This window comes from Haemaphysalis longicornis, unplaced genomic scaffold (assembly GCF_048455015.1).
Source record: "Haemaphysalis longicornis isolate Haplotype H1 unplaced genomic scaffold, Haemaphysalis longicornis Haplotype H1 scaffold_8, whole genome shotgun sequence".
NCBI classification, from domain to species: domain Eukaryota; kingdom Metazoa; phylum Arthropoda; class Arachnida; order Ixodida; family Ixodidae; genus Haemaphysalis; species Haemaphysalis longicornis.
The window spans coordinates 168,522,710-168,666,888 of record NW_027526445.1 but is presented as its reverse complement, the minus strand read 5'-3'; the positions used below and the strand labels follow the sequence as shown (position 1 = coordinate 168,666,888).

At 49.0% G+C, this 144,179-nt stretch overlaps 1 protein-coding gene and 1 pseudogene across 2 annotated transcripts; both read left to right on the top strand.

Moving 5' to 3' along the window:
- The first annotated feature begins 50,608 nt into the window (after nt 1-50,608).
- On the top strand, nt 50,609-54,744 carry LOC144149870 (uncharacterized). The gene is made up of 4 exons (XM_077681583.1): nt 50,609-50,821; nt 51,692-51,883; nt 52,534-52,938; nt 54,497-54,744. The coding sequence occupies exons 1-4, from the start codon at nt 50,666-50,668 to the stop codon at nt 54,692-54,694; spliced, it is 951 nt and encodes a 316-aa protein (XP_077537709.1). The 5' UTR covers nt 50,609-50,665; the 3' UTR covers nt 54,695-54,744.
- Nucleotides 54,745-64,408: 9,664 nt separating this feature from the next.
- LOC144148570 (uncharacterized) lies at nt 64,409-136,700 on the top strand (annotated as a pseudogene). Its single transcript, XR_013318009.1, has 20 exons — nt 64,409-64,427; nt 71,986-72,562; nt 74,175-74,364; nt 81,717-81,754; nt 85,370-85,516; nt 91,788-91,904; nt 99,340-99,418; nt 101,294-101,375; nt 101,870-101,965; nt 116,320-116,392; nt 117,083-117,241; nt 120,030-120,097; nt 121,005-121,087; nt 121,989-122,095; nt 122,713-122,804; nt 125,957-126,051; nt 127,977-128,089; nt 129,323-129,421; nt 135,102-135,275; nt 136,593-136,700. The product of XR_013318009.1 is annotated as an uncharacterized LOC144148570 (transcript).
- Nucleotides 136,701-144,179: the final 7,479 nt, after the last annotated feature.

The following is a 144,179-nucleotide window of genomic DNA, read 5'->3' as shown; positions in this document are numbered from 1 at the left end:
TTGCAATTCTTGCAGGCCTTGAGGCAGTAAATACTCATATTTCAGACACATGCTTATCGATGTGACAACAGCTTAGCTTAATGCCATTATTTTAAAGCCAAGAAAGTTTAGTGTTCTCACTTATTCTGTGGTCCGCCAATACGCCCTGCAGGAAAGCCAACTTTCTATGGCAATGATGATGAATGATCAGGAGTGAAGTGAAAAAAAATACGTTCCCCGAGGCTGAGACAGAACCTGGTTCCCGCGCGTTGTTCGAAGCGAACGCGAAGCATCAGGTAGCGATTCGCGCCGTACACCCAAAACCCAAACGTTAGGCCTACGGTGTGCATACCCGAGGGAGAGGTTAACTGGTTTATTCCTCGGAGAGGTTGAAAGCGAATATACTACCGGCTACTCCATTCCACAGAATAAAAGATGATAGACCAGGTTAAACCAATCACAAGTTGTTGAGTTCTACGTGGTGTCCATGAAATGTCCTCCCTGGTTTGTATTCACGGATTCACTTTTTTAAACGAAACTGAAAGCATGATTCCTGGATTCACGGTGAAAGGCATATTATGCCGGTTAATACTTTCAGGCGATGCCTGCAGAGTTAAATAGCGAATTCAACACACGGACAACCTTATTTTGAAGACCAGCGTGACGCAATGAACCTAGTGGAGATTTTAGACACACCGTGCGACGGTTATCTACTGGCAGTTTGATGCGCAGTTCACGGCTTTGCCGGGAGTATAATGGGAAATCTAAGAACAAAAGGTAAACATCTTCTTCAGGCTTTCCGCATGCGCAGGATGGTGAGTTGACACACATAATTTTGAAAAGGACAAATTTGTGTTTGCAAAGCCCAATCGCATACGATGGATTAAGGTTTCCACATTTCGGGGCAGCTCCACATAGAATAGAACCTGTTCGCGTAATTTATGCATCAGGTCGTGGGTGACAAGCGTGTTTCGTGAATATTCTGAAGAGGTGACGAGTTACTTTTCTCAGCCGCAGTACCTCAATAGGAGCTCCAGTGCTTCTGCCGTCGTAAGGGGACTTGACGTTTCCTGGGGAACCACCAAGCACAATCGGAGACTTCTCGCTAATAATGGGGTGAGTTCCCTTCTCTCCGGAAGGTGAACAATCCGTAATACCTCGAATAGGGTATCCGATATGTGATCTCAAATGAGGACCGTGCTGCTTCACGACAACACCCGTGGATGTCTCCCAATGGCCTCCCGCTAGGTAGCGCAGAACGGGAATGATGTTCCTCTTGGTCTCTAGAACTTGCAGATGGTGTGACCAGGAGAATCTTCGATCTAATATTACGCCGTGGAAACGATGGCTTGTCGCAAGCGCCAAAGGTCTACCATCAAGGCATATATTCAATCCCGTCTACTGTTTTAGAGTAAACGGAAGTACTCCTCACTTTTCTGATGATAAATTCATTCCTTGTCGTGCGAGCACCTTGGAGACTTCATGGAAACCGCTTTGCAATGCGGCTTGAATTACTTTCAGTGACGATCCCGATGTCCAGAGGCATATGTCGTCCGCGTAAATAGAATATTGAATGAAAAATGGGAGGCAGTCGGTAACTGCGCCATTAGTGCACTGAAAAGGGTGGAGCTAAGAACATTACCTTGAGGAACTTCGTGGGTAATAACATGTTCCGACATTTTGGCATTGCCCATTGTGACACAAAGTCGCCTGCCATCAAGAAAGTTGGATATAGAGCGGAGCGTCCTCCCACTTTTTCCTAACAGTGCCAATTCTTTAAAAACGTGAATGTGTCTAGCCGTATCATAGGCACGCATTGCATCTATAGGAATATGGCTATCTCAATGTAACCTTTGACTTTTCCTGCTCAGCAAATGTCACGAAGATTATGACGCTGTCCATGGTACCGCGACCTATGCGGATGCCCGATATGTTTCCTGGTAAAACATTTTGACTTTCCAACCAATACATAAAGCGTTCATTTGTTATTTTCTCTGTGACTTTTGATATGTTTGTTAGGCTGAGTGGTCTGAATGATTCAAATACAATCGGACTTTTCCCTGGTTTCAGAACACCCACTAATTTTGCAAGTTTTCATGATATTGCCACCCGTTCACTCACCAAAACTCGGTTGTAGGTTTTAGACAGCAGGCTCGTAATGCTTCGACCAAGATTACAAAATGTCGAATACGGTACTCTGTCTGGTCCTGGTGCAGTTCATTGACGAATGCTTGTCGGAGGAGCTGACAACTCCACCCATGTGAAATCTTTAAGTCAGGGGAGTCTGAATTCATGGCTTCTTGTATTGGGGTGCGTACGGAGGCAAGTGATTGTTTGTACAGCTCCGTGCTGGCAGCTGGACTAGCCCGTGTTAATATTGTACAAACAGCTTCTACGATCGAGATTTCAGCCACGTTACGTTATACCGCTAAAGAGTGAAGTGGAGGCAACTAGGTGAGAGGTGAACGAAAAGCACGGGCAACATTCTACACTTTGGGCACTGAGTTAGACGGGGACAATGACTGCCAATAATATTTCAACCTAATAAAATACACCTCTTGAAGTTGCTTTTGCACCTTACCGAGAATACGCTTCGCTTCGTTGTAATGCTCAATCTGTCGAGATCTACGATATTTTTATTGAGCTCGTCTCCTAATGGCACGCAGACGTTCGTATTCTCCGTTTATGCCTCGGTACTTTGGTGGCACGGGTATATCCGGGGTCGCTCGTTCTATGTGCTGTTTGAGGCTAGATGTGCACTCGTCCTCATCGCAAGGCTTCTCGAGGTGTTCGGTGTTCCACTGTCTGAAGGTAGCCCAGTTCACCATACGTCTAGAGCTGTGCACGGGCTCCGGCTTACCCAAAAGCCCGGGCCCGGCCCGGACCGCGGCTCTGGCTCGGGCCACCCGACTTACTTTTCACACGGGCCCGGTCCGGACTCAGTCCGAAATGTACATGCTTCGGACGGGCCGGGCCGTCCTGACGGCCCGGGCTGGCCCGGCACAGTGAACCAATACTTAGGTTTTCTATGATATCACAGAAACTACATGTCGCTGACGCGGTGAAATCACGGGTCAGGTTTCTTTTTACATTCCACGGGACTTATCGTTAGGCCCTGAGGCACATGTGGTCGTATGGCAAGCCGGTAAGTGTGAGAGATCTCCAACGGCATGTCTTGGGATGAACTGAGCAACACATGGGGCTCAGCGACACCACCTAGGGAAGTAAAACGAATGACACTTCAGCGTGACTAGTTTCCACCTCTAAGTTCGGGCGAAAACAAATTTTCAAGATGGAACACTTTGAACTGCAAACACTGCTAGAGAAACCTGCGTCTCCATCTGTTTTCTGTAGCAGTGCCCTATTCAGAGTTGCGTATCCTTCTCTGAGCCAACAAAAGTGAAGCTGTGAAAGACTGAGGTCACAATTCAACTTTAGTTTTGCTCTTTGTTTCGGCGGGAAAACATCGTGGCGAGCGTAGCTGGTGGTAGGAGATGCCCTGTGCCCTGGGGTGTCCGGGCTGGCAGACGTAGAAGAAACGAAAAGCGGAACAGGGGAGTAGGGCGGTTTAAATGCGCCAACAGCCGCCTGAACAGTGACACTTAATATGATTGACACTTTATAGATAAGCGATATGAGTCGGTATAGAACGTAGTGAAGCGGCAACGAAAAAATGTGCATAAATGCACGCGTGTACTTTGCGTCTCGATAAAAATAAGGATCGGAGTCCGACAGCCCTATATACTCTTGATAAAAGGAAGCTTATACGGACGAAACAACAGAGCAAGTACACACCTTGTTTAAAGAAACACGAACTGGCTGGTCACCTGGTATACAGGTTCCATTTCTGGATACCAAACGCACGAATAAGGTTCAAATCCCCAAGGTGCCATTCTATTTTTAACTGCTTGTTTTAATTCATTCATGGCACATTATGAAATTCTACACAAAATGCCGGGTGGTTTTGTTCCCTTTAGGTGAGCTCCAGCTCTTTTTTTTTTATTTATCAGTGGTTCGGGCCATTTCGGTTTCGGCTACGTTTCTTGAATATTTTTAAATATTACCATTAATTTGTCCGTGGTTGGGGGTTTTTGGTTCATCTTTTTTCAAGTTTGGGCGGTTCGGTCATTTTTAGGTCGGTTTCAATTCTTCCGTAAGTAGCTGAGCGAAGGCCAGCTGCGGTAGGGATATGTGCATAATTGTTATGTGTAAGTGCGGTTGTTTTGCCCGTTTAATGTTGGTTTTGCCTGTTATCATTTCCCTAGCGATGCATTTTACCGCCTTTAGATAGTTTTCGCTTCCAAACGTGCCCCGATCAGGCGCGGGCCCCTACAGCATTTCGGTTGGAAACACGCAGCCGGGCCGGTCCGGGCCCGGGCTATAAGGTTAAGGTCTCGGGCCGGGCCGGGCTGGCCCGTTGGCCTTCTTCGTCGGGTCGGGCCGGGCCTACTGCGATAAGCACCGGGCCCGGGCTGGGCTCAGTCCCAAATTTTGGACCCGTGCACAGCTCTATATCCGTCCTCTGCCACGGGGTGGCCTACACCCTAGAGCCTCATGGTGGACGGGAATAGGGTTATGGTCACTACCCCTGGTGTCCATGTCTATGCTCCAGTCCGACAAGAAGCCAGGTCGCACCAACTAAATGAAGTGTCCAGCGCACTGGAATAACAATGGCAATGGAGAAACGTCGATCAGCCGTCGTTTAGCGCTGTGTAATCGTAGAGGTGTAATAGTCTGGCTATCTGTCGGTCGTCCTTGGTTGTCTGTGGTGGTGCTGGTCCATAACTCAATGTGCGCGTCCCACTGTTCGACATAAATCGCTAAGATTATACCAAAGTAGTGGAATGTGCGCTTCAATGTACACACTCACTATTTCAACGGTTCTCCCAAAGACCACCTTGCACGGCACAAATTCTGGAGCATCAGTAGACGAAGATGGAACGACCACTTATGGAATATTTTCCCGAACTCACAAAAATGCCCGACTTGGCGAAACACCTCGGACTGATGTGTACACGACATAATTTGCTAGACGAAAGTTTTGTTTAGTGCGTGCTTCTGATATGCACAATACAGAGCAGTTATATTGCGCTTTAAATTTACAGAAATCTCCCGTTTTGCCTCGGCAGCCATTACAATTCCACTGAAATATTACAGACCGTCTATACCAATTGTCCACGAGGCGGAACTTCTTGGCCGCCATGGATCATGACTTGCCCCATTTCTAGTACTGCATTTACTTCAAGAACATTGTTCGCCTGGGGAAGAGCATGTAGGATCACTTTAAGGACCATGAAGAACATCCGTAAAAGAAGGTGAGTGAAGTCACTTGGTGGAGTTTCGCGTCTTTGGGTTTAAGCCGGGGCAGTACGTTGCACAGTTTGGGAAGGCCTGACGTTCTCCAGAGTGATTACCTCATTCGTGGTGGTGGCGTCGAGAGGAAGATGAGGGGGATATGGAGAGAGCCCGTTTCTGGGAATTTTCCTCCTGCGACCATTGATGATGTTCTGCCCCTTGAGTATTGAAGAATAGAGCTCTCAGCGGTTATGATGGTCGAGTACTCTTTCTGGTGCGTTGTCTTCAAAACCCACTGGTAGTTTGGAAGAGGACTTTGCTGTGTCTTGGTTGCCGTTACGGACTTTCTCCCTCTGGAGGTATCACGCCCATTTGCTTCGTGGACAGCTCGAGAACGAGGCTGGGTGTAGTCCACCGGAGTTTGCGCAATCGGTTGCCGTTTTGTTTAGCGCCCTTTGGACGCTTGAGTTGCGGTGGGTATTATAGAAAAGTGGCGCGTGCCTTCAGAGTAGAACATACTAGCACTGTGGGATTGGCCATCCAAGGAATCCGTCACGAGAAAGCCGCGTTCATCCATCGTCGTCGTTATACGAAAGGGTGCATGATTTTGGAGAGTACTGGGTAGGATAACTATCATGAAGACGGGCGCCCTGGCTATAGATGTTGGTCTACAACCACCGCAAGAGCCACTTTTTGTGCTCTCAGAAGCGAAATTTTGCTCGCAAGGCAATTATCACCAACATTCTAACGTAGGCGCTCTTATCTTCGGGAGCCAACCGACGCTGACGTGCGCATAAACCTCGAATAAGCGCGTAAACATCTCTCCAGACCCTGTCGTTTGCGAGAACGAGTTACAATTAATCCAAGGTTGTTTTTTTACCCTTTACGCGAGCTTAAAAACTAAGATCCTGATTTGTATTAACGAAAAAGTGCAGGATGGTTTTCGCACCGTTGAAACAAAGGTGTTTGTGTTAGTTTCCTGGAGATGAGGTAAAGTTAATATTGGGGAGCGAAGGTTTTGCGTTCGAAAGATCTGGCAAAAAAAGAATCATTAGACAGACAGACAGACAGACAGACAGACAGACAGACAGACAGACAGACAGACAGACAGACAGACAGACAGACAGAAGAACAGAAATATCACGTTAAGCTTAAATAGGGGAGCTACAGACGAATATTCGACCCGATAGGCGTAGCTGCAAGATTATGCGGAGATATTTTGACGGCATGGGCATCACGTCCAGAATTTTTTATTATACTGTAGCACTATTTCGATTGCATAACAGTGTTATCTGAAAGTGATTACATTTTAGCTCGATAATATTCTACATAGTTTACTGCTATGACGTCACGTAGATGTTGAGATGAAAATAGTTTATTATTTCTGTTATAATACGCTATTACTGCTACGCCATGCCATCGTGCAACTACGATGCTGCAGTAACACAAGTGCATAGCCCGTATAAATATGAATGTCAATATTTTATAGAGCACTATTGCATTAGGGCTATCGCTTTAGGACATCAACACTGTGCGTTCTGCACCGGCGTACCAACGGGGTACAAACACCTTACTTCATTGCACTGTTCCTCCTCTCGTAATGCCCGTCCATCGTTGGGAGATGGTTTCGTTCACATAATACTTATGCTCACCGAGACTCGCGGTTTCAGCGCGTGCCTTCCTGGTTGCCATAGCGACAGCACCGGACACGCTCCTGCTCTGCGACAGGGTCACAGCCTGCACTACCAAGGAACGTGCCATCGACATCACTGCTGTAAAAAGGAATACGGCGGTTTGCAGACGACGCGGAGCGGTCAGCTTTAAGAATGACCGCCGAATCCAAGAGTTTATTCCCGCAACTGGTCGCTGAGTACTACACTAGAACGAAAGCGGAAGGGCGTGATTTTCTCGATGCGTTGATGAATAATACTTGAATGGGGAGCCTGCCAGAACACCCCTTTTTTATCCCAACGGGGACGCAGCAGGGCCGGGAGTTCCGTGAGTAAAGACGGGGAATAGCGCCCAACCGGACACGGGGTCCGACTTGAGTAGAAGTAAACAGCGGCGGCACAAACAGGCCCCAACTCGCAGGCCTCGCGGTGGATGCGCTCTGTATTCGTATGCAGCGATGGTCACTGGGTGGGGGACCGGCCTGGGATTGAGAGGCTCCGGAACAGACGTACGTCGATATTTTTCACTTTTTCTGTCCCCATATATTTTTTATCTCGTTTGCAGCCCCTTTTCATGCCCCCCAAAATAAACTGAGTGGCTGTCCCTCAACTAGACCCTGTCCCTTTAGACGCGGGAAAGAAAAACAAAAGCTCGCTGGTGCAGGAATAGGCCCCACAGTATAACGGAACACGCACCAAGCTTCTCGCTTTGAATAGGCGCTTCAGGGTTCGTCGGCGGGAAGTTTTGTTGCTTTAATCCCTGCTGCAGCTTTCCCACCTGACGCGGCTTCAGCGCTTTCGTGAGTTAACCCGGATTTTTTCCTTTGATCACGTTGCAAACTTTGTTCCCGTTTTTTCATGCGTCAAAGGAAAGGTTAGGGACAGAAAAAGGGGGAAGAATGCGCGTTCAAGAAGCATAATTCAAACCCTTAATCGCTACATTTCAGGGGTCCTGCTCGGTCGCGCAGTCTTTTTTTCTTCCTCTAGCAGGAACAATGCACGTGTCCGCAAGCGTGTCATTCCTACGAATAGTCCTAACCTGTGGGAAGACTAATGGAGATCGAAAGGACTTCCCCTATCCCTTCACAACTCAGTGTGAGGGTGTCTGCTATGCACGAGGGCTGCGAAGGAGAGAAGCGGGAAAGACAGGTTCTTTGCTATTATAAATGTATGCCGGAGTTATGAACACTGAAAATTCGAAAGGAAGACCAATGATGTTATCGTTCGATCTATTTTTCAAATAATGTATTTGCATAGTCTATCCTCATTTCATTCGTGCAGATACAAGCGTTACGGCCCATTATGGGACTAAAATTCCGATGGAACTAAAATTCCGATCTTGGCGTAAGCTTTGTTGAAAAGCAATGGCATTATATTGATATTTATTTCCCTAGATTACGGGGCATACAATTGCAGTAAGTACCTATGGTAACATGTAAGTGTGACCTTTCGATGGAATAAATGTACATAAAGATAACCCCAGGTGATGCTTTGATATCCCCTTTGAAATAATCTTCGTCCAATCCTAAAAACATCCCATTTACAAGTAGATACAGTAGCCAACCCGGAATTTCAAAGAGCCGCAAGCCACATTCTATAGCTATGCTAATACAATGCCTGCGGGAGTAATCTGTGGAGAGGCGCTGTCATACGCTTATTACAAAACATGCATCCCTCCGTATCACGATGACGACGGTTTAACGCGAAGCTTTCTGGTGACGGATTCTTTGGTTGTCGACTAAGATCTCTAAACAGTTTCGACCATGTAGAAATGGAGCAATCCCGTAGAGCAATCGGGCTTCATAACGCGAGCGACCCAGGTTAGACTCCGGCCACGCGAAGCGTTTTATTTTTTAATTTACTTCCCCCACGATGATTATTCACCATCGTCAGAGAAAGTTGGCTTTCGTCCAGGGCGTTTTCGCGTTAAGGACGTATTAGCGAGAACAGTAAATCCTCGCATTAAAAGAATGCACCAATTCCTCTTCATTTCGCTATTGAAATCTTCTGTCGCATGCATGGTGGTTTTAGTCGGCTATAATCAGACCAACCTTTTTCAGCTGCAACGAACAAACAAACGAACAAACAAAAACCAATAACACAAGAACGCACGCAAACGCCTCCCAAAAGCACACAAGCACTGAAATAAGCAAAGCCTTTTGTCCAAATTGATTTCGCAGCAGTAATGGCGGGGATATAGTCTCTCGTCACGGGACGCGAGGCATGTAAGAAAACCTGCCACACCTGCCTGTCCGCTTATCGTTCTCTATTGGCACGGCTAACACAAGCCGGCAGGCGACACCGCCTCATTTGAAATAGCCTCGCACGACTTGGTTCAGTAACGCTTTATCACTGGAAGCGCACAGCCTATAATATCGAGGAAAATTAATGATTCTTGCAATTTGTTCACTTACGCCTGAATTTCTTTCTCCGCTTAAAAGTTTTGGTTATGTTGTGGCAGCCTATTCTCCGCTGGCGTATCACTTGACAGCGCTAACCACATGGCAGAGATAAATCGTTCGGCGTTTGGATGTGGAGTGGGGAGTCAGGCATGCTTCCATGGTGGTATCGGCCCAATCATGGCGTCACCCTGTCGTCACCTGCGCGCTGAGGCGGATTGAACATAGCACACTGTTCATTAGATGCAAATGGGTGCCCTGCCGCATTCGTCCCTCGATATTGCGTGGCTGCGTCCTCGCCTCGTCCAAGCTGTCTGGGATCTGCGTAAGACACTTCAATGTCACCTACGTTCGGCGAAATATCACGGCACGAAATCAGAGCACTGGCGTACTGCAATATCGGCACTGATATTAGTGCTGGGTCCCAGGCTTCAATGAGGCACATAAAGTAGCAGTGGCTCATTTTATTATTTCGCTACCCATCACAGAGACGGAGAGGACTTTATTTGATGTCCGAGATGGGTTCTGAAGGGTAGACAACTTGGACGGTCTCCCTCCCTCAGCCGTCAGCCAGTATTCCTTGGATCCTCGCGGCAGCTTCGGCCATCCCGACTGCTGTGAGTTGTGCCTCCGGTGGGGAGCTGAGCGGAACAGTCTCCCATTTTTCTGCAGTCTTCATTTTGTATCTTTCCGGTGTATCTAGATCGAATTTGCTTTTATAGGCGGTCGAATTTTTTTTGGAGGTCGTGGCAAGACCTGCTCATGGGTCGTAGGTTGGTTCTGCTGTTGCACGAAGTGCAGATGTTATAGTAAACGACTGGATAGCAGCGGTTGAGGGAAACAGGGCTTGGAGAAGTGCTCGTCTCCAACCGTCACCACGTGACTACCTCTTTCCTGCAAAGGGGCATATTTGCATCTGGATAACCTGTAGTGAATTTTTATATCCCTGTATGTGGCTAGCCTGTGTCTTTTTGAGAACTATAATGTGTGCCGGTTCTTTGCTTTCCTGTGAAATTCGATGTGGGGATGGTGGTGGTTGTGGTTAAGTATCGCGGACGTCGAATCACTTATGATTGTGTTTGCTCGGACGGGTGGAAATTATAGCAAGGGCTATGCCCTTTTCCTCGCCCTGAGTGGGAGCTTTGGCAGGCGTGAATGCTGACGCCATTGTGGCCCCGTCATTACTGACGACTGCAATTGCCATAGCGTTGAGACAAGAACCGCCGTCGTAGTAGTCGGCAGCGTCAACGTAGACAATCTCCCGTGATTCTCAATGGTTTCGGAAACGTTTGTCAAGGGCTCGTGCTTTAGCTTGTCTTCTTTCCACATTTAGATCTAAGTGAATATTTCAGGTAGTGGCGGGTTGCGAATGTATTCTAGCTAATCGTGTGGGAGGTCAACTTGATTTAGGAGGGAACTTTCACTTCGGATTCCTAGTGACTGTAGAATGTGTCTTCCCGTTTTGCTTTTACATAGGCGTTCCAGTTAGGCTGTTTATTGCGCTTCAATCAGTTCTTCGATGGAGTTATTGATGCCTAGTTCTTCACAGTATTTATTTTTCAACTCGAAATACAAAGGTGCCTATTAACAACTGTATTACCTTACCACCATACCACAATGTATACATAGAGAGACTCGCGACGTTTAATGGGGCTGTAATCTGTAATACACTCCCACATAGTGCAAATAGTGGCCAAAACTGTGTACAATGCCTAAATAACTTCTTCCATGAATTCTGAAACGGTTTGTATGTTTGTATCCCTTGTTTGTATGACTGTTTCTTGTTTATTCTATATTTTTCCGCAAAGAATGCTTTTATAGCAGGTGTTTACGCTGTCTGGTACACTAAGTGTGATGCTCTTATGTTCGGTTTTGTATTGGACCCTAAACTAGACATGCCATGAGTCCAAATAGTATAGGGTGTATACAACGAATGAAATAAAAAAGATGTTACAACGGGTACTGCAGCACCAATATGTCCCTGCTTGCAAAGACAGCGAGACGGAAGGAGGGAAAGAGGGAGGTAGGGGAGAGAGATAATCAAATTAAATCTGAAGCTTCTGCAGAAAAAATGTATAAGCAAAGCTCGATTTTCTGCCGAAATATTTCATGAAATATATGCTTGGGGCAGTGAAGCTGCATAAAATGTAACATCACAGATTAGCCCGCATTTCTGCACTAAGATGGGTCTCAAGTGTAATTTTCCAACACCGCATATGCCGCCGTAAAAGACAGTTTTGGGGGGAGGAGTCATTTACACGTTTTACAAGGCCGGACAACCAAACGAAGAGGAAACACTGCGATAATTACAGAAGACACGCTACTGCTGATTCGCCACAGCAACCGCACGAAATATGAACGAGTATGCAAGAATAACTTATTTCTTTTCTTTTGTCAACACTTTCGTAACGGGGGACGGCATGTACTGCCAATAATGTTCATAAAAAGATGAAAAACAGAAATAGATAATTGGTACCATCAGTGTTTCTTTAATTAATATAGAAGTGGGCTTCATTTTTGCGATAGCATATGCAAAACTGTTTAAAACAACGTTTCAACAAAAAAAACGCAGAAAAAGATCTCGCGCTCAAACTTGCGGCGGCACCCTGAGCCCGACAGTAACAAAAGGTGCCAACAGATGGCGGACGAGCAGTGTGAACGCTGAAAAATCGAATTGAATTGAGAAAACTTCTATTAAACTTTTTATGAGAGAAGTGTGAGAGAAACGGAAGAGGGCGGAGAGAGTAAGGAGGAGAGCATTACGTGACAGGGGGGCCGACGACCGTCGTCTTTCGACAAAATGCGCAGTGAAGTCAGCAGAGATGCGGGCATTTCTTTCTCACTGTATGTCTATAGATGTAGACATGGGTAGCGACCCCGGACGTAACCTCCTTCTTCCAAAGAAGTCCCCCCCTCCTTCAGCAAAATCAAAGTCCTCCACGACGAGGACGCTAGCGCTTACCCCTTGTACCTAGAACGACACTATTAGGCTGTTTCGCCACCCTTAGTATTTTTTTCAACGTTCCCCGTTGGTCTCCCCAAGGTTTTCCTTTATGTCGTCCGCTGCTGCCCGCCCACTTCATAACGCCGCATCTTCCGAGACGGCATGGGGGCAAGAGTTATCTCGTATTCATCATCATCATCAGCAGCAGCAGCAGCAGATTAAGCCTGTCTACACTCACTTCAGGGCATATGCCTCTCCTATATATGCCCTATTATCCCGATCTTGTGCTAAGTCCGACCAATTTATCTTCGCAAATTTGGTGATCTCATCTGTACACCTAACTTTGTGCCGCCCCCTGCCACGCTGGCCTTCTCTAGGGATCCACTCTGTTACCCTTAATGACCAAGAGCCTTCGCATTACATGCCCAGCCCACACCCAGTTTTTTATAAAATACTACTAATATGTCATTACCACGCATTTGTTCCCTGATCCGCTCCGCTCTCTTTTTTCCGTTAATGTTACATCTATCACTTTCCGTTCCATTGCTCGCTGAGTCATCCTCAATTTAAGGTGAACCCTTTCAGTGAGCCTCCAAGTTTCTGCCCCGTTGGTGAGTAGCGGTAGCATGCAGCTGTCATACACTTTCTTTTTCGGGGACATTGGTAGGCTTCCATTCAATATCTGAGAATGCCTGCCGAGTGCACTCTACCCAGTTCTCATCCTTCTCATTATCTCGGCCTTATGGTTGGGTTCTGGGGTCACAACTTGGCCTAACTAGGTATATTCGCTTACCACTTCCACTGCCTCACCACCTATCGCAAACGGCTGTGCTGTCCCGAGGTTAGTGATCATTACTTTGGTTTTCTGCATATTAATTTTCAGGCCCACGGTTCTATAGTTTTTCCAGTGCGGAAAGCATGCTTTACAATTCGTCCCCCGAGTTACTTAGCAAGGCAACGTAATCAGCAAATCCTAGGTTACTAAGGTATTCTCCATTAACCCTTGCGCCCACCTGTTCCTAATGGAATGATCTGAATACCTCCTGCAAACATGCTGTGAATGACATTAGAGAGATCGTGTCTCCTTGTCTGACACCATTCCTTTTAGGTATTTTACTGCTCTCTTTGTGGAGGAAGATGGTAGCTGTGGACCCATGGTTGATATCCTCTAGTATTCTTACGTAATGCTCGTCTACCCCATGGTTCCGCAATACCTAAATGACAGCTGAGGTTTGATCCGAGTCAAATGCTTTCTCAAAATCTATGAAGGCGATATATAGGGGTTCAGTGTACTCTGCGCACTTCTCTATTACCTAGTTGATCGTGTGAATATGGTCCACTGTTGAATAGCCTTTACGAAACCCTGCTTGCTCATTAGGTTGACAGAAATGTAAGGTGGCAGAAATTCTGTTAGCGCTTACCTTGCTAAGTACCGTGTAGACGACTGGCAGTACGCTGATCGGCCTATAATTTTTCAATCCTTCATGTTACCTTTCGTATGAATTAGGATGATATTCGCATTCTTCCACGATTCCGGTTTCTTTGCAGCACTTCAAACTTGGGGCTCGTCTTGCTGAAGGCACACATTGTCTCTCGCTAGAGGACCTGTTTATATATGCTGACATCAGGAGATGACCGGGGTACTGTTTTTTTTTGTTGGTGTTTCGAGAAATGTACACACATTATTTCAGAAAATAGGGTAAATAGTTGCACTCGACAACGTGACCATGCCCTTCATCCTTCATAGGGGCAGGATAACAGCGGGCTGCAAACAAAAAATAACACAATACATTCAGACAACTTGTGGCTGGAAATCAAAATTTTTGACCCAGACATACGATGTATTCTAGAGTGCAATAAATAGGGCCTCCATCAGAGCACTTCAATCACGTCACCTAAGAGTGGTAATTCGACCGGTATATTCAGGTGCACCTATTCGAGGGCTAGTATGAAAATGAGTGCCATTGACAATTTGAGTCTAAAGCTATGAATGGGTTCAATTTGAGGTGTTTAATTTTTCTTATCACTGTTTTGTTTTCATTGGTGGTAGAGTGTCGTGAAGTTTTGTCTTCTTCCACGCACAAACTTCTCACGCATTACGCAGGCCACGCAACACAACGACCAAATACTCCCCCTCGTAGCTAGCAAGAATTACAAAACCCCGACCTTGACGCCCCGTACACTCTCACTGAACTCACCTTCGACATCGGCAACCTCACTCGTAACACCACTCCAGGCAGAGACCGAACGCACAACAAGCTACTCCGTAAGCTCAACCCCGAATGCACCACCGCACTACTTGACTATTTTAATCATCGCTGGACAACTAACAATCTGTCCCCTCGATGGAAACATGCCTAAATCCCATTCATTCCTAAGCCCGAGACGACAATCGTCGTAGAAAATGGTCCCATATCTTTAACATCGTGTGTGGGAACGTTACATGAACGCCTAGTTATTAATTGGATCACAGGGTACCTCAAAGAACTCGGCTTACTATCCCATACCATGAATGGCTTTCGCGCACACCTATTGTCGTAAGACGTCCTGTTGCAGCTAAAACATGAAGTCATTACACCACTGAGCTAACAAGCCAAACCCGGTATCCTAGCCCTGAACATTAAAGGAGCCTTACTCGGAGGGGCTATGCACGAAGGTCTACAATAACTAACTGCGGCACACGTATGCACAATTACGTACAAAATGTTCCTACATATGGCAAAGTCAACCTCAAACTTGGCCCATCCGATCTATCTTCTTTCGTGCCCGACCGCGTGGTACACCACACGGGTCAGTTATTTCCCCACTCCTCTTTACTTTTGCCACACTACAACTTCCGCCACTCTTACCATTAGCTCCACACATACAACACGCTCTATTTTACAAAATATCTCACTATTTGGGCCACGGGTGGTTCAATTGGCACACAACTGGACGCCCCCGTAGAAGCTATTGAAACCTTCTACAACTAGTTCGCAGTTCGTGGCCTCAATTGTGTACCAGAGAAATCTACCCTTCTTGTCCTACAAAAACACACGCAAGGCCATAAACGACAACCGTACCAGACCAACAATTAAGCCTACATGACACTCCCATTCTCACCATCCCTGCAATTCTTGTTCTGGGACTTACTATTCACTCAGACGGCGCAGGAACTTCTACTATTCATAACTTAGAAGGAACGCTATTGCAGATCCCACACCTCATCAAACGCATCGCTTACTGTCGACAAGAAGTGAAAGAAAACGACCTCGTGCACCTCATTCAAGACCTACTGATTATCCTCATCACATACGGAACTTCCTATTTGGCTACCACAAATAGTGAAATACAAAAACACGGCATAATTGTCCGCCAAGCGTATAAATTAACACTAAGGCTACCCCCAGAAACTTTCAGTGGGAAATTACTACAGAAGGGAATTCATAATGATTGGGACGAACTTCGAGAGGCCCATCATGTCAACCAGATCGAACGGCTCAAGCTATTCCACACAGGGTGTACCCTTCTCCGTCACCTCGGCTACCAACTTCCTACCACCCCCCGCCACCCTGCCAAGGCACCCCCTGGAACTACGGAATTGCACCCCCGTCGCCCCAATGCCCAAGTATGTGCACCCCGTTCATAACGAGGATCCCGCACAAGCACGCATCAGAATGCTTTGCAAGATGCTTCGAGTCAAGCCCCGACACATCCCCTATGTTCACACCACCAAATATGACGCTAAAACAGCCTTCGCAATTCCAGCAGTACACCACCGAAGAATTGAATTCACCTCCGCAACAGTAATCCGCCATGATTACACAACTGCAAAAGAAATCGCAATAGGCCTCGCAGCCACTACGTCTTAAACCCTTATCCCTATAGCCACAAATTCGCAAACTGCCAGTTGCCATTACGCCGCCGGTCACATTGCTCCCTTCGCCCCTCCGAATCCTACAGTCACGCATCTCTAAACCCCCTTACCATTACATTTTCTGGACTTCATGGCATGAGTGTCTGGAGGTCAATGAGACAGCTCATGCTGGCGATCCGACACTCCAGCGTCACCGTCGGAAGAGTACCATACTGTGCCTCAAAAATAAAAAGATATCCTCGACCACAACCGCCTCAAACGCGGCATCTTACCCCCGCCCCTCGACAAGTTGACTACGGAAGAAGCCACCACCCACCACCTCCTGCAAACGAAAACATACCCCTACGGCACCCTCCTCCACGCCATACACCCCACTTCCAACTCCGCCACCTGCAAGTACTGTCCCCAACGTTGCACATTCTGTCACATGATCTGGGCATGCTCCCACACAGCATTTTTCCCCTATCCCCTATCCCAGCCATGAGCAGTGGGTAGGCATGCTAGCCAGCCCGGACCCCGGCGATCAGTTTCGGCTGGTTGAAAAGGCCGACACGCAGCGAGCTTCCAAGGAAGTCTGGACTTTGAAGACCCTTCATTGCCATTACTCAGTCCTTCTTTTCCTTCTAGTTTCACAGAAATGAGCAGTCGCTACACGAATTCCCACTTATTTCTCGTAAACATTTAGCTGCAGGCGTACTACTTCCAATGTTTGTGTTATAAAGCAAGAGTAATAATTATTAAAAATGATGCAATACTGCATGATCGATTAAAATTTATCGCACGCCAATAAAGGCCTAGCGGCTGTTCTTGGCGCGTAAAAAATTAAGACTCATTATTATTAGTTTTATCAGAACTAAAACCATATTATTACACTATTTTTGTGAAAGACAACTCTGTCATCATGATCATCATCATAATTCCAACAGCAAAGACCATTCCAAGACACTTCCATTTTTTTCTGGCATGCCCTAAAATCCGCCCCTGTGAACCTGAACGCTTGCGTGCTAACAAACACTTAAGGCCAAAAAATGCTTCCATACATGCCAACGGCATAGCCTCGACCCAGAACAGAAAACAGAAGCTCAGAAAGTTGCGGAAATAAGAGCGGTGAAACTTCATTTTGTTCTTGCGTAGCATGCACTGCAACGTTTGAGGTTAGGTTCATTTACAGTTAGATTGCGAACCGCGGCTGTCTTAGCACATCTACTCTCCAATCTCTCCAAGCGACAGTCCCAGGCAAATCACTCGAAGTACGTCCAAACTACGCTGCCCGGTCAACCGACACAGCATTCGGGTCACTGGCGAGAAGAAACGCAAAAAGAAGGCACATTTATTTCTTCGGAAGGCGCTTCCCAAGCTCTTCGCGTCTGGCTAAGCTGGCGCTGATATCTAGGCGCTCTTCAAGAGCGCACGCTCAAGTGGGCTCGGTATTTTTAACACGAAAGTTTTTTTTTGCCCGGGTACACCAAGATCTCACTGATGTCATATGCGTCATGGATATGACGTCATAAGGAAAAGTGCCATTGACGCTGCGGCGCCCAGATTCGAGCCCATGCCCTCTCGAGCCCTAGCGCCGCAACGGGAGGTAAGTGGCGCTCTGCCGACTGCGCTATATGAGCAGAGACGTTAGCAGCTCAACGAACGCGCCTTATGTCCTTCCCTATGAATCATTCAGATTGTGCTGTCGTCTAGGAGAGGCGAAGAGAAGTGGTGCATCGTGATGCCAACGAGCGCCGACAGATGGCGTCTCGATGCCAGCACCTTCCTGTACGGGGGACGCGCATGAATTGAGGCACCCTCCACGCTGGCGTTGTTCCCATGACCGTTGTGTTTCAAGATACTGTTTCAGTGCATGCAATATTTGGTTTTGTTGTCATGGAATCAACCGGTTATTTTTTTTTCTTGCGTGTCGGCGTGACTTCGTCTGGCGGGATCAGGCTCGCGAACACTTCGCACATGAGGGAGATTCCTTTAACATTCAAGTGCTCCTTTGAAGGCACGTTTCACTTCCGTGTTTTACCGATTTATGTAAAAGAGGGATCCACCACAATTTTTTTGATAAAGCCACTGCGCGAAGGTCGTTCCGGGCGCCTCACTCTGGAGGAGTGTTTTAAACTAAAGCTTAACTACTTTCGTCCACCGATTTTGTGGAGGATGCGCAAGGTGACCTTTTGACCGGAGGCACACCCCGACGGCGCATCGCGTGATTCGCCGGGCCCGCTGTCGGCGCTCCGCACAAGGTCCCGTTTTAGGTGCTCTTGCGAATTAAGCGGCGGCGGCTGCTATGGGAGCGGCCGCTCAGCTGATCGGCAGCCGTCCAAAACTGCCGCCTTACGCATGCGCCCCTTGGTCGTCTCGGGGGTATTGGACACATCTTGCGCCGCGTTCGCGGTGAAACAGGAACGATGCTTTTGCCGAGAATGAAAGCGAGGCCGGCAATGAGCGTTTCACCGGATCGAAAGACGTTAAGCCGCGGTCGGCAATACAGCTGCATGAAAAGTTATCCAAGCGAAACCAAGATTCATTCAACCAGACTAAGCCAAGCTTTTCCATTGCATATCCAAGGTTAGCTGAGGTAAGCCGAAACCATCTTTGGGGGTATTTTTCTGCTAACGCCAATGGACCAAGCTCAAGATTAATAACTCGGCTGTTAACAACGCCGCACGCCATAGCTCACACCGGCTATTTCATCGAACAGAGGCACTGCACTCGAGCCGCGTCGCTGGATGAAGTGGGCTAAGTTTTGTTACGGCACCGGAGTATGAAGATTACTCTGGGAAGAACATGTTCGCTTCAAGGTATCATTGTCAAAGGCCTGTCCCAACATGTTGCATTGGTTGGAAGGATATCCCGTTTTCTGATGGAGGCGGAAAGCAAAAACGCCCGTGTGGATTTCTGGGCATGTTAAAGATGCCCAGGTGGTCAAAATTAATCCGGAGCCCTCGACTACGGCGCGCCTCATCACCTGTGTTGCGTCGGCGCGTTAAACACTACAGACAATATTTCAGGGTATCCCGCAAAAAAAGGAGTCAGCCTGATCGGAAGAGTGCGGGGGGAAATGCGGGGAAAATGGCCTGTGGTAGTTTAAATATCCCGCATATTTCTTGATTTCTTAACAGCGGTTCATCTCATAGTGCAAAGACCCGCCGCGGTGGCTCAGTGGCTAAGGCGTTGTGCTGCTGAGCACGAGGTCGCGGGTTCGATTCCCGGCCGCGGCGGCCGCTTTTCTGGTGGAGGCGAAAAGCAAAAACGCCCGTGTGTACGAGATTTCGGCTCACGTTAAAGATCCCCAGGTGGTCAAAATTAATCCGGAGCCCTCCACTACGGCGCGCCTCATCGCCTGCGTTGCGTCGGCGCGTTAAACCCTACAATCAATCAATCAATCAATCTCATAGTGCAAAGACACGTATGAGAACAGAACATTAAAAACGTTTACGGATAAAAAAACTCATCGTCGAAAGGTCGGCGCACAGCGCATGCGCTTGAGTGTCCCGTGGGTAGGTGCCTTGTCTGGCGAAACTATAAATTCATGACATAGGCAATTCCAAAGGCAGTTGCACGCGGTTCTGCCAATCTTAAAAAGAAGTGATAAGACTTGAAACCTTCCCTATATTGATGGAATTTTAAATAATTTTCGACCGCTTCCGCTGAAGATGGAAGGGCTCCTGGCTGTTCGCTGTGTCGGCGTGCACTCGTAAAATTGTCCTGGGTAAAAAATAAAATGAAGTTTCCGAATGGTGTTAATGAAACCACGACCTTAAGAGTTCCACCAGATGGAAGAATCTTACCCTTACACATTAACGCAATATTTTTTTTTCATTGTTCGTTTTCAATTTTGTATCAATACTCCAGTGATGATTTTTCGGCGCGCTTGTGGTGTCCAGTCGCCAAAACTGTTAACAACAACACACAGAGGTGTCTGCCTACGCACACAGTGGAAGCTCACGATGGCGACAGCCGCATCTTTGGCGCCTGCTTATTGCCACTCACGTCTGCCGTACTCCGCTCGGGTGCTTCAGCGCATGCGCATAGCCTGGCTTAGCAGCCCGAGCGCTATCGCAAGCTGCCGCACTGTGCATACGCTGGCCCATCGTTCTTTGTTGCTGTTAACAGTTTTGGCGACTGTACACTGTACGATAAACCAATAAATAAAAAAACCGGCGGTTGTAACTCCTAACGGTAACTGCTTCTATACAGGTTAGACCCAACCTTGTAGAGAAAGAGGCCGCTCAGAGATAGCAACTGCTGGCAGAAGAACTGCGTGACATTCCTTCTTAACATATAACGTGTCAAGGGCATATTTATGATTGACCCAATTTGTGAGGGGGAGGGACGAACCACCTGAACCAAATTTCACCGTTGATTCCCCATTTCAAATGAACTGGGAACACTGGGAACACATATTGCGATGACATTCATAAATACACAAAGTAACCCGGCTCCTGAACCCGGTCTTGATTTCGGAAGGGAGGGTGGTGCGGCAGAACTCTCGCTCGAACGTTTCCTCAACGCACCCTCGTATGGAGGAACATTGGCGTGTCGTGCCACGACTCATGATTACAGAGCAAAGAGTCAATCTCCCACCTTTACACGTCAGTGAGGAACGGGCCATCCCGCCGCTGGTATGGAGGAGGGAGTTATTAATTGCTCTGACTATGCGCCGTCATTCATACGAATTAATGTTTCCTGGTAGCCACCCACACGTTATACGTCACGTCCAGAGACACCCACCTCCCGAACCCCTTGAGAACTGAGTTCATGAACGAGGTTCGGGAACAAATTATTTGGATCTCTTGAGTGAAAGCGCGTAAGGAATTATGGTGTCGGCCGTGAGCCTCTCGTGGCTGCGCTCATCTTCACTGGTGAATCCCCCTAAGTGGGTATGCGTAATTCGTCTGGGGGCCCATTGCCGTTGCACCTTATGTATGTATGTATAAATCTTTATTAAGAAAAGGGGTGGCCAGTGGCCTAAGAAGGGGGGGGCGGGATGTTTGGAAGGAGGTGAAGGGCTCCTGTACGCCTTAAATTCTTCGGGCTACGCCTGACTCTTTGGTGAACTCCCAAAGGGAAAGCAATCTCTCCTTGGCATGACTAGGATTCATGGGCGTAGTCCGCTCTTCGTATACGATGGCACCTGTTGGGCGTGTCTGGCTCGGAGTTCACGGATGCCCCCAGAGTTCCACAGGAGGTGTCGAATGTCCTGCTTGACTGTGGAGTCCTTGCAGTACGGGCAGGGGTACGGTGAGTCGATGAGAGCGGCGGAGCCGTTGCATCTGTCTGGATTACTACGTGCCCGCCCCTTTAACGCAGGAGCGCCGCTTGTGCAGCACATCCTCGGTAAAGGCGGCCCCTCTTCGGGCCTTGTATGTCAGAACTTGAGCCCCTCTGGGTAAGCCCTTTAGATGAGGGTGCTCATTTTGGGGAGTCATGTCTCTCAGGTTTGTCTTCCTTCGTTTTCTCTCTTGTTCGATGAGGCTGGCCGGGTCGACGTCAATCAGTGGTAGCACCGGGTGTTCGGAAAGCGAGTGTAGCGTACAGGTTTGCGCGCTCGCCATCGCGTGAGCAACCACGTTTCAGAGGCTGCCCGCGTGTCCCGGCACCCAGTCGATGCATACCTGGATGCTGTAGTTGTCTTTTAGTGCTCTGCACTCCTTCTTGATAAGGTGGCACACTGAACTATGGATGTTTGGTCCTTGAAGCCGTTTGATGGCTTCTGTGTTGTCGCACATTACGGTGATTTTTTGTCGGGCCGTCCACAGTGAGCGTGCCGCCTCGGTGCGTACCACGAGTGTCGCCATCCAACAGGCATGGAGTTCTAGTTGTGTGCTTGTAGGCTCGTGATATTTGCTCTGTGTGACCCATATGGTGTGACCACTGCAGGGGTGGCCTCCCGTGTCTCCTCATTCCAAGCGGCATCTGTGTACACAGTAGCTGCCTGAAGCTCGGGGTCGTTGGTGTTGCGTGCACGAGCCTCCCGTTCCTTCGTGTGGCGCTCCTTGTTGCGTCTCCGTGGCAGTGGTTTTGGGGAGTAACGAGCGTGTCCTCCCACGGTAGTGTCATAAGCGGTAGTGGGGGTAGCTCGGGACGGACCCATTCATCAGGAAGGCGCATGATACGCCTGCCAGCATTCGTTAAGGTTCGCCTCGAGGCATTGCTGTCTCTTCTCGCAGCGAGCGTGGCCGCCACGGAAAGCAGTCTGGCGTACCTATGTTGGTCCTCAACTTTTGCGTGACGTGGGAGGCCGGTGAACACCCGAAGGGAGTTTCGGTGCAGGACCTCTAGCTTGAGCATTTGTGCCTTGGTTGGGTCAATGGCCATGGTTTCGTAGCACGCTTTAGCTGTGAGGACCGTGATGATGAGCGTGGGCAGTACTTCGGTGCAAGCACCGCCGAAGCGGCTTCCAATCCTCTGTACTACGTGTAGTATCGACTTCCACGACTTTCGGAGTTGCGATAGCCATTCGTTGGGAGTGCCATTCTCGTGGAAGGGAATGCCCAGTATTCGAGTCCAGCCATCTGACAGTCGCGATATCGCATTTCCATTCAGGGTAAGGTGGACCTGGGCACGCTCAGCTTCTGAGCCCCGAATGACCAGACACTGCGTCTGGTTGGAGACACTTGCATGCCCGTTGGTCTGAGGTACTCTGAGAGTGTGTCGAGGCCTGTTTGAACAGCAGTCACGGCGGCTTCGGTGGTGGTACACTGCTGTGGAATGGCCCAGATGGTGACATCATCGGCGTAGGCAGTCGAGCCGAGACCCGGTATCTTCCTAAGTGCCCGGGCGGTCTTAGCCATCGCAATGTTGAAGAGGGTAGGCGATATAATGGCTCCTTGAGGTACTCCAACTGTGGCAGTATGAAATACCTTGGGTGAGGTGACACCTGTTGTTGAAGGCGCAAACTCGAAGGTTCGACGTCTCAAGAAAGCTCGTACGAAGTTCTGAATACGGGGACTCGCACCTGTCTCAGCCAGAGCCTCAAGCAGGTAGTCGTGTCTGACCGTATCGAAAGCTTTCTGAGGATCGACAGCCACCAAAAGCCCGGGAACCTGGCGGAGCCACCCGTGTCTATGCTTAAAAGCTGCCTTTATCAGCTGTATGCTGTCATAGGTGCACAGTCCCTTGCGAAACCCAGTCTGTCCAGGGTCGAAGAAATCTGGTTTCACGTATTCCAAATGGTGGTTGAGTCTACTAAGCGCCATTCTTTCCAGCCGTTTGCACGGAGTAGACGTGAGTGAGATGGGTCGCAAGTTGCCTAGTCTGTCAGTAGGCTTCCCTGTTTTTGGAATAGCGTGCACTACAGAGTGGCGCCAATTGTCAGGCATCAGGCAGCTTGTCCGGACCATGTTCAGCTCTTCCAGCAATTTTTCTTTTTGTCATTGGTCCAGGTTGCGAAGCATCGCCCAGGTGATTCCGTCCTTGCCTGGCGCACTTCTTGCATTAACTTACTCGAGCGCCGCTGCGAACTCTGCAGGGGTAAACAGCGAGTCTGGGCCTACCTCGGAAGCAACGGGCATTGGGTCATATATAGAATCTTCGCCCTCTTCGCTGCCGTACGTGGCTTCGGGAAACAAGATGGTTGCCAGGTTCTGTTCAGACGTCGCCGGGTCTATATGGAGTTTCAGGCGAAGGTTGGGACCTGTGTTCTTGGCTTTGGACTTGCCGCACATAGTACGAAATGTTTGCCACAGTCGACGTGCACCCGTCTTTTCACCGACAGTGGTCTTGACACCTATCACGAGCCAGGTGTTAGGCGTAGCGCCTAGCTTCGCCTGTTTTGCGTCTTAAACGGATAAGGTCTTTGTGTCTCTTTCCATTCCGAATAAAAAATTTTGGTAGACGTTACCGTGCTGCCCAAAGGTTGGCAAGGTGCTTATCTGGGGCAAGAAGCTCTGTGTCGATATCCAAGGTGCGTGTGGCAAGGGCTACTGCCTTCTGTAGTACCTCAGTGACAGACCGGTTGTCTTCGAATTGACTAAGCAGAATACTGACCTTGTCCCAGTCCACACTTCTCGTCCTTCTCGGCAAGTCGTGCTTTCGACCATTTGGGGTTAGTTCAATCCAGATTGGATAGTGGTCGGAGCCTAGATGGTCAGGGTTTGTCCTCCACTCTCTCACCAGCGAGCGGCTAGACGTCCATGCGAGGTCTGGGGTAGTAAGCGCTGCCCTCAAAAATTGTTCCCACGTGACGTCGACTAGGGACACCCGCGCCTCAACGGGCAGCGCACACTCCCCCTGGTGTCATCGGTGCGCACTGGAGGGAGTTACGCGCGACCGAAGAAAGACACCGCGGTACCCACCCCTCCCCATTCTAGCCACCTTAGCAGCGCCAAAACAGGCCCAACACCTTCGATAAAGCAGACGACAAAGCCGACGAAACGATAGTCCCGCCGACGAGCCCGCCGGGGTAAGCACGGGGAACCCTGGGTAATAGCGCCCTATCGCCACTCTGTCTTCACTGTGCTCCGTGAGTGAAAACCGCCAGCCGCCTCCCCAGCGCGTTGGGAGTTTGCTGTCCCGCACGCCACGAAAGAAACGTTGGCAGGTAGGGGTAGAAAGCTTTGCTTTAAAAGTATAGTAAATTCATGGAAAATGGCGAAACCTGTAAAGCCCCGCATTTCCACAATATTGCAGATTTCGCGTAAGTTCCACCTGTTCGTTATAAATACCGTAAATTGAGATAATTAGATAATTGGTCGAACGATATTTTTAAAAATTAGAAAAACAAGAATATTATAAAATAATTACGGAAACTGGTCAATAGTGTAACGCCCTGCATTTCCACCATAATGTAGATTTCAGGAAAGTTCCAAATCCAATCGATATAATAACGTAAATGGAGATAACTGACGGTACGAAATTCTGAAAAACTAAAAAATAAGAAAATATTAAAAAAAACGCAAATATGCAAAACGTATTACGCATGGCATTTCCACAATAATGCAGATTTCGCTAAAGTTTCACCTGTAATCTTTATATTAGCGTAAATGATATAATTGGTACAAATAAATTTTTAAATACAGTAATACCTCGTTAACTTGGACTCGCATATATCGAAAAATCGGCCAAGTCGAAATTTTCCGCGGCACCGAATTATTTCCTATGCGTACGATGAATTTGTTGCCCTTTATTTCAAAGTATTTTGGGCCAAACAGCGGATATCTCGAAATCTGAACTGAAAGTGGAACGAAAATTTCGCCGCCCCGTACCTTTCCACAAGAGTTGCGCAATGCTGCCGTGCCTAAAGGTTTCATTCCCCCCGGCGATTTACCTCGTCGCGCGACGTCACGCGTCGCGCGATGAGGCCATGAGGCCGTGTTCGCACTTGCGATGAGCGATGATGCGACAGGGTTCAGCGCAGCTGCTGCCTGACTTGTACGACTTCCTTGGCGCCAAATCGCAGTCAAAGAAAATACGAGCGCGACAAAAGCAGGTTGAAATCAAACTAAACACATGCCATTAACTTGGAACAATGCCGAAAGCATCGCGGGTTGCAGGAGGAGCAGAAAATAACAAACTCAGGAAGGCTCTTTTCAACATATTACTGCACGAAGAAATGCACACGGTTGTTTTTACGCCCCAACAATCGCATCACGCCCCACAAATTTCGCTTCTTTTCACTGGCGAAAACTTCTGACGCCTCCCAACTCTACGCGTGTTTACCAGTCGCCGATAGAAGTACGAAGAGGCTGTGTCAACCTACCGTCTCGCTATCCACCTAGCTGTGTACGATGATTACTTCATTTTACAATTCATACACGTTTCTCCACACTGATGAGTTCCACGCTGTTCGATGATTAGTGCACGCATACGCTGAAGCTACTGACCAAAGAACCGAAGCGCACGGGAAGTTGCTTGCCGACCCGACCCGACGGATCCAGCGATAACGGGCCAAACGAGCCCAGCGGCGGCGGCTCGCCGCCGCCGTTTGCATTGCCGCATGTAAACAAACGTTTCGTTGCCGGCTACGTCAGCCTACTCCGCGGCCATGATTGGCTATCCGGTTTTTCGGGGCCGTCGCGCGACGAGGGAGTCTGGTGCGAGAGCGATCTGCTCCGCCGTCGCACCGCGACGAAAAGCGACGGCCGGCTCATCGCTTTGCGACGTCGCGGAACGTCGCGCGACGAGGCGAATCGCCAGTGGGAACGTGCCTTAAGTCCATCGATGTTTTTTTCCCTCCCCCTTCCACTGCCATGGCTGGGTGAGGGAATAGGGGGAGGGATAGTATGTGGGAGCAGGCCCAAATCATATGGTAGAGTGTGCAGGGTTGGGGACAGTACTTGCAGGTGGCGGAGTAGGAGGTGGGGTGGATGGCGTGGAGGAGGGTGCCGTCCCGGTAGGTGTTGGTTTGAAGCCGGCGGTAGGTGGTGGCTTCTTCCTTAGTCAACTTATTGTAGAGTGGGGGAGAGATGCGGCGTTCGAGGCTGTAGTGGTAGAGAATGTCTGAATTTTTGAGGTACAGAATGGTGTGTTTCCGACGGTGACGTTGGAGTGTTGGAGGGGAACGCGCGGTAGATATGCGCGCGGGCGGCAGCATGAGCCGCCTGGTGGTTGTGGTTTGCGGCGGGAAAATGAAAGGAAATTCACTGGGGATATTTTGAGCTCGGGAGGGAGCTCACCTGCATACAACCCAGTGCAGGGGAAGGGAAGTAGAGGGGGAGTGATAGGATAAAGTAGAAAGAGAGAGAGAGAGAAAGGTATAAAGAGAGCTGTCAGTCCTAGAACGCTGTCAGTCCGGGCACACGAGTCAATCACTGCACCCCGGGCTACAGCCGCTGCGTAAGGCCGGTCGTCTCCAGGAAATGAAGCAGATAAGTGAACACTTCCCATTGGGTTGCTGCAGGCCCCTTCGGGAACAGAAGGTCCTCCATGTCGGCGCTGGGAAGGCCTCGACGCTGGAGCGCTCGGTAAAGCTCTGCTGTCGGGCCCGCGTGGTGGGGGCAGAAGCAGAGTAGGTGCTCGAGCGTCTCCAGTTCGGAACAGTCCGCACATGTAGGGGAGTCCTTGTGCCCGTGTCGGTGCAGGCGCTCCGCCACATTGCAGCAGTTGAGCCGCATGCGGAGAAGCAGGCAGCGGTCGTCCCTGCTGATGCATGCGGGCAACGGTCTGGGCGCCAGGCCGCTCACGACCCGAGGGTCGGGGTGCATCGTCTGCACCATGCGGGCCAGGGCAGTGCGGGCCTCGTCGAACGTGGTGACGTCTTGGGAGACTGGGGTGCCCTCCTGGTGGGCCTCCCTGGCGCGGGCGTCGGCGTCCTCGTTGCCCCGGATGCCACTGTGGCCCGGCAGCCAGTGGAGCCGCAGGTCGCAGCCTCTGGAGGCCACAGTGCGCAGCTTGGTTGCAAGGGAGCGCTCCGGGTAGCCGCTGCTGTTGGTGGGTTGATCGGCCGCGTGCAGCCGCAGCAGGGCAGTCCTGGAGTCCGTGAGGATGACCGCCCCGGGGTGGTTACGGGGCCCCCTCTCGAGGAGGAGGTCGGTGGCCAGGTGCAGCGCTGCCAGCTCCACCCGTGTGGAGGAAGTGGGGAAGGGCAGGCGGCAGCTCCGGATGGCTCCAAGCTCAGGCACCACGCACGCAGCCGCCCTCTCGCACGTGCTGTGCTTGACGGAGCCGTCCGTGAAGAGATGCAGGTAGCTGCTCAGCTCGTCCTGCAGCAGGTCGGCCGCCTCTTGGCGGATGGGCCGCCTCATTCCCCTCCAGAGGCTCGTGTCCCGGGGCCCAGGGAATGTAGAGGTAAGGGGGTTAGGGATGGACTGTAGGATGCGGAGGGTTAAGGGAGCAATGTGACCGGCAGAGTAATGGCGACAGGCAACTTGCGAATCTGTTAATATGGTGAAAATGTCTTCAGATGTAGTGGCTGCGAGGGCTATTGCGATTTCTTCTGCGGTTGGGGAGTCGTTGCCAATTACTGTTGCGGAAGTCAGTTCAATTCCTCGGTGGTCTACTGTTGAAATTGCGAAGGCTGTTTCATCGGCATATTTGGCGGCGTCAACGTAGTGGGTGTCTCGTGGATTGACTGGAAGCATCTTGCGAAGCATTCGAATCCGGGTTTGTCGGCGACCCTGGTTATGAAGGTGGTGCAAATTGTTGGGCATTGCGGCGACGGAGATGCAATTGCGCAGTTCTAGGGGGATGCGTTGGCGGGGGTGATGTGTGGCAGGTAGTTGGTAGCCGAGGCGACAGAGGAGGTGACAGCCAGTGTGTGAGAGCTTGAGCCATTCGATCTGGTTGACAGGATTGCCCTCTCGAAGTTCGTCCCAGGTGTTATGAAGTCCCATCTGTACTAATTTTGGAGTGGAAGTTGTCTGCGGTAGCCCTAGTGTTAATTTATTGGCTTGCCGGATGATTATGTCGAGTTCTTGTATTTCAGTATTTGTGAGAGCTAAATAGTGACTTCCGTATGTCATGCGGCTAATTAGTAGGGCTTGAATGAGGCGCATGAGGTCATTTTCTTTCAGTGCTCGCCGAAATAAGAAAAATATTAAAATATTTCAGAAAATGGTGAACCGTGTAACGCCGTGCATTTCCGCAATAATTCGGATTTCGTGAAAGTTCCAAATATAACCCTTAGAACAGTGGAAATGGAAATAATTGGTCGAACGAAATATCGGAAAACAAAGACATAAGAAAACATATTAAGCAATTACTAAAAATGGCAAACGGTTAAACGCCCTGCATTTCCACAATAATGGAAATTTTGCGAATGTTCCACTTTTAATTGTTATAATAGCGTATATAGAGGTAATTGGTCGTTCCGGATTACGAAAAACCAAACAATTTGGCGGGGAAAAACTCGCACTCAAGACAAGCGGCATAGGAATGGTACGCATTAGTAGGTAATTATCTCTATATCTGCAGAATGTTTTACGAGCGAGAAGTGGGTGAGGCAGATGCGAGGCAGATTAGGCGAAACTGTCCTCTGTACAGGCGTGTTTGTGGCACCGTTGTGACGTCACGGTGCCGATAATGGGACTCTCTTGTTCAGAAACTCCTCCCATTGATGTAGTTTTCCAATAATTTTTATCTTGACGAGCATCAAAGCAACCTTAACACCACTAGCTCTTTACGCTTCTGCGCTTGCCCATAACTTTTTCAGATGACCTGAACGTGGGTAGAAAAGTCTTCCGTGATGCTATCTTTCGTGCCCTTTAGGTTGCAGCCGTTTTTGAAAATTTTAACCTTTTCTCTTCCATCAACCAGCTTTGTAATGACTGACCGGCACTTGTCCTCACCTGGTCACCCAATAGACCTTTCCAGAAACTGCAGCGCCGCTCCTTCCCCTGGCGGGCGCGAGCAAGGCGTCATGGGAACTGCGTGCGCGCGCGGGGCGAGCGCCGACGGGGTGGTCGCGCCGCGCGCCGCGTTCGCGGGCTTGCAAAGTTATGTGGCGCATCAATTAAATCATCTTTAAACCATAGAACCCAAAATAAGAAATAAACTCCGCATCCTTCTGAAGCTGCCTGTACCGCGTGAGAACCTTTTGTCGTCTGCTAGCAACGTCGTCTGCTAGCTGCTGGCAGTTGAAAAGCGTCTTCGTGCTTCTTGCTGCCCGCGGGAAAATAGAAATTCCTCAACACGAGGAAATAAAAAACAAATGTGCACTTGAGCTCCCAAAGAAAAATACAAATAACCAGCTCTTGCCTCCGGCAGCCCGCGGGGAGCTGTGTGGGAAAACGAAGAAGCTCATATCGTGTGCACACGTTATTCGTGATGCATTTCCGCGTGTGTAAAGCTACACTCGTTTACGACCTGTCTTAGCGTTTGTAGTTCACGCGATACTGACGATATGGCGCCAAGGAAGCTGCAGGAGGCGGAAAAACGTGCTGTATGATCGGATGGGACAACAATACGCTACGAGACCGGCATGTTTCATTGCACAAGTTTCCGAAGGACAAGAAACTTAAAAAGGAATAAGTTCGCCAGATAAATCGCCAGGGTCGTGATGGCCGATTCGCTTTGTGGGAGCCGTCCGAACATCACAGGATATGTGGAGCCCATTTCAACGCGAGCAGACGCAAATGTTACATGGACCGTATGCGACCATTTTTCCACACCGGGTCTTCTCCGAGAGGTGTCCTCCGGTAAAGACAGGTACGCCCAGCATTATAACGTAAATTCCAGGCATCCGCTTCCAGGCATCCAAGACGAACTAGTGATATGCAGCACTGTCGAGATACCCCTGTCAGCTCAGAGTAATCAACGCCCGTTTTGTAATGAATTTTAGCACAAACGGCGTAACAGGGCATAAAGCAATATTTTCACTCCAGCAGGCAACGATGCGGTTTCTCCAACGACAGCGACTGCCTGCAGCCCGTTTCCTGCGGCATTGGAGTAACGGGGTTTCTGCTGCAGCGAGTTCAGCATTTCGACTATTTCTTTTCGGTCGCTCATTGTGGAATTATTATTTCCCACTTTTAAGGTGTAGTGTACTTCCTGTGAGAAAACAAGGGAGACAGCTCGTCATAGCTGACCCAGGATTCTTGATCGAATATGAGCTCCGTGAACTTGGCGTTAAATTGAACAGACCCCTCATGTTAAATGGTCGGCGTAAACTGACAGTAACGGAGGAAACACGCACACGGCAAATCGCCAACCTAAGGAGACACGTTGAGCGAGTTATTCGAGAAGTGAAGAACTGTATACCGTGGTATGTTTTCCCAAATGCGATGGCTGACAAGCCAAACCGGATACGGAAAATTTGTTGCTACCTGAGCAACTTCACACATGAACCACTTCTCAATTGATAATTAAGCAAAATGTCAACTATGCGTGTTTTGTATTAGCGCCCTCTGAACAGTTTTACCTTTTAGTCGGTATTGGTTAGTTTTTCTAACGGAGTAATTAAAAGTGTACGTGTCTTTTTTTCGACTGAAAGAAATATTTCTATTTTCATATTTACACACAGCCGAAATCATCAAAAGAGCTTAGGATTGCACAATAAGACTCGCCACCTCTTGGGCACCAGTACTTGAAACAAATGCAGACATAGTGTAGGGTGAATGGACGGGATACACACTGCAACTCCCCAAAATGCAGCAGTTTGTTGAAGAAATGCGGGCGGTGGTAAGAATGCTGAAGTTTTGAAAAAGAAGCGCAGTGAAGAAAACAGCTGTCCAGGACTTGATTGATTGATTGTAGGGTTTAACGCGCCGACGCAACGCAGGCGATGAGGCGCGCCGTAGTGGAGGGCTCCGGATTAATTTTGACCACCTGGGGATCTTTAACGTGCGCCGAAATCTCGTACACACGGGTGTTTTTGCTTTTCGCCTCCATCAGAAAAGCGGCCGCTGCGGCTGGGAATCAAACCCGCGACCTCGTGCTCAGCAGCGCAAAGCCTTAGCCACTGAGCCACCGCGGCGGGTCAGCTGTTCGGGACAGCAGATGTTCTGCATGCATCACACAATGTTAAACGCCGAAGCTGCACCGTCAACAAATGCTCCCTCCACAGGCGCTGTCGCGCACGGCACGGTTTGGCACGGTAGAGCTACATGAAGAGCGGCCCGGGCGGCAGCGGCGGCGGCTGCTGCGGCGCTCACAGTTCCCAGGCTGCTTTGCGGCCGCCGTTTGGGGGCGCGCGCAACTTTCCGGAAAGGTCTATTCTGTTCACGCGTTCGATTGCGACCTCTGGGATTTTGAGCAACTTTTCAAATATATTTTTTTACTTGCTCTTCAAAGGATTGTTGACGTTCGCCCCGGGGTTCCCTGACACCAAAAGTTATCATACTGTTCCTTCGGCTTCTATTCTCCAGATCATCCATTTTCATAATTAAACTATTTACCTGGGGCTGCCAGTCGTCGACTTTTGCAGCGTAGGACTTAACGGTCTGAGTGAGTTCATCCAGCTTGTTATTGATCACCGCCAGCTTACTGCACGTCTCATCCAAACGCTGGTTAACCTTGTCCGAGTTTTCTTTAAAGGGACCCTTAAAGGAGCCATGAAGACAAAATACAAGTTGGGTTTGTTAGAAAGACTGCTTAGTCCCGATAACAATGATACCAATATCATCGCAATCTTCGAACAAATAACGGAGATATTAAAGAAAACGTGTGAAGCAGTCGCGACCCCCTAGCCGATTTCCCGCAACTTTTCTATGACGTCACGGAATCTTGTTTGTGCGATTGGCGGCCCCCTAACTCCCCTGTCGCGAAGACACATGACTGGACGTCTGTAATGGGGCCTCTAGTTCCATTTGACCGCATCACTTGAATGCTAACGTGCAGTTAAGGCACTGAAAATTATGCTTTATTGTTGGCCCTTATGACGTCATTCTTGCTCATAACACGTCACTGTGGCGCACAATTTGAAAGTTTTTAAATAATTCTTGCTTTTTTTCGTTAAAAAACATCTTTTGCGGCTCTAATGGAGCTGAGTGAGATACTGAATCCTAGTTCTTTCAAATTAAACGAAGTTGTATTTTCTCTTCATGGCTCCTTTAAACAATCTTAGTGCAGTGCAAGTAAACCTGCGCGAGGACCAGATCACACTGCTAGCAAAACCTGAGCCAAATATTACACGTGTACGGGAAGCGGTGAACGCGCAAATCGCTGCGAAAGACGCGGAAAAACCAACTGCGCTCTCCTCAATTCTCCACATCATGGACCCCTAGCATGGGCCAAAACGACGTCATTTGGGCCATGGCTGTCATATTGGCTGTCGCTGGTCAACTTTGCGGCATAATTACTTTCAGCATTTCCTCGACGGGAGGTCCCGGGTTAGACTCTACATCACCACAAGGTGACAACAAATCAACAGTCAGCAACGACCAGTGACCGTGGGCACCGCAGAAGCAATAGGCAAACATCACCGCTGCGATAGAAAGCTACTTTGCTAGGTTGCCTCACCTGACGAATAAACGGAAACGGGCTCTTGAGCGAGATGCTCGCTGAGCTTCCGCCGTAACCACTGGCCTGGATGTTCGAAGTTTGGCAGGTTATAGCAGTGACCACCGGTGACCTGATGCGCCGTGCAGTGTGCTGAGCGGCGAGGGAAGGAATCCAACAGCGCACGCCCAGGGGTCCGCAGTCGATGCAGTAATCACCAGGATCAGCTTCGTGACAACCATAGCGTCCGACTGGCTTGGCTTCGAGAAGAATGGGGCCACACACCTGCCATAGAATAGCAGGTGTTTGGCCCCATGTGTAGCAGGACGAGGTTATAGAAACGGAGTCTAAAGAATCACGTCCGGGCTAGAGCGGCGGCACGCGCTGTGTTGATACGGCCTTCGCAGCGGAGGCAATGTAAATGTAACTAGTAGCGAAGCTTCCCTAGAAGCCCATACGTTCAGAAAATGGCGGCTCTTAAGCTGCGCATGGGGCTTAGCGCCATCTGTGTGAGGAGGGCACACTTCCGACGGAATAAAAAAATAAACCGGACGTGACACAACATCCTGTAAAAAAGTGACGTCATTTTGGTGGCATTAGAAGTGAAAATTTGACTTCATACTAGCTTTAGTAGGCCTGTGATCGCTGAGGGCTCATGTCATTGTCATCTGACGCAAGTTGGCGATCCCTTCACGTGTGTGCTTCAAGTCAAACCTAGCTAAACTAGAACAGACTCGTGACTGAAGAAACGCGCTTAAAGGGACACTGAAGTGAATTTGTCAAGCTCCCGTTTTTGCTTGCACTGCGTAGACTGGCTCAAATTAGCGCACTTTTCATCGTTTATCCGGTTGACAAATCGGTAATTATTTTACAAAGCGCGAAAGAAGAAAAACTACCATGCGCGGTTTGCGGTGGCCGCACCAACTAAGGCTGTGACGTTGGGAGGAGGGGCGCCGTGATTGGACGATGCCCAAGGTTAGCAATCGCACAAGTTTCGGTTTCGGTTCTGTAAAACATAACCAATGACGTTGTTGGATGGGCATTCTCAATATCTCAGTAATCATCGTACCGCGCTTCTGCCATGTTGTCGGCTGTAAAATGCACATGATAAGCCTCCCAGGACGGCTTGTAGTCGTAGCATTCACTAGCCGAGACCTACGCAGTGCATGAACGCCCTCCGCGTACCCGCAGACGCCCAAATGTCATGCGCTTTCCCCATATTTGGAGCTTGCCAACCTCATGCCTGTATCGTAAAGAGCGTGTTCGCACCAGACCAAGGGTCTGTTAATTCTGGCCTGTGCCCACTGCCTGCAAGCAGTCGGTGCTTATGGCAACAGCACGCCAACGAGAACTCGCTAGCGCGCCAGTGCCAGCCTGCGCGCGTTTTGTGAACTAGTTCGTGTAGCCATGAACGTTGCGGCCCAAAAAAAGGTGAACTCAATATAGAAAACAGCGGCGGAAAACAAAAAAGTCAACTTACAAAAAAAAAAAAGCACGTACCCGCGGGGATTCGAACTCGTGACTTGCAAAACATTTGCGGTGACACACCTAGCGCCCCAGACCACTGAGCCATGGAGCGGGACACGGAGACCTTGCTAATATAGGATATATATTGTACAACCGGTTTACACTTTTATTTAGTTTTGGCATTTCAAGCAGCTTAGGTGACTATTTGTTGTACTGCGATCGTGCAGTAAGCGTCGCCCGAGTTTCCACAGTAGCTCACGTCTAGCAATTGCATTTCGTAGACGGAAAAGCGTTCGCAGATGCTTAGTCGTGCTGCTGACCGCTGTGCTTGTTCGCCCAGCGCAAAAAAGTGCTTCCCGCGCCCTACTTTTACGCTGTACGGTAAAAATATCAGTTGATTTTATTTCCTTAGTACCTATATTGACTTCGCTGACTCTTCTCCCGCCTTCAAGAGGCCTTATATTTTCCTACTGGCGTACCAGTCAGCGAAGCGTCGCATGTGCGCTTGTGTGAAGCGACCTTGACTTGGAGCTAGATACAGTGTACAAACAAACCAAGTAAAGAAAGGAACATTCTTCCATTCACAAACGTGTCCTGGCTTCGTTTCAACTAAGCGACCAAGCAATTTTTTTTAACCTCCTTGATTGCGACGACCCGCCGGCGGCCGGCGGACGAAACGCTCGGCCGACTGATTCTGTCGGCCGGGGAGCCGTGCAGTAGCGCAGCCGTGGCGCAGCCAATTGCCAGCTCATCCCCTCCTGACGTCACACGAAAACGCCACAGAAAATGGGCGAGCGTAAAGAGAGGAGGACAGCATTTTCGAATGAGTTTTTCTACTAAATAAAATCGCGTAAACGCGTCTAGAGTGGTCGAAACATGGCATGGGGACTCCGGACTACAATTTTCGCTAGTAATCCCGCAATGTTTACATATCACTTCAGTGTCCCTTTAAGCATACTGTCGTATGATTCGCCTCGGTTTTGATAAAAACGGCTTGAATTTTCTCTGAAACTTTATTCTGTATTGATTACTTCCACTGCTGTATAAAAGCAATCAGTTGTTTACCTTGATTGCAGCGGGTGGCAAACCGGGAACCAGGCAGGTACCCCCCCCCCCCCCCCTTCCTCTTAGAATTTTTTTTTCTGCCATGAGATACAGAGCACAAAATAGCACTCCAACACTCTGCACGGCCCCCCTTCATATCAAAAAAGTGCCCCCTCCTCACCGCGGTACAAATTGCTACCAACGCCACTGCCGGGTTGTTCAACTGCGTCGCACATACGCAGGTTGCATGCGCACCTTAAGAATAGATCAAGGTTATATCATGCTTGCTCGGTTTGTGTGCTTCAGTTCTAAGAGAAGAAATAACGCATAGTCATGCTATAATCAAGACATTTGAATTTTATTCCAGGATAAACATAAAACAACTTTACCACACTGTACAAAATCAGCACGTATACAAATAAGAACAAAATGTTCGTGGGCACTACATGCATTATGATTTTTTTTACGCGCCGAAAAATTGACTTTACCCCTAACACATAACATTAGGAGCAATGAAAGCCTCAACAGCACAACTACTTCCAAACAAGAGAAAAGCACTAGGCACTGCATCACGCAGGAAACCGGGCCGCAGGAATGCCGATTCACGAAAGTGCAGCGAGCACACCGCAGCTGTCCCAGAGTCTTATAAATTAGACATAGGTTTCTACAGAACTTCACAAAAGATTCACGCCTGCAATTTCCTGGTTGCATTGTTTAGGCAACTGTCACAACAGATAAGTAAAAACACATAGCAGGAAAGATCACAGCACGGAGCAGCACAGCACAGTACTGCGATGGAAATATTTCTTGTGCATACAAGCGCGGGAAGGCAGCGATCACTACAAGCGTTGTAATGCAATAGAGAAGGCACTGAGATAGACAATTAAACCGAATCTTTTGAATTCGAGTGGCACACAATATTTGCGCTTTTTGAATACGCTGAGAAGTCATAGAGTAATTGACACCACTTGCTCCGAGCCAACCTGAGGTGAAGTCAAGAGATAACTGTGATATAACAAAGCTTTAGACCCATTTATTTCGAAGCACCGCCGCGTCCCCTTACACAACCCTCCGTGCACGTATTAACAGTGCTCCAAGTCACTGACGCCTTCTGCAGGAGAATTACTGCAGCGCCAGCAGCTCTTCTTCCGCCACACTCTCCCCCAGCGAGGGATGCTCAGGCCCGGTGTCCCCGATGGACGAGCCATTCTCCATGGCAGAGTTGCTCGCTGCACTGGCTTCTGTCAAGAAATCCAGCTGCCCAGGCCCGGATGACATCACCTACACGACCATCTCGCATCTAGGTGAAAAGGGAAGAAGTTGCCTCCTGCATGCCTTCAATATTTCGTGGGAAACTGGTCGTCTAGAGCCAAGGTGGAAACACGCTCGCCTTGTCCCAGTCCTAAAGCCAGGTAAAGTTCCAACCGCCATCGAGTCTTACCGACCCATAGCGCTCCGGAGTTGTGTCGGTAAACTGATGGAAAAGATGGTGCTGCTCCGCTTGATTTGACCATCCGAAATATATATCCGGCACAGATGTCTGGTTTCCGCAAGGGTCGTAGCAGCCTCGACAACGTCATCGCCCTTGTAAATAGTATAAGAGAAGCAAAGTGTCGGCGGAACATTGCTGTTGCCGTGTTCCTATCCGACTACCTCTCCGATAGGTATGTGTACATGTCTACCGACATGGGCGACTCATCGCTACATCAGGTGACCCGAGGTGTTCCACAGGGTGGGGTGCTGAGCCCTACACTCTTCAACATTGCCATAGTTGGCCTGGAGAAATGCGTGCCAAAGTCGGCAGAAATCTCCCTGTACGCCGACATCTGTATATGGAGTTCTGGCCGCAATAGGCGAGTGTTACGGTCAAGACTGCAGCAGGCAATTGACACTATTGCGGCATTTCTGGCAACTAGAGGATTAGTGATTTCAGGGAATAAGTGTGCTGCGATGGCCTTCACAAAGCGTGACTTTACGCTCTACGGCCTCACTGTTGGGGGGACCGCAATTCCATACGTCCGGACCCACAAGTTCTTGGGAGTGACATTTGATAGTAATCTCACCTGGTCGCCATATGTTCGCCACCTCAAGGACAAGATTACTTCCTTCGCCCGCATATTCCGCATGCTCTCCACGAACACTGGCGGTTGCTCAGTCAATTCTCTTCTACGGGTATACAAAGCGCTTTGCGTTGGCCTGATGAGCTACAGCATCCCTGCTTTGGTCCCTCTATCAAAAGGAACTGTCAAAGCGCTAGAGAGCATGCAAGCACAAGTCCTGCGGGTCTGCATTGGCGTTCCAAAGACAACCTCTACCATCGGAACGCTGACAGAATGCAGGCAGCTCTCACCACTCGCTCTAAGCTCGCAGGAGTTGCTTCGTGCGCGTCTGCGGATTGTGGCAAGACAGCGGGGCCATCCTCTAACGACAAGCTGGGCCAAAGAAGTGCGTGAATTTCTGCCGAAGGTGTATCAAGAGCCTTCTCCTCCTGAGCACCCGCCCTGGATGTTCCTGCCCATACCAGTCACGACTACTGTGCCCGGTATCAAGAGGACGGAGTATATTCCGGCTCCCGCACTTAAGTTCCTCGCCCTGGACTACATGTCGCGGATATACAGAGACCACACTCATGTGTACACTGATGGGTCGGTGTCGTCAACATCATCCACTATCGGGGTGTGGATACCGTCATCCCGTACTACCATCAGTGTCATGCTCAGCCACAGAACGTCAACTACGGCTACCGAACTTGCAGCTCTGAGGGTGGCTTTCGCTCACATCGTCAAGCAACCCGCTCGAGAGCGGGCCATCTTCACAGACTCAAGGGCTGCCCTTCAATGTCTAGCATCTTTTCCAAAAGACCAGCTTGTGTGTGACATACACGCTTTACATCTCCAAGCTCTCCAAGCGCACCATCACATTGCACTTCAGTGGATTCCAGCCCATTGTGGGATGGATCGGCAATAGCTATACCATTCTCCAGGAAAGATGCATCTATACTTGCATCCAGCGTGGCATGGAACATGCAGCGTGCAGCCTGGGATGACGTATCACGTCATTACGCGCCGTTATATTTCATAGATCCCAACTGCAAATTTAAAATTCCACCAGGACTCTCCAAGCGGGTACAAGCAATTCTACATCGCATGCGGTTGAATGTCGCATACACGCGCAACTTCCTCATCAAGATAAAACAGGCTACGTCGCCACTCTGCCCACACTGTGATGTGCGAGAAACCCTGCAGCACCTGCTCTGTGAATGTGCTCGATTCAGTGCTCAAAGAGTATCCCTCGCAGTGACTTTGGGACTGCCGCTTTCCGTGGACATGCAGCTAAAGGACGTTTTAGGACCATGCGCTTGTCCCAAACGTGCTTTACGGGCTACCAAAGCTCTGATAGAGTACCTGCAACACACAGGTCTAGCCCAGTCGCTGTGAATAGCTCGCCGTATCTGTACGCATCAACTTCTTGAACATCATCGCCATCATCTTCATCACGTCATCAACTGGCGTAGCAAGTTAGGCATTTTAGCCCAGCTAACATCACCAGACTTCATTAAAGATCGCTCTCTCTCTCTCTCTAACAGTGCTATAGTTTCGCGTTACCCGTAGAAATGAGAGGAAAATGGTGCGGTGAAACGCCAGGCGTACGGGAGTTGCTGTTGCAACCTTGTACAGCACATCATTTCCGTAGGTACCGAGGAAAGCGCTCCACTAGAACCGTTGGCAGCATCGTCCCGTAAGACACCGTGCCCGCCGGGCATGGTATTAAACGTGTCCACCCACGATACAACGCACTTCGCAACTCCATGCACAGCAACAAATAATTGCGCACCAAATTAACAAGAAAAAATTCCCCGCATTTCCCGAGGGGAAGAATGTGAAAGTGCGAATGCACGAGTTGAATTTGCGCGGTTCGGTAATGTTCGCGAAAGAGAGAGAGAGAGAGAGACAACCTTTAATAGAAAAGGATGACCACTGGTCACGATGGGGAAAGGAATGGCGAGGGAGGGTAAGAGAAAATAAACAAATTAATGCTGGTCGTTCTCAGTAGTCAATAACTGGGCCAGTTCTTGGAACCTGCAATTCATGGGCCAGTTCATGGTGATCGCAATAGGGTTTGTGCACATACACCAGTTCGTTCGGCGGAGGACCCGCTCAAACAACCCGTGCCAGACCGCTTTTGATTGAATAAACCGCTATGTCATATAATAGTTGTGCATCAGTTTGTTGTGGATAGGGATGGGGCTGAGGAGATTGAAATGTACGGTGCGTGGCGAAAGCTGAGCACCACCAAACTAGGTGTGTGAGGTCTGATGGTGTTGTGGTACGGCAGTAAGGACATCGAGGGGGCAGGTGAGGGGTATACCACTTGCGAAGCGTTTCAGGTGTGTACGCTGAATTTGCAATATATTTGTTAATAAAAATTTCGCCTGAGCGGGGAATAGGAGGTAGGCGGCTGAGGTAGCCAGCTACAACTACACAACTACAAAGAAAGAAAGATGCATTTATTCACAGACACCTATTTGTGCTGTCGTTGTACTTGATTGCTAGAGCGGATCTCAGCTTTGAAATTTCGTGTCAGTACTCCTTTAAGCGGGTGCATTAGCCCTTCTCACGCCCGATTCCTGGCCAATCCCCCACGTGGGTATGTGCCATGTCAGCGGCCAGGCAGCGCGCGCCTATCTCCCCCCGTTGCCAAGGAAGACGAGGAGATTCCTGGCCAATCCCCCACGTGGGTATGTGATGCGGACATCGCCGGTGGACGCAGGTTCAGGGTCGCTTAAGAAGTGCATTGCACTTAAAAAACTACCACCTCCCCTCGCGGGAAGCCCTGTGTAGATGCGACGCATAGGCGGAGCGGCGAAGGGACCGCGTTCTATAGCGCGCATAACGTTGAGGGGACTGCGTAAGCCGGTCCCAGTCGATGACGACGTTGGCGTACTTGTAAAGCGGCGTGGACTCTAGGTGTTTGAGCAAAGCGTGGATGTTGCTTCGCCGGAGAACGGCACACCGGTTATATGCGCAACGCCCCCGAAGGAGCGGAAACCGCGGAAGAGAGAGTACTGCACATGCGCCGGCCCCAGCGCGTCTGCCGCGGCTGTGACGCAACGTGCCGCGGCTATGACGCAACACAATCCAACACAATCCACTTTAATCCAATCCAATCCAAATCCAATACAATCCAAGCCAGGCCAATCTAATCCAAGCCAATCCAATCAAATCCAATCCAATTCCCCTCGCGAGAGAGTGTTCGCTATCGTAGAGAAGAGGGGGTGAGCGGCGGAAAGCGCAGCTGGCGCGGCGAGGAGAATGAGGGAGGGGTGGACAACGCCGTCGACGACGACGATGACTACGACGCCGGAGGGACAAGGCGAGTGAATCAGATGCTCTGCATCTAAAACGAATGCCAATGCGCACCACCAAAGCATGTGAGGGGCGTTTCCTAGCAGGCGAACTTTAGGCGCGCCTTTCCCAAGGAGGTTAAAAAAAATTGCCTTTCCCAACACTACAATGACTGCAGCACAGAGCAATGACCATTCTTCAGAGGGCGCCACAAAAAATGTTTTTCAGAATGAAGAACATTTTCATAAATTATTTGCACAATGTGCATAAATAAATGTGACTGAAAAATAAGTATCGTTCGTAAAATATGAATATTATTTTTTTGTTGAATAAAACTTGGTTTTTTGTTAGTAGTGTGTGCTCCCTCCTCACCTAGTCGCGCTTCAATTGCCACTCCCAATCCCCCCCCCCCCCCGCCCCGTGCTGATGTCGCTGGCAATAGGTTCTGAACCGCTTTTCGCCCGAAGCTTCGCTAACATTTATATTTACCTTGGCGGAGGCGAGAATGCGGACGACTCTCGCCGTAAAGTTCCTCTGCTCTCCACGTGGGGGCTGCGGGGGCCTACCCTTGTCCGGTCCTTGTGCACTTCCATTTGAAAGCTGCTTTACGCGCGCGCGGACTGTTTTCGCAGCGTTCGTGCTTGTGTGATTTATCACAGATCATATCGGTGCAGAATTTCGTAGCTCTATTATACTATTGCGGTGAAACCTGCATGATGGATGCCAGACTTCGACGAAATTTTTCTCAGGGCCAGACAACGCCGGACAACGAAATGTATTGACCACATATTCGCCATCAGGGGCGGATTTCGGGGTGCGCCCTAGAAAGGTGGGGGATTTTTGCAGGGATTACGATGATATTCCACTAGACGATAATACTAATATTAATATTATTAACAATATTTTATTACCCAATGGTGTTTTGATACGCTCCCTGAGATTGCCAATGGGCCGGGCCGTTCTGGCCGCCGCCGAGAGATGGTTGACTTACTATTATTATAACTATTGTGCCCATTATTGTATTATTATATTGTAATAAATAGGGCTGGGCGTCGATTAGAAATTTTAATTCGATTGGTTGAACAATCTAATTATTAACCAATTAGTCGGACGTTTCATTTGTAAAATGGCTTAGAAATGGACCATTTTTTAAATGTTGTTTCTATTGGATGGTTGATGTTACTGAATACAGGACATTTTATTGCGAACAATGGTAGCTCGTCCTTGCAGTTGCGGAGGCCGAGAAATTTGTTGACAGATCGATACGACAACAGGGAGTTTCTTTTCTTGTTGATAGTCATCCCGGCTTTGCTCCTCCACGCCAGAGGATGCCGGTGCACCTGCCTCTTTGGGCATCGCCAAGGCTATGCCTACGGCTTTTGCATAGTTCCTATCACGGAACTCTCTTTTGTTTTGTGGCTTTCGTTTGGGATCCTGACCACGCAAGGGCCTTTTATCACTCCAGAGAGCGAGGGAAATTATCAAGTCGTCTAAAGAGAGCGCCCCCCCCCCCTTCCCGCCCTCTTCTGATCAACTAGGTACATTTAGAGAAGACGAAAGAAGGTTCTGCCGCTACATTGCTGCTCATACTTGCCTTACGTTTAGGGTTAAATCGCAAAGCTGATAGCTGGCTTGGGTTGGGAATCTTACGCCCCAAATAAACTGTCCGAATAAACTCGTTTCCAGTCTGCCTCGTGCCCTTCAGTTTACAGGGTGTGATCAACCAATCCTTTTTCTCCGGCATGATTTCTTAACAGCCGCTGTGCTACTTTTGATAAGTAACCTATGACAGTTACAGTATTCTTTAAGCAATATACTCCAAACCTGCATACGAATCCGAAACATTGAAACTAGTAAAGACGAATCAGTTACGAGTTGAGAGGAAGATTAGTAAAATTTTGCTGAAATTAATCTGTTGCACTTAGTGGCGGATGCCCACAACAGCGAGTACCCAGGATTTCAGTTCGGGGGTAGGGGGGGGGGGGGACCTGAAGGACCACAAAAGCAAATAAAACAAAACAACCGCAGAAAAATTTGATTGCTGCGTTGAGGTGCAAGTGAAATTTTTCTTCCCAGAAACTTACTCCGCCTTGGTGTTTTCCCCTAAATCTAGCCAATTAAAAGAGAACAAGAACATAAAGAGCCAAAGGTAAAAATTTATACGGGTGATTCAGTGCTCTGTCTCTTTTAACAGTTATTTCATTTTCTTTGGAGAAATTGCATACATACATCGAAGCCACGTATGGCTGGGGCGAAGCCTGCGACAGAAAAATATTTATCGGAAGTTATTATCAGTTGATGACGATGGTGTTGTCTTCGGCGGTTGCTTCCTACCCCACCCCCCTTCCCCGTCTTTTGCGTAGGCCCGTAGCCAGGATCGTACGAAAAAGAAAAAGAAAACAAGAGAAACAACGGCGCATAGCTTGCCCGCGGAGTGGGAGACGCGCGCCTCAGCAGAGTGGGCTCGCAGCGCCTGCTCCTCGCAGCGGCCGCAGGAAGAAACTAGGCCCCTTGCGAAGTCCGTACCGACTGTCGACAACAAGCCTTCAAAACCTTAGGATTGGCAATCCCATCGAGCCTTAATGACTGGCTTTATCCAGGCAGTTCCAATCAGAGCGAAGAACGGCGCCTGCTCGTCGCTCTACGAAACTTCGTCGAGGACTCTGGTCTTCACCATTTCCTTTAATTCCACACCCATTTGGATGTACCATTGGATGTATCCTTCTTTTCCCCCAACTCCCATTACCCAATCCCTCTCCCCTAGACACCAAAATTCGCTAAAGCGTAACATGGCGTCTTTGTATCCCTTGTACATAAAATAAATGCATGTTACCACCACCAACGCGCGCACGCCGCCGCTCTAGCCCAACGTGAAAGAATAAACAGAAACGGGTTCTTGAGCGAAATGATCGCTGAGCTTCCGCCGTGCCCACTATTCCTTTTTTCTTCTTTACATTCTCTCTCAAAACTCAATGTCTAGAAAAAGTCGACGCGGGGGGAATGTTTTCACAAACGACGACCACGTGACGGTCTTAACGAAGTGACTATCATCAGCAGCAGTACGCTGTCTCCTGCCACCGTCACGCGCGCCCGAGCCGGGCTCAGCAGAATATCCCCACCGCTGATCTGCCACCCATTTGTCTGCGCCGCGTCCCAAAGGCAACCGGAATGGCCGACCAAACATCGCCTCACGAGCCTGAGCACCAAGCGTTCGCCGCGGACTCAGCGGAGGGCGCGTTCACACTCAAGACATCCAGCCCATCTGCTTCACATCTGCGCGCATCTGCCGACGTCTCCAGTCTCGCACCATTCAGCTCTCCAGAACAACGTGACTGCATGGTTCCCTCCGCCTCAAAGACCTCAGTGTGTCCTGTGGCCAACTGCGCTCCCTCCACTGCGGCGCCAGGCTCTCAGAGCTTGTCTTCTAATAGAAGATCGTCATTGACTTCGTTTCAACAAGGTAACCCGGAATTAGCCTTTATTCCTGAGCTCGGAGCTTCCGCCAAGTCAGATACGAGCGAACTGAGACCTCATACGGGTTTTAAGACTTCACTACCGACGCCTCACCAGCCATGCGCCTCAGATTATGCGAACCCAGGCAGCCGGAATATTTCTACAGGCATGGCCTCCTGGAGAACGAGGACGCCGCTTGCCTTGGTACCAGTTAGCTGCGACTTGCGCACCGGCGCGCCCAGCCAGGACACTAGAAATATGACCGAGGGTACCCTACCCACTAAAAATGGCGATGAGGAAAACAAGCAATTTAAAACTGTCTTCGAGAAGACGGACGGTTCTTTCGGAGGAAGGGGTGAAATGGTAGGACTACACGTATTCACTGTTTCTCCAAAATATGAGGTGGGCTTCCTCGGGAATACTAATCCGCTAAATTATGAAACGGAAGAGGAGAGCACAGTATCGGAAGACAACGGTGAATGGGGGTGGGGCTCTGAAAATCGATCGCGGTACTCCCAAACGCCGAAGCAGCCCGACATGCGTAATATAAGCAGCGTTCTGGACGACCTCATTGATGTATTTGAACCGCCGAGCAGTTCTGAACGTTCCTCCGCTTCACTCTCTAAGCGCCGCACATCTCCCTCACGGCGCCGATTAACAAAGAGTGAGTCGGAAAAGAAGCGCGAGATGAGTATTATAAATAATGTTTTCGACGACCTTTTAGGGGTATTTGATCCACAGCGCGATCCTAAAAGCTCCTCGGTTTCACTGTCTCCCAAGAGGACTCGGTCATCGCCGCTAAACGCTGGGGAAAAACGCTACCGCGTAACGCCACCAAAGACTAAAAGGAGAAAGACAGCTGGCCGGAGGCGGGCCTCGACTATGCGTCGGAGGCCCTCCTCGACAGATAAAGTGAGCGACAAGGGATCATCGTCAGATAACAACAGCCAAAAGCAGGCAGACATAGAACGCGTGTTAACCGCGTGCTCCGTATTGGAGTCGGTAATGACGTACGTATCAAACGAAGTGCCCCAGTTCTCGCAATCGCAATTAAACAGAAACCCAAGGCAGAAAAAAGCTAAACGAAAAAACAAGAAATGTAGGCGCAAGAGTGGACAGAAGTCGAAACGTTCGAGCGGCGTTAAATCCAAAAAAAGAAGGCGTAAACTCTCAGATGCGTCAATAGACAAGCCACGGTCCTTGTCAAAGCAGAAGAAGCGTAGGAAAAGTGGGGAGAAAAGCGGAAAGGGTTCGCCGGTGCTCGAACGCGAAGGCACTGAAACTTCCGATGATACGCCGCAACAGTCCGAAGATGCGTCAATAGACAAGCCACGGTCCCTGTCAAAGCAGAAGAAGCGTAGGAAAAGTGGGGAGAAAAGCGGAAAGGGTTCGCCGGTGCTCGAACGCGAAGGAACTGAAACTTCCGAGGATACGCCGAAACAGTCGGAAGATGCGTCATTAGACAAACCACGGTCCATCTCAAAGCAGAAGAGGCGTAGGAAAAGTGGGGAGAAAAGCGGAAAGGGTTCGCCGGTGCTCGGACAAGAAGGCACTGAAACCTCCGAGGATACGCCGAAACCGTCGGAAGATGCGTCAATAGACAAACCACGGTCCATCTCAAAGCAGAAGAGGCGTAGGAACAGTGGGGAGAAAAGCGTAAAGGGTTCGCCGGTGCTCGGACGCGAAGGCACTGAAACCTCCGAGGATACGCCGAAACAGCCTGAAGGGAACAAAAGTGGTGACGGTGAAACGCTTCCTCCCAGTCAACACGGTACTCCGCGATGGCGAAAGTGGGGAACTCAGCTGCTTGGCACTCTACAGTCATCCTGTTCACCGTCGTGTCCAAAAGGTTCCGAGAAGGTCGCAGAGCCCCCGCCAAAGGAATTGCCTTCCAGAGATCGCAACTCAGTCCCTCCGCGACAAGCCCCGGGCAGAGTGGTTAGTCATGTGCAGAATGGACCAGGCAATCAACAGACTGCTAACCTAAGGAAAACTGAGCAGCCGCTCGACACGGATGGTTACCGCGACACAAACGGAAACGGAAAGACCCCACGAAAGACAGACTCCCTAAGCAGCGTTTCCTCGAGCGAAGCCAAGCCTGACGAAATGAGCACAGAGTCTCCAGGTAAATTGCGACGGGTTGAAGCCAAAAGGGACATCGGCATAAAGTCATCTTCTGCGACCTCTAAAGTCGTAGACGTAGCTGTTGACATGGAAGTCCCAGTATCGGACGACCGGGAACCAAAGCGGAAAACAAAGAAACGATTTCACGAGGAATTCCCGAGAATCCACATACAAGAAGGCCGCAGAAAACCAGCCAGCATCCCGGAGAGTGAGGAGTCATTTGTAGAGCAGGACCAAAAGGGCAAAACCATCCCGCTCAGCGAACAGCCATCGTCTACCTACGAAAACACAATAGAAGAAGATACCGAAATACCAACGGCAAACGTCCTACGGCGGCAAAGGCGTCGTCGATCGAAAACAGGGAAAACGGCGCGTAATGACGAACCGCTCTCCGGGCCACCGTATTTCTACGAAAACACATTAGATCACAACACCGAAATACCAGCGGCCAACGTCCTACCGCAGCAAAAGCGTCGTTCATCGAAAACTTGGAAGAGGGAGCGTAACGACGAACCGCTCTCCAAGCCATCGTATTTCTATGAAAACACATTAGATCACAACACCGAAATACCAGCGGCCAACGTCCTACCGCAGCAAAAGCGTCGTTCATCGAAAACTTGGAAGAGGGAGCGTAACGACGATCCGCTCTCCGTGCCGGGTGGTAGACGACGCCACATCAGTCCCGCGGAAAATCGCCCAGGAGGCAACCGGGAGCGCTTTATGCCGAAGTCGGAGAAAGGCCGCTATGACAAAGACGTCTCAATAGGGAACTTCGAAACAATGGGTGCAGTGGAAAGCGAGAGCTCTTTTGAGAACCGGCCCCACTCTCTAACAAACACCACTCTACCCTTGAATGCTCCCGCGCGGACCAACACAGGGGGATCAACACCATATCCAAGGAAATCTTCGCGGTCGTTTTCCATAGGCTCGGAGTGGCGCCCATGCGAAAGTAGTAATTACTCTGGCGCCTTTAACGTGCGATTCGGAAAGCGTCGCCCCGCGCGGCCCGGATCTCCCGCGCAACGAAGACGCAAGCGCAGCTTTCAACGGCGTCACCTTGGACCCCCTTTGCTGCGTCCGCACAGGACCACACCATTGCCTCTTACAGGAACGGAACCTGCGCCCGTAGGATACGGAACCACACCATTGCCTCTTACAGGAGCGCAACCTGCGCCCGTAGGATACGGACACCGGTTCGAGACTAATGTCTATGCGCCGTTATTGAGACACCCTTATCCTGTACAGTCACCTCTACCGCAGGGCACAATTAGACCACCTGTCTGCTTTGAACCAACCACGCTGTATAACAATCCGACAATCGTGTATTGTAATTCATTGCAGCGCTCATTGGCTCATGGCACGCTGTCACACCTCCAAGAGGGACTTTGCACATCGAAACCAACAGATGTTACGGCCGCGGAGCCCAACTTCCCACAACCAGTAGAACCACAACTGGAACAAGAACACACCAACAAACCGTCGGTGGTACCGCCTTCGCCTTTTCAAGAGACATTTGGTGCCGCAAAATACAAACAATCACTGGCACGTGTAAATGTTCCCCAATTAGCCGCAGCTCCGCCTTCAGCTTTGCCTACGGCGCCTACCTTAAGCTCCAATTCAGCGATCGTTGAAGAGCCAGATACTGCTATCATCCGAAACTCGTCCACCCACTTTAGCTGGCGAGGGCCCGAAAGGTTCCAGGCAAACGTATTTTACCACACTGATTCGCACACGCAAGAGAATCGCATCCCCGTGTCAGCCGATTCTTGCGAAGGCAGCTGCTCGAACTCGTCAAAGTGCCCCACTTCTACGAAGCAACCTTCTTTTGAAAACGAGAGGGAAATGGAAAGGCAGGCCTCAGATGCGGGATCCATGGACCTTGTAATTCAGAGCACCGAAAGGAGATTCCACAGCAGAGATATCAAGACCATGTTTGGGGGTCGCGTTTGTGTGGCACTGCTCATTATGCTGGCATGCTTCACTGCAGTAATAGCGGCTGGCTTTGCCATCCGTGTTTTGCGTCCCCAGCCATGGGAAATCCCTGAAAACGATGACAGCGGAGAGCATCCGTGGCTTTATAGTCCACTTTCCCACAATGACACAGCTACAAGGGCCAATTTTTCCTCCTGCGAGAGTCACTTGTGCAACCTGCACGTGGGAGAGCTGGTTCGCTCAGTGGACGCCAACGTGCGTCCTTGCCTAAACTTCTACGGGCACGTGTGTGCACTAGTTGCTCCAAACGGCACGGCAGATGAGCAACTGGCTCAGCTGACCATGCTTCGGGTGCTCTCTATTCTTAATTCCAGTAACAGCGACGGTGGTGGGAAACTTCCACTGGTAGGTGCCGCCAGTCACCTCTGGCATCACTGCGTACGGCTGGACACCCCGAGCCAGAAGGACAAGGCCCCGCTGTTGGCACTGCTGAACCTCACGGGTCTGAGTGCCTGGCCATACGACGGCAATGTCTCACTTCCGGACGTCTGGAAGGTAGCGGGACACCTGCAGCGACTAATGGCGCTGGCTCCCCTGGCTGAGCTGAAAGGTCTCGCCAAAGGGAAAGTGCGACTAGCCCTCGGAAAGCTGGGTGGCTCCGACGACGCCGGTGACGTACTGGACGCCATGTTGGCGTTACGTTCCAACAGTTCGCGACTCCGGGAGCTCGCGGCGGACGTCGCCGGTTTGAACCGGCACCTGAAAATGTTTTCCTACCGCCGCCCGACGCCAACGATTCTCGACAGAAGTGACCTCAAGATCTTTGTCAGGTCATATCTTGAGGCGGCGCTGGTTGGCTGTGGATTGGACGTGGGCGCAGCCGACGTTCAATGTGAGCCGTTGGTCTGGCTGCTCGTGCAATTTGTGCGAGGCAGTAAACCCGAGACAGTGCTGAACATGCTCGGCTACCGGCTGGTGCGCCACGTACGCCTCTTCACTCCAGCTGCGGCTACCGTCGATATGCAGCCGGGAGCTGTCCTAAGCAGGTAAATATATCGATGACATGACATAAACCTAACTGAGTTTATTTCAATTAAATATGAGGAATTTGCACACATTACTTAAATCAGCGAGACGATCCTTGGTCCTTGTCTTTGAGTCATACATTGTTTTTGTAACCTACAATCACCCTCCGCGGTGGCTCAGTGGCTAGGGCGTTGCGCTGCTGAGCACGAGTTCGTGGGTTCGATTCCCGGCCACGACGGCCGCTTTTCTGATGGCGAAAAGCAAAAACGCCCGTGTGTTCGAGATTTCGACGCACGGTAAACATCCCCATGCGGTCAAAATTAATACGGAGCCTTTCACTACGGTGCGCCTCATCGCCTGCGTTGCGTTGGCGTGTTAAACCATACAATAAATAATGTAACTTACAATCGACTGTAAAAAAGCAAGGCCCCAACATTGAATCCCAAGAGCATGTCGGGGATCCCTAACGCTTGCTTCGCTTCTAAACGATTTGCGCAGTCACTATGATTAGGTCACGATAAATAGAGAACAGGTTCATACACGCATCACAGAGACGTGATTGACGAATACATAAAATTGATCTCTTTTATAGTGCAGGTGTGTTAGGCTAGGTTTGAATATTTGTTTTGATGTCTTAACCCCCAAAATACCTATGCGCTGTGTGTACGAACCAAGACGTTAAATCCAGAAATTTAATTGGAACTAGCGAAAGGCAACAACCAGTTGCGGAACACGCGGGAGAAATACTGAAGGCATTCGACAGTGTAAGGCGGAAAAGAAGGGCAGGGCGAGGAAAATCAGGTCACCAGCGGCGAAAAGACAAAGGTTACCGAGAATGCGCGTCGGGAGCACAGCCTCTAACGTGTTCGCTTGCGCTTATTTTTTGGTTCAGAACCCCGAAAGAGCGCTTAGGCGTAAATGGGCAGTGGGTTCATTAGTTGCGATGAGGTGGTTCTACTCTGTGATTTCAATGTGGTTGTGTTGGCTGTAGAAACGAAGTAGTTAACGTGTTTCGTGTTTGAGACGTTTGGCATGCGATTCTAATCCAATTCTGCCAACCCGACCATGCTGCGGCGTAGGAGCGCGAATTTGAAATTATCCCAGAATGTGTGCAGCTGCAAGTATACCGATCGATATATTACAGCAACAGCAAAACTATTGTGACGGTTCTTACTAACTAAGAATGATTTCGAAGCTTAACTTGGGATCTATATTCCATGGAAAAAATGGACTTGAATCGCTTTTCACTGCGCAGGGAGGCGAGATGTACCCGTGCCATCCTCGACGACGCCCTTTCGCATGATGAAGCTGAGTACATGCGATACGCGGCACTACGAGACCATCTGAACGTCAGCTCCGTGCGATCCGTCGTGAGGCGGGTGAAACTCGCCCTGAACGCTAAGCTCGCCGATCAACACTGGCTGGACGTCCGCAGTCGCACCAGCGTTCAACATCATCTCAAGGAAGTGAAGGTGCGATGCCGTGTGCATAACGTGAAGCCATTTATGTGTTTGTTTAGTTGTTGCCACGAGTAAAATAGAGTCTGAACAGGTCCCCGTAAGCAGTCGAGAGAAAGAATAAACTTTGTTTATTGGGAAAAACAATAAATTAAATTGGAGTCTTCGGGGTGACTTCCCTATTTCAGGACGCCTTGAGCTCGCGCCGCGTCCACAGCGCTCTCGACCAGCTGACGCTGATCCTCGAGGGTGAGCAGTCGAGAGAACACGCTCACTTCGGCCTGAGTGCGCAGATAAGGAACGATTCGATTATGGCTCACTGCAGCGCGCAATTACCGAGCAAGTCGTTTTCTTAAATGCGAAGCGTGAAAGCAAACCACGCACGACAATGTTCTGGAGCGAAGTGTCGTGCTTCTGGAGAGACTGCATCGCCCCCTAACGCACGTTGGCGCAATGTGAAGAGCACGCACGCCAGGACAAGCCTGAATGCACGCCGGTGCATACCGAGTGTCATGGGGTGGGCGGGGGCGCCTCGGCGGATACAGAAGACCGCCCAGGGTGCTGTGGATATACACGCACATGTTCTGGCGCAGACGCCGCGAACGCAGCTCACGCCCTGTCTCTTTTCAGGCAACGTCTCCACGCGCAATTGGTGACTGTCTGCGTAGCCTACAGCTTCGCAAAAAAAAAAAAAGAATTGAATGCCTCGTGCTCACAAATGCGTGTGGGCAGATCAACGACAAATTTGTTTAACTCCTCCTGTTTCTAACGTGTTTATCACACCGTCACATTAAAAGCAACCGTCAGTAACAGCTTGCGACGGAAACTATGGCGATTTCTTTGGTGACGATTGTCGAGCTTAGGCTGACATATTTTCGTACACAGGTTCGCTTCTTCTTCGAGCGGTACGAAAGCAGCAGCGAGGGGAAATTGGCGAGCCGAACGTTGGCGCCGCCGTCAGACGCCTTGGCCACGTATCAGCGGTTCCGTGAGTCTCGCTTCCGCACCCGCCTGCTCCAAGGCGATCGCTACGACGAGGGAAGCGACCACGACTGCGCCTACGATAAGCGAAAAAAGGTGAGGAGATCACGCTTCAGATTCTTTGTATAGATGCATGGCACAGGCTCCTGCTAGTGTCTGAACGTAGAGGATAGATGCCCGCCTCTGTTCACTAGCACTCTGCGCTGTCACTATAAGCCATCTGCGATCGGCGAGCAAGAATGTAGAACTTCTGGTGATTCGGTATCCAGAGCTGTTGACTTTTGTCTCCGTAAAAAGTTGCCACCACACTTAGCTTGAGAGCTACGTCCGGTAGTAACAAATGGATCCAACTGCGATAGCCATTCAGAATACTGCTGATTGTCGGTACGTGTTACGGTTGAGACGGAGGACAAGGGCACTATTCCCTCCCTTGTCCAGAGTTCGTCTCCACTTCCGTCCTTCTTCTCATTCAATCTAAACTCCCCAGAAGCGCGTAAAGTAAATGAGAACAGAACACAATTATGGGTACGCAACCCACAATGGACCGACTGGCATAGGGATAAGTAGTCTTAAAAGTTGGCACTCTAAGTTGTAAAGCCTTTTCTTCCACCTCCGTAATGAGGCCGCTCTGAACTAAGAGAAATAGCGATCAGGTCTACCTTTTCGCGAACGGCTACCAGACCAATACGTCCAAAGCGTGCCCGTTTATCAGCTGCCATGGTACATAGATCTCCTCACTGATGCAGGTGCTGTTCTTGAGGCTCTCGGCGGTGGAACTGCGGGACCCTCAGAGCCCGCTGTGGCCATCCCGGCAGGCTGCTCGGCTCGGGCCCCGCCTTTCCCGGTGCATCCTTCGCGTGTTGCTGCCGTTGTCGGTTGACCGAAACATCCATGCAGCCGTGCAATGGTCGCCCGCTGCACAGGCAAGGCTCGGCAGCCTACGTGCGTGCGTGAGCGCGCAGCACGCTCAACAATCGAAAGAGACCGAGTCACCCTGGACCCCGGAGCAAGAAGCGCTGGCGGTGGTCGACAACTCTGCCTTAGGGCCCGCCAGAGACGTCTTCCACGCATACGTGGAACGCCTGGTTGGGAACGACCCTGGGGCCCTGTCGACAAATGACGCCGCTAGGAGGTCCATCGAGACAGACAAGGTATGCAAGCTGAGCATCCGACTGACCCGCCTCTTTTCCAAAAGACGGGTACTACGTTGGAAGTAATATCTCCAGGTCTTCGTGAAACTGTCCGAGCCGTAGTGAGAATATTTTGCCTAATTATCGAAATTGTTTCAAACATATTAGAACACCCCCACCCCCGCCCACCCGGAAGTGCTTCGTGAGGACTTACAAGGGGCACTGACACAAAAATTTTGGATCTTGTTTTTTTTTTTTTTTTTGTTGCGATAAGTAGCTAGTGACCTACTTATAACCTGTAGAAACCTCATTTGCTTCAGCGTGCGACGGTTGTTTAATTAGAGGCATTTTAAATGCGGCCAGTCGAAGTTTCGGTTTCAGCGAGTGCCGCGAAACGATGGATTTTGTGGATTTTGTGTGAACAAAGCTGACCACGTGACCATTGGAGGGATATCACAGAGCAGAGCCGCCGTAGCACTGTCGAATCCGCATCGAAGGCAGTTTCTGCGAATGCCCCCACGTACTGATCTCGTGAGGCGCTTAATTAAAAAGCTACCGTGGATGTGACGCAGGCGCTGCGAGTGCAAATGCTACCGCGGCTAAAGGAGGACGCGCGATGCTCGAGACGGTGGGTGGCAAGACGCGCGCTGGGAGCAGCCGGCCGGTCTGCCTACAGGTCCGCCTACAGACGTGTTCGACTTAGCACTGCGGCGGATATTCGAGTGCCGCTCTCGTAAGCGGTGCAGATGACAGTTTCTAATGCAACCCGCCATCACATCATTAACTCCTTTCTCATGTAAGCCACCATGGTCGGGACTGGGGACAATTTCGTGCAGCGGTAACAAGCTATCACTCGAGGTACCTGCGCCGGCCTGGGCCACTTCGCGGTCGTGGCCGCCGCCTGCACAGCGACCGTGTGGCTAGCTCAGTGGGCTTTTCGTGCCTCCGGTGCGTTTTCGCATCCAATGGTAATAAACCAAGGATAGAAACGAAGGATAGAAACAGAGGATAGAAACAGAGGATAGAAACAGGATAGATAGACCAAGGATAGAAACAGAGTGCCTGGAATCGCTGTAGAACTTTGGTCGCGGCCAGCTGCCCCATGAGCTGACGAAATCACGGCGCCTCCGCCGCCAACGATCGGGTCGTTCGTTCTCGAGAGCAGAAGCTCCGCCCTCCGGCCCCCCGATTGGAGCGGCGAGCCGGGCGAGCCGGCGAAAAACGCTGGCAGTGCGGAAGCGGCAAACACAAACTCGTGACGTGTTTGGATGTTGTTTATTTACACGATATCCTCGGGATGTCGATTGGGCGTGGTTCTCTGCTGGCAGCCGGGTTGCGTGTAGCACACTTTAAAATTGGTTTTAAATATGTTCTAGGCTGTATTCGCCGCTGATATTTTGCAGATGATGTATATGTGTTCCCACCAATCTATCTCCGGAGTTATCTCGCCTTCAAAATTTTGTGTCAGTGCCCCTTTAAGGTCGGGCGCATGGTAACAGTAACGCTTCTGTAGCTGCAGGCTACCCATAGCGCATGCGCAGTCTATTCTTCCTGATGTTTATTGATTCGCACATCGCAGGCGTTCTACCTTTTGTACGCGCATTCGATGTGCGAAAGCCCTGACCAAGGACCACCCGTGCCGCCTCACACCCCGCACTGGGAGACCGTCAACTACCAGCTGTCCAACGACGAGGCGTTCCAGCGTGCGTTCGAGTGCCGCGTAGGGGACCCGATGCGTCTCGATAAGACCTGCTCGTTTTGGAATCCCCGCCTCTAAAATATCAGTTTTGTGTATCCTTATTTATTACTGAGTATCATAAATACACCTTTCTGTGCGCCCAAATCAGTGATGTTTTTCCTGTTCTTCGCTTTAGTTTAGCTTTAGTTTCACGACCGCAGAAAACACGAAAAGCAACGAATGGCAGGGCTAATAAAGGCACACGACGTGGTTGCACTTCACTTGAGAATGCGGAAGCACGACTGAAGTCTTTGAAACATATGCGTTGTGATACTACGCCTGTTAATGTGACGCCTTAGCCGCCCTCCCCTTTTGAGGGGATGGCAGGTGCTCGATGTCCTAGGGCATTTGATGCGAAGAGGGAACGCGAATGTTAATGTAGAATTGGAGATTCCCTGTGTTACTTCGAACGCGTATGCAGACGCCCCGCCAATGGGAATTGTTAAATCTCCACAGGCATGTAACGGTAGCTGTCATCCTTACTGGCCAATCCAACTGAGTGGGTATGCTGCGAGGACTATATTCCGTCTTAACGTGTCGTTACATTTCCGTCGAACCTATCGGCGTCATGCCAGGCGCAGGCCAGCCTACCTGAGAGGGGATGTTGTTAGGCCTGTATATTCCACCCTAAGGTGTGCCTATCATAAAGGTGGGCCTAAGGACGCGTAAAGCAATGACGCGATCATTGTACGTCTAACTGCAGGTACCAGTTTTCCATGTCTTTCCCTGTGAAAAACCACAACGCTTTCATTCGGTTAACCTGGAGTCAGCTGGTTCCCATGAAGCAGAAGTGGCACCTGGGAAGCCTGCCAGACACTCATTCCGGGAGCGCAATTGCAAACACTTCGCTGCAAAGAGCACCCACGTGACATGTCTGTTCGCGCGATGCAGAACGGTAATTAATTGCCGTCGTTGGCTGCGCCAAAAAACCTAAAGCGACTTAAAACATACCAAATCACTATTATTTCACGAAAACAACACGTAGATTTGTGTTAAAAAATAAATTCATAAAAAAAGTAACCAATGAAACAAAACGATTAAGAGATATACCTACTTGGGCTCGAACTTAAGCCGCTAGCGCGAGTACTCAGCGCAGAGTATTCAGCGCGAGTACTCAGAGCCCGAATGGTAAACTCCTCTTAGCAGGCGGTCAAGAGAATAGCTCGCGCAATGACATCACACATGTCACCTGGGTGCTCTGTGCAGAGAAGCGTTTGTAAACACGCTTCCGGGGATTCGGTTCAGTCCCCATTCAGCCCAAATGTTTGTACTGCCTTTTTGAAATTAACTTCTTTACTTCCATTTTTTTCGCACCGTTGGTCAGTTTAGGAGCCGATTCGCTTATGGACCCCGCGAGGCAGTTTATTACGATATATATTTTAACAGCAAGCAGACCCGCACAGGCTACAGCTTCCCTGGAATCCGAGCTCTGCGAGGCTGGTGTGCACCTGTACTACCCACGTCTCATGACGTTCAGGTGTCTCACGGAACGAGCTATTATACTATATTTTCGTTTCCAGTTCACAGATTTTGAAACTTTGCGGAGCGGGCACATTTTCCCTCAAAGCTGCCGATTCCTGGCCAATCCCCCAAGTGTGTATGTGTTAAAAGAAAGGAGCAACTTTTCCTCCACGCTGCCAATGAGTGGCCCCCAAGGGTTGAACCCCTGACAGCGCTAATTGGCTAATGACCCAATACATGTTTCATCTTTGGTTTAGTGGCGTTAGTGGCACAGCAACATGTTAAATCTATAGATATTGTTTGAATGTGTGATGTTGAGTACAAGGACAGGTACAGGTAATAAAAAATGTGGTGGATGCCTCTTTCATAGGAATCGGTAAAACACGAAAGTGAAATGTGCCTTCACAGGAGCATTTATTGTGCATCCATATGAATTGCGACATCGCTATTTACATTACGTCGGTAATGCCTCTATTAGACGCATCAACGTTAGACACAGGATTGCAGACGCAGGGACATTGCGTAAATCCGACTGAAACCACAGCCCCCTGAGGACCGTGCGAATGAAACCGAACCGAACCCGAAACCCAAAGCACTAGGCGGCGGAGGGTGGCTTAATTCACCCACGTCCCACGTACACGAAGACGCTGGCATTGAGGCGCCAACTGTCTGCGCTCATTACCCTCATGATGAACTACTTCGCTTCGCCTCTCCTAGACAGCAGCACCATCTGAATAAAGAGGTAGTGGGAAAGATATCAGGCTAGTTCGTAAACATACTTGCGCTTGAATTCATAGCGCAGTGTGCATAGCGCTGTCTACCTCCCGCTGTGGCGAGAGAGTTCGTGGCTCGAATCCCGGCGGAGCCGTGTCAATGGAACTTTTTCTGGTGACGTCATTGCCGTGATGGATATGGCGCCGGTGACATGTTGGTGTACCCTGGCATAAAACACTTTCGTGTTAAAGCAAGAAGAAGCTAACACGTTTTATAGAGCACCGGGCTACTACTGTGCAGACCCGGCTTCGAATCCCATCGTAGCGCGCGTCAATTACTAAATTACGGTTTACAGCGGCTGCCAATTTCTTTTACGCACACGAAGGACAACAGCAACCGCGCTTTTTCGCAGATTAGGGCACTTGAAGCCTTCGCAGTAAGCCGCCGTCGTCGTCGTTGTTGTTGTCTCGTCAATAAAACGGCTGCCATTGCGAAGAGTAAAGAAAAAAAAGACATGCCTGATGTGATGGGATTTCAACCAGTCTCCTCAGTAGCAGCCTAATCCACGACTGCTGAACTGTCTTCGCATTTTTTTTCTTTTATTACATTGAAATAAATTCCCCTAGGAAACAACAGCATGAGGAAATGGATGAATAAATGGCATTACTGGGAACCGTATAATATCTCACTAATCTCCGAGAGCTCCTCTACAAGTGCAGCTAAGCTTCCCTCAGTGGACAATCTGCAGGCGCTGAAGGTTGCCATGGTCAATTTCCCAAAGTGGCCTGTCCGTATACGTGGCGTAAATGCGTTTCCTACTCAGCACAGCCCAGCGACGCATGGCGCCATCTAGTGGCATGTTTGAAGCTATGTCCACGTGCATGTGGTCCTGAGTTTTTTTTTTAAATTGCGACAGTATGCCCTTTGGCATAAGTTCCAACAGGTACAGGTTTGCACCCATTTCCCGGAGGAAGTCCAGAAGACAGCGGTGGTGGGGCCCCCACAGCCATCGCTGAAGATCGGGGGGTCTCCCCGGATGCAGGCCTGTGCCGCGAAGGTGTCGGGATCTCACTGCACTCAGGGAAGGGCACGTCCATAGCAGGTGGTTGGTGTCGGCGTCTTCGACAGGAGCCGTACAGAAGGGGTAGGTCGTGGAAAACGGGGCATGGTATCGCGGTGGCCACGCCCGGGTTACCGCAGGGGAGAGGGCCACCCCAACTCGTAGTCTACGTAGCAGGACCTCCTCCCAGCGGCGAGCCCACTGGGAAGGTCTGTTCCACGCGGTGGGATAAGAGCACGTGTGGCGGGACGCAGATCTTCCTTTAGTTGGAACCGAGATGGAGCGGTTCTGAGCGATTAAACTGAGCGATTAAAGCGATCTGAGCCCCTCTAGCCCGGCCGTGGTCGACGCTCCTGCACTCGGGACGCCACCCCCGCGAATTCCAGGTAACGGTTGCAGAATCTGTGGTTTCGCTCTATGTAGAGCGAATTGTGTGTATTCAAGTGAGGTCGCATGGACAATTGTTGCGGGTGTCGTTCAAAGCTCTCTTTTCCAACCACCTTTACAGCGTGGATTGGAGCCAATTTTTTCTGCTGCTCTCTGAAACATTAACTACACCACATGCCTGGTCATGTGGAAAATTTGGAGGCAAGGAATTTTTGGTCACGGCGACACGCTTTCGTTGTTTTCACGGGTTCCTGCCGCGGTGTAGCGAGAAGTGAGCAACAATGTTGGACCGTTTATGTTCCAACGGTTCTAAGGAAACTTCGGAACACTGACTTCAATAAAGTCCGGCATGCGTACGTGATGATAAGGTTCTGTAATAGTTCATCGTTCGGCTGTTTATTCGGTGCTCAAGACGGACTTATTACACTAAAATGGCTGTTAGGATTCCCTCTTCACGGTTCACTTTTGCTGCTGCAGCTCATTTCCCTACCATCCCTGCATCCTGAACCACAAGAGACGGGGCACGTAATAGGAGCGGCTGTCATGTCGGATCATAGGTCTGTTAATCACCTCTCATCAATTGTTATACCCGGCTCAAACTAAGCGTTTCATACGGTATGTCTGTGGTCGAGATGACTGTTTGCCAGTGGATGCAAACTGTGCATTGCTTCGAAACAAGCACCACAGTGGCTTGAACGTTCTTGAAAGTGTTAAAACTTCTTGTATAGGCTCGATGTGCATCGAACCACCAGAGCTTCCTTTGTATCCACCAAGTGGAAGTCTAGAATATTAATTCTACCTGTCGGTGACGAGCCTAGTGCTCCATACATTTTGTTACGATGGTGTTGACAGAACCCGCGCATGCCATTCGCATCATCTTCCCGAGGAGGCAGAACGAATAACGCCTATTCCTCATTAGGTGCTAATGGCTCATGCGCTAGGTTCTGCACTTTCGCGGCATCCCTGCATCTACGCTCGCTTGTTTCTGCTGCTCCTCGTCTGCATGATATGTGTTGGTGACGTGCGATACAAAGAACGCCACTCCCTCGAAATGCGGCATTCACGCAGTGTCAGTGCTGATCTTATTGCCGTAGTTTTCTTCGCTTCTTATTCTACGATGCAAATATTACAGGTACGTTCTGCAAACAAAGCTCTCTGGTCTTATTCTCTCTATACTTGTCTCTTAAAACGCGCACAATGCGGAATTTATTCCTTCTTCACCTTCCATCCCAATCCTGGCAATGCAGCAAGTCCTCGACATCTCTTGGGGTGTTGGCTAGGCGTGGCAAAACTGGGCAAACTCCTCGCCCGCAAAATATGGATGGTAACCTGTACACAACGCCCACTGGATCCTTCGCAAGGCAATTTCATGTCCGTCGCATCTGGCGGAGCCGTCGTCAATACCGGAAGGTTCCGCCTGTCCCGGTGTGCGTTCAGTAAGAGTTCTCCGAGGTACTCAAACCCCGTTCACTGCGAGCTGGCACAACTGCGTCGGCATCAGACAAGCGGAACCAAAAATGGGACCGACAGCCCTTTCCTTCTTCCTCCTCAAAAGAGACGGGGACGTCTCTGATCGTCCTAGAGTATGTGCCATCACATCTGAGCTTTCTGGGACGTATACAATATACAGCAGGTTTCGTATAAACTAACCATTCTGCAGCCAGCTCAAGCGTGTACCGAGAGGTAGGGAGAGAGGGGTGGGAGAGAGATTCCGAGTCGCCAGATCCAACGCGTCAGTAGATCCAACGAGTCATTACATCCATTCGTGGATCTACTGACTCGGTGGATCTATTGACGCGTTGGATCTAGTGACTCGGTTGGATCTACTGACGCGTTGGATCTAATGACGCGTTGGAGCTAATGACTCGGATGGATGTACCGACCCTTCGGATCTTACGACTCGTTGGATCTAGTGACTCGGTGGGGTGGGAGGGAGAGGAGGGTAGTTAGGGGAGAAACCTTCCCCCGCCGCCTACCATTCCGGCTTTACAAAATGAACAAAAGGGTGCCCCTCTGCTTAGTGCTTGGGGCGCGGCTATGCTTTCTATAGCGCTGCACACCTTTATTTCCGCTTTGTCGACAGCTCTTGGTGAGTTCGTGCTGCACACAAAGAAGGCTTTCAAAGGAAATTATGTGCACAGGTTCTCCGAAAACCTTACTTTGGAGATGGGGGGTGAGGGGGGGGGGTGCCTTACTGCTAATTTTAGTTCGCCGTGGCGGTTGCTAGGAAGACCTGTACAGGAAAAAGGTTTATTTTTTGGTTTTTGTCGGTTCTGTGCCCAATAGAAGTAAATGAAACATCGTAAAAAAGCAACGCAAGGAAGGAAACACAGACCCGGAGCTGTGCCTTGTCTTTTTCTGGGGTTGCTTTTTTCATTGCATCATTGCTTTTATTATGATGTTTAACACGCCGACGCCACACAGGTGATGAGGCGCGCCGTAGTGGAGGGCTCTGGATTAGTTTTGACCACCTAGGGATCTTTAGCGTGCGCCGAAATCTCGAACATAAGGGCGCTTTCGCTTTCCGCCTCCATCAGAAAACCGGCCGCTGCGGTCGGGGATCGAACGTGTCCATTTCTTTGCTAAATTATTTATTTACTTATTTTATACTGCAAACCTCACTTCAGGGTATACAGGTAGGAGTATAATACGAGAAGCCAATATACTATAAGACGAACAACATTAGGATTCGTGCTGCCGGTAATACAATCCTAGCGAATGCTCAAACTCTAACAATCAAACTAGCAACACCGTACTCCGATAGCCTATTCCGCACTTCAGAAAAAAATATCTTTAAACCCGTCTAGACGAGCCAGATAAGGCCTTATCGGTTCGTTATAACTTAACGGAGCACCTCGTTTGGTGGCCGGTTGTTCATATGCGTCTTCGTTTATTTTAGTTTATCCCCTAATATATAATTTCAAACTTTTTTTCAGTCTCTTCTTATGTCAGTTGACTTGCAGCAGTTCCAGATCATATGATTTTAAGATATTTTTGACAGATACTATCCCGACGTATAGTCGCACTGGTATTCTTTATTTTTTTTTTTTTCATAATCTTTTGCTCAGTCAATGCTGATGAGGACTGCGCATGGAAGAGGCATATATTATTTGACAATAATGCAGGCCATAAATTTGGCCCCACCAGGAGAGGGTACAACGCTAAATGCACGACGCTATTCACATGAAGGTTACACATTGACCAGAATGAATAAATGTTTGTCCCGAAAATTTAAAAAGGGAAAAGTTTTTCTACCTCGGTGATGAAATTAGAACAAAGAAATAATTGTGCAGGGAGTGAATTCCAATCTTCAATTGTTTGAGGGAAGAAATTGTACTTGTAGCTATTTATTTTTGCGAAGATGGGAGCGGATGAATGTTGGTGATTGTGACGAGTCCTCCTTGTTTTTAGAGGTTCTACATAATCGGGTAGGTTTAGTTTAATTTTTCCTGAGAAACAGTTGTGTAAGAATGCAATGCGACTAATCTTTCGGCGAGTTTCCAAGGTCTGAAATTGATTATCATGCATTAACTGGGTAGGAGAAGTCCGGGAACGAGCCCACTCGTCACAAGCCCACTCGTCACCGGAAAACTCGTCGTAGGCCAACTCGTCACACCGGCCTTTTCGTACAGTGCCATCTAGAGATAGGAACTCTCGTGTGAGGTGCCTTCTCGTCGCATGGATTTCGTTACACCGCGGCCGTGTGAACAAAAGCCTGGAAGCCCTGACCGGAAATTGGCGTTTAAAGCCGGTCTGAGGCTGGTTTCTACAATGGTAAATGCGTTACAGCTGTTTAGGAGGGTGTGCGGAGGTCTGTGTGACAAGCAGGTGTGCATAAAGGGCTGTTTTTTTTTCTTTTGCTCGGGAGGGGGGAGGGCAGAGGTCAGCGCGATTTGCACTTCTTCAAGTGCTGATCGTCAGCGGTGTTGAGGTGGTGTACGTCCGTATTTTCGCACGTATAACGTGCCCTTGCATACAACCCGGACCCCCACTTTCAGTCTGCGAATAAAAAAAGACAATTGGCGAAGCTTGCACTAACTCACGCAAGGCTTGAACCATAGCTAAGCTGGGAGATTTCTTTCTATGTAAACACTGAAGGATACACCACCAGGCATTGCATTAGGTTTGAAATTGTTTATTTGTTGATTTGACTGATTGTGGGGTTTAACGCGCCGACGCTACACAAGTGACGAAGCGCGCCGGAGTGGAGGGCTCCGAAATCATTTTGACCACCTGGGGATGTTTAATATGCATGTGTTGAAATCTCGAACACACGGACGTTTTCGCTTTTCGCCTCCATCAGAAAAGCGTCCGCCGCGGCCCGGAACCGAACGCGCTTCCTTGGGCTCAACAGCACAGCGTCATATCCAGCTGCGCCACCACGGCGGGCAATTGTTTTTTGAATAATAATAATCTTTATTTCACTGCACTGAATACATATTCGGGCCAGCCCAAGCCAAAAAATCTTGTGGGCCCCCCGCGGCTCGCTCGCAAATACCAAGATGTCAACGATCGCATCGCAAGAATCCTGGCTGATCACGACGGCTGAGCCACAGTCAATACGCTTCGGAATATTGCCCGCAACATCCGCTTCCGGTACTGATGAAGTGAACAACGTCGCAACCCAGCGTTGAAGACGCCTACACAACGAGACATCGAGACAACAGTGCAATAGTACAAATAGTACAACAGTACGAAGCTAATGCAATAAACATTTTTTTTTATTTCATGCCATGTTCACTGCGTCATTTAGGTTTTTTTGCGTGCCATGTAATACAAATTTGCATGCTATTATCATTTTAATATACCTTGGTATGGCGGCATATTTACCTAACTTCCTCCGCTAAAAAATTTTAAAGAACACTCGCTCGCCTAAATCCTTTTGAAATGGGCGACGTATATATATAGCAGGCGGAAACATTGCTTTAGAAAACAAGCTCGTAATGCGAATTTTCCGTGTGACGAATATTCCGGTGATACGAGAATTCCTCGTACGAAATGCCCTGTGACGAGTTGGCATTCCTGACCAGTTTACCTGTGACGAGTTGGCCTATGACGAGTGGACTTGTGACGAGTGGGCCTAGACCCAAATTTGCTATACAACAACAAAAAAGAAAGTAGAATAACACCTTTGTTTTGGCGGCATTTTTAGAAGGCCTTTTCGGTGCATCAACATACCATTACACGCACAGTTAGGTAGCCGCACGGCTACATAGTGGAGTTGCAATGAATTAGATTTTATGCATTTTTAATAATTATAAGGGCACTCAATTTCTTCGAAACGATTTCTACAGTAATTGCGTATTAAAGATGGCTCCGCTATCATGTTGTATTGATTTGACAGTATTGATTCGTTGGATGTAAAGTCTCGTTGGATCTAGTGACGCGTTGGATCTAGTGACGCGTTGGATCTATTGACGCGTTGGATCTAGTGACTCAGTTGGATCTAGTGACGCGTTGGATCTATTGACGCGTTGGATCTAGTGACACGGTTGGATCTCTTGACTCGTTGGATCTTCTGACTCGGGTATCACGTGACCTAGTGGATCTCCTGACTCTTTGGATCTAATGACCTGTTGGATCTAGTGACCATAAGCGTGGGAGAGAGGGGTGGGAGAAGAAAGGGAGGGAGGCTTCTGTAGGTACCATTGATTCTAACCCTTCTGTACCGTGCAGGGCGGTGGAATCAGCCGTCGTCGCTTGCAGCAAAACGACAACCAGCCACAAACAACACCCACAGTTCGAAACTTGTCCATCTCCTCGCGGTGTGGAAAGAATGCCAAGTGTTTGTTCTCGCGTGAGATCCTTTGCGCTTGTGTTTTTGTTCGCACTCAGCCCAGAAACTACACAGAACTGCTGCCAGAGTACGCGCTCTTTCGATGTAGCTTTTCTCTTTGTCTGTTTGTTGTATAGGGGACGGGTGAGACTGTCCAAAACCGTTTTCTGGGCTGGGGCACAGGCGAACAGCTTCGGCTCAAAGGTACCACTTCCAGCCCGCGAAAGCTCGCACCCTTCAATCTCTGTTCGTTAGGGGTTGGGTTCATTATAGGCATTGCCCGTGGCTTGTGTATTACGCCCTTTTTGTTATAGAGTTATTATTTACCGGTAAACCAGACAGGGTGCTGTAAGAGATGACGGCCAGGCTGTCACGTAAGTGTCTGCGCAAGGGTGGTCCGAGTTCGGAGGTGTATGCCGATGTCCTCATCCTATGCAGGGACTTCTGGAGAAGGACGAAGTCGAGAGACCGGGTACTTGTTATGACTTACCCGGTGGACTCCAGTTTTGGGCGCATAGGCAGAAGGCAGACACAGAAACTGTGACGGGAAGCTATTGCGGGGTGGTACGAGGGTGCGCCATTAGCACGGCCACAAAATGAGCCGGTTGAGCGCCACTTCCTACTGCTGAAGACAGTGCGGCACGCTGGAATTTTTCTTGGAGATCACATGGGAAGTTGACCAACCCAAGCGTTTCAAGGATTGCATTGCTGTGAATCTATGGCCATTCGGGTTTCCGATACGGCAGTGTTGTGTTCGCAACATTTATTCCCAGGAACAACAACACACACCAAATGCTATTACTTCGCTCTTCATAAAACAAAAAATCAGTTTACAGCCTCCTGGGTCATAAATAACGAGGGTTTAATACAGCAATAAAAATTAAAACCCGAAACGGAGAAGTCTGTGCCGTGTGTGTCAGTTGACGTCCTCCATGATCTCCAAAGGGCAGGCTACAGCTGTGTTCACCTTAAAATGAGTACTCAGGGTTAACACAGCGCTACCACGACTCTTTACAGAAAAGGAGTAATCGCCGTTCAATATCACCGATTGCACGTTAGGCAGCCTAAATAAGATGAGCGATCAATTGCCGCGGCACTCAGTAGTAGTTGTCATGGGTTGCCCTATTTTTAATATGTCAGCGCCGCTTTAACTCCCACGTATGACAACAAAATGATACCGTTCTCCTTGCACCTGTTGTTGCTTTTTAAGTTGTTTTCCTTGAGGATCTGTAATAACAAACTGACGTGTCTTAACTTGCCATCTTGAATGCGTGAAATATTCATTCCGTTGGCTTGTACGACGTATACAGACAGGTATCGAGAGCGTAAAATGAAACCTGAGCAGCTGACCTTCAAAGCTGGCTCTCGCGCTCATTGTAATTATACGAAGCAATGTGATAAACTCTTCCAACCGTGACGGTTTAGCTTTCATGGAGTATTCCCTTGTGTAGGTAGTTCAGTACGGTTCAGCTGGTTCAAGCTGGGCTCACTTATCTAACGTTTCCCACTTAGCAAGTGGTCGCCCTGCAATTGCTTTTGGCCGGCAACTTGTTTTGGAAATTTAAAACACATATATGGCAGCATGGCCCCTCTGTATTAACGTAAAATTTACAAAAATTCAAAGGTTCAACTCTATCGCCGCTCTCTGCAATCACCTCATTACGAATGATTTTGTTAAATCCGAATTAGTAGGAATTCCTCTTCACGAAGAAAAATCCATAAATTGTTATCCGTGCAGTGACTTTGTTTCGTGACTTTTTTTGCATAACAGGCGATATGCTTGTCCGTGGGTTTAGTCAAATTATATTTTTATTTCACCTGAAAATGGAGGCATTGTTGGAACACTCCTGTCAGGAACAAACGCGTACCACGCTGGCGGTTCCCTCCGAAGACGAACGTCCCGCCACGCGGTTTTTCTTCCTGACGTCGACGGGGACCGGCGTCAGCTCCTCATCGTCGCTTAGGTCGGTGAGGCGCTTCTGGAGGTGGGACTCGTACATAAGACTCATTTCATCCTGATGGTTACGCCTCCGCCCATCTCTTGCTGTAAAAAAATGTGGTTGATATGCCTCTTTCATAGGAATCGATAGAACACGAGAGTGAAATGTGCCTTTACAGGAGCTTTTAAATGTTTACTGTGCATCCATATGAACTTGCACATCGCTATTTCTATTACGTCGGTATGGCACCGTTACACGCATAAACGTTACACTGGAATGCACGCGCCGGAACATCGCGTAAATGCGAGTGAAACCACCGCTCCTTGAAGACCGTGCGAACGAAACCGAACCCAAACCGAAACCGAAAACAGTAGGTGGTGGAGGTCGCCTCAATTCACCCGCGTTGTGCGTACACGAAGACGCTGGCATCGAGTCGCCAACTGCCGGTGCTCATTAGCGTCATGATGAACGACTTCGCTTCACCACTGTTAGTCAGGAACACCATCTGAACGAAGAGGTAGTGTGAAATGTTGAGGTTGTTTATAGGGTGCGTGCTGGTTTTATGCCAGGCTTCTAACCATGATGGATACTATGAGCAAAACGTTAGCAATTGAGCGCTAGGCTGTGCTTGTATACATGGCAAGGCGACATAACAGCTTAATCCACAAAGTAATAGTGGTTTCATCCTCGTATGATTTTGGTCGATGCAAGCCAAATCATGGAGTCCTAGGAATCGCATACTCGTTTTTCGTTATTCCTTTTCTGTTCTTGCAAAAAGTCAGCACGGAGTGTAAACAAATTCAGGGTAGCTTGCACTCACGCGCAAGACTTGATAGGAGAAGCTGTTGTAGTCGATCACTGACGGACACAAAGTTGAGTTTTAGTATCGTTGTGGTGTCGTGGTTGACATCGGCGGCATGCCACTTCAATGACCTTATGTTGAGCAAGGCCAGTAGACGCGTTCGCACGCCGCTCGACAGACGCGACTTATCGCCTCTAGCGGATGTTTTGCACGCCGCTCCTCTCGAAGCGCGGCCTCTTCCTCGGCCGGGCGAACTATATACCGCAGCTGGGCCTTGTGAAGTGAATGATCACCTACAGCCAGGGTGTCGAACCGTAATTTTTTCGGGTTCGGTTCGGGTTCGGTTTCAGGTCTTTCGGGTTCGGTTCGGGTTCGGTTACAAAGCACCATGTCGTTCCGGTTGCAACCGGTTCGAACCAGTTCAAATGGGTTCAAATGGGTTCGAAGAAAAAAAGCGGGCGTGTTTTTTTTTCTGTTAATTTTTTTGTGCTCGTTTTTCGTTTCCTTATCAAGGCGGCATAAAAACAAAGTCGTAATGAATGTTTCTTTGTGCAAATATTTTGTCTTGTCCACACTAAAGCGACCCTGCAACACTTTTTTCAACTTTTTTTCTAAATCTTGAGTGCTTGCAGAATGTAGTCAACCAACACATACTGTACTTAGTTAGGGGGTCGCAAAGTGCCTCAGCCAAAAGTTACTGCTCTTTCCTCATCAGATAAAGTAATTAAAAATTTGCTTTAAATATTTTTTCCCCTTCCCGGTCTAGGCGTTCTTCGACCGCTGAATGACGTCATTACCGCGGTGTAGCGGCTATTTGCCGGCTCTCCTTAAGTTGCACAATAGAACGCATTTGATGGCCACTTTAAAAAGAAAGCCACAAAAGCTAAGCAGGAAAGGAAGCTACATTCGCAGCGACGAGCAAATCACGCACTGTTGCTCCTTAGCGTTTATAGAAAGTGTTGATTGATTGATTGATTGTTGTTATTTATTTATTTATTTATTTGTTTATTTATTTATTTGTTGTTGGGTTTATCGCGCCGACGCAACGCAGGCAATGAGGCGCGCCATAGTGGAGGGCTCCAGATTAATTTTGACCACCTGGGGATCTATAACGTGCGCCAACATCTCGTGCACACGAACGTTTTCGCTTTTCGCGTCCATCAGGAAAGCTGCCGCCGCGGCCGGGAATAGAACATGCGTTCTTATGCTCAGCAGCGCAACGCCTTAGCCACTGAGCCACCGCGGCGAGTTTATCTAAAGTGTTCAATAGCTCCTTTAACTGTACAAGCTACTGCAAAACGTTTTCTATGGTAGTGTGAGGAGTATGTAGCCCCCCCCCCACCCCCACCCACCCTTCTTTTTTTTGTTGGCCGCTAAGTTCGGTGGCCCTGCAACGCTCGATGGGAAACATTGCGCACGACTGGCGAATAGACACCGACGAGCACAGCCGCTCGCGGTCAGTCACCGTCACCACCAGCACGTTGCGGGTCGTCACTCGGGTAGAGGGTACTACGGCCCTCCCACGTTCACGAATGCTGGACAAATCGTGGCAGGTAGGTCAACGATTACAACAATAACTGAAGCGCAACAAAAGGTTCGTTGGGACACTTAAGGCTGCCTATTTGTATGAATGTGAAAGCATTACTCTTTTTGGCCGCAAGTTTAGCTTTATTAATGTAAGTTTCTTCATTTTCATGATTTAATTTTATTTTATTCTTGGCTCATACCACTGCAACTTCATACACCACAGTTGTTTTCTTGAGGAAACAAAAAAATATGGCAGTCGATTACGGTAGTCGCTAATGCGAAATTTGAGCACAGTGCGAACTGTAGTCTTGTCGGCGACGGCGCATAGCTGATGTGTCTTAGGAAGTGATCGTGTCCTCAATAAATGCACGACGGCATGCGGTATACTCTATCGTTATCTCGTAAGGCGTTGCTGCCGTGGAGCATGTCTCGCGCGGTCTGGAAGTTTCGCGGAAACGTCTTGGCCGCTCTCAGCGATTCAAAACAACCGCCACCGGCGCAGCGTGACGTGGACCTTACCTCTGGGAGAAAGACGTCAATCACCCGAGGCAGCCCCCGCGCGCCGCGCGCGCCGATGCTCGCCCACTTGTAGTAACCAGTTTCAGTTTTCTCTACTCTTTGGTTACAGTTAACTATCATGTAAACAAGAAATGTGAAATCACCAACGCCCTAATTCTTGACCGTTATTGTGTTTTAGAAATACTTGCGCACAGTTTCGTAAACATGCAAAGAGTGGCACGCCTCACCCCGGCGCCCGCATTTGACAAACGGCGGCTACATATACATGAAGTGTAGTCAATGCGAATGAGGAATTCTAGGGCCGCGTATGTTTCCGTTTCTGTCGTTTGTGCTGTGTTGTGTATGTGGTAGATTCGTGACGTTTGGGTAATTACGTATCCCTGCAGAGTGTGTGGTGCGTGTGAATTAGCCTCTGTGAATTACATATACGTCCGAAAAGGCTCTTCATGCCGACTTGTGCTTTTTTTTTTTCAAGACTCTTTTAGGGCAAAACTATTGGGCCTTATATTAGGGCTCTGGTGTTTAACAATCATTTGCGAGCACAATCTACGAGCGATCGTTTTTTTTTTCTAATAAATAAAGTCTTTCAGCGGGCTCAAACGCGCCCGCAGTGATAGTCGTAGTGCTCGAAAATGCCCCTCAACGTATTCAAACACGCTCATAGCAGCATGCTCGAACCCCTTAGGTGGTGTTTACTATATGCGTAGCCTGCTGGTGATGATATACATAAGAAGCAAAAACGAGCGGCGCACTGAGCGGGTTTGTTTACCGGCGGCCATTTTGGTTGAAGGGAGCAACGTTGCTCCCTTCCCTGAAGGCGCAACAATGCTCCTTTTGGGGACGAACATGACACATCGCAGTTAGTCCTTTTAGGGAGCAACTACCACACCCTTTTTTTCTTAGAGTGTGGCGTAAAGAAGGGTGCGATGAGGATATGTTAGTTTGTATACTTTCGGAGGCTGGCGGCTTCTTGTCTCGATAACTCGGGGTGGGGAGCCGGGAATATTTTTCTGCTTTGGCGATAGTGGCCCAGAATAGCTCCATATCTTACGAGAGATGCTGTTTCGGGAGCAGCAGGTGATGTTTGTCCGTCGTGCTAATGGCCAGGTGTAAGTGCGGGCGAATAAAGAAAAAATGAGTTTGGGGCATCAGATATCTCTTCGTCTTTAGTACCGCGCCGGAAATGGGCTGTAAGCTCGACAAACGACGCTTTCAAGCGCTTGTTATTCCTTTTGAGCAAACTTTTTTTTTTGGCGGGGGTTGGGGGAGGGACGCTTACAAAAAAGTAATATGTTAGAATGTGTGAGGTTTAATTGTCATTCCATATATTCAGCTTATACCTCCCTTTTTAGCTGCGGTGGTAGCCTGTTCATTTATTCAGAGTACATGCTGAATGCTCTTCTCCACGGCTACCAGGCGCTGCCTCCGTCTTCGCGTTGTGATGTCACGGCAGCAGCCCGCAGGCCTTAAAATCTCGAGGGTGTTCGACGTAGAGCGAGCGGCTGTACTTTCTGACCGCTTCCGTGGCCTATTTTGGGTTTTTCTTTTTGTTGTTGCAATCCCGGAGCACGTCAACCGCGATGTCGCGTTCGTTCTTTTTGTACGGAACTCCTTTCTGCTTCACCTCCGCCTGCTAACAGACCAGACCGATGGGGAGGGGTCGCATGAACAGACATTTGTCGGGCTGCTTTTAGGTCGCAGTTCTTTGGCGCCCGTCCCTGGTCTGAGCCGCGTTGCCGTCGTCGTTATTGAGAGAACGTGGCAAGACCGAAGAGTGAAAGAAAGTAAACGAGGAGGCTGTCACGAAATTGGACACGAGGGCGGTTCACCGTGGCTGCGCGAGACGCTTCTTGGAAAGTGTGCGGGGGAAGTGGGGGAGGCAGTATGTTGTGCCCGCACGAGGCGCTCCACTGCGCGACGTTCGGCGAAAACGTGAGGGGGGGCGTGTCAGGGACGATGATGTGCGTTCGCTTAAGACGCAGTTCGCCGTCCCTGTTGTACGGTCAACCTCCAATGTCGCGTGGCATCCGCAGCGACATCGCGGGCAAGGGACGCGAAAGGAAGCGCGAGGAGTTTCCTAGAACGGAGCTTGGAATAAACTGGTGCTGACGCGGAGCTTCTGGGTCTGCCTCCCGCATGCGACGTACACCTGCTACCGTCCATAACACAAGGTGTCAGAAGCTGAGTGAGAGCATCGCAAGAAACCCAGCCTGCAAGGACGGTAAACTGGACAACGTTCCACAAGCCGCTACGGACCGCCACAACACCATGCCGAGTTAGGCCTTGCGGGCCTTCGCCTCCATCCAGGGGAGCGGCAGCAGAGCCACGGAAAACAGAGGCCACACCGACGAACCAAAACACCTTTTCCAAGTATGTCGTCGTTCATTATTCAGCCCCCCGATGCCTTTTGCTTTTCTTCACCCAACGAGTGGCCCAAATGGCGGAGGAGGTTTGAACGCTTCTACAAGACGTCAGGCCCAAGCGCGAAGCCGGAAGAACACCAAGTAGATGCCTTGCTCTACATCGTGGGGGACAAGGCTGAGGGCATCTTCAGCACATTTGATCTCGCCCCGGCCGAAGCAAAGAAATTTAGCGTCGTGATAGACCACTTCGAAAAATATTTTATTCCTCGCCGCAACGTGATTTACGAGCGAACACGCTTCAACACGCGGGTACAAGAAGGGGAGTCTGCCGAAGACTTCGTGACGGCACTTCACGCATTGTCCCAGCATTGTGAGTACGGCAGCCTTCAGGAGTAGGTGGTTCGTGAGCGATAAGTTCTGGGTATTCGCGACAAGAAGTTATCTGCCAGACTACAGCTTGACCATGACCTAACGCTTCAGAAAGCCCTCGAATCTTTACGCCAGATCGAGACAGTTAGGAAACAGCAAGCAGAGCTTCACCCCGACCTGGCAGCCGTCAACGAGGTGGGCTCTACACGTCGTGCACAGGGTCAAGACGCACGCAAACCACCGTCTAACTCGAGTCAAGGAAGACCCGCGACTAACACGTCACAGGGCCCTAGAACTTGCCGTTGGTGTGGTAGAGGTTCACACTCACGATCAACCTGCCCAGCAAAGAACGCAAAATGAAACTCGTGTCCCAAAAAGGGACACTTTTCGTCTGTATGCCTCTCCAAACGAGTGGACATTGTTCAATGCACCGATGAGGAAGCCGAGTGTGCGTTTCTTGTCACCGTGAGTTCACCTGACATCCACAAGCTGGAACACTTTGGCCGCGAGTACATCCAAGACGGAGGTGGCGGAGGAAGCAGGGGCGGAGACGCGGGCCCACGCGGTGGAGTCCGCGGTGGGGGCGGCCATGGTGGTCGCATGGACTACAAGCCGCCCACCAGACAAAAGTGCTACAAGTGCAACAGGAATGGCAACTTTGCGAGGTACGGCAAAGAGGCTGAGCACCGGTGTTACAGGTGCAACAACACGGGCCACATCTCCAAGAACTTCCAGCACAAACCGGACGAGATATCACGCTACAACTGCGGAAAGATGGACCACATTGCCCCAGAGTGCAAGGAACAAGAGGAGACGTGCCACATCTACCACCAGCTGGGCGACATGTTGCAGGACTGCCCCAACCGTGAGCGCAAAAACCGCGAGTGCTACACTGCGGCCACCTGAAGCATATAAGACGCGACGGCCCCGAGGCAGCCGGAAACGACCCTGTCGCCAACGCCTACCACAGCTGCACCCGAGCCCCGATCGTACATCGTCGACACGAAAGAAGGAGCTGTGCGCAGGAATCGAACACACCTTGTTCCTCTCCCTCAAGCTGAGCCTGGGTAAACCCATGAAGCACAAGGAGCTGCGCTACAATATGGAAGAAGGTGTAATGGAGGAAGGTATAATGGAGGAAGGTGTAACGCCAAGATTCATCGCATAGGCATAGCCGCTGTGGACGCTGTATAATTCGACCGAAGAAGCATACGGTCTGAACCTCCCTCAACCGGAGAAGTATACGGCTTGAACCTCCCTCACTCGTTTATTTTGGAGGGAGATGTTGTACCGTCAACCTCCAAGATCGCGTGGCATCCGCAGCGACATCGCGGGCAAGGCACGCGAATGGAAGCGTCAGGAGTTTTCTAAAACTGAGCTTGGAATAAACTGGTGCTGACGCGGAGCTTCTGGGTCTGCCTAATGCTTGCGGCGTACACCTGCGACCGTCCTTAAAACAGTCCCTTCTTGAGACGCACGTCGCAGACGCTTACCATAGCTGCTGTAGAGAGAACCGGCGAGTGAGTGCTGCCTTAGCCCACTGCAGCCATCAGGAGTAAGTGCTGAACTGCGAGTGAGGCAGCCGGTCGTGCGCTTCGTCAGCCGCTGCAGCTAAACGAGCTGCCAAAGCGGTGGCCCAGCACCGTCGACGCCAGAACCCCGAGTGAGTGGTGAACAATGAGTGAGGCAACCGGTGCATGTGCTTCGTCAGCCACTGCAAATACACGTTTTCTGTAACCACACAAATATGTCCGTCTGAAATTCATTGCCTCAACATACTTTGCAGTCAAAACAGCTGAAGAGCTGCGCCCAAATATAGCATTAGTGAGTATCGTAATCGCCAGCCAATTGTTTCCCAACATTTTTTTTCATATTGCCGTTTTTGCTCTGAAGGGGCACGCGGCCGGCAGAGTCACATTCGCTCCCTCTTTGCCCCCACCTCCTTTTCTGTGCGCGGAGAAGCAGGAAAAAAAATGTGGTTGATCATTCTTTCATAGGAATCTGCAAAACACGAAAGTAAAAGGGGCCTTCCCAGGAGCAGTTGAATGTTACAGGAATTTCCTTCTTGTGCGAAGAGTTCGCGAGCCTGACCCCGCCAGACTAAGTGACACCGACACGCATGAAACAAAAAACAGGGGCGTCCCCCGTACACGAAGGCGCCTAAGTTGTCGGCGCTCATTAGCGTCTTGATGCGCTACTTCGCTTCGCCTCTTCTATAGACGGCGCGCACCAACTGAATGAGTCAGATGGAAGGACATAAGGCGCGTTCATAGCATATGCTCACGTATCGGTTCGTAGCGCATTGGGAAGAGCGCCACGTACCTCCCGTTGCAGCCAGAGAGTCGTGGGCTCGAAACCTGGCGCCGCCGCGTCAATGGCACCTTTTCGGGGACGTCACTTCCGTGACGGATATTACGTCACCAAAATCTTTGTGTAGCCAGGCATAAAACATTGTCGTGTTAAAACCCCGGCCAATGAAGCGCTGACAACGCCACTGCGAAATGTCTCTTGCTCGCCGAGTGGTTGGGTTGCGAGGCGAGCTCCGCGACCGCCAGGCGTCACCACTCGTGAGCCGACGCGGCCAGCTGGAGTGGCATTCAGCGTTCGAGCGTTCGCAGCACGGCCAAGAAGATGGACCAGTATTGCGCGGAACTTTTCGCTGATCTAAAGCGACTCAGGGAGGTCCTCGGTGGTTCGCCCGACCATGAGGACTCCGGGGACGATTCCGAGGACGTCGACGATGCCTACGGCTGTTACCGGGACGTCGGGGCGGAAGCCAGATGTGACCAAGGTGAGGCGACAGGCACCCGCAAAGCGGCGGCGTTCGGTCGTTTTGAACGCGAGTTATGCCTGTGCGGCGCGGTCGTTTCAAAGGCATTCCGAAAGCGTTTGCCCCAATTGTCTATCGAGTGTCCCATTGTAAGTACATAGGGCACTCCATAAGTGAGCGTTAAACGGCCATTTCGAAGTTTCCGTGTAGACGGGTGCCGAAAATGGCTCCGGCTGCAGGCGCTTCGTCTGCACACGTTGCGGTATACGAACACGATTATTTCAAAGGCTTTGTGTTGTTATCAGTCTGTCTATCAGTCTATCAGAACAATCTGTCTGTGTAGTAAGTAATCTCAGTTTAAAGAGGATTAGTGTATCATAGCACAGTGGCTAAGCAGTTATTCAAAAATTTCAACTTTGATGCTTCTGTTATTCTTTACACGGGCACCCCAGTTCCTTGTGGGGTAGCGCATGCCTTATCAAACGCACCGGCTTCATACACATGGAAGGCTGATCGCTTCGGCTAAAGCTTGCTGGCGAATCTGCCAGAAACGCGACGGACAGGATCCTTGCTCTCTCTAGCCCTCATCGTTGCTGCGTCCGGAAAGACACAAACAAAAGTGGTTGACCCTTCTTTTGTGGAATTGGTAAAGCACGAAAATGAAACGTTCCTTCACAGGAGCATTTGAATGATTATTGTGCATCGATATGAACATGCACATCGCTATTTTATATTTCATTGCTATGGCACCATTAGATGCCCCAACATTAGACACTGGATTAGAAACTCCACTGCAATCCTATTTAAACCCCAAGCGCTCGCAAACCGTACGAACGAAACAGAACGGGTTGTCAGCGAATCGTTTGGTGAAGTCACAGTGCGCTACAACGAAAGGAGCATGATTTGCGGGTCTGTAGCAGTCTGGTGGGTGTGCTTGGCGAACGACGTCCTGCTGGCGGGTCGCTTAGGCAAAGGTGCGAACTCATTGGTCCTGCTCCGTGGCGTGTACGCCAGACGCTTGCGTTGTGACGAGCTCAGCTTGTGGAACGCGGCGGCGGCATTCCACAGGATGAGCGGCGTTCCACATGGGCGGCGGACAGGTAAACACAGCAGCTCCCGCTGCTGCACGCTGCCCTATCGAGGCTCCAACTACCGGCGCTGATTAGCATTATGGCGCACTACTTCGCTTCTCCTCTCCGTGGCGGCAGCACCATCAGAATGGATAAGTTATGGGGAAGGGCAGAAGTCGCGTTCGTACAGCTACCCGGGCATGACTTCATAACTCAGTCGGTAAAGCGTTTCACACTTCTGTTTCGGCCAGAGTGATCGTGTGCTCGAAACCTAGCGGCGTCTCCGCAATGGAAATTTTTCTGGTCATGTCATTTCCGTGACGGATACGACGTCGGTGAGGTTTAAACACTTTCGTGTTAAAAAGCGAGGTGCCCTCAAGCTGAATCTGCCGCTCTTCTTTAGAGCAAAGCTTTCTTCTCACTGATGGCGGTGTCGTAACCAAAACGCACTGCAGTGAAGCTAAATTTCTCAGTTGATGTTGATGAACGGGGTGAAGTGAAAGGTGGTTGAGCCGCAACGATTAAAGCACAAGCGTGAAAAAAATGGGGTTCGGTCGGCACCAGAATCCCGGGACGCTCGCCGCCGAGTCTGTACACAAAGCAGCCGCGTCGGCGGATTGCCTCGAAAGCGCGTCATCCCTATTTCATATTTGCCGCGCTTTCGAGGCGCTTTTTCAAAGAAAGTGCTACGAGTTGTGCCGCGCCTCCGCCAGATGGCGCCACGGGTCCCGCGACCGAGAGAAGACGCAGTGAAACATCCCCCTCGCGAGGGACACGATGAAATTCAGAGCATTTCCGGGGGCGCACGACGTTAAGTAGTTTGCGTTACGTTAAAGGGGCACTGACACAAAAATTTTGCATCTTGTTTTTTTTTGTTGCAATAAGTAGCTAGTGACCTACCTATAACCTGTAGAAACCTCATTTGCTTCAGCGTGCGACGGTTGTTTAATTAGAGGCATTTTCAATGCGGCCAGTCGCAGTTTCGGTTTCGGCGAGTGCCGCGAAACGATGGATTTTGTGGATTTTGTGTGAACAAAGCTGACCACGTGACCGTCGGAGGGATATCACAGTCACAGAGCAGAGCCGCCGTAGCACTGTCGAATCCGCATCGACGGCAGTTTCTGCGAATGCCCCCCCGTACTGATCTCGTGAGGCGCCTAATTAAAAAGCGACCGTGGATGTGACGCAGGCGCTGCGAGTGCAAATGCTACCGCGGCTAACGAACGACGCGCGCTGGGAGCAGCCGGCAGGTCTGCCTACAGGTCCGCCTACAGATGTGTTCGGCTTAGCACTGCGGCGGATATTCGAGTGCCGCTCTCATAATCGGTGCAGATGACAATTTTTAATGCAACCCGCCATGGCATCATTAACTCCTTTCTCATGTAAGCCACCATGGTCGGGACTTGGGGACAATTTCGTGGGGACAAGCTATCACTCGAGCTACCTGCGCCGGCGTGGGCCACTTAGCGGCCGTGGCCGCCGCCTGCACAGCGACCATGCGGCTTGCTCAGTGGGCTTTTCGTGCCTTTGGCGCGTTTCCGCATCCAATGGTAATAAACAGTAATAGAAACAGAGTGCCTGGAATCGCTGTAGAACTTTGGTCGCGGCCAGCTGCCCGATGAGCTTACGAAATCACGGCGCCTCCGCCGCCAACGATCGGGTCGTTCGTTCTCGAGAGCAGAAGCTCCGCCCTCCGGCCCTCCGATTGGAGCGGCGAGCCGGCAGTGCGGAAGCGGCAAACACAAACTCGTGACGTGTTTGGATGTTGTTTATTTACACTTGCGCGTGGTCCTCTGCTGGCCGCTCGGTTGCGTTTCGCACACTTCAAAATTGATTTTAAATATGTTCTAGGCTGTATTCGCCGCTGATATTTTGCAGATGATGTATATGTGTTCCCACCAATCTATCTCCGAAGTTATCTCGCCTTCAAAATTTTGTGTCAGTGCCCCTTTAATGTTGTTGCACTTGTGGCAACTGCTGACGAGAGAGCGCTCGTCAGCAGTAATTTAAATGAGTCAACGATATAAGGCGCGTGCGTAGCGTCCCATTCTGTCTCGGCTTTGTGGCGCAGTGGGTGGAGCACCATGTACATTGCGTTCCGCCCGCAGGGTCGAGGGATCGAAACCAGGCGCCGGATAGTATTTTTTTTTATATAGTAGGGAGGGGTGCGGTGCGGACTACGGACGTCAACGCGGGTGACATCGTGAGTTACTGAAATGCTCTGCATTTAAAACGTCCCCTTTGTCGCTAGACTAGGGGGCTTTGTTTTTTGTTATTGAGGGGCGGGTGACCCTACGCTGTTCCTCAAGAGGGGAGTAGTTAAATGCTCCTCCTGTCAAAGGGGGAGGAGAAATGAAGCCACTGAGGAACGGCATAAAGGCAAGAATCCTTGAAAATAACTTTCACGGAGAAGTTCGCGTGGAGGAAAATCCGCCGCGGCAGGACGCCGTAAGTTCGTCGGGCTAGACTACATGGAGCGAAGACACGGCGTGCGCCGCCGCGCCGCCGCTGGCTGGCTCTCAGTGCGGCTCCATGCCCAGAATCAACGGCGGCGTTCAGTAAACAGACCCAGTGAAGCAGCCTCCCGCTTGGGTTGTACGTCGTTGGACGATTCTGCGTGACGCTGGGGCGTTTCTTCTGCTGAAATATAGCATGCAGTTCTCAAAAGCATTGAAGAAGTAACAAAGAAAGACAAACGTCCTCGCGGAGATTCGATCCAGCGACTCCCGGAACAAGGAACCGGCGTTCTACCTCCACTCCATCTCACCAGATGGCGCTATGGTGCAAAATAGGGCTTGTCAAGCCCGGCTCTGAATACATGCGGCTGGCTGCTTTCAGTGCTTTGCTGTATTTGAGAGTCGCGCGCAGTGATATGGCCTGTTTCTCACACACCGATGTCGCAGACGGACCCCATGTTGCCGTAATACACGTTATGTAGCTGAAGAACCTTCATTTAACCTAATAAATGCTATCGTACATGCCTATCTCGGCGACACAAGCCACGGTAGTTGGGTGGGGACTGTGTTGCGCTTGCGGCTTGAGCTATCAGAAAAGCGCGGACATCTTGCAACACCATTTGCCTCAATCTATCTCAGATTTACAATCCGTTTTTTTTTTTTTTTTGAGCTCGTTGCTTCAGCTGCCTCGCTTCGGGAGCGCGCCGCCGGGAGTTGTTCGTCGTCATTTCAACGCATATTCGTTCCATGTATTCTGGCCTAAACGGTGATGAAGATACGCCGGTGATTCCGTACCTGCGAACAATTGCGAAGGTCAGCGTCAGTGCGGTGCCAGTTAATGTGAGATAAACGCTCGCAATATTGCCCACTGTCTTCGTTTATAATTTCCAGCGGCAAACATTGAACCACTAAATAATTGCGGTGGCGAGGTGTCGTCGGCTAAAGAGAACGCGTTTTCTTCCTTCGTGTAGCCGGGTTCAATTCAATTCAATTCAATTCAATTCAATTCAATTAAACCTTTATTTCTGACAGGCGAAAAAAGACCGTAAACACCACTGACCGTGAAGAAGACTCGCAGCGTTGACTGTAGCAGTGTTGTTTTTCTGTTTTTTCCTTATACAGTTTTTTGGAAGAGTAGGCGAGGGACAATATACACGGTAATGTGTAGAATAAATACACAGCATAGTAATTCCAGTAACATAGGAGCAAGAACAACCATCGGCAAAACCCTAAATACTTCTAGACAGTGTCAGCATACATACGAATGAAAAATTGGGCCCATCTCCCCGCGAGGGGGAGTCGAGTAAATGCGTCGCATAGGGGGTGGGTGTATTGCGTTTACGCTTAGTGTTTGGGGAGTTGGTGGTAGTGAATGCGTTGTATCAGCAGCTTCTTGACTTAGTTTGAATGAGTCAAGGATATCGGGCGCGTTCGTAGCCTCCCATTCTATGTCGGCTTTGTGGCGCAGTGGGTAGAGCACCATGCACATTGCGTTCCGCCCGCAGGGTCGAGGGATCGAAACCGGGCGCCGGATAGTATTTTTTTTATATAGTGTAGGGGGAGGGGTGCGGACTACGACTACGGACGTCAACGCGGGTGACATCGTGAGTTACTGAAATGCTCTGCATTTAAAAAACACAGGAAATAAGCAGAGTTTTCATCAACGTATACCTAAAACAATGGTATGTGCTAAGGACTTTTAAAAAAGAAATTCCCTCATTTCTTTCCTGGTGTCGCCGCTTAGATTAGTGCTCATAATTTCGCATATGAATAGCAGGGAAGGGGCAGCACATCGTACCGACTGCAGAAGATAGCTAGTTTGTCGAAGCGGAACTAGCCACCCATTACAACCGAGGGAGTGCGAAGAAAAACCGTGAGAAACAAACTGATGCGGAGTGGTCAGGAGGGCGTAGGTGACAGAATGCAGATGTCGGCATCTGCGAAACCGAACTAAGACTACTGAGCCCCAGTTGTAGCAATGAAGTTGTAGAACCAAACTAAGTCTACTGAGCATGAGTTGTAGCAATGCAGTTGTAGCAATCCAGTGATGCAGCGTATGTTTTCTTTTTTCACAGAACGTAATGTAATTTTTGTCACGGCACTTGCTACATACGAAAATTAAAAAGGAAGCTTTTAAGGCAAAGCTTTCTGGCTCCAACAGCCAACGGTTATTTCGTGGCGTGCGGGACAAGGAACCCCCAACGCGGCGGCGGCGGTGGCGGAGGGGGAGGGGGTGTTCACTCACGGAGCACCCTGCCTACTAGATGGCGCGGCGAATGGTTACCCAGCGTTCCCCGCGCAGTTGCTTGCTCACAGCGGCACGAGCGCCGGCGTGTCAATTTGTCCGGTCTCCTTTAGCGACGGTTGTTTTTGGCCTGTTCAGGTGTTCTTCGCGTCCATTGCGCACTTCCTTCGCACGGCTTGATTAACTTGTCCGGCAGCACCTCCTCGGTAACCCAATCCCGAAGGACCTAAGCGGTAGTACGGCAAAGATACGTTAAGGATTGGCTTGCAGGGCGGGAAAACATAATGTTGAGACGACTTACACACATCTGGCCGCTAGAGAAAAGCCACTTTTTGCGCACTGCTTGTCAAGAATGGGACTGAGGTTTCTAAATTGCTGAATACCAATTCGGTTGTGTTTTAACAAGTGTTACAAAAGACGAATGGAGGAACTGGTTCTGATAAATAGCGATTATAAAAGTTCCGTCAGCTTTCTCACAATTCTGAAACTTACTCCCCTCGCGGGAACTGCTGTGTAGATGTGACGCATGGGCGGAGCGACGAAGGGACCGCGTTTTATAGCGCGCATAACGTTGAGGGGACTGCGTAAGCCGGTCCCAGTCGATGACGACGTTGGCGTACTTGTAAAGCGGCGTGGGCTCTAGGTGTTTGAGCCAAGCGTGGATGTTGCTTCGCCGGAGAACGGCACACGGGTTATATGCGCAGCGCGCCCGAAGGAGAGGAAACCGCGGAAGAGAGAGTACTGCACATGCGCCGGCCCCATCGCGTCTGCCGCGGCTATGACGCAACGTGCCGCGGCTATAACGCAACACAATCCAACACAATCCACTTTAACCCAATCCAATCCAATCCAATCCAAACCAAGCCAAGCCAAGCCAAGCCAAGCCAAGCCAAGCCAATCCAATCCAATCCAAGCCAAGCCAATCGAATCCAATACAATGCCCCTCGCGAGATAGTGTTCGCTATCGGAGGGGGGAGGGGGTGAGCGGCGGAGCGCTCAGTTAGCGCGGCAAGGAGAATGGGGGAGGGGCGGACAACGCCGACGACGACGCCGGAGGGACAAGGCGAGTGAATGAAATGCTCTGCATCTAAAAGTTCCGTCAGCTTTCTCACAATTCTGAAACTTACGAAACTAGAGTTTAAATCTGTTTAAACGGGACTCACTGAGCCCACATGCCGGATTGTTTCGGTGTCTGCACTTGTGTCGCGCAGAGGTGTAGCCCCGAGCTAGCACATCAGGATCGCTTGGTTCCGCTGTCTCACCCTTCGAAACACGCTCCTCTCCGTTTTCTTTCTTCCGACACAGAGCCGGGCTACAGCGGCGGCGTCCGCCACTCGAGCTCGGCTGTGGCCGACGCTGCTGCGTTCGGGACGGCGCCTCCGCGTATCCCAGGTAAGCGCTGGCAGAATCTCTGGTTTCACTCTTTGTAGAGCTACGTGTGTGAATTCACTTGACGCCGCGTGGAAAATTGCTGTGTGTGTCGTTTAAAGCTTTGCTTTCCAACCACCTCCACAGCGTGGGTTGGAGCCAATTTGTTTTTACTATGTTTACACCTGTACCGCTAGATATTGGGCTTAGAGTTTCTGCTGTCTTTTGTTCCAGGTGAACCAAGCTCTAGAAGGCCCGACACTGCTGACACCGTAAGCATGAATGCTCGTCCCTTCTTTGCTATCGTAATCCTTGCCGTATTTAAAATGTAAGTCCGGTGTACAAGTCAGTAGTTATTTAATATGTAAATATTAGGTCAGTAGTAAATAAGTAAGCTGTCTGCAAAGTCGTGCTCAGGAAGAACAGCCGCTCTAGTGAGTATAAGATCGGACGCGGGAGCAGGTGGGTGCGCCCTCGATCGAGTCCGTGAAACCTCGAGAGTGAATCGCCCGAACCGCGTTGCTTCATCTGCAGAGCGTCAATCTTGGCCACTTGGTAACTACGAGTGTGAGAAATTGCCGCGAGAGAACGGGATGGAAGAAGCTGATCGCGCAAGCGAAAGCACAGGACATACCTGCAAAAACAGGGAAGCGCTTGTACTGTGCGTTTCCGAGCACTGACCTCCCAAGCCGATGGACCCCTCTTTCCCGCCTAACAACGGCGTCCCGACGGCTTCTTGTAACATATCTTGTAACATATGCTCTTGTAACATATCGAGAAGTCGCCCAGCACTAAAGACTCCTCCGCAGGCACTATCCCCCACCGCACCCGTCGCTAAGGCACGCTGCCGCCAACATGTGGCGCATCCTACAAACTCACTGCTTCCCCCACAGAACCACGCGCACACACACGCACCCACACAAGTTTCCAACACCCCACTGCCCTCATTGCCACCAACGTGATACCCACTTTCATTCGCTCTGTGAGTGACCACACGACCCATTTTTCTCCTACCCCACGCCCCACCACTGGGAACAGTCCTTGGGGAGCTCGGACCTGGCGGTTCAGGAAACTCTAACCGCACGTGCCCTTGCGGTCGCCGAAGCCGTACGGGCTTCGGCCAGCCCTCCGCCCTAAATCCCAGTGGCAAAATAAAGTAGTTCTCTCTCTCTCTCTCTCTCTCTCTCTCTCTCTCTCTCTCTCTCTCTCTCTCTCTCTCTCTCTCTCTCTCTCTCTCTCTCTCTCTCTCTCTCTCTCTCCGTTTGTTGTCCCGGAGCTCTACTACCACTCCATGTGTGCGCGCCTTCGCTCCTGACGTGGTGGAGCATGTCACGTGCTCATTTCGGAGGTTCCGCTAGTATCAGAGAGAGGCGCGCCACCGGCCATGGCTGCCGAATTAATCGTTCAATGCGCTCTTTCCTTGAAGGAGTGTGCAGCAAGTTTGGGTCGTTGGTATAACGAGAACCGGGATCGTGCATGAGAGCATCTGTAGGGCCGATGCGGAGGCAAGGAGAGAGCTTGTGCCAGGTAGCTATTACTCGGCTGCGTCTTTCATTCATTTTTTGTGCATACGAAACTTCTGATGTCATCCATACATAAACAAGCGTACTGGTGGAAGGCATGGGGATGACTGCTTTATCTTTGTAGCTCTAGAAACTGTGAAATATATGATTTTTGTCTTGTGTGAAGTCATGATGCAGCAGTAACTAAATCAGTCTTACTTTTTATGCACATGTGTTGGTCTTTATTGTTTGTTTTGCTTTCTTTTTGTTTCAAACATTGAAGTGTCACATGCCTTCCATAAGGTATAGCTGGTTCTGTTATATTTCAGAATTGTCTTTTTTGTATCTATGCAATTTTTCTATTGTTACCTAATGTATGTAATAATAATATTATCTGGGGACATACGTAAGAGTGTGCACACTTATATATTGCTGTTCGTATATAGGTTTGTTTTTAAATGTGTATACATCTGTTAATTTCACGTATATACTGACGTGTTTATGCTTTTTGCCGTTGCCAAACAGCTGCTGTGTTTACGGCTACCAGGCGCCCTTCAAGTGGTCGCTGACCGCTTTTTCACCTGGTGGACCCCCAACGCTCTAATGTTGGAAACGTGAAAATTGAGCTCCCCAGAACTCACGCAGAAAATATTTTACAACACCCTCGTGAATTTTTTTGAACTAGGTATGTGCAATGAGACTACCGAAAGCAGTGTCATGAGACGCGGGATCACCTGAAATTTCACCGTTGGATCCCACGGGGTTGGTAACCCAGGGAGCCCTAATTTTTGTTATGTCCATGGGAATAGGTGGGGAATTCAGGCACATTTACCCGAGAGTGTAAAGTTGGCCTTGTTGGTGATGCATTCTTGTAGGCTAAGCGCGAGGCAGACACAAGACCAGACAAGAGAGGGGACGAGGACGCGCTTTGTGATAGAGAGTTGAAATTCCTGGAACAGTAGAATGTTCGCGCATGGCACGTGTGTTATGTCTAGATGATTGTGTGTATATTTCTTCACTCTTTTTTAGGGGGGTATGTATTCGTTTGCTTCTCGAAATAAACTTTGTTGGAAGCTAGCGCTCGTCCTCGTCCCATCTCTTGTCTCGTCCTGTGTCTGCCTGCGCATAGCCTACAAGAACACATTTTCCCGTCGGCCGCGTCGCTCTGCGAGACACAGAAAGCAGAGAACGATGAGTAGAGAGGAAACGTGCAATTCGAGAGTGGAGGTACCGTAGTGCACGAGGATGTCAGTTTGTTCTCTCTCACTCGCTACCTCGCGTCCCTCTGCTGACGCACCGGTTCGGTCACGCGGCGTCTTCACGGGTCGCGAACTCCAGCCAAGACTTTTCCGCGTTGTGAGGTAAAAGAGGAGGTAAAAGAGGCAATGGCGGCCACGAAATTCCGATACTGGTGAGCGGACCTGCCCTGGTGGCTGAGTGGCTAAGCGGTTGTGCCGCTGACCCCGAGGATGGGGATTCATTCCCGGCCGCTTTTCGGATGGAGGAGAAAAGCAGAAGTGCCCGTTTGCACAAGACTTCGGCGCACGTTAAAGATCCCCAGGTGGTCAAAAAGAATTCGGAGCCCTCCACTACGGCGCGCCTCATCGCCTGCGTTTCGTCGGCGCGTTAAAACCTACAATCAAAATCGAGGCTGAACAATGGAAGGAGCGACAGGCATTCAATGCCGCCGCAAAATGGAGACAAAGTAGCCAGTGGGATGGTTGCAGCGCTAAGAGCGGTTTCCGGGGTGCACTAAAGGCGTGCGATAAACGCCGCGTTGCGGTGCTGTAAAGCCGCAGAAAAACGTACGCATTGTGCCCAGCCTCTGGTCCGCGAAGCTGAGGGACCAACGACATGATCACGCAGGAACATATAGATCCACAACGAACTTGAAAATATATTATCGTGATTTTCAAAAATTCTTTCCTGGTTATCCGAGATTTATAAAGTACGGAAAAAAATCGAGACGCTTATTTCCAAATAGGAATCGTGATTTTCAAAAATTCTTTCCTGGTTATTCGAGATTTATAAAGTACGGAAAAAAATCGAGACGCTTATTTCCAAATAGGAACACCATGCAAGCAAGCACCCCAAAATTGAGATGTAGCAAGGTAGGTCCGCTTGTGAGCTTTAATCTATGTTTGGTAAGTAATGCAGACCACTGCATTGTAGTCCCAAACGTTTCTTAAATCAACGGTGCGACACTCCCCGTGTAGTGCTTTGCCTTTCGACCCTCTGGCTTTCATGCTTGCCAGCTCAAAGCCCTCGTACGTAACCTTTTGGGGCTCTCCATTTTTCTGTGACTTTTAATATGCGAGATGGGTATGAGGCGTTTGTAAGATGTGCGTAGGCGTAAATGGTGCCGACTATTCCCCTTCGGCACAGGCGACCACTAGTGGAGTCGGCTTCGACAAAAGTGCAGTTGAACCCAGCGTTGAAGTATGCCTTCGATTGAACGAGGAAAGCCAGATCCTGGTGGTTGAAGCCATCGAACGGCTGCTGACTAATCTGCAAACCAACCGGGACAAACAGGTAAGCAGTACAAAAAAATTGGCCGCGTATCTGCTCCTTGCTTCGCAAATATAGTTGTGTCGACATTTGCAAAGTTAATGCCTCCCTTCTCTTTCCCGCTCACCTGTCATGTTGTCCCTCTTGCGTCGCGCTCCTCCCAAGGTAAACACGCTAAAGGTTTTCTGAAGGCAATTTAAATTTACCGCGTTCCACTGCTCTAGGCCGGGCGCCTCAATGCATAGAGTTTCATACAAATAACTAGAGCGGAAACTGGCGCTAGTGTCAACGTGAACATGGCAGCGGCGCTTACGCTTCAATGGGAATGATGGGTAGTTTTGGAACCGGATTGCGTAGGATCAAAACGGGCTTATGGCTGCGCAAATTGTATTTTTTGACAAAAAAGCTCTTATTGCCCGATTCTCCGTTTACAAATTACATGGCAAACAAAAAAGTTACTGACGAAAAACCGGTTTTGTACGGAATAAAACGGCGCGTTTAAATAAAAAGCAGACGCGGAGTCGAGAAGGTTTGTGGAGCAGGTTTGCCATTTTCCGCCAACTACAGCAGGACGCGGACTTTTCTTTAAAAACTACTTGTAAAAGTTTCGGCGCTGGTGGTTTGTAATAGTAAGAGAAGTTTTGTGCTCGTAAGAAAAAAAAACCGATTACCTTTGGAGAAGTTATTCTTGCGTGAATTAGTGACATCCATCAAGCTGCGTTCCTATCAGCCGCCGGTGCTGTTCTACGCCGTAGGAGCCGGCGTTCGCGCGAAAGGTGTGGCTGTTCCAAGCGATTAACAACCGTCGTCAGCTTTGACAATACATTGCTCTGCCGAATGAGCAGCGCCCCAACTCCTAATTAGCAGACAACTTCGCCGCACAGAGCGCCGTCATTTGTGTTTTCATGCTCGCTGTGCGGCAATGCATTGATAACCCACCCAATTCGCAACTCTGGTTGTAAAACATTCCACTCAGGGCGACGTCAGTGAACGCGAGGCATGCAGTTCAAGGAGAAACGTATTTTGATCACTCCTCCCAACACCCCGCCTAAACAAATGCGTTCTTGCAAATCCAAAACGAAAACGAAACTGCCTGCAATCCATAGTAAGTTCCACGAGCCATCAAGCGCCAATCCGAATCCACAACTACCCATCACGCCCATTGAGGCGTACGATCGCAGCGCCAGTTTTCCCATGTATTCCTACGGGACTTCCGGTTCGAACGGAGACCTTGGACTGGCCGCGGACCGCCCAGGACAGGTAAATCGAGGAGGCCACGGCGAAGACGAGCGTGAATCGAGGCGCCCTACTTCAACGATTATAGAACCGCTTATAGAGTCCACGTGCATGCCAAGCAGAGCGTGGAACCTAGTGAAACCTTTCGTAACTTGAATTCTTGAAATGCCGCCAGAACCTTTTTTTTTTTCTACATAAATGTCGTATTTCATTTCGCAAAAATCAAGGATCTATGGATGTTTTTTTATAAAGAAACACTGTAAATATCCCTTGTGCATTAATTTTCGTTCTTATATTTGCGTAATGTCTTGTTATTGTTCAGCAATGTTGACAAGTATGAACATTTAAACCGGACTTAGACATTTAACTGTCGCTGTGAGTATATAAGACTATTGCGAAGACTTCGTTCCACTTTGGCCGGGTGGCTGAATCGAGTCACAGACATACACACAGACAGATATACAGGCAGACCAAAATTTCTGGGTTTAAGTAGCCCAAGAAAGACTATCGTCTTTAAAAATTGGGCGCATATGGATCCCCTTGCCTCACTACGAATGTAGTCGAAAGCCTGTAGTCGTCGCCCAATAGACCATGTAGAATCCAGTTCTTACTCCTTCCACCCTCACGTTCCTCCTTTCGCATCTTCCGCCTTTGGTGTTGCGGATTGAATGGATGTTTGTTAAGGATATTCAATTTTACCGCTTGGGCACTACTCGCTCTTCCCCTGTTGGGAAAGCGCACAATTATTCTTTGTCCTTTTTTATCCTGTTCTACCCTGAAAATCACCATCGGGAGCCCTGTTTTTAAAAACCATATTGTTTCTTGGGCTATTCAAACATAAAAAATTTGCATGTCTCTCTGTCTGTGCCTAGGCTAAACTATCCTGCCGGACAAAAGTTGAAGCAATTCATCAAAAACAGTATACATAGGCCGAATCGTTCGAAACTCCTGAAACTACCGGCATTTGTCGTACGATTCCTCACCGTTTAGCACAGAGGAAACATGGGACGCAACTGAGGCAAAACGTAAATACTCAACCGCTAGTCCTCTTGTTCTTTTAGCTAAGATTACACGTTGGGGTAATTTTTAAAACAGCGCGTTAAAATGGCGTAGAACGATTTCAGCACATTCGAGAGAAAAGCAAGTAGAAAAATTACTGCCCCGCCACTCTGTGAAGGATGGCCTGCGAAGCTGGACGCAGTCCACGAAATGCATGAAACAAAACACGTGTGTTTGCAACATGCGATCGGGCAGTTACCACGTAGCCCAATAAAACTTCGAAGGACTCGAGATTTAATCTAACGTACAAACATCAAACTGTCTGTTTCCCTCTCGCGTCATGGGCATCCTACAGTCTGCGTAAGTCACTCACCCACCCTATCAGCTCGACCATTGAGGACACCTGACAGTTCGCATTGGGGTGGTGGACACACGTGTTTAATCCTCCCACATGAACAACTGACATGTAATCAGTGAGGACATTGAACCTATATCTGCGCGTGCACGTCCCCCCCCTCCCCCGTTCCCTATACTCCCAATTCGTGCCTGATAAACCGGCAACCAGTTATGTGCGCGTACCTAGAAGTGAAAGGCACCGCCAAAATTGTCGCTCTGAAAGCCCTTCAAGCTAACCACGAAATATTGGCTCACGTCGACGTTGCTGATCAGCCGGGAGAGATTCCCAGCTACTCGACGAGCTGGAACTTGCGGTGCCAATGGCTTTCGCACCCTTTCGCACTTCTGTTCCGGCAGACGCTCTTTCGATTCCCGCCGCTCTTTCTCCAAGCGAACGACAGGTGTCGGTCCAGTAAGGAGTTCTAGTGGACAAACGTGTGGCTATCCGTCTCCTTCCCGCGTGGTGGGCTTCTCACTGTCTGTGTAACACACCAACCCAAATGGAAACCGCTCCACCATTGAGGACCGCTCACAGGTTGCATTGAGCCGCGAGACTTCCACGTTTCAATTTCCGGAGAGCACAACGCGCATGTAATCGGTAGCGGTATGAAGCCTAGCTGTGCATGCACGCCCCGCTGCTTCCACCCCCAACTAGTGCACGCATAAACCGGTGATGGCCGCGTGCTTAGGCGGGAAATTCCGGGGTGAAAATGTCGCGCGGAAAGCCTTTCATGCTGAAACAGAATTAAGGACTCCCGTCGGGGTTCGAAGCGGGATAGTTGCTCTGGTAACGCCTGCTAAGGGCGCTACCGCCGTTATCAGCCGATTTTTCAAACTTGTGAAAGAGGCATCCGTGGTGGCGAGGGGAATAGCGGCGCCGAGTAAATCAGCTTAACAGGAACGCAAACAGGGGGGTAGGGGGGGAGGGGGTGGAGGGGTAGACAGATACTGCTTCGCAGGTGAAAAGCACAGAGCACCCGCTCCAGGTGTTCCAGGAAGAACAAGAAACAAAAGATAAAGAAAATGATGTGCGCTGTCCCAAAAGATGGCGCGCGAGCATTGATAAGGCGGGGAATTCAGTTGTGTTCCAACCTCCATCACGAGGGTAGTGAGATCGAAAAGGAAAAGCGTGAAGGGAGAGAGCCCAGAGCTCAAAATGAGCTACGTGCAGAGGAGGCAGCAGACTATCGTCTTTAGGCGACATTCGCAGTACAGCAAGCATATATGCGGCCGATTTTATTTCGCGCTTTTTTGCGATCTCGCATGGACTGGGGGCTTTTGTCCGCAATTTTTAAAACGTCATTTCCTTTTTGTGACTTGGCGTAATAAAAACCAGACAACGAGTATACTTAACACATCGAACGTGGAAACTCTTGGTTCTACACTTCCACTTCGCCTCAATCGCGCTTGAGGTTTCTTTTGCTCTGAATAAGTGCGAAATCTATTACCTCTGCCAGCGGTTATAACCATTTGCAACGGTATTGCCTATACTAATGAAACTTTATCCCACTACAGAGAGAACAGACACCACACCCTTTTGAGGAACAAACGACGACCCTATTGCGATAGCTGCTGCCCACTGAGCGAGCTCGAAGCAACTGCAGTGTTGCCAGACGGTTGCAGGAATAGCTCTGAAGTTGGGGGTTTCTACACATACGGGGTGTTTAAATTAATTTTCGTCAGAGTTTAAAAATATGCCGATGCGCTAAGACGACGCGGCCAAATGCATGTTGCTCGCTTTTGTATTTAGTGTGTCACGCACCATTTGTTGTATTTTGCTCAATTAGATAATTATTCCCTTTTAATTATTCAAATTCTGAATCAACGAAGCTGAAAAAAATACAATTAGAAAGTTGCAGAGCAGTTTGCAATACGTCCGCGTAAATAGTTCCTATTTCGATCTAACAGTTATAAGTGTTTTTCAGGTTACTAATGGCGCTCGCAAAATACAAAAACCAATCTGGTAGATGCCTCTCCCATAGGAATCGGTAAAACACGAAATTGAAATGTGCCTTCCCAGGAGCGTTTATTGTGCATCCATATGAACTTGCACATCGCTATTTATATTACGTCGGTATGGCACCGTTAGTCGCATCAACGTCAGGCACTGGATTGCACGCGCCGGAACATTGCGTAAATGTGACTGAAACCTGAGCCCCTTGAAAACCGTGCGAACGAAACGGAACAGAAACCGAAACCCAAAGCAGTAGGAGCAGTCATGCGCACGTTACCGAAAAAAAGTAACAGTGTTACAGTTACAGTTACCTAACCCAAAAAAGTAACTCTGTTACAGTTACAGTTACGAATTTTCCAAAAGTAACTAGTTACAGTTACAGCTACTGCAAAAAAGTAACGGCGTTACTTTTCCGTTACTGAAAAGATTTGGCTTATTTAAAAGAAACGTACGAAGGCATGCAGGCATGCAGTAAAAATGACACGTAGTAAAGCCTACATGAGGGGAACCTAAAATGATGCACTCTCATGCCCAAACCAACAATCCTTGTGACGCCTAATTTTTTTTATTCAAGTTTTGCTATCCATCGTAAGGAACTTTATTTTTTTGTTGCTGCACTCTCGCTGTAAGAAATTTTGGCAAACATCATTGTAACATAGAATTAGTTGTTTTTTCAAAGTTGGAATCAGAGAGGCCGAACTTATACTATACCGAGCTGGATGACAACACCGCCGAAACAATCTTTTAATGTCAACTTAATTTATTTTCGCCTACAATGCCGTCGCTTGTCCGCCCCTCGTAGTGAGAGAGTATGGGAAAAGGGGGCGGAGGTGGCGGATCGACGGGAGGCCCTTGGAGGAAAGGGGAAACGGACGTGGGAGTACATCGGTTGTCGATGTGTTTTTGAAAGATACTCAAAAAAGGCGGTTCGTTAACTTTTCGTTTCGTACTTGTGGTCGGAGACGAAGACCAATTTGAGCCATCGTCAAAGCGACGTTTCTCCGTGGGCCCTCGCAGTCGCTCTCCCGCCCCACCCCCCAGCCACCCCCATTCCCGGAATGAGACAAGATATTTCCATAGGGAATTGAAACTGAAATGAACGCTTTACTGTTTTCCCCTCACCCCCTAATGTTAATAGTTATGTATTCATTATTCATATTTTTCATCCACGGAAAAATATTACGGAGGAGGTCGAGGGGCAATCTCAATACAACCCCCCCCCCCTCCACCACCACCTCCAAACAAAATTTCTGGCTATGCCCCTGCAGACCAGACAAACGGACCGACTGACCAAAATATTAACTTTCACTTTGTCCAAGGAAGGCTGTCGTAACGTAGACAAAACCCCGTTCCCGCCAGGTTGCAGCAGCAGGACTGGTTGCTATAGCAAAGGGTCTGGCGAAACATAAAAGCATGGGTGGGTAACAAACGGAGTAAAAAAAAAAAAAATCCGGACCCTTTAGCTTACTTAAGCATGCATATAGCATTCAAAAGACTTGTTATTGTTTTATAAGCATGGCACAGTGCCTCTCGCCCGACCTCGAAAGTTCACGTAATACACCCTTTTACGCTTTGAAGGAGTGACAAATATTCTCCTCCAAATACCTGTCTATTAATTCGAGGGGGGGAGGGGGGGGGTGAAGCAGCTTGAAAGCTGCCAAATAGATTTTCTTCTTACTGCCTGACTCTCTCATTGTGCACCCTTTCCAGATCATCTTACAGCGGAGGACCAAGAAGCGGGGGAAATCGAAAGCAAAAGTCTTGAAAGTGCACACCGGCCCCCTGGTGATATTCACCAGTCCATATTTCAAGGACATCAACCGCATGGTGAGATTTCTAGTACAAAATGGCTGCGGCTTAGCTCGCCTAACCTTGGATATGCAAAGCAGAATCTTGGCCTAGTCTGGTTGAGTCTTGATTTCGCGTGGTTAACCTTTGATGTAGCTGTATTGCCGACCACGGCTCAAAGCAGTTCGGTCCCGTGCAACGGTCACAGAAGGAGGCCCGGCCTCGCTTCCACTTACGGCGAACGCGGCGTTCCTCTTTCACGGCGATCAGCGCGCAAGACGAGTCACGCAGCCCGAGACGACCCGACGGCGCATGCGTGGGAGGCTCCGGTGGTGGTCGGCTGCTGATCGGCTGATCGGCCGCCACCGCCGTGGCGGCCGCCACTCATGGTTGAGCAGAACGACTGAAAACAGGGCCTTGTGGGCAGTGCCCAAAAGGGGGCCCGCTGAATAGGTGACGGGTAAAAAGCGCAAAGGCTCATGGGTGCATTGTTTTCTCCCGCGGAGAGCCGCCACTTTGGTTCGGGAGCTCTCCTGGCCTCCCGTACGCCGTCGGCTTTCACGCGCGTGTGTGCTTGTTGTTTACTGTTTCCACCGGGAAAAAAAAAACGCTCATGCATCGGGAATTTCATAAATAACAACGATTGACCCTACTAGGAGTTTATCTGACAGGTAAGCACCCTGTGACAGATAAACAACACGCACGCACGCGCCCGACAGCCGCCGGCGCACGCAGACGTACGGGAGGGCAGGAGAGATCTCGAACCGGAAGTGGCGGTAGCAGACGACGTACCCATGAGCCTTTGCGCTTTTTACCCGTCACCTATTGCGCGATGCGTCTCGACTGAAGCCAGTTGGTTCATTCTGATCTTAAACAACAGCGCAAAAGATAAGGACTAAGAAAGAAGCACAGACAAGCGCTGCGTGTTTCCGGTCAAAAGGTGAACTTCGCGTCCGCCGCGAAACCGCTGTACGAAAGTATAGTAAAACTTTGTTTTCGAATATCGACTGTTTTCTATCGATATGACCGCTCAATGTCGAATCGGGCTGGGTGTCGAATCGGGCTGGGTGAGAAGGACATGTTTCTGTGCAGGTGATACTGATTTATGTGTCCGACAGTCACCACTATCTGCAGGGCGTAAAAGGCGGAGTAAAGATGCTACTCACCGGAGAAGACGTATTTGTTTTTCCTCCTCGATAAAAAGAACCACGGAATAAGAAATTGCGGAGTTGTTTCTTCCTACACACTGTTGTTAGAATGGAATTTGAGGTACATTATTCACTCCTTATGATTTAGTATTGCGAAAGCCGTAGTAATCATTTTCTGAACGTGTCGTCTCATTTCTGTCAATCTTTACGGCCTCCTCTCCTCTGTGTTATAATGACTTGGAAGTTGGAACACACCCCCTTTAGCATAGCCGAATAAAGACATTTAACTGGAACCTACTTCGCTGCGGCCGTAATTTCCACTTCAGTTATTAGGATGTTCAAATGATTCATATAGGCCTTAATACATATATTTAACACGCACTTCTATGGGGAAGGCCAGAACGCTTTCAGGAGCCTCGCCTTCACTCACCCAAATCCACCAAACTGTGGGATGGAGTTGGGTATGCGGTCTTACGTTGCAGCATGTGACCATAGTTTTAAATCCCATGCAGACACAAATTTACCTCCTTTTTTTTTACAACTAAATTGCTGTAATTCATTTTAGAGGTGCCCCGAGGAATTCGGCATGCACACGAGCATATTTCAGCGGTTTTTTATTCTTTGAACCAGCAGCATTTTGTGCGTCATCCTTCTTCCATTGTGTGGGCCACTTCTTGACCAGGACGCTGGACTTCCTGCCATGGAGTTAACTAATGCTCTTAGAGTAGGCCCATCAAGGAGCATGATCATTTTTTTTTCTTCTCAGGGGTTTCGTCACCCTGTTCGTTAGCGACATTCCGTTTGCAATTCACTGCAAGCCCGGTACTTCAGGTACCACGTTTAACTTTCATTAAATATTGGCTTAGGCTCCCTTCTACATATAAATCGACTTTAAAGTTAATTAAGCGCTCTTCTTTACAAAAAGAATACGTAGAACTGATCAAAGGCAGCATTTCTCCAACAGTGTTAAAAACTAATCCCTAGAATGCGCTAGGTGAAACTGATTGATTGTAGGGTTTAACGCGCCGGCGCTACACAGGCGATGAGGCGCGCCGTAGTGGAGGGCTCCGGATTAATTTTGACCACCTGGGGATCGTTAAGTGCTCCGAAATTTCGAAAACACGGGCGTTTTCGCTCGTCGCCTCCATCAAGCTTGAACCGTATGGAGTGTTTTCTGCTCGCGAAAACGCGCCGCGCATGCCACAGGCGCGCTGACGCTGCCGGGTAACCACCCGCACGCTGCGCGCGCCGCGGCCGGCGGCGGCAACTTGGTGGCGGCTTCGGCAACGAAAAGCTGTCGGGAGCACGAGCAACCGCTTCTAAGCGCTCTCTAAAATGCCGCTCAAGGCACGCACGAAGTTGCTTGTGCGGTAAAGGAGCTCATAATGTGGGTGAAAACGGTACCATAAAACATTATCCGCTCCGCTAGTGAAAGCGCCCATTCAATATCTGCTGGGGGGGGGGGGGGGGGGGGGGGGTAAGCCTAAACATCTCCGGCAGAGCCAGCCGGCTGTCTCGAGCTCTTCGATACCGCCGCCATGAGGCGCACGCCTCCCCATTGGCGCAAGTCGCCAGGCTCCTCCCACTGCCGCGCGCGACACGCGTCAAAATCTAGCCAAGGCAGGTGCTGCCGCGTGCGTGGAATCGTCGACGCGGGCGTCGAAAAAACGGACGCGCAACGCCAACGCACGCGAATCTCGTGAAAAAACGCTCCATGCGGTTCGGCCTTCAGAAAAGCGGCCGCCGCGGCCTGGAATCGAACCCGCGTCCTCGTGCTCAGCCGCACAACGCCTTAAGCGTGAACCGGAATTGTGCGTTTTTTAACGCGATTCGTTTGCTCGGCGTTGCGCGTGCGATTTTTCACGCCCGCGTCGCGATTCCGCGCGCTCGGCAACTTCTGCCTCGTTTAGAAAATGACGCGCGTCACGCGCGGCAGTGGGAGGAGCCTGATGAGGTGCGCCGATGGGGAGGCGCGCGCCTCATGGGGGCAGTTTCAAAGCGGTCGAGACTGCCGGCCGGCTCCGCCGAGGATGTTTAGGCTTACCACTCCGCAGCCATTACATGGGCGCTTTCACTAACGGCGCGGATGATGTTTTATAGTACTGTTTTTGCCCACGTAATAGGCTCCTTTAGCGCACAGGCAACTTCGTGCGTGCCTTGAGGAGCGGCATTTTAGAGAGCGCTTAGACGCAGTCGCTCGAGCTCCCTACGCCATACAGTTTCTGAGTAAGTATACTAGAGAGGGAACTGCGGTTGTTGATGCATGTCGGCGTGGGGGTTTATGGGAAGACCCCCACTTTCGGCTTGGGCTTGGCATGACGATTGGATCCTTAAGCTGTTTTTGGGATTTGCTTTCTTCACTGTGCATTAAAACGTGTACGAGCTACGAGGAAGCCGAAATCTTCCCTGTTTTGCGGAAGCCGTATTCGGTGAAACATCAGGCAGTGCATCATACCTGACGTTGGTCATGCCGCAGTTGAACCACGTATGACTCAGTGGACAATATGCCGCCGCGAAATTTGTAGCTGACGAAAAAAAGAAACAAAACGTACTTTGACGAAGACAAGATACGATAGATACAGGCGCCTATATTCGTCCTATCTTGCCATCGTCCGCGAATGTTTAACGCCACGTTTTTTTCTTGCTAAATTGTAGCTGACGGTCGGTGCACCGGTTCACCACAAAGGCGACGTTTTCATAGGCCCGCTCAAAAAATATTTCCAAACTGTTCAAACAAATTATTTGAAATAATGGTAAAATAATAAAACAAGTCTGTAATGAGTGCTCCCCCCCCCCTTCCCCCCAAATGTTAACATTGTTCGTAACTACCACCTTTGCCGGCAGCATAGCAGGCGCAACCGTTCCGGCAAAAATACGCTTTTCTTTCTTTTTCCTCAGTTTTAAAACAGCCTGTCTTATTTTCCACTTACATAATTGCACACTATTATTCGCGTTTTTGTGGCACTTTGTTTAAATTTGCGGCCACTAAAACGTTTCAATCCAAGCCAATGATGAAACTAAGGCGAGCGCAATGTATAATGGCGGTCCATGACGACACAGACGGCGTCGATGTGAGCCGCATAGACGCTAGCGCCAGTTTCCTCTCTAGTGTATATTGTAAGAAACTCTATGCCCCACACCATACAGTTTCTTACAATATACACTAGAGAGGAATCTGGCGCTAGCGTCTATGCGGCTCACATCAAGGCCATCTGTGTGGTCATGCACCATTACATCGTGCGCTCGCCTTAGTTTCGTCATTGGCTTGGATTGAAACTCTTTAGTGGCCGTATATTCGAACACAGTGCCAGAAAAAATGCAAAGATTTGTGTGTTATTACAAAAGTGGAAAATGAAACAGGTTGTTTTAAAGCTAATGAAAAAGGAAGTAAAGCGTATTTCCGCAGGAACGGTTGTGCCTGCTATCCTGCAGGCCAAGCTGGTAGTTAACAACAATGTCAATATTTTCTGGGAACTCATTAGACACTCTTATTTTGTTAATTTTACTATTATTTAGACAATAAGTTGTTTGAAGAGTTTGGAAAGCTTTTTGAGCGTGCCTACGAAAACGTCGTCTTCGTGGTGAACCGGTGCACCGACCGTCCGCTACAGTTTAACAAAACTTGTTGCTGAGCGAGTTGGTTCATACTTGAAGAAAAAAGAAAACGTGGCGTTAAACAGTCGCGGACGACGACAAAATAGGACGGATACAGTCGTCCGTATCTGTCGTATCTTTTCTTCGTCGAAGTACAGCCGGTAAAAGGCTTGTCTATAACACAGCGTTCGTACTCTCAGCCCTATCCTGCCCCGCCGGAGCGGGATTTGAATAAAACCACTGCGGAATTCTGAAGTCTTAGCCCTTCGATTTTGCCTCCGACGTGTTTGGAACGAGTCTGTTTCGGCAGTTTTCGGGTGTAGCAGGTTGAAGTTGAAATCGCTGTTATAGACAAGCGTTTTACCGGCTGTACGTTTCGGTACTTTTTTTTGTGAGCTACAACTTTCCCGGTGGCATATTACCCGCTCAGTCATACGTCCTTCGACTGCGGCATGACCAACGTCAGGTACGATCACGAACGCCTGCCTTTCCACCGGACACGGCTGCCACAGAACAGGGAGGATTTGGGCTTCCTTGTAGCTCGTAAACGTGTTAATGCATAATGCATTGTGAAGAAAGCAAGTCCCATAAACCGCTTAAGAAAACAATTGTCATGCTAAGCCCAAGTCAAAAGGGGGGGGGGGGGGGTCTTCCCATAAACCCCCACGACGACATTGATTGCCAGGTGCAGCTTCCTGTCTAGTATGCTTACTAAGAAACTCTATGCCCAACACCACTTCGAGGCCGAAGACGCCGCGTCAACACGCACGTGGCGTGCGCGGCGCACTTTTTGGTGAGCAGAAAAGCTCCATACGGTTCACGCTTTAGCCACTGAGCCACCGCGGCGGGTTATATGAAACAGGAAGTGCGAGGCCAGCAGTGTTTTAGGACAGGTAGGTCCCTCTTGGTTGCCACAGTCGCGGTGGGGTGTGCCCACGTGAAAGAGGGCAAGTTCATGCCGCTCCGAACGAGGGGGAAAAGAGTACGAGGGCGGGGCTCGTCGCGGCCGCACCACTAACCAAGGATAGTGATGCTCTATGGTTGCCCCACGAGTCCAAATATGGCAATGTAGAGCAGCATCAGAATGTCGCTCGTCGTCAGGAACTGTAGTATGTTATCTCGCTGCAGAGGTCACGATTCCTCTCGCCACAAGCTACAGGGGTCCGGCACGCCCCCCCCCCCCCCAACTAAAACGAGGACAGTGAGGATAGTGGTGAAACTTACCACTGTGAAACCCGGGTCCCGCTCTATCGGAGCGAAGGCCATACGGAGGCGTGAACTATGATTTGGAACTTGTCTGAGAGATGAGAGGGTTGCTCGCTCCAAGGGGCTGGCGCGTTATTGAGAGGTGTAACGGGCAACGTTCATCGGGGAGGAGAAACAAAGCCCCTTAATTGGTTCGCTCACTGTGCGTGCGAACAATGCCAGCCCAAAAAGTGCTGTCTGGGGGAAATCTCTTTTTTAACACGTATGTGTTTTACGCCCGGATCAACCAAGATCTAACTGACGTCATATCCGTCACGGAAACGACATATCGCCAGAAAAATTTTGATATACGCGGCTACGCCGGGATTTGAGCCACGAACTCTCACCGCAACGGGAGTTAGGAAACGCGCTCCCGACTGCGCTATGAAGAAACGCGTGAGTAGGACGACGAACGCGCCTTACATCCTTCATTTCAGATGGTTCTGCTATCTAGGAGAGGCGAAGCGTAGTAGTGCATCATGACGCTAATGAGCGCCGACAGTTGGCGCCTCGATGACAACGCCTATAAGGCCACTAAAATTTCCAATTTTGGGGCCCTTAAAGGAGCCATGAAGACAAAATACAAGTTGGGTTTATTAGAAAGACTGCTTAGTCCCGATAACAATGATACCAATATCATCGCAATCTTCGAACAAATAACGAAGATGTGAAAGAAAACGTGTGAAGCAGTCGCGACCCCCTAGCAAATTTCCCGCAACTTTTCTATGACGTCACGGAACCTTGTTTGTGCGATTGGCGGCCGCCTAACTGACCTGTCGCGACGACACATGACTGGACGTCTGTAATGGGGCCTCTAGTTCCATTTGACCGAATCACTTGAATGCTAACGTGCAGTTAACGCACTGAAAATAATGTTTTATTGTTGGCCCGTATGACGTCATTCTTGCTCATAACACGTCACTGTGGCGCGAAATTTGAAAGTTCTTAAATACTTCTTGCTTTTTTTTCGTTAAAAAAACACATTTTGTGGCTGTAATGGAGCTGAGTGAGATACTGAATTCTAGTTCTTTCAAATTAAACAAAGTTGTATTTTCTCTTCATGACTCCTTTAAGCGCCGACGTGTACGGCGGACGCGCAGTGTAAGCTGCGGATAAGCCGACTTGCCGATATCGCGCTCGTGACACGGTCCGCTGCTCCTTTCGCTGCAGTGGACCGTGTGTTCACCAAACAATTTGCTTACAATCCGTTTCGTTTCAATCGCACGGACGGTTTGCGACCACCTTTGGTTTGAGTCGGATTTACGCAATGCTCCGGTGCCTGCAATCCAGTGTTTAACGTTGATTCGTGTAACGGTGCCATGCCGACGAAATATAAATAGCGATGTTCAAGTTCATATCGATGCACGATAAACATTCAACTGTTCCTGTGAAGGCACATTTCACTGTAGTGTTTTCATTTCACTGTAGTGTTTTACTGGTTCTTACGGAATAGGGATCAACCACATTTTATGTCTATTCCTGCGCAGCCGGCGCCTCTAAACGAGGACGCCATTGCCAAGAAGGAGCGACGGGAAATGGACCCATACCTGAGGCCACCCTCCGCATGTACGTTTTCAAATCAAATCAGATCAAACGAAATGCACTCTGATTACCTTTAGTGCCAAGGTTCGAGGACGGAGAAACCACCGAAAGCTGCACTCAACGGCTTCATTGGGGAGAGAGTCAAACAAAGGAAAGGAACGCAGTTAAAAACCTAGTGGCTTTAAAAACATAGCAAGCGAACTTATGAAGGGAGCAAACGTAAGAACTAAGTGCAGGAGCGGTGCTCTTAGCGATATAAAACAACACAGAATGAGGAGTAAATGCATGTTACAAAAGCAGCGTAGATACTAAACACCTTGCAGAAAATTCCCCCAAGGCTGATTTACTGTTACTGTTACTGTTACTGTTACTGTTACTGATTTACAGATGCTGTTGACTATCTTATAGGGCAGATGCAATATGGGTGAAAACAGTGGGCCCACCATATCTATGGAGTGCGTGAGTTGCAGGTAGCAATGATCATTCAACCTGTGTATGTGCCCTCATAAAAACGGTAGTTATTTTTAAAGGGGCCCTTTACACTTTTTGAACTTTTTTTTAAAATCCCGAGTGCTTGCAGAACGTAGTCACCCCACACAGCGGATAATTATATTCGGGGATCGCAAGGTACCTCATAAAGAATGTACTGCTCCATGCCCATCAGGTAACTTGGAAACTCGCTCAAAAGATTTGTTCCTCTTTCCCGGTCTTGGCGATTTTCAACTGCTTGAATTACGTCAATTCCGCCATGTAGCAGCGGCTGTTGGCCGGTTTTCCTTCAGTTGTAGCAATAAACGCATTCGATAGCAACTTTAAAAACAAAGCCATAAATACAAAGCAGAAATGGAAAGCTTGTCTGCTGCGACGAGCAAGTCACGCAGTGCTGCTCCGTGCTGGCGATAACTACAACTTTCTCAGTGATACGAGACTTGGCGCTCTTTGCCCTAGCTGGACTGCACCATTAACCTTTAAACATCATCATCGTCAGTGCTCAGAGACGTGAAAGATAGAGTAAAAGCGTTTATCTAAAGTGTTGGAGGCTCCCTTTGAAGCTGCAAGGCATGTCTTAGTCGACCGCCGTTCGTAGTGGTCATTACCTTAAATTATTAGATACTTCCTAGGAAGAAATGGCCTCTAAAATTACGGCACATTCGCTGTTGTCCTAGCGACGACGGGAGAGATCCTGTTAGGCTCTATTCTGCTCCCATTGCCCAGGCCAATTGATTCAGCCACGGCAGTGCAAAGTAGCGTCGTCCGTTTAAGATGTGAACCGCTTTCCTTCGAACGGCAGTGGTACAGCTCTGCGAACACGTCAGGGCACGGTGCGTGTATCTTCTCGTCCCCGTTACGATAAGTACAAAGAATGCGGGCGCCAACCTATAATAAGGTAGCAGCATTGCATTGTTATATGCCGAGAAAACACAGAAAAGGGAGAAAACGATTTGAATATTAAACAGCCAATCAGATATGAGCGATATCCATAAATCCATAGTGGACGATAAAGTACAGACAACGAATATCCACGTATACGTGTATATAACAGCGGTGCAGGCTACAAAAGAGGGAGGAGTTATATCACACACCTCCATTGCAGCCGGAGCACAAATCAAAGGACATGTTAAGCTATATTTGTTCAGCTAAGGTTTTCATGAGTTCTACTCGGTAAATTGCGCAGATACCTGCCACGAAGCGATCAGATCAATGAAAACGTTTTTGCCTAAACCTTTGAGTGTTGCGGTCGCCTTTGCTGCTTTCCTTTCATTTTCGTGCTGTCTCTTTTTCCGTACTCTGCCAAAACGTACCGCATGTCATAATGTTTTGTTTGCTGCTGTTCCACTTTTACTTGTTTTTAATTATTGCTTTTATCTTTATTGATTTCGCCCATTTTTTTTTTGGCAGGGGATGCCAGTGGTGTGTCTGCGCTGGAACTAGCCGTGCGTGGCAACTTGATCGGGCGCGTCATCGAATTGACACTGGAAAAGTGAGCACTCCGAGTAGAGATATCTACTGTCCTCTTTTGTCACGGAATGTGAGGGAGTGTGCTTGTATTGTAGCGGCGTAGCGCAGAGTGGGCGGAGTCCATAGTCTAGAACCGTGGGTGATCTTGCTGACTAGCTGGACCTCAAGGCGAGAGCTAATCACCTCTCTTTCCCACTTCTCGTACGTAGGGCATCGTATCACATGTAAGTAACGGTTAAAGAGACACACGCCTGTCTTGCATCACGGCATTCCCATTATCATCATCATGGCCCGCCTTTCACTAACGTTGACGTCGAAGGTGGATCGGTTGCTCTGCTCAGCAAGATGAGAGGATCGGAAAGGGGGAGGGGGGCGTGTTCGCATGCATGAGGCTAGACGCATTATCTCCAATCATGTCTGTTGTTTCGACGCTAGACTTTAAAATAAGAATTCTCCCTGCCTATTTTCACTGGTAGAACTGAAGTTTTATGCTTGGTGTTTTATTTTTACTTGCAGGCGAGAGCTATTAACGTCCAAGAAAGCGAATCTACAGCCAAGTGTCGAGACATCGCAAGAAACAGAGACACTGGGGAAAATGGTTTGCCGTCTTGAGTAAGACTGCGATCAAATTTGTTACGCTCAAATTTATAACCGGTGACCCTCTACGCCCATCTGCTGCGACACTGGGACGAGTTTCCATGAGATTTTTATTTGGCTCAACTAATCGGCGAGCAAACTTAACGTTGGTCAGAAGCAGTATTTCTAGGCCAGTTGTAGCAGTCCTTCCTTGTCGGCATCTCTTCTGCATGAAGTCAGCCACCGCTAAATTAGTGGGGGGCGTGACATTAAATAAGGGACGTCGTGTAGTCGACATCAATAGGCTCTTGATGTGATGACGATGATGATGAGAATGATGATAATTGATATGTATTACTTGCGGTGACTATCTGGATTGTCCACTCTAAGACAAGCCTATGGTTCAGCTTCACCATAATGCACCCCAGCGACCGTTCCTTGACGCCAACTACGCCAATCGGGAAAGCCCGCTAAGTGCACGCCATCTGTCTCAAAAATGTGATCCGCGCCGTGGCACCGCTCAGCGCTGAACGTCGTGCTTTGCACCCTTTGCAAAATGGCCCGAGAGCCAGCAAAGAAGCAGTAAGCCATTCTGGCAACACTGTGCACCGCCATCATCAAGGAAGCGAAAACAGCGAAAAGGCAGCAAACGCAGAACTACTGACATCCAACGTGGCGTAATAATGGCCTGCGCTTCTCGCAAAGTTGTTTTCCCCATAACTGGGTTGGAAAATACTCTTGCTGCTTTTCCTTTGCTTGAGGAGCAGCGTATTCTGGACTTTTATTCGACGAGGTCGTCGAATATCGGACCCTAGGAGATCCTACAATTTCAGTGTGGAATATCGTCGTCCGGGATGACGTACAGCAGCAAACGAATGGAGGATTTGTTACTAAGAATGAATAGCCTTACCGCTGCCTACTCGTTTAGTCGTCGAGTTCTAATTTTCATTCGATGCGCCCTTGCCCCGTTGTAGTGGCGGCTGGCCACTATGAACGGACTATGGGGGCCCTGTTATTTGCTGAGCGCTCATGTTGCGACTGTTCAAAGTTTCTAAACCATTTCCGAAAAGGACGAAAGCATACGTAATGACCTCGTTCTTGTCTCCACAAAATTTTCCGAACAAACTTTTGTTGTCGTGCAGACAGTAAAATGTTGTCTCTCATCTCCCTTGATTGCTGCGATCCACCTTTTTTCGTCTGTATGTCAGTTGGAAACACTTGGTAGGACCCATACAAACAAGTTATGCAAGTAATAAACATGTGATGTATCTTCCTCCAGTATCACATAATCAGTACAATTGGTGCATTGCGAAGGGGGTTCGTACTTACATCGAGATATAAAGAAAAGCAGGATTCTAATTGAGTTCGAGTAAGGCGTGGTTTCTGCGCGGTGGGCGCCGTTAACACCACGATGGAACGGAGTTTGCATAATGTAAATACAAAAAATATTCCTAGACCGCATTTCCGATCAACTGCAGTTGAAATGCCAAAACAAGCAGAAGGAATTTTTGGCTGTAAGGACGCAACTCTCCTGCCTCAGTGTTCGCGTTAAAACTTCTGCAGTCATGATCCGCACGTGAAACTGTACCACAAAACAGTTGTCAAAAAAAAAGGGAAGACGAGCGCGTTTGCGGTTCGCAGGTGTTGGAACATCCATCAGCGCAGGCAGAGCGAAGCACGAATGCAGGATCGAGTTCGCTAGCACCAAAACAACTTTCCTGCTTAAGTGTTCAGCGCTAATAACGGTGGCTGTCGTGACCCGTACGTGAAACGCAGCTCTCAAGATGGTGTATAAAAAGGACGCATTGCACTGGAGATTTCCAAATTGAAAGGGGAGACGCTAAAAGTAAAAAAAAAATCTCTTTATGAGGCTGCATAATGATGAATCGACCGGCCGAAAACACGTAACCGCGACGGCGTTCCTGCGTGAGGCTTCGTGTATCATGGCATCGTCGCGTTAACCACCAGTGTGGCCAACACTGAATGTTCTGTGTGGCCCGAATTTTTGCAAAAGGTCTTTTTCGGGATACCATACCCCAGGCCGAAGTTTTGAGTCAAACGTATGCTCGGCATCGTCATTTGCCGACATTTTAAATGCAGACCATTTCTTTAACTCACGATGTCACCCGGCGTTGGCGTGCCTCGGCGTCCGCAACAGCAGTTCCAGGTGCGCCCTCTCCCCCACTCCTCCTCTCCCGCATCACGCTACCCTCCTCGCTCTCAATAACAGGTCCGCACCCCTCCCCCTACACTATATAAAAAAATAATACTTACAGGCGCCTGGTTTCGATCCCACGACGCTGCGGGCGGAACGCAAGGTACATGGTGCTCCACCCACTGCGCCACAAAGCCGACACAGAACGGAAGGCTACGAATGCGCCTTATATCCTTGACTCATTCAAACTACGTCAAGAAGCTGCTGATACAACGCATTCACTACCTGTGGGCGGAACGCGAGGTACATGGTGCTCTTCCCACTGCGCCACAAAGCCGACACAGAATGAAAGGCTACGAACGCGCCTTATATTCTTGACTCATTAAAACTACGTCAAGAAGCTGCTGATACAACGCATTCACTACCTGTGGGCGGAACGCGAGGTACATGGTGCTCTTCCCACTGCGCCACAAAACCGACACAGAATGAAAGGCTACGAATGCGCCTTATATCCTTGACTCGTTCAAACTACGTCAAGAAGCTGCTGATACAACGCATTCACTACCTGTGGGCGGAACGCGAGGTACATGGTGCTCTTCCCACTGCGCCACAAAGCCGACACAGAACGGAAGGCTACGAATGCGCCTTATATCCTTGACTCATTCAAACTACGTCAAGAAGCTGCTGATACAACGCATTCACTACCTGTGGGCGGAACGCGAGGTACATGGTGCTCTTCCCACTGCGCCACAAAGCCGACACAGAACGGAAGGCTACGAATGCGCCTTATATCCTTGACTCGTTCAAACTACGTCAAGAAGCTGCTGATACAACGCATTCACTACCTGTGGGCGGAACGCGAGGTACATGGTGCTCTTCCCACTGCGCCACAAAACCGACACAGAATGAAAGGCTACGAATGCGCCTTATATCCTTGACTCGTTCAAACTACGTCAAGAAGCTGCTGATACAACGCATTCACTACCTGTGGGCGGAACGCGAGGTACATGGTGCTCTTCCCACTGCGCCACAAAGCCGACACAGAACGGAAGGCTACGAATGCGCCTTATATCCTTGACTCGTTCAAACTACGTCAAGAAGCTGCTGATACAACGCATTCACTACCTGTGGGCGGAACGCGAGGTACATGGTGCTCTTCCCACTGCGCCACAAAACCGACACAGAATGAAAGGCTACGAATGCGCCTTATATCCTTGACTCGTTCAAACTACGTCAAGAAGCTGCTGATACAACGCATTCACTACCTGTGGGCGGAACGCGAGGTACATGGTGCTCTTCCCACTGCGCCACAAAGCCGACACAGAATGAAAGGCTACGAACGCGCCTTATATTCTTGACTCATTAAAACTACGTCAAGAAGCTGCTGATACAACGCATTCACTACCTGTGGGCGGAACGCGAGGTACATGGTGCTCTTCCCACTGCGCCACAAAGCCGACACAGAACGGAAGGCTACGAATGCGCCTTATATCCTTGACTCATTCAAACTACGTCAAGAAGCTGCTGATACAACGCATTCACTACCTGTGGGCGGAACGCGAGGTACATGGTGCTCTTCCCACTGCGCCACAAAGCCGACACAGAACGGAAGGCTACGAATGCGCCTTATATCCTTGACTCGTTCAAACTACGTCAAGAAGCTGCTGATACAACGCATTCACTACCTGTGGGCGGAACGCGAGGTACATGGTGCTCTTCCCACTGCGCCACAAAGCCGACACAGAACGGAAGGCTACGAATGCGCCTTATATCCTTGACTCGTTCAAACTACGTCAAGAAGCTGCTGATACAACGCATTCACTACCTGTGGGCGGAACGCGAGGTACATGGTGCTCTTCCCACTGCGCCACAAAACCGACACAGAATGAAAGGCTACGAATGCGCCTTATATCCTTGACTCGTTCAAACTACGTCAAGAAGCTGCTGATACAACGCATTCACTACCTGTGGGCGGAACGCGAGGTACATGGTGCTCTTCCCACTGCGCCACAAAGCCGACACAGAACGGAAGGCTACGAATGCGCCTTATATCCTTGACTCGTTCAAACTACGTCAAGAAGCTGCTGATACAACGCATTCACTACCTGTGGGCGGAACGCGAGGTACATGGTGCTCTTCCCACTGCGCCACAAAGCCGACACAGAACGGAAGGCTACGAATGCGCCTTATATCCTTGACTCATTCAAACTACGTCAAGAAGCTGCTGATACAACGCATTCACTACCTGTGGGCGGAACGCGAGGTACATGGTGCTCTTCCCACTGCGCCACAAAGCCGACACAGAACGGAAGGCTACGAATGCGCCTTATATCCTTGACTCATTCAAACTACGTCAAGAAGCTGCTGATACAACGCATTCACTACCTGTGGGCGGAACGCGAGGTACATGGTGCTCTTCCCACTGCGCCACAAAGCCGACACAGAACGGAAGGCTACGAATGCGCCTTATATCCTTGACTCATTCAAACTACGTCAAGAAGCTGCTGATACAACGCATTCACTACCTGTGGGCGGAACGCGAGGTACATGGTGCTCTTCCCACTGCGCCACAAAGCCGACACAGAACGGAAGGCTACGAATGCGCCTTATATCCTTGACTCATTCAAACTACGTCAAGAAGCTGCTGATACAACGCATTCACTACCTGTGGGCGGAACGCGAGGTACATGGTGCTCTTCCCACTGCGCCACAAAGCCGACACAGAATGAAAGGCTACGAACGCGCCTTATATTCTTGACTCATTAAAACTACGTCAAGAAGCTGCTGATACAACGCATTCACTACCTGTGGGCGGAACGCGAGGTACATGGTGCTCTTCCCACTGCGCCACAAAGCCGACACAGAACGGAAGGCTACGAATGCGCCTTATATCCTTGACTCGTTCAAACTACGTCAAGAAGCTGCTGATACAACGCATTCACTACCTGTGGGCGGAACGCGAGGTACATGGTGCTCTTCCCACTGCGCCACAAAGCCGACACAGAATGAAAGGCTACGAATGCGCCTTATATCCTTGACTCGTTCAAACTACGTCAAGAAGCTGCTGATACAACGCATTCACTACCTGTGGGCGGAACGCGAGGTACATGGTGCTCTTCCCACTGCGCCACAAAGCCGACACAGAACGGAAGGCTACGAATGCGCCTTATATCCTTGACTCGTTCAAACTACGTCAAGAAGCTGCTGATACAACGCATTCACTACCTGTGGGCGGAACGCGAGGTACATGGTGCTCTTCCCACTGCGCCACAAAGCCGACACAGAATGAAAGGCTACGAATGCGCCTTATATCCTTGACTCGTTCAAACTACGTCAAGAAGCTGCTGATACAACGCATTCACTACCTGTGGGCGGAACGCGAGGTACATGGTGCTCTTCCCACTGCGCCACAAAGCCGACACAGAACGGAAGGCTACGAATGCGCCTTATATCCTTGACTCGTTCAAACTACGTCAAGAAGCTGCTGATACAACGCATTCACTACCTGTGGGCGGAACGCGAGGTACATGGTGCTCTTCCCACTGCGCCACAAAGCCGACACAGAATGAAAGGCTACGAATGCGCCTTATATCCTTGACTCGTTCAAACTACGTCAAGAAGCTGCTGATACAACGCATTCACTACCTGTGGGCGGAACGCGAGGTACATGGTGCTCTTCCCACTGCGCCACAAAGCCGACACAGAACGGAAGGCTACGAATGCGCCTTATATCCTTGACTCGTTCAAACTACGTCAAGAAGCTGCTGATACAACGCATTCACTACCTGTGGGCGGAACGCGAGGTACATGGTGCTCTTCCCACTGCGCCACAAAGCCGACACAGAACGGAAGGCTACGAATGCGCCTTATATCCTTGACTCATTCAAACTACGTCAAGAAGCTGCTGATACAACGCATTCACTACCTGTGGGCGGAACGCGAGGTACATGGTGCTCTTCCCACTGCGCCACAAAGCCGACACAGAATGAAAGGCTACGAATGCGCCTTATATCCTTGACTCGTTCAAACTACGTCAAGAAGCTGCTGATACAACGCATTCACTACCTGTGGGCGGAACGCGAGGTACATGGTGCTCTTCCCACTGCGCCACAAAGCCGACACAGAACGGAAGGCTACGAACGCGCCTTATATTCTTGACTCATTCAAACTACGTCAAGAAGCTGCTGATACAACGCATTCACTACCTGTGGGCGGAACGCGAGGTACATGGTGCTCTTCCCACTGCGCCACAAAGCCGACACAGAACGGAAGGCTACGAATGCGCCTTATATCCTTGACTCGTTCAAACTACGTCAAGAAGCTGCTGATACAACGCATTCACTACCTGTGGGCGGAACGCGAGGTACATGGTGCTCTTCCCACTGCGCCACAAAGCCGACACAGAATGAAAGGCTACGAATGCGCCTTATATCCTTGACTCGTTCAAACTACGTCAAGAAGCTGCTGATACAACGCATTCACTACCTGTGGGCGGAACGCGAGGTACATGGTGCTCTTCCCACTGCGCCACAAAGCCGACACAGAACGGAAGGCTACGAATGCGCCTTATATCCTTGACTCGTTCAAACTACGTCAAGAAGCTGCTGATACAACGCATTCACTACCTGTGGGCGGAACGCGAGGTACATGGTGCTCTTCCCACTGCGCCACAAAGCCGACACAGAACGGAAGGCTACGAATGCGCCTTATATCCTTGACTCATTCAAACTACGTCAAGAAGCTGCTGATACAACGCATTCACTACCTGTGGGCGGAACGCGAGGTACATGGTGCTCTTCCCACTGCGCCACAAAGCCGACACAGAATGAAAGGCTACGAATGCGCCTTATATCCTTGACTCGTTCAAACTACGTCAAGAAGCTGCTGATACAACGCATTCACTACCTGTGGGCGGAACGCGAGGTACATGGTGCTCTTCCCACTGCGCCACAAAGCCGACACAGAACGGAAGGCTACGAACGCGCCTTATATTCTTGACTCATTCAAACTACGTCAAGAAGCTGCTGATACAACGCATTCACTACCTGTGGGCGGAACGCGAGGTACATGGTGCTCTTCCCACTGCGCCACAAAGCCGACACAGAACGGAAGGCTACGAATGCGCCTTATATCCTTGACTCATTCAAACTACGTCAAGAAGCTGCTGATACAACGCATTCACTACCTGTGGGCGGAACGCGAGGTACATGGTGCTCTTCCCACTGCGCCACAAAGCCGACACAGAACGGAAGGCTACGAACGCGCCTTATATTCTTGACTCATTCAAACTACGTCAAGAAGCTGCTGATACAACGCATTCACTACCTGTGGGCGGAACGCGAGGTACATGGTGCTCTTCCCACTGCGCCACAAAGCCGACACAGAACGGAAGGCTACGAATGCGCCTTATATCCTTGACTCATTCAAACTACGTCAAGAAGCTGCTGATACAACGCATTCACTACCTGTGGGCGGAACGCGAGGTACATGGTGCTCTTCCCACTGCGCCACAAAGCCGACACAGAACGGAAGGCTACGAATGCGCCTTATATCCTTGACTCGTTCAAACTACGTCAAGAAGCTGCTGATACAACGCATTCACTACCTGTGGGCGGAACGCGAGGTACATGGTGCTCTTCCCACTGCGCCACAAAGCCGACACAGAACGGAAGGCTACGAACGCGCCTTATATTCTTGACTCATTCAAACTACGTCAAGAAGCTGCTGATACAACGCATTCACTACCTGTGGGCGGAACGCGAGGTACATGGTGCTCTTCCCACTGCGCCACAAAGCCGACACAGAACGGAAGGCTACGAATGCGCCTTATATCCTTGACTCGTTCAAACTACGTCAAGAAGCTGCTGATACAACGCATTCACTACCTGTGGGCGGAACGCGAGGTACATGGTGCTCTTCCCACTGCGCCACAAAGCCGACACAGAACGGAAGGCTACGAATGCGCCTTATATCCTTGACTCATTCAAACTACGTCAAGAAGCTGCTGATACAACGCATTCACTACCTGTGGGCGGAACGCGAGGTACATGGTGCTCTTCCCACTGCGCCACAAAGCCGACACAGAACGGAAGGCTACGAACGCGCCTTATATTCTTGACTCATTCAAACTACGTCAAGAAGCTGCTGATACAACGCATTCACTACCTGTGGGCGGAACGCGAGGTACATGGTGCTCTTCCCACTGCGCCACAAAGCCGACACAGAACGGAAGGCTACGAATGCGCCTTATATCCTTGACTCATTCAAACTACGTCAAGAAGCTGCTGATACAACGCATTCACTACCTGTGGGCGGAACGCGAGGTACATGGTGCTCTTCCCACTGCGCCACAAAGCCGACACAGAACGGAAGGCTACGAATGCGCCTTATATCCTTGACTCGTTCAAACTACGTCAAGAAGCTGCTGATACAACGCATTCACTACCTGTGGGCGGAACGCGAGGTACATGGTGCTCTTCCCACTGCGCCACAAAGCCGACACAGAACGGAAGGCTACGAACGCGCCTTATATTCTTGACTCATTCAAACTACGTCAAGAAGCTGCTGATACAACGCATTCACTACCTGTGGGCGGAACGCGAGGTACATGGTGCTCTTCCCACTGCGCCACAAAGCCGACACAGAACGGAAGGCTACGAATGCGCCTTATATCCTTGACTCATTCAAACTACGTCAAGAAGCTGCTGATACAACGCATTCACTACCTGTGGGCGGAACGCGAGGTACATGGTGCTCTTCCCACTGCGCCACAAAGCCGACACAGAATGAAAGGCTACGAACGCGCCTTATATTCTTGACTCATTAAAACTACGTCAAGAAGCTGCTGATACAACGCATTCACTACCTGTGGGCGGAACGCGAGGTACATGGTGCTCTTCCCACTGCGCCACAAAACCGACACAGAATGAAAGGCTACGAATGCGCCTTATATCCTTGACTCGTTCAAACTACGTCAAGAAGCTGCTGATACAACGCATTCACTACCTGTGGGCGGAACGCGAGGTACATGGTGCTCTTCCCACTGCGCCACAAAGCCGACACAGAACGGAAGGCTACGAATGCGCCTTATATCCTTGACTCGTTCAAACTACGTCAAGAAGCTGCTGATACAACGCATTCACTACCTGTGGGCGGAACGCGAGGTACATGGTGCTCTTCCCACTGCGCCACAAAACCGACACAGAATGAAAGGCTACGAATGCGCCTTATATCCTTGACTCGTTCAAACTACGTCAAGAAGCTGCTGATACAACGCATTCACTACCTGTGGGCGGAACGCGAGGTACATGGTGCTCTTCCCACTGCGCCACAAAACCGACACAGAATGAAAGGCTACGAACGCGCCTTATATTCTTGACTCATTCAAACTACGTCAAGAAGCTGCTGATACAACGCATTCACTACCTGTGGGCGGAACGCGAGGTACATGGTGCTCTTCCCACTGCGCCACAAAGCCGACACAGAACGGAAGGCTACGAATGCGCCTTATATCCTTGACTCATTCAAACTACGTCAAGAAGCTGCTGATACAACGCATTCACTACCTGTGGGCGGAACGCGAGGTACATGGTGCTCTTCCCACTGCGCCACAAAGCCGACACAGAATGAAAGGCTACGAACGCGCCTTATATTCTTGACTCATTAAAACTACGTCAAGAAGCTGCTGATACAACGCATTCACTACCTGTGGGCGGAACGCGAGGTACATGGTGCTCTTCCCACTGCGCCACAAAACCGACACAGAATGAAAGGCTACGAATGCGCCTTATATCCTTGACTCGTTCAAACTACGTCAAGAAGCTGCTGATACAACGCATTCACTACCTGTGGGCGGAACGCGAGGTACATGGTGCTCTTCCCACTGCGCCACAAAGCCGACACAGAACGGAAGGCTACGAATGCGCCTTATATCCTTGACTCGTTCAAACTACGTCAAGAAGCTGCTGATACAACGCATTCACTACCTGTGGGCGGAACGCGAGGTACATGGTGCTCTTCCCACTGCGCCACAAAACCGACACAGAATGAAAGGCTACGAATGCGCCTTATATCCTTGACTCGTTCAAACTACGTCAAGAAGCTGCTGATACAACGCATTCACTACCTGTGGGCGGAACGCGAGGTACATGGTGCTCTTCCCACTGCGCCACAAAACCGACACAGAATGAAAGGCTACGAATGCGCCTTATATCCTTGACTCGTTCAAACTACGTCAAGAAGCTGCTGATACAACGCATTCACTACCTGTGGGCGGAACGCGAGGTACATGGTGCTCTTCCCACTGCGCCACAAAGCCGACACAGAATGAAAGGCTACGAACGCGCCTTATATTCTTGACTCATTAAAACTACGTCAAGAAGCTGCTGATACAACGCATTCACTACCTGTGGGCGGAACGCGAGGTACATGGTGCTCTTCCCACTGCGCCACAAAACCGACACAGAATGAAAGGCTACGAACGCGCCTTATATCCTTGACTCATTCAAACTACGTCAAGAAGCTGCTGATACAACGCATTCACTACCTGTGGGCGGAACGCGAGGTACATGGTGCTCTTCCCACTGCGCCACAAAGCCGACACAGAATGAAAGGCTACGAACGCGCCTTATATTCTTGACTCATTAAAACTACGTCAAGAAGCTGCTGATACAACGCATTCACTACCTGTGGGCGGAACGCGAGGTACATGGTGCTCTTCCCACTGCGCCACAAAACCGACACAGAATGAAAGGCTACGAACGCGCCTTATATCCTTGACTCATTCAAACTACGTCAAGAAGCTGCTGATACAACGCATTCACTACCACCAACTCCCCAAGCACTAAACGTTAACGCAATACACCCACCCCCTATGCGACGCACTTACTCGAGTCCCCCTCGCGGGGAGATGGGCCCTTTTTTATTCTTGACGGTGTGGATGGGTCCATCGAGTGCATGTTTCGATTTGTGGTTAAGCGGAACCGTGGGATTTTGTTGTTACTGCATACAGTTTGAAACCCAGTAAGCGTGATATTTCTCACGCAGGAAGTAGTCGACTTGGATATAGACGCTGTTCAAATGTATTCCATAACTGTGGTATCTTCTAAAGCGAAAGCTTTCGTAGTGGGAGCGATGGCGTCCTGTGAAAAATACTAGTCTACTTCCTCACGTAGCAGTTGGTCGACCGAAAAGCTCGGTTAGGATATCTGTACACACGGCGCGTGCGGGAAGCCGGTCTTCCACTGTGACAAAACGTTTACTTGAAAATCGCCAAAAATTGACGTTTTGTAAGGCCATGCACGCATTGATCATGCAGATCTTTAAGCTCTAAACCAGCTACCGGTGGACGTTTCGATTGTTCATTGATGCGTCTACTTTGTATACGGGAAAAATCATCGCGTAAAGGCCTGAATACATGGAGCGAACTTTCACGACGAAGCTCGCCCGGCGGAAAATGCTCCGCGGCGCAGCGCCGAGTGTTCGTCGACCTGCGCTACACGGAGCGAAGACACGGCGTCCGCCGCTGCCTCGCCTCTCTCTGGGTCGCTGTCACTGTGGCTAGATGAGGCTAGCAGCGAAATGAAGCGCATCACAAGCAAAAAGCTCTCGATACCACTACAACTTTTTGTAAAATTATGGAACACTCCACAAAAGCGTACAATTATTGTTTAAAATAGTTTCGAATCTTGTTGTGTTGCCGATATGCATGCGCTGCCGCAGTTGAAAGAAAGCGGTGATGTAACTGTGGTGTGGCCACACCGGGCAAAACTCGTCTGCACTTCATCGTCTGCTCTAGCTGCGCGGGAAGCTTTTGTCACTACCTCTGCTGAATGGTTACGGTCATTAGGTAGGCATCCGGGCGGTGGGTGTTTGGGTGGCCGTCCAGTAGCCGAAAGCGGCTTATCTACAGTCGCTTATTCCCAGCTGCACAGGTCGCCGCTACTTGATTGTGTGTACGTGGAGCGTGTACACCGGCGTGAACGGTGAACATCACGCCCAGCAGACGACGCAGACAAGCGGAGCAGGCGGAAATGGGGGCGAGCGGCGAGACCTCCTCATTGGCTAGTGTTGGTACGCTGTTTGTTTGCCGTTTCCGGTGCCGTCGACATCGGGCGAACTTATCTGTCCTCGGCAGATCGGTGGCAGACGACGTTTTCCCGCCGCCACGCGTCGGGCGTACGCCGCCGGGCGTTGTTCGTCGACTTTTCGTCACATATTCGCTCCATGTATTCAGGCCTTAAGTTCGTTGTTCTATTGCGATTTGGGTCTGTCAAGGTCTGGCGATCGACTTGACGCACTTTCAGCGAAGATTGGGCGACTTTTGATTTATGGATTGATTGTATAGGGGTTTAACGCGCCGTCGCTGCACAGGCGCTGAGGCGCGCCGTAGTGGAGGGCTCCGGAATAATTTTGACCGCCTGGGTATCTTTAAAGCGCTTCGAAATCTTGAACACACGGGCGTGTTTGCTTTTCACCTTCAAAAAAAAGAACGCGACTGACGCCGCCGGTAGTCCATACTGCTTCCTTGTACTCAGCAGCACGACGCCTTAGCCACTAAGCCACCGCGGCGGTTTGGACCCAGTTCTAGCTTTCGCGCTTTTCCCATTTTTGTTTAGGAAGGGATGGGGATTTTTATAAGTCCCCAGCAGTCCCACTTAAAAACACCAACTGCTCTGGAACCTAGTGCACCAAAATATAGAATAAAATGAGAGACCAATAGCCGCGACGTCCGGATGATGCGATGGTGTTCTATTTAACAAAGATGGCGGATGGAGAAAGATGAAGCAGCTCGAGCTATAGCTGCTCACGAGAGATTACGGGCACCGATGATGATATTCGCATCGGTGCCGCGATGATGATTAGAAAGTTTCTACATCTTCCCCGGTAGTAAACCCATAGCAGAAACATGATATTTCGCGCGCAGCGAGAAGTCGACTGTGATATAAACACTGCTGAAGTGTATTGCAAAACTTTAAAAAAACTTTTGCGTAATTCGTTATAGAAAGCTGTCTGCCCCGACATGTCAAGGTTATTATATCGATGGTTCTGGAACCTGGTAAAGCAAGGTTCTCAGTTGAAATAGTGCGTACAGCAAGCGTTGCACCCAATATTTTTTGGCGAAACCTTATTGCAATGGGCTGGAGAATTTCACACTAATCTCTTCAGAAACAACTACTGTAAGCCGGAAAACTGCACATACACTGATTTTTAAACGAATGCGCCAGGTCTGCTATTGCGTTGCTCATGCAAAACACACAATTGCATGCAAAACACACCGGTTTTGCGACAAAGATGTATTGCTACGAACAAAGGGAAGCCGCATCCGAGTGCGCTTTAATCGAGACATGTTTGTTTTGTTTTAAGTCGATAGTCTTTCTTGGGCTACTTGAACGCGAAAATTTTGGTCTGTCTGTCTATCTGTCTGTCTGTCTGTCCTTCGATTCAGCCAACCGGCCGAAGTGAAATAGATGCTGCGCGTCTTATATATATACAGCCAAATCTAAACGTCTAAGTCCGGTGTTGATGTTCTTTACTTGTCAACATGGTTGAACAAGAACAGGACATTACGCAAATATGCGGCAGAAAATCAATACATGAGTGATATTTGGGGTGTTCCTTTATTCAAAATTTCCGGGTGTTTACTTTTTGCGGTAGCAAATAAAATACTACATCCACTGCAGAAAAGCGTCGCCTGCTGTTGCCCATGCTACCTCGCGCAATTCTAAAAAATCAAACGGCAACAGCAACGAAAGGTTCCACTAGATGGGTTTCGCGTTCCGCTTGGAACACTCGTGGAGTAGGGCAACGTGGTTCTATAAACGTTTTAGTAGAGCGCCTCAATTCACGCGCGTCTCCGCAGTACGGCAGGGCTGGCATCGAGGCACCCGACTTGGAGCAGTGGAATGTGGTAAATTTAATTTGACTTGAGAAAAGCTCTAGCGTGTCATGTAGGGAGGAACGAGGCGGGAGAGGAACTGCATGAGAGGAGAGCGGGAAAGAGAAGGGAGGCATTTGCTTGGCAGGGGTGCCAGTCGACTCTCGTCTTTCGCTGACATTTGCAAAGAAAGGAGCAGATACGCTGCCAATTTTATCCCTACCGTAGTGACATTCTTCGTTAGCTGTGATCTCATCAGCGAGGGCATCATTCTAAGCCTAAAATTTTCAATGGATTATCTTTGGCTGAAGTTCGTGAATACGGCAGTGCTATCCGTGGCGCGGGAACTCCGTTTTGCAGGAAACTGCCTATTGACGAGCTGCTTGACCTGGCAGGCGGAAGGATCGACTGGCTAAGGATCTCCGCCATAGATGTAAGTGTCCTTTTTTTGAAGCCTTTACGCCTGCTCTTTATTTCGCTGCGGTCGTTTGTGTCCCTCCGGAATTATATCAACATCACAAAGGCCGCAGTTAAAAAGAAACGGGGTTACTACCTTATATCCGAGCATTAGAGAAATATTGAACAAAGGGAGTGTATTGTAGTGCAGAAGCATTCCGAGGCGACTCCCCTCCAGGAACCTGTCTGTCCGCCCGCCTGGAAGTCTTCCTGTAATAGATCTTTTTCAAACTTCTTGAGAACTTAAAGGCCAACTGCACTCAAACTGCACCGAGGCGCACGTTCGAAGTGTTGGGGGTTATTTTTGCGCTGCACCGTTGCCACAGAGGCTGCCGGTGCTAGGCGGCAAATAAGTACACAACTATTAAAAACAAGAAATAAGTCATAAATGAACAAATTAATCTCACCAAAATAGTGATAACTCAATAAAGCATCTCTTTATACCTATTGAGGGTCGTCGGCGCCCTCTCATGACCACTTTCGGTATCAATTTCACGTTCATACTTAAAATGCTAAGAGGGGGTAGCACAGTCCATCTGGCGAATCACTGCACCGCTCTCGACAGCGTTCATGTTGAGTGGAACGGCTTTAAGTTTTTGCCGTTGCAGCTTGCTCGCCTACTGTCGTTGATTAAAACTTACGCTTCTTTGCGTCTGATTTCACGCAGTTCGAAAGCAACCGTAGCACAGCCTCGTGCGAGCTGACCTGGCGGAACATGGTATGCAAGGGCAACGCTCCCTGGTCCGATGAGGATGATTCTCGGCTGCTCGAGATCGTGGGGAACCGCGGTGCACTCGACTGGGACACCGTGGCTCATCTCGTGGGCGTACGTATTTCTCATGCGATGCTAAATGGAAAGGGGGCAAAGCACGCACTATCAGTGCTTGGTTAACTTGCAAAGCAGAAAAAATTATTTAGCAGATCTTGCCCTGGTACTAAGCATAAGTACAACCAGTAATCAGCAGAGGTGGAATGAAGTTATTTCTCGTGATGGGGGATCCCGTACACCCACAAGGGCTTCCATCAAATTTGTTTTTCAATGGAATGGGAGTAAATCGTTCCTTTAATTACGCCTTTCTATAGCGCGCCGGCATTGGGCAGGTGAAGTGAGTAAATGATGGTTGCATTTGCCTTCCAATGGACTATATGAATGTGTGGAGACAATTGCAAGCTATAACCATGTGCGTCGGAACGCCTAAAATTTTGAAGTGACCGCTAAATTTGACAGAACTATGCAACCTTCGCTATATACACAACAGTCACTCTGGCGCCTGCGTCACCGTACTCTGAGATGTCGAAGTATGAAGTTGACATGTAGTACTAGATTATAGACTAGCATTACACGCTAACGGCAAGTTCTTGAGATTGATGGAGAGAAGTGCAGGGGCCTGGGCTGGCCCTGAAGACCGGGGCCGAAGTCAATTATCGGCGGGCCCGGGCCGGGCCGGGTTCAATACCACGGACTCGGGCTCGGGATCGGCGCCATGGGCTTACGCCGGAATCGGGCTTGAATTCATGTGCCGGGTTGTTAATTGTTTCGAAGTGAAAATTCGAAAAGAGCCTTAAAAGGAATGTTTTGAGTTTATTTATACACTCTTCTTGATGTTAGTTGTACCCATTGTTTTATAACGTGTTTTTGTAGGTATGATACTCACTATGCTTTAAGTTTAATGGCATTTCATGAACTGCATCAAGGTTATATATTTTTGGGTATAACATATTAAAGATACGATTGCAAGGAATGACCTGGGGGGAAAGGGATTAATTCAGAAAACCTAGAGCTCTCCACCTATGTCTATGTACAGGGGGGTTTTAGATGTCGCACCCATAGAAATGCGGCTGCCGTTGCCGGCAATCAAACTCGCGTGCTTGAGAAACACCACCGCTGAGCAACCACTGCAGGTAAAATATTTCAATGCACGTATATACTCATGGCTTCAAACGCGGAGCAACAAATTTCAGCAATATCAACTTGTGGCCGATACAGCCGCGTAAAGTTGCCAAGAATATGGTCATCAAAGGTGACGGTGTCTCTCATGCAAGAACACGAGCTATCATTACGCCGATGTGACGTAAACTGCACACGGTGCAATACCCGTGCTACACGAGTATTTTCAATGCCTTTGAGCGGAATGTCAATTGACTCAAGTGCCACCTATTAGCTCTTACACGACGTTTTTCAAGGGTACTTGGTCGAAATGCTGTTTGAGTGAAAGGAGCACGACCATCGACATTTGTGAATGTCAAAAACCTTTGAAACGCGAACGTTTGTATTCTCGCACGCGGTTTCTACATGCCGGATTCACAAAAATAATTACTTGCGAGTAAACCTTTGGTTTTGAAAAGCGCTGTTAATCAATTTTCGTTTGTTTTTGTTTCTTATCGCTTGGTATACTATTACAAAGCGAGTACTCCGAACGCCGGCGGCGCAAAAAAAAAAGGCTGTCTATCTTGTGCAATGTGCATGTATTGCTCATTTATGTAAGGTATTATCAATTTTATCTCTAACAATTGTGTTTCTTGGGCAATTTTAACTCTAAAATAATTTTCTTTCTGATTTTACGAGAACGAAACTTGGCAGCAGTGGCGACACAAAAAACATGGCGGGTGAACGCAGTAACTTTTAACTGCCTTCGACAATCGTCGTGTAGATCCAGCAGAACCCCTTCCCGTTGGAATGGCATTTGAAATTTTCTAGGCCAGTTGACTCAGATGTCGATTCAAACGCTCGTGTAGCACAGGTATAAGCCAAAGTACCTGCACTTGCTAAAGCTAATTTTTTTTTGCATTTCAGTTCATGACGTGCTTGTACAGTCTAGATGGTCCGTGTGATTGCCCGCTACGAAGACACTCAGCCAAATATAATAAAGAAATTTTCTTCAGCGTCGAAGCCCGGGCTTGGTCGCACACACGGGGGCCCTCCCGAGGCTTAAAAACAGGTGTTTCCTAGTCGGCACAGCCAAGCGACGCATGGCGCCATCTAGGGGCATCTTGAAGCTATGTCCACGTGCTTGTGGCCCTCAATTTAATCGCTCAGAACCGCTTGGCCTCGTAGTGTAGTAGCTCCGCTCCAACGAAGCAAGCATCTTAAACCGGCTCAAATCCCGTTACCGTTTTTTTTTTCATTTTCAAGTGTGTCATATTTGAATATTAACATTCGTTATCACGCATATACTCTATTTTTGACATCTCTATGCATTATAAATTGGGTTCCGGGTGTTTTCGTTGCCATTTGGTCAGTTTCTGCTCATGTTTCTTGAATGTTTTGGTGGGTATGTCCCTTCTAAGTAGGTTTCGGCTATTTCTGTTGAATATATTTGTTTTGAACCATTGCAAGCCCCTTTTGGTTGTTATTTGTTTCAGTTCGAACGGTGTGTATGCTTTAGGTACGTTTATGCTGTGATATGCTGCCCGGCCAGGCTCTCTTATGGACGGCCGTGCCCGGGGCGGGCCTGGTCTAGGTGTTACGCGCCATGGACGGGCTCGGGCTTCACAAAGAGGGTTCGGGTCTGGCCCGGACCTTCAAATCAGGCCCTTGCAGTGATATAGATTTACTATTCTGGGTGCACCTTTTCAGTGCAATGAATGCAGTGTCCGGTTACTTGTCTCCACAGAAGGACCGGACGCCCTTCCAGTGCGCACAGAGGTTCCATGAGAAGTTCCGCTCCAAGATCAAGTGGGGGTGAGGACAACACTATTTTCAATATAACAGTGGAGATGGTGGTCCGCGTTAAATTGCGTTTAATGAACAATGCCATGCTGCCCTTCCTCAAATTCTGCACCAAATTATCCCAAACGCATCATTGTGCCGTTTTTGAGGTAAAGGTCACATTTACCCCATTAAGCCCAGATTGTTGTATTTCCGGAAAAACGAGTTTTTCTATGTGTTTTCTTAAATTTTTGTATCCCATAAGCCCCCAAACAACAAAAAAAAATGAGCTGAAGTGCAAGTAATAGCAGATTTATTACCGAGACAATTAATTAGGATACCTGGCAATTAAAAATTTTATGTTGAGCAGAGACATCAATTTTGCATATTTTCCTAACGTTGTGACTACATGTACCTACAAACAAAAAACGAGCTTTCTAGTGCATGTATTGATAGATTTACATTCATTGGAATAAAACTCGGACCACCTTCTTTTTCATCCTCAAGGTCGTAATTTCGTGTCTATTGAAGCTTCTTTTTTGCAGCATGCAGCTCCACTTAAATGGAGCAACAGTGATATTTATCGCAATAGGTATCATTGGAAAACAATTCCCCTCAAAACTAGCAGTTTTGGTTTTATTCTCTATGCGCTAGAGGAACTTTCGTGTGATGGCGTCACTTGACACCACCAGGGCGGAAAGGGTTAATATTTTCCATGGACTGTCGCCAGTGAGGGATACTTTTTTAGACAGTTCAACGTCATCAACTTTCACTTTATCTGGTATTCCCATAACGCTAATTTTGACCTTTTCGTGGGAAACCTGTTGGGCCCGTTTGGTTGCTTCGAACGCTTGGCTGCCCTGTGTCCGATAACTGCGTACGATAAAGGCGAACCAACAATAAGCCCAGTGATTTAAAACCCGCTCATGTAACTGCGCAGGAAGTTCACCCCGCAGGAAGACCAGCACCTCCTCCTTCTCGTGTCTCGGTTTCATGACGGGCACAAGATACCTTGGCGGCAAGGTGGGCCCCGCTTCGAAATTCGTAAACCTTACCGACGACCCAATGGCACTTGGATTTCTGTGTGCTTACTCGCTTTCCATTCCCGACATCCTTTTTCTGTCAATATTGAACGCACTGTCTATAACTGGCCGACGTTGTGGCAAAACGACTCGGAACACCTTTGTTATTTCCATAGCTTGAAGACTTCCTGCATGTGCCAATGCCACATTTCGTCAACCGGCCCATCATCAATGGTGCTGTAGACTGGTATTGGATGCTTCCCCTTAGTACATACAGATAAGTCGCACTACCGGTGGAAGGAAGGAAGGAAGGAAGGAACAAAGGTAAAGGAAAGGCAGGAATGTCAGCCAGGCTGTGGCCTAGTTTGCTATCCTACACGTGGGGAAAGGGAACAATGGGAAAAAAGATAAAAACAGCAAAAGAAGAGAAAGGAAAGACAGAGTTCCAAGAGGTGTGGCCAGCGTTACGACACTAAGGCGATAGAGTTCATTGACTTCATAGAGAGTAGTGTTTTGTGCTACAGTCTGCTCTGCAAGTTCGTTGTTTTTAGGAAACACACAGGCGCTTTTGTGGCCTTGTGAGTAGATTACGGTGAAGGCCATCGCGAGGTGTCTCACAAGGTAAACATAATCACCTGCCAGGGGCCATTCCTCATTAAGCTCCTTTTTCTTTTTGATTGCGCACCACAATCTGCTAAGGAAAGTGCATAATTGTCACATATGAAGGCTCGAAACCGGTCAGCATGCTACAAGTATAGGCACAAGTGTATAGAAATGCCGCTAATAAGATGCACATGGCCACAGTTGTGCCCATTTACCTGCTAATCGGGTGGAGCCCACGGGAAGAACTTTCATAATGTTCCAATTTCGAATGTCGCGAACTTCCAATTGTGAATGTCCAGTGGCGTACCACATGGAGGGCCGCAAAAGGTCCCAGGTCATTCGCCGCTGGGAGACTGCGCTGGACCCGATGATTCGCCGCGGTCCGTGGTCCAAGGAAGAAGACACGGTGGGTTGCTGCAAAGATTGTATTAGCAGTTCTGCGACAGTAGTCTTATTAATTGCTGCTGTGGCATTGTTAACAACATATCTAAAAAAACTTAACAACAATAGTAACAACAAAAAAAAACGAGAATATTCCTAAAAAAGCTTAACTTTGAAACTAAATAGCTGGGCTACTTGGACGTTATTTTTATGCAGCATTAAGGCGGGCACACTCGTGGGTTGTCTCTCTAGATTGCGATCTTCCGGTACCTGTCTTTTCAATGGAACCCAATAGCGCCCCTTCTTTATCGTGGAGCAGTCCATTGTAGAAGGGGTTGTTCTAAAATGTTGAGAAACGGTCTGTAAAGAAATGTATACCGATCGAAGATCAAATTCTGAAAAATTGTCCCCACGCTTAAAATTCTACCTATTCTTTGCAGTGTAAACTTCTTCGACCTCAAGATACAAAAAGACCAGTTATTAGAGGACACATAGTGCTAAAAACAAATCTCTAAAGATGAATGTTTCCCTATGTACGCGATCAAATTTTGTTCACGCTGCAAAACGGTGGTGAATTGCTGCTTCAAAACAGCGATTTTGAATCCTTATGTCTTGTATTTCACCGGTCACTTTTACGATCAGCTGCTGGTGGCTGCCGTTGAAGCGCACGGACAACACTGGGTGCGGATCGCGGACTTCGTACCCGGAAGGAATGCGAACCAGTGCCGGGATAGGTGAGTTTTTTTGAAGCACATCCCTAAACAATCTTCACCCTTCTGCAAAAAAAACAAAAAAAACAGGGTATCAAAAAACGGGATTCTGTCACATTAGAATTTTCTGGGCAAATTCCGGAATTTACCCTGCACTTCTAAATGGAGCCACGAATTCGCGCTTCTAAACGAGTAGAGCGATTTTAATATAGACAGGCTAAATGACAACCTAACAACGCTTATCACAAGATCGGTAGCAGCTGCGAGAGAAGCAGCTGCATATAGGAAAGAAAGTGGAAATCTAACTCAGAAAACGAAAGGTTTATTCTGAAACGTAGGAACATAAACGTGGCAAGTACGATGGATCAAGTTGACTTAGCAGAGCTGTTTAGATTAACAGAAGTAAAACCAACGATATTCGTGCATATAAACACAAGATCGCCAACACCGTGCCATGCGAAGACTGCTACATGCAAGTTTCGTTTTTTCCTCGTACCCTGAATTAGTGAAATTCGCTTAAAGAGCCATACTGTTCAGATTCTGTATAATCAAGGTTTTTTTTTTCGGCTAAAACCAGGTTTTTTGCCGGAATTTTATACCCGGGACATGTTTCTAGAGAATCGGGTGAAACCTGATTTCTTCCCGAATTAGACGTTTTCAAAGTAGCGATCTGCACAATCGTGCGCTGACAGACCGCCGCCGCAACCAGCAGCTTTCGAATTCATTGAACACAGCTTTCGAATTCATTGAACACAGCTTTCATTGAACAGCTTTCGAATGCAGCTTTCGAATTCATTGAGGATTGGCATGTCTCTACCGCTCGCTACCCCAGGCTGGCAAATGGGGCACTGACATTGTTGTGCCTAAGTACTGGAAGCTGTGATGTCGAGAGAACTTTCTCCCGGTTGAGAAACGTTCAATGATCGGTCAGGTCTTGAGTAGAGACCGAATTCTGGCGCATGCAGATGATAACGTATGTAAGCAAGGCTGTGTAAACAAATCGATGACGAACTTTTCGTGACTGAAATGTTTCATTTCTTGGAGGTTGTCAATGCAATTTACTGTCGCCATTACTCATCCATTTCGAAACAAATGCCGAATTTCCGAGAGTATTTGCTAGAAAACACTAATACCTTGAAACAGCTTGAAACAAACACTAATTTTAACGCGTTACATTTAAGAAGGTCGTGATAACTTGTGATAAAATAAACCGAGCATTGCTGGGTACACCTGTATGTATAACCCGAAAAAGCCCGAATTTCGCCATGTTTTTAGAAAAAAAAAAACCCGAATTCTCCCGGATTATCAGTTTGAAAAATAGCACCTGATGTTTACACCCCGATTTTAGAAAGACATGAAGCTCGAAAACGAACAACCCCATGTGTAACCCTACATGTGATTTTCGTTGTTTGTGTCTTGCTATTTGTGATTTCAGCGCAACATCCGCTTTTTCTCCCTCTGCCCGTCTTGCTATTTTTATCGTTTTGTGATATTGAAGTGCTCGTCCTGGCGGGACCACAACTGTGGCTTGCCCAAATTATTAAATAAAATAAATACAATTACTGAAATTTTTTGACGTGTACAAATTAATTCCCATGATTGTTGTCGGGATGTATTATTGCTTTTTATTGAATCGAACTGGTGTATTTTCTTCATGTCCCTTTTAAAATCATTGCGTAGCAAACTCTCCTGGTGCCATGACGTTGCACGGCTTTAACTTTCCTGAAAAGTAGAAATTATAACTACCACTTATCAATGGGAGAACATTGAATACATCAACGTTGAGGCTGCAAACTCAAATCTCATGTTTTGAAGCTGCTCCTCATTTTATTCAGAAAGGTTCTTTCTAAGAACTGCTTGATGGCAGGAGTTTGTTTTATTCCATGATGTTTCGTTTTCTTTTGCGGCTAGCGTTTCGTGCGGATGATCATAAACAAAACGTAGCCATAGCTTCGCTTTTCTCCCATGATAACGACGATTGCATCCATAAAATTTCATGTACTTGTTTCTCACCTCAGGGGTTTTTACCTTCTGGTCGGCGGAACACCGTCTAAAAATCCCAGACCATCTCCCCTAACGTGTAACCTGGGGAGGAGAGAGAGAGACAGAGAGAAAGAGAGAGAGAGAGAGAGAGAGAGAGAGAGAGAGAGAGAGAGAGAGAGAGAGAGAGAGAGAGAGAGAGAGAGAGAGAGAGAGAGAGAGAGAAAGAGAAAGAGAGAGAAAACTCTTTAATGTGGGCTGGAGAGGTCAGCTCTGCTAGCGGCAGGGCGAAGCATGTAGTCTATAAGTGTATTCTTTGCACCTTGGTGTTTTTGCCAACCAAGGTGAAGCCGTTTGGGCGTAGATGTACACAGCTTTGCCGTAAAAGTCTCTTCTCTTTGAAGCACGAAGCTCTCTAGCGCGAGGCGTAAACGAGCGTCCCGGTGTTTTTTAAGTACCCGTGACGTTCTAGCGTGAGGTGTGAGCGAGTTTTCTAGCGCTTTAGTACAGTGACTACATGAGACGACGATTACGTCGTCGACGACGACAGGAGACGCCAAAAGCCCAAGCCTCTAAGGGGCTTCGCCTCTAAATGGTGGAAGGCCTCAGTGCTCCCTGCTACGGGAACGATTTACGCCGGGGTAGTATAAGGAGATGTTGCGGTCCTGGGTTGTCGCTGTATCTTATAGAGAGGATGTTATCCGAGCCAGCGACCAGGAAACAATTGCAATCTGATTGCTAGCCTGACGTCTATGATTCTCTACGACGGGCTTCCTAGTCAGTGATTCTTGCGTGAAACGACGTATTTAGTGGGAAAACAAGTTTTTTTTTTAATTTTCATCTTTTCGTTAAGACGTCGTATCACAAAACGCCACTGGATAAAATTGTCGTTTTATGGCTTGGTGCACAACGTCGTACATAAAAATGACAAGTTGATTTTCTGCGCTGTGTATTTCCGCACTGACTTCCTTTCACGAGCCCCAGTAAGATCCTTCGCTTTACCTAACTAATAACGTGCAGAAGATGGCACCCTTATTTAGAATGAAGCAATCGCGGTTGAATACAAGCTTTCGATGCATGTCTTTGTAATCTTGCCTGCTGGAAACTACCAACACGCGCGATTGTTTTAGTTATGAACACGTAAAAACAAAGAGGCACAAAGCATTGAAATATGCATTAATTTTTGTTTCCCTTAGGTACATGAATGCATTCGCCGGAAACGTCACATTCGGACATTGGAGCCCAGAAGAAGACTGCAAGCTCATTGAGCTGGTAAAAAAGCACGGTCCAGGTAAGGCATCATTCTCAAACCCAACTGGGTCGAAGGGCAGGCACGGTCAGGCAAGACGAAGTGCGTTCCAAAGGAGTATCTGCGAAAGTTCCGTCGATTAGGGAACAGACTCTGTACTTATTTATTCGTTATTCGTTTGTCCCGTGCCTGCACTGTTTTTATCCTCTGAAATCAGTTTTACCGACAAATCTGAACGTACGTGCATGTTATAAGCAACTGACGAATCATACAAGTTGTCTCACACGTGCAACGTAGCTCGTTAAAGAAGTACTAATCACTTGAGACGTACACTGCACCTGCGGATCGCCGAAGGTCTACAGTGCAGCCCCTCAATGCCTGTCGTTCAGTCCCCAACAATATGAATTCAACCTGCCTCCCCCCTCTGCCTTCTTCCCAACATGGCCCAGATCCTTTCTGTTTGTGACTGAAGGTCTTACTGCAACAACCTGGTCACGTGTCAGGGAAGGGGGTTGCAAGGGCATCCATAAACGACCGTCTGACTCTTTCGCCCTTCTCACCCTGGGACCATCACATGCTGAATAAACACATATCGACTGAGGAAGACTACGCGCAATCAATAACGAAGATTAAGAGGGGAATGAGAGTAAACGGCCGCGACTTTTTTTCCATGATATCAGCGTTGCAGTATGCGATTGCACTTGTGAATTCAGGTATGCGTTAACGAGACATGAAGTGTTAAATGACATCATCTGTCTCTCACGCATTCAGCGGATTGGGCAATGAGTTAGCAATATTTAATTATATCGTAGGTGAACTTTCACAGTGGCACCGTTGGTTTCGCATTCAAAGTAGCGAATGTCCGTACAGGCTCTGGTCAAGACATAGAACTCTACAGCATGCATTATTAAGCTGCTCGGATTAACACCTGTGAAATAACTGAGAAGGCAAGGTACGTGTTAGCAAATTCTGCATGCGCTCAACGAATTCAGAGCTTCCAACTTTCGCCCGGCATGATCAGCCTTGCGTTGGGCTGAATTTCTACCTTTTTTGAAACACACGCGCGATATTAGTCGGTCAATTGTGCGGGTGCACAACGCGGTCAGCGGTTCACTCTGTTTTCGAGTTTAGCCAATTAGCCACCACGAAAGGTACATGTGGACATTAAAACTGGAGTAGACATGGGGAACCAGTTTTGCTTTGGAACAGGACATAATAACCTAGTTAGCTATAGAAAAAAAAAGTTTGTGGCAATAATCGCAGTTTCGTATCTGCAAATAATGAACGCGAGGTTAGCTCAGTAGTTGAAGGAAAGGACAATTTGAATTGCATGCTGCGGTGTGTGCGTTGATCCAAGGAATAAAGATTCCGTCCTGACACCCTTCTTTCCAATACGTGGAACTGAGGTCGACATGTGCTCAATACAGCTAAAGCGTTCTATGCTCCCCACAATTTGAGTCTCCCAGGGTCCACTAGAACATCTTGTTACATGGCGGCAAGGCGAAGATGAGACGAATATTGGATCATGGTGCAGCGATGTATTTACAAGGATGATCAATGTACAAGCGGCCAGGAAAGAGCTCGCACCAGCCACCTCCTTTTCGTATTCTTCTGGGACGGATTATCACGCCATGGGGCATAGTCCACATATATGTTCCATGGCATCTTTTCGTCCTCGACAGGGGGGTTATGTCACGGGACACCATACACCATCCACAACAACGGGGCGATGACGGCGACGGCGAAGGGACTGGTGGGCAGCCTACGCGGGCTCTGTCTTCGGCGCTTGTAAATAATGTAAATTGATTGTTCGCCTTCATCAACTTCCAAGGTTCATCTCATCTCTGTCCTGCCACCTGGTAGCCTTATTATAGTGCATCTCATAGTTCCTAGCACTCCGTTCAGACTGCAATGTCTCCATTCCTTGCCGAACCCGTCGTCAACGCCCAAACGTCGCTACCTTTCAGGAAAGTGGGCCCAGATCTCGGAAGACATGGCGTGCCGCAGTCGGAACATGGTCCTCATGCGCTACAAGAGGCTACAAAAGAAGCACAGCTGTCATGACCCGGAGGCTCTAGAGGTGGGCACCGAATTTCTGTTTGAAGACGGTAGTCGTTCTTGGGCTACGAACTCAAAAACTTGGCCGCGTTTCTCCTCACTTTGGTGCAAATGTCGTGGAACGACGATAGTCGACTGGCGCCCCTGTCAAGTAAATGCCTCGCTTCTCTTTCCTGCTCATCTCTCATGCTGTTGGTCTCCCGTCTCCTTCCTCCCTAGATAACACGCTAAAGGTTTGCTCAAGTCAATTTAAATCTACCGCGTTCCACTGCTCCAAGTCGGGTGCCTTGATGCTAGCGCTGCCGTACATCGAATACGTGCGTTAATCGAGGCACCCGACTACGTTTATAGAACCACGTTGCCCAGCTCCAAACAGAGTTACTCAATATATTCAGTTGCGAAACTCCGCTTCAGAATCCGGGCGGCGGTAGACCCCCTGCTCCGTAGAAGCTGACGGGCAAGTCGACGCGCGAAGCACTCTGGAGACAAAACCTGAACTTCGCTAAACTATTATTATTGAAATTTTTTTATAAAACAAAGATTGCTTTTTAAATAAAATACATTGATTAGGTGAAATTCACTTGTGTTTTTGCGGGTTTTCTTTTTATCACTTACGGCAGCAGCCGCAAGCACTTCAGTACTACTTCAATGATCTGCCGAGAGAAGGCAGGCTAATCAACTTGCCCGGTGCTTGCCCCGGCTCAGGAGGGCAGCCGAAGACCAGCTTTCGAAACATGGGGCCTATGGGGAGCTTCGCAACTGGTATACATCCAGTAACTTTGGCTCCAAGAGCGTTTCAAGCGGTGCGTGGGACCTACCTAGAGGAAGCTTTCGTTGCTGTGGCAGTTTGATTTTTTAAAATTACGCCAGGTAGGAGGTAGAGCTTCGAGCCAGCCCCGACCTCGCAGACCAGCGGCGATTGGGGAGGAGGGCTCGAATGGTCAGCACGATCCAAGACATCCGGGACTAAGTATGACCCCCACCGGGACGGTCCTCTGATAGCAACGCCTCGACTCCGAATATTAAAATAATTTAAAATCGCTATCATCAGCAGCAACAAAGTGATCCTCTCAGGACTCGGGTGAAGGTGCAGTTTTAAGGCGGAGGGATAAGGTTTGGCTCCCTGGAGAGATTGTGCACCCTAGAGTAGCGCTTCCTCTGGCGTGGGCCCTCGTTTTTCGTAAATTCCGAAGTAAATTGTGGAATACCAAGAGAATTTAACCGCTAACATAGATGCTGTGTATTCCGCTCGCAGCAACTTGTCAAGGAGCGGCGGTGGAAAGGCCGCAAGACTGTGAGGACATCAGAGACGAGAAAGAGGGACATAGTCACTGAGATCGACAGTGCCACCCTGGTGAGTACGGAAGCGTATCTTGTTAACTTAAGAATTGTTCCCTGTAACAGCAGTGTCTTTATCGCGAAATGATTCTAGAAAAAGGGTAACCTGAAACAGCGCCAAAAGTACAAAAAAGTATCAAAGCTGATGTTGGAGATCTGGAATGACAGTGGGGGATGAAACGAATAATGCTGGTTGCATTTGACTGCTTAGGTGTGAAATACATTGTCCAATGATATTTCGCGGGTAACCAGGACTTGGGGCAGACTTGGCAGTAATGAAATTACAGTATATAAATTACTTCTTGCTGTAATGAATAATTAAATGAGTTACTTTTGCGTGTTGGAATTTTCGTAATGTAATACATGACTTCAGGCCAGTAATTCCATGAAGATTATTCATTACTTCGCAAATCACTTTTACTACGATATAGCCTGTCCGCTTTTGTTACGGCATGAAAAGTTGACCAAGAAAAGCTCACCAAGTAGAGTTTCAATGCCCAAAGAGTCTCTGGGCATTCGAACTCTTGAACGCGAAGAAAACAACGCCTCAATGAGAGCTCGCAAAGTAACTTCAAAGTAATTTCATTACTTTTGAAAAGTAATGGTAATGTAATGTCATTACTTTCGGCCACCTGTAAGTTTTATTACTTAATTACATTTAGAAAATTCAACGATAGCAATGAGTAATGTAATTTAATTACTTTTTAGAAGTAATTTTGCCATCTCTGACCTGGGGACAGCTGCCAATCAACTTTATAAATACACGTTCAATTTACACCACTGGTTCTCCCTCTAATTTTGTATCTAAGTTGAGTCAATGTAAATTAAAAGGACGCTGCTACACTTCCTATAAACCATTTTACTCTTTCCTTCGCGTTTGGATACACTGCCAGAGCTATAGGTATAGCGAGCACGGAGCCGCACTGCGGGATATGCTTGTGGCACGAAATACACCTTCTGTTTCTGATTTGCTTTTGTGGCTTTATTTTTAAAGTGTCTATCGAATGCCTTCATTGCTGCAGCCGACAGAAAGCCGAGCAATAGCCATACACAGTTTTAACGACGTAATTCCAGCGGTCGAAGAACGCCAAGACCTGGAAAGAGAAAAATTTTATGAGCAAGTTTCCAAATTAACTGGTGGGCATAGAGCAGTAACTTTTGCCTGAGGTACTTTACGACCCCTTAATAAAAATACTGGATGTGTTGGTTTACTACGTTTTGCAAGCATTTAGGATTACTAAAAAACTTGAAAAAAACGTGTTGCAGGGTCCTTTTAAAATGGTTGTCAAAACGCAGTGGATTTTATTTCGGATACATGAATTTTTGGCTTAACTCGAGCGAAGTTTAATGGTTCGAACAGTTCTTTATTCGAACAGTTCTACATGTTTCCATAAATCTCCACTTTTCGATTAAAGAAAGAGATGCGGTTGAAGAGAACTTACCAAAGAGCTATACACCCATTTGGATACACCCATTTGCAAAGGCAGTACACATATTGGCAGTTTTTTTTATTGATTGATTCCTATTGGTTTCCCCTTTGTTGCGGGGTGATTACATGTCATCTCACCAAAAAGGACTAATTTACCTATGTTTTATACCCTTGGTTTAATACAAGCGCTGCTTAGGGCAGGCACAAAAAGCTTATTAGGCAAATAATACTTTGTTTTCTGTTACAGGTAGGAACTGTCCCAAGAAATATTCCCCTCTCTGCTTTTCGTCCACCAGCATTCTAATCCTAATTTCTTCGCCTCGACAACCTTGAAGTTAACGTCCTCTGTGCTAACCTTAAATCCTAGGGCTTCTGGAAGCCGATTATTTCCCTCGCGTAGATTTGGATGGATACCCTCACATTCTAACACTATGTGCTACATGGTTTCTGTTTCTTTTCCGCAGACGACGCATACCACATCATTTTACGAATACTTCCCCACAAAGCTCTTAGTTCGCAAACAACCTGCTCTAGCCTCAAATAGCAAAGCACTGCCCTGAGAATTATCGTCGAAAGTTTCCTTTCTGATGTTCAATTTCTCAGCCCTGCACATCTCTAACGACGTTTTACCTTCCATTTTTTCTCTCCATTTATCCGTTTCAATCTGCCTTGTCTCTTTTTTGTTACCTTGGCTTTTTTGGATTCTCCGCTGTTATTTTCGTATTTCATCGTTTCTGTTCTAGTCTTCCTTAACCACTGCGTGTCTACGCTTTTCAAGTATAGGTATTTAAAAACCTTAGCTGCCCACCTTCGTTGGTCCGTTGCTCTCAAACTCATTTCAAAACATTCTACTCGATGCTTCTCGAACTTCAAACGACGCCCATCCCTAATCTCCCTGTACTGCTTCGTTAGTATTTTTTCCATGGGCACCTAAGGCCATAGAGTTTCATACAAGTAAGAAACTCTATGCCTAAGGCCAAACGGCGTACCGTTCTTTGGTTCACTTCAAGCCTGAGATTTTTGAGTGGCGCCCTGTGGCTCCCGACGTCAGCTTACGGAATCGCGCCGCTATTGTTTGCTACACTGCTCTTGTGGAGAGAGGCTGCAGTGCCTGTGCTAGAAATTGACTGCTTTCACGCTTTAGTGCATTAAAAAGCGTATTTTCAGTAACTCGGTTGTTTTGCCAGCTTCTGACACCTCTGGATAATTTCAAGAGAGAGAGAGAGAGACAGAACAATTTCGATCGTGTATAACTCGCCCTTTCTAGCTTTTCTGCGAGGTTCAGCGCTCCGAGCTCCTCGAGAACTATTCAAAATGCGTACGCTTCCCTAAAGTATTTTTGGGATGATCTTATGAAGACACAAGAGTCTATACTACGCACCAAGCAGCAGGCCTTTCAACGTGCATCACACAGGAGGAAATAAAACGGCTGTCATCTATTTCTTTCGTAGTTGTTGAGTTGTATAATATGAATCTTTTTTCTTTGCCGAACGCATTAAGTTTCTGCACATTCACAAACGTCTTACTAGGAGGTTTAGGTATGTATGGGAAGCTCCCAAAGTTTGCGTGGATATTTTCTGTGGGCTTTATATCACGCATTTCCTTCTTTACAAATTAGCTTTCGTTATTGCTGCGAGGAAGAAGGTGCATGTCCGCAGCGTACATTGTTTACTAGCATGCAAATACAATGTGAGGGTTTGTGCTACGCAGAAAAAGTTGTTCAGAGCCCTCGAATGCGGCTTTTGTACCGCGAATTTTTATATTAACTATTGTTGTAATAACAAAGTAACTCTAAACCCGATCGGTTAAGACATGATTACGGTTATGACGCGATTACGTAATATTAATAGGTTAACGAGCTTCATATGCTCGTTAACGAACGGAATAGATAAGACAGTATACGTGCCGGTTTCCAGTATAACGAGAACCGAAACCGATGAACATGTCTAAGGAGCTCCTAATCGTTTTCCAACCCCTTTAGGCGTAAAGAACGAATTTTAGCTGGCCCACTCGCGATGGCGTTTTACGAATTGAAGAAAATTACTCTTGCTCTCCTTACCTGGACTGACGACACCGCCTACCAACCAGGTCGATTTTACTGTTACAGTTTCCTTCCCCCCCTCCTCTTGAGTGCACTTTTAGCGTAACGCATACCTGAATATTAGGAATGTATGGCTGTAAGAAATGTACTTTAAATATCCCTCCACGTTTGAACAAACATAGTGTTACTGCAGTTTTACCGTACACGTGAATCGAATGCGTGCATGTATATGTGCGCGTGTTTGCCTGTGCGTGCGTGTGTGTGTGCGTGCGCGCGCGTGTGTGTGCGCGCGTTCATGTGTGCATGAGTGCGTGCTATGGCGTAAACATAATATAGCAATGCGCCTGACGGAAACCGACCAGCTTTAGCTCCTCTGCGTACTGACTTTTTACACTTCGTGCTGACTTTTTATAACAGAAAAGCAGTAATGAAACACGAGTATGCCGCTCCCAGGTCTCCGTGATTTGCTACATATATCAGATGACGTTAAAACCACGATTACTTTGTGGATGAAGCGGCTATGGTGGCTTGTATATTTGGCTTGTATATGAGCACAGCTTAGCGCTCAATTTCGAACGGTTTACTCAATAAGAATCGTTGCTGGTTAGAATTCTAACCTGGCATAAGCCTGGCACAAAACCACCGTGCCCCCTATACACAACCTCAACATACATATTTTGCGGCCCATACGGTATGTCGGCATACTTTCATGTCATGAGAACGTTAAGTGATGTGTTAATATACTTTTGAGCGTTAGTCAAGGTTGCAAAAACTGTTTTACCCTCTCGTTACATACAATTACTTTACATCGTAATGCCTTATCGACAGCCCTGATGGCCTGAAACTTGTTTTCGTCTGGAGTTTCGCTGTTGTCGGTTACTGCCAGCTAGCTGTTCCCTTTGTTCGACAGATTGCTATGTGCAGCCGCTGACGCCCAGCTCTCTCTCTTTACTCTGCGCATAGGACCAGCTTCGCAAGGAATGGCGGGACGCCGGCAATGTTTCTTTCAGAGCGGTATCAAAAACTCTACTTTAAATCACGTCTTGAGCTAGTCTATGCGATTTTAAGTCATTTATTACAATAAAAAGTTAAGCACTAGCAAAATCTGGCGCGTACAGGCAATAGTCAACCGAGCGCAAAAAAAAAAAAAAAACAGCAGGGAGAGCGAGCCCCAGTGAAGTAGACAGATTAATCCCTAAGCTGTTGTCACGGAGACGCGCTTCGCTGCGCCGCCCGTTATCGCGCTCACCACCAATGTATTAGACGCCTTAAAGGTACTGATCCATGTTTCTATTGGCCGGACATTTGCGTTTATGTGAGCCGATCTGCTCATAGTAAAGGAACACTATAAATGTGTAGAAATGTTCGCCCTTTGGATTTAATAATCACACCGGTTAAGCAAAGTGCTGGCCAATAATGGCGGAGAAAATCATCATCATCACCATCATCATATTAATTAGCATCATCATCATCAACAACAGCCTGAGGCTGAGTGGAGGAGTATTGAAGCTTCACACAACGTGGATGTAGTTCGGTTGGTGTCACCATTGGTGCCCTATGCCACCGTGAGACCGGTATGCCGTGCCACGGTGTTCTTTTAACACGAAAGTGTTTTGTGCCCCGGTACACCAAGATCTCACCGGCGTCATATCCGTCACGGAAGTGACATCGCCAGAAAAGGCTGTATTGACGCAGCTCCGCCCGGATTCGCGCCACGAACACACTCGCCGCAACGGAAGGTACACACCGCTATACACTGTGCGCTACGAATTCAAGCGCAAGTAGGTTTGCGAACGGGTGTTATACCTTTATCACTATCTCTTCATTCAGATGGTGCTGCTGTCTAGGAGAGGCGAAGCGAAGTAGTTCACCACGACGCTAATGAGCGCCCACTGTTGGCGCTTGATGCCAGAGTCTTCGTGTGCGCGGCACGCGGCTGAATTGAGGCATCCTCCGCCACCTACTGCTTTCGGTTTCGGTTCGGTTTTGTTCGCACGGTCTTCGAGAGGCTGTGGTTTCAATCGTATTTACGCAATGTTCCGGCGGGTGCAATCCAGTGTCTAACGTCGATGCGTCTAACGGTGTCATTCTGACGTAATAGAAACAGGGATGTGCAAGTTCATATGGATGCGCAATAAACATTCAAATGCTCCTGTGAAGGCAAATTTCACTTTCATGTTTTATCGATTCCTACGAGGGAGGCAGCAACCACATTTTTTACAGCAGGAGATGGGCGGAGGCGTGACCAGCAGGATGAAATGCAGCCTTATGTACGAGTCCCACCTGCAGAAGCGCCTCACCGACCCAAGCGACGACGAGGAGCCGACGTCGGTCCCCGTCAATGTCACGACGAGAAACCGCGTGGCTCGACGTTCCTCTTCTGAGTGACCCGCCAGCGTGGTACGCGTTTGTTCCTGACAGGGGGGTTCGAACTGTGCCTCCCTTTTCCTGTGAAATAGAAATATACTTTGACGAAATTCACGAACACGCATATCGCCTGTTACGCAAAAAAAAATTCCCCGCATTTCCCCGAGGGGAAGAATGTGAAAGTGCGAATGCACGAGTTGAATTTGCGCGGTTCGGTAATGTTCGCGAAAGAGAGATCACACACACACACACACACAACTACAAAGAAAGAAAGATGCATTTATTCACAGACACCTATTTGTGCTGTCGTTGTACTTGATTGCTAGAGCGGATCTCAGCTTTGAAATTTCGTGTCAGTACTCCTTTAAGCGGGTGCATTAGCCCTTCTCACGCCCGATTCCTGGCCAATCCCCCACGTGGGTATGTGCCATGTCAGCGGCCAGGCAGCGCGCGCCCATCTCCCCCCGTTGCTAGGGAAGACGAGGAGCGCGCGCACCCGCAGCTGTTGCTATGCGGACTACGGCGGCGGACAATTCAGGCTCGCTTAAGAAGTGCATTCGCACTTAAAAAGTTGCGAAAGAAACTCACTGCACGAATTACAATTTATGAATATCCGCTCGCGAAGAGGATTTCAAACTAATTTAGATTTAACAAAATCATTCGCAAACAGGGGATGCCAGAGAGCGGTAATAGAGCAGAAAACCTTTGAATTTTTGTAGATTTTACATTCATACAGAGGAGCCGAGCTTGGCATATGTGTTTTAAATGTCTTATACAAGTTGCCGGCCAAAAACAATTGCAGGACGGCCACTCGCTAAGTGGGATATCTCAGATAAGTGAGCACAACTGGAACCAGCTGAACAGTGCTGAACTACATACATAAGTGAATACTTCATGAAAGCTAAATACGCACGGAAGGAAGAGCTTATCACGTTGCTTCATATAATTAGCATGAGGGCGCGAGCCAGCTTTGAAGGTTTCATTCTGCGCTCTTGATACCTGTCTGTATACCTCGTAGTAGCCCAGGGAATTCATATTTCCCTCATTCACGAGGGCAAGGGAAGACGCGTCCGTTTGTTATTATAGATCCTTAAGGAAAACGACAACTTAGAAAAGCAACAGCAAGTGCAAGCAGAACGTTGTCATTGTGTTGTCATACGTGGGAGTTAAAGCTGCGCTGACATATTAAAAATAGAACAATCCATGGCAATTAGTATTGATTGCAGCGGCATTTGACTGCCCACCTTATTTAGGCTGCCTTACGTGCAACCCGTGATATTCAACGGCGATTACTCCTTCCCTGTAAAGAATCGTGGTAGTGCTGTGTTAACCCTGGGTACTCATTTTCAGGGGAACACACCTGTAGCCTGCCCTTTGGAGATCCCGGAGGACGTCAACTGACACAAACGGCACAAACTTCTCCGTTTCGAGTTATAATTTTTTTATTCCTGTAATAAAACACTCGTTATTTATGGCCGAGGAGGCTGTAAACTAATTTTTTTTTATTTTACGAAGAGCGAAGTAATGGCATTTGATGTGCCTTGTTGTTCCTGGAAATAAATGTTGCGAACTCAGCACTGCCGTATCGGAAACGTGAATGGTTATAGCAGCAATGCAATCCTTGAAGCGCTTGGGTTGGTCAACTTCCCGTGTGATCTCCAAGAAAAATTCCGGCATGCCGCATTGTCTTCAGCAGGAGGAAGTGGAGCCCAACCGGCTAATTTTGTGGTCGTGTTAATGGCACACCCTCGTACCACACCGCAATAGCTTCCCGTCACAGTTTCTGTGTCTGCCTTCTGCCTCAGCGTCCGAAACTGGAGTTCACCGGGTAAGTCATAACAAGTTCCCGTGCTCGCAACTTCGTCCTTCTCCAGAAGTCCCTGTATAGGATGAGGACATCGGCAAACACCTCCGAGCTGGGTCAACCCTTGCGCACACACCTACTTGACAGCCTGGCCGTCATCTCTTACAGCACCCAGTCTGGGTTACCGGTAAACAATGGCTATAACAAAAGGTTATGTCCTAACGAACAGATTGAAGGGTCCGAGCTTTCGCGGGCTGGAGACGGTACCTTTGAGCCGAAGCTGTTCGCCTGTGCCCCAGCCCAGAAAAGGGTTTTGGACAGTCTCACCCGACCCTTATACAACGAACAAAGAGAAAAGCTACATCGAAAGAGTGCGTACTCTCGCAGCAGTTCTGTGTAGTTTCTGCGCTGAGTGCGAACAAAAAACACAAGCGCCAGCGATCTGACGCCAGAATACAGACTTAGAATTCTTTCCACACCGCGCGGAGATGGACTAGTTACGAACTGTGGGTGTTGTTTGTGGCTGGTTGTCGTTTTGCTGCAAGCGATGACGGCAGGTTCCACCGCCCTGCACGGTACAGAAGGGTTAGATTCGATGGTACCTACAGAAGCCTCCCTCCCTTCCTTCCCCCACCCCTCTCTCCCTCCCTCTCGGCACACGCTTTTGCGGGCAACAGGATGGTTAGTTTATACGAAACCTGCTGTATATTGTATACGTCCCAGAAGGCTTAGATGGGATGGAACATACTCTAGGACGATCAGAGACGTCCCCGTCTCTTTTGAGGAGCAAGAAGGAAAGGGCTGTCAGTCCCCTTTTTGGTTCCGATTGTCTGATGCCGACGCAGTTGTGCGAGCTCGTAGTGAACGGTTTTTTGAGTACCTCGGGAAATTCTTACTAAACGCACACAGGGACAAGCGGAACCTTCCGGTATTGACGACGGCTCCGTCAGGTGCGACGGACATGAAATTGCCTTGCGAAGAATCCAGTGGGCTTTGTGTACAGTTTACCATGCATTTTTTGCGGGCGAGGAGTTTGCCCAGTTTTGCCACGCCTAGCCAATACCCCAAGAGATGTCGAGGACTTGCTGCATTGCCAGGATTGGGATGGAAGGTGAAGAAGGAATAAATTCCGCATTGTGCGCGTTTTAAGAGACAAGTATAGAGAGAATAAGACCAGAGAGCTTTGTTTGCAGAACGTACCTGTAATATTTGCATCGTAGAATAAGAAGCGAAGAAAACTACGTCAATAAGATCAGCACTGACACTGCGTGAATGCCGCATTCCGAGGGGGTGGGGTTCTTTGTATCGCACGTCACCAACACATATCATGCAGACGAGGAGCAGCAGAAACAAGCGAGCATGGAGGCAGGGATGCCGGGAAAGTTCAGAACCTATAGCGCATAACCCATTAGCACCTAATGAGCAATAGGCGTTGTTCGTTCTGCCTCCTCGCGAAGATGATGCGAATGGCATGCGCGGGTTCTGTCAACACCATCGTAACGAAATGTATGGAGCACTAGGCTTGTCACCGACAGGTAGAATTAATATTCTAGACTTCCACTTGGCGGATACAATGGAAGCTCTGGTGGTTCGAGGTACATCGAGCCTATACAAGAAGTTTTAAGACTTTCAAGAACGTTCAAGCCACTGCGGATGCTTGTTTCAAAGCAATTCACAGTTTGCATCCACCGGCAAACAGTCATCTCGACCACAGACATACCATATGAAACGCTTGGTTTGAGCCGGGTATAACAATTGATGAGAGGTGATTAACAGACCTATGATCCGACATGACAACCGCTCCTATTACGTGCCCCGTCCGTTGTGGTTCAGGATGCTGGGATGGTAGGGAAAACGAGCTGCAGCAGCAAAAGGGAGCCGTGAAGAAGGAATCCTAACAGCCATTTTAGGGTAATAAGCCCGTCTTGAGCACCGAATAAACAGCCGAACGATGAACTATTACAAAACCTTATCATCGCGTACGCATGCCTGACTTTGTAGAAGTCAGTGTTCCGAAGTTTCCTTAGAACCGTTGGATCATGAACGGTCCAACATTGTTGCTCACGTCTCGCTACACCGCGGCAGGAACCCAAGAAAACAACGAAAGCGTGTCGGCGTGACCAAAAATCTCCTGCCTCCAAATTTTCTACATGACCAGACATGTGGTGTAGTTAATGCTTCAGAGAGCACCAGAAAAAATTGGCTCCAATCCACGCTCTGAAGGTGGTTGGAAAGCAGAGCTTTCAACGACACCCACAACAATTGTCCTTGCGACCACACTTGAATTCACACACTCGTTCTACATAGAGCGAAAGCACAGATTCTGCAACCGTTACCTGGAATTAGCGGGGGCGGCGTCTCGAGCGCAGGAGCGTCGACCACGGTCGGGGTAGAGCGGCGGACGCCGCCACCGCTGTAGCCCGGCCGTGAGTCGGAAGTAAGCGAAAAGGGAGAAGGGCGTCCTTGGATGGGTGACTGCGCTTCACAAGCGCAAACACCGAAACAATTCGGCATGTGAACATAGGGATTCCCATTTATACCGATTTAAACAGGTTAAGTTTGAGAATTGCGAGAAAGCTGAGGGAACTTTTATAATCTCTATCAGAACCAGTTGCTCTTTCCGCCTTTTGTAATACTTGTTAAAACCCAACAGAATCAGTATTCCCCCATTTAAAAAAACGAAGTTCCATTCGTGGCAAGCAGTGCGTGAAAGGCAGCGTTTCTCCAGCCATGCAAACCAAGCCTTGACGTATTTTTGCCGTACGTTCACTTAACTCCGTTGGGCCCGGTGTTAACCAGGAGGTGCTGTCGAACAAGTTAATCAAGCCATGGGAAGGAAGCGCTCATGGACCCGAAGCCCGCCAGAACAGGCCAAAAACAACCGTCGCTAAAGCAGACGACCAAGCCATCCCTCCAACGCACCCGCCGGTGCGACCAGGCCGTTGCGCGGGGGGAATGTTGCTGGGTAATAGCGGCCTATCGCCGCCCCATCCACATTGTGCTCCCAGAGTGAAAACCGCCCGCCCCCTCCCCATCCGCGTCCGGTGTTTCTTGTCCCGCATGCCACGAAAGAATCTTCGGCTGGTGGAGGTAGAAAACGTTGCTTTAAAACGGGGTTATGCTTGGTTGCATTATCAGTAACGGTCACTAACAATGCCTATGTCTTGGGGGTTTTGGTTATGAAATAGAAATGTCCAGCGTGCATTATCAAGCTGCTCAGATTAAGATTTCTACGAGAAGCAGCGAGAAATAAGGGCACTTGAAAGATATTCTGAATGAGGGCAACCTATTATAACGCCCCACACTTCGCGCACCTGATCAGTCTTGCGTCAATCTTCCGCTCGGCTGAATTTCTACCTTTTTGAAACACATGCGCAATATTAGGGGGTCAATTGTGCGGGTGCACAGCCTGGTAAGCGGTACTCTCTGATTTCGAAATCAGCCAATAAGCTACTACAGAAGGTATATCGGGAGAGGTAGTGGGGAGTGGAGAGGGCGGACGTTGTGGATAGGCACGAAGCAGTTTTGCGTTGGAGCAAAACATAACTGAGTTGAGCGAGAGAAATAAATGTTTCTTGCGAAGTTGAGAAGCTGAAAATCAAAACTAGGTCCCAAGGTTTCCGGAATTTAGAGAGCACAGGATTGCCTAATTTTTGCGCATACATTCCAAAAGGTCACCGTTTCTGGTGCAGCGCACGATTAACAATTTTTCCACTTAGAATAGTATTAAAAAGGTGAGGAAGGACTGTGATGCAACTTCAGCTACCTTTTTGGCCAGCATAGCATCAAACAATCCAGTTTTTTAGCATGGCAGTGGCTTACCTTTTCTACGGCCAAACGTCACGGGATCTCATCAGTGAGCAAGCGTCTCAGCTTATTCTTTCAGAACTGCGGATATAAAAAGCAAAAGAAACGATCCATGTCTCAATATCACTGCAGGCGTCCGGGGCAGCACCGTTCGCGGGAGGCTTTTCTCGCTCCGTCACCGTACATTCAAATCACCCCAATCGCATCCCGATCCACAACAAACTGATGCACAACTATTATATGAAAGAGCAGTTTACTCAATTAAAAGCGGTCTCGCACGGGTTGTTTGAGCGGGTCCCCTCCCGATCGAACTGGCGAACCTGCACAAACCCTATTGCAATCACCACGAAGCGGTCCATGAATTGCAGGTTGGCCCAGTTATTCAGTCCACTGAGAACGACCAGAATTTTTTTTTATTTTTTCTTACCCTCCCTCCCCATTCCTTTCGCCCATCGTGACCAGCGGCCATCATTTTCTATTAACGATCGTCTCTCTCTCTCTCTCTCTCGCTCCGTCGCTCTTTTCCGTCGAGCTCTCTGCGACAAACCCATGCAGGTACGGCAAACACATGATCCGGAAGTAACCATCAATCCATAAACCGAAGGCGCTACACTACAAAAGTTCAACCATTCTAGGAAAGATCTTAGATACATCTCTTGTGAGGGAGTGCCGTTTATGTCCACCATAGCCACTCTTGTTTACTAGTTGGCTGCCAACCTGATGACTGACCAACTCAAGTCTCAGTCCCTCAAGTCAAGCCCTCAATACCCAGAAGCTGTAAGCACCTGTCCACGGCGGTGGTCAGAACAGCGAAACTACAGAGGGTGCTAAGAATCTCTGGTCCGGACTCGTATACCTAGTCAGTACAGCCAGGCGTCACCTGAGCTTGCTTGTGGTAGTTATATCACAGAATAAACGTACCTGAAGCTTACAGAACCACCATAACTGAAATAAATAACAGCCAAAACGGACCTGCAAGGGGGAATACCATGGTGTAGAAACATATTCAACAGAAATAGCTGAAACCGACCTAAAAGAGGAGCACCCGCAAAAACGTGCAAGAAGAAGTCACCGAAACTGACCAAAAGGCAAGGAAAATACCCGAAATCCCACTTAGAATGCATAAAAAGGTTATAAATAGATTATCTGCGTGATAACCAATGTTAATATTCAAATATGACGAAGCCTTTAAAATAATAAAAAAAAGCGATAACGGGATTTCAACTCGGGTTAGGATGTGTGCTACGCAGTAGCGGAACTACTACACTACGAGATGGAGCGGTTCTGAGCGAATAAAATGAGGACCAAGGGCACGTGGACATAGCTTCAAACTTGCCACTAGATGGCGCCATGCGTCGCTTGGCTATGCTGACTAGGAAACGCATTTACGCTACGTATACGGACAGGCCACTTTGGGAAATTGACCGTGGCAACCTTCCTAGCCCACAGCTTGTCTACTGAGGGCAGCTTAGCTGTACTAGTAGAGGAGCTCTCGGAAATTAGTGGGATATTATAGGGTTCCCAGTAATGCCATTTATTCATCTATTTTCTCATTCTGGAGTTTCCTAGGGGAATTTGTTTCAATGTATTAAAATAAAAAAAATTGTGAAGACAGTTCAGCAGTCGCGGATTAGGCTGCTACTGGGGAGACTGGTTCAAATTCCATCACATCAGACATGTTTTTTTTTATTTTTTACTCTTTACAATGGAGGCCGTTTACTGCGAAAGCTTCAAGTGCCCTAATCTGCGAAAAAGCGTGGTCGCTATTGTCCTTCGTGGGGTAAAATAAATTGGCAGCCGCTGTAAACCGTAATTTAGTAACCCACGCGCGCTACGATGGGATTCGAAGCCGCGTCTGCAAAGTAGCAGCCCGGTGCTCTATAAAACGTGTTAGCTTCTTCCTGCTTTCACACGAAAGTGTTCTATGCCAGGGTACACCAAAATCTCACCGGCACCATATCCATCACCCAAATGACATCACCAGAAAAAGTTCCATTGACACGGTGATTGGTGGTGGTGATTTATTAAGAAAGAAGGGAAGAGAAAAGAGCTGGGGATATTGTTGAACTCAGTCACCCTCACCCTCATACAACCCAGTCCAGGGAAGGGAAGGGGGGTTTCAAAGGATAGGAAGAGAGAAAGAGGAAGGAAGGAAGAGAGTGGGGCACAGTCTATGCAGCGTTCGTTTCGTCCAAGGAGCGACGGCTACAAGCGCTGAACTAGTCCTGTCACAACTAGGAAGTTGAGGAGGTGCTGGAAGACCTCCCGCCGTAAAGCGTCCGATCCCGTGGGGAACCGGAAGTGTTCCAGCTTGTGGCTTTGTACCCCGAGTCGCTGGAATGCAGTCCGGAGTTGTTCTCTCGCGGTGTCGTGCTGGCGGCAAGAGCACAGTAAGTGCTCGAGCGTCTCGGGCTCTGGGCAGTCGGCGCAGGTGGGGGACGCCCGGCGGCCCTGGTGGTGCAGGAGGGCACCCACGTTGCAGCAATTAAGCCGCAGGCGAACAGGAGCGACCGGGCGTCTCTATTGATGCGGCCGGGCAGGAGCCGTGGGGCCAGACCACTGACCACTCGAGCATCTGGATGTTGACCCTCCACCACTCAGGCCAGGATAGTCCTTGCAGCGTCGAATGACACCACATCCCTAGAGGATGGTACCCCTGCCTGGTGAGCAGCGCCCTTGGCCAGGGCGTCTGCAACCTCGTTGCCCGTGATGCACACGTGCGATGGTAGCCAGTGAAGTCGCAGTGGATACCGCTGGGACTCCACTGCATGGAGCTTGGCCGCCAGCGACCGCTCCACATGGCCGCTGGAGCTGGCTGGCTGGTCGGCAGCTCTTAGACGGAGGAGGGCAGACCGAGAGTCAGTCAGGATGATGGCCCCCCGGTCACGAGCCCCCTGCTCTAGAAGAAGATCCGCGGCCAAGTGGAGTCCAGTCCATTGACACGGCTCCGCCCGGATTCGAGCCACGAACTCTCTCGCCACAGCGGGAGGTACACAGTGCTATGCACACTGCGCTATGAATTCAAGCGCAAGTGGGTTTAATAAGTAGCCAGATATCTTTCCGACTATTTCTTTATTCAGAATAAGACGGTGCTGCGGTCTAAAGCAGACGAAGCGAAGTAGTTCCTCATGAGGCTAATGAGCGCCGACAGTTGGCGCCTTAATGCCAGCGTCTTCGTGTACGCGGGACGCGGGTGAATCAAGCCACCCTCCGCCGCCTACTGCTTTCGGTTTCGGTTTCGGTTCGGTTTCGTTCGCACGGTCTTCAAAGGGCGGTGGTTTCAGTCGGATTTACGCAATGTCCCTGCGTCTGCAATCCTGTGTCTA

Bases quoted from the DNA above. Each gene is read 5' to 3' on its own strand.
- LOC144149870 (XM_077681583.1), top strand. From the start codon at position 50,666: ATGCGATACGCGGCACTACGAGACCATCTGAACGTCAGCTCCGTGCGA. The intron at 50,822-51,691 runs GTGCGATGCCGT...TTTCGTACACAG, and splicing joins ATCATCTCAAGGAAGTGAAG to GTTCGCTTCTTCTTCGAGCG. The intron at 51,884-52,533 runs GTGAGGAGATCA...TCACTGATGCAG, and splicing joins CCTACGATAAGCGAAAAAAG to GTGCTGTTCTTGAGGCTCTC.